Source organism: Trachurus trachurus (assembly GCF_905171665.1).
Source record: "Trachurus trachurus genome assembly, chromosome: 8".
Classification (NCBI taxonomy): domain Eukaryota; kingdom Metazoa; phylum Chordata; class Actinopteri; order Carangiformes; family Carangidae; genus Trachurus; species Trachurus trachurus.
Window position 1 is genome coordinate 29,912,858 of NC_139905.1, and position 131,055 is coordinate 30,043,912.

General features: G+C 43.0%; 4 protein-coding genes across 8 annotated transcripts; 3 read left to right on the forward strand and 1 right to left on the reverse strand.

Annotated features, from left to right (window-relative positions):
* The first annotated feature begins 15,459 nt into the window (after positions 1–15,459).
* mettl22 (methyltransferase 22, Kin17 lysine) lies at positions 15,460–37,594 on the forward strand. 3 transcript variants are annotated; one of them, XM_083978095.1, is made up of 12 exons: positions 15,460–15,570; positions 19,672–19,797; positions 21,178–21,394; positions 21,498–21,643; positions 23,570–23,610; positions 26,458–26,602; positions 28,902–28,973; positions 30,728–30,781; positions 31,884–31,964; positions 33,445–33,547; positions 35,397–35,565; positions 37,268–37,594. In XM_083978095.1, the coding sequence occupies exons 2-12, from the start codon at positions 19,692–19,694 to the stop codon at positions 37,340–37,342; spliced, it is 1,209 nt and encodes a 402-aa protein (XP_083834221.1). In that variant the 5' UTR covers positions 15,460–15,570; positions 19,672–19,691; the 3' UTR covers positions 37,343–37,594. The 3 variants fall into 3 exon arrangements, with proteins under 3 accessions (XP_083834221.1, XP_083834219.1, XP_083834220.1); XM_083978093.1 differs by having other exon boundaries at positions 15,461–15,548; positions 19,649–19,797; XM_083978094.1 differs by lacking the exon at positions 15,460–15,570 and adding an exon at positions 15,581–15,721 and having other exon boundaries at positions 19,649–19,797.
* Positions 37,595–42,295: 4,701 nt separating this feature from the next.
* abat (4-aminobutyrate aminotransferase) lies at positions 42,296–93,151 on the forward strand. Its single transcript, XM_083978085.1, has 17 exons — positions 42,296–42,430; positions 43,111–43,178; positions 60,450–60,597; positions 66,492–66,589; positions 67,924–67,953; positions 69,925–70,042; positions 79,484–79,533; positions 80,624–80,704; positions 80,923–81,015; positions 82,219–82,281; positions 82,402–82,465; positions 83,718–83,866; positions 85,251–85,388; positions 86,086–86,253; positions 87,836–87,982; positions 89,185–89,296; positions 91,271–93,151. The coding sequence occupies exons 3-17, from the start codon at positions 60,528–60,530 to the stop codon at positions 91,390–91,392; spliced, it is 1,503 nt and encodes a 500-aa protein (XP_083834211.1). The 5' UTR covers positions 42,296–42,430; positions 43,111–43,178; positions 60,450–60,527; the 3' UTR covers positions 91,393–93,151.
* Positions 93,152–96,580: 3,429 nt separating this feature from the next.
* rcn3 (reticulocalbin 3, EF-hand calcium binding domain) lies at positions 96,581–106,671 on the forward strand. 2 transcript variants are annotated; one of them, XM_083977310.1, is made up of 8 exons: positions 96,581–96,755; positions 98,229–98,452; positions 99,180–99,373; positions 100,211–100,383; positions 101,061–101,121; positions 101,232–101,323; positions 102,471–102,578; positions 103,222–103,760. In XM_083977310.1, exons 2-8 carry the CDS (start codon positions 98,235–98,237, stop codon positions 103,327–103,329), a joined length of 954 nt encoding a protein of 317 aa, XP_083833436.1. In that variant the 5' UTR covers positions 96,581–96,755; positions 98,229–98,234; the 3' UTR covers positions 103,330–103,760. The 2 variants fall into 2 exon arrangements, with proteins under 2 accessions (XP_083833436.1, XP_083833435.1); XM_083977309.1 differs by lacking the exon at positions 103,222–103,760 and adding an exon at positions 106,447–106,671 and having other exon boundaries at positions 96,615–96,755.
* A 1,207-nt stretch (positions 106,672–107,878) lies between these two features.
* Positions 107,879–116,337, reverse strand: nosip (nitric oxide synthase interacting protein). Of its 2 annotated transcripts, none has more exons than XM_083978111.1 (10): positions 116,225–116,337; positions 115,956–116,040; positions 114,069–114,174; positions 113,886–113,967; positions 113,057–113,192; positions 112,743–112,930; positions 111,106–111,222; positions 110,142–110,212; positions 109,939–110,047; positions 107,879–108,113 (listed from the first exon to the last, which is right to left on the reverse strand). In XM_083978111.1, exons 1-10 carry the CDS (start codon positions 116,225–116,227, stop codon positions 108,042–108,044), a joined length of 969 nt encoding a protein of 322 aa, XP_083834237.1. In that variant the 5' UTR covers positions 116,228–116,337; the 3' UTR covers positions 107,879–108,041. The 2 variants fall into 2 exon arrangements, with proteins under 2 accessions (XP_083834237.1, XP_083834238.1); XM_083978112.1 differs by having other exon boundaries at positions 115,956–116,063; positions 116,241–116,330.
* Positions 116,338–131,055: the final 14,718 nt, after the last annotated feature.

Sequence of the window (131,055 nt, forward strand, 5' to 3'; positions counted from 1 at the left end):
CACACATCCATACATACAGAGACAGACCTGTGTGTGTGGAAAACCGAGTAGGCTACAGACAAGTGGAGTCGATGTTTTCCCGGCGCGGAGAGAGCAGGAGAAGCTGCTCCCTGTGTGACCAGCCAAGCGCCTGCGAGGACGCGCGCAGCGCCCGCTCCCGGCTGTGAGAACTCTTTAATCGCAGCTACATTGTTGCGAGTTCGCTCCGGCTGAAGCTCTGCGCCGTGCACACTGTTTCTGCTGCCTATTTTGTCATAGTTTATCAACGTTTTTTCGTCATTCTTCATTAGGATAATGTTAAGTTAATTTTGTGGTGGGGACAAAATTGTTCTTGACAAAAAGTGGTGGGGACATGTCCCCAGCGTCCCCAGCGTAAATGATGCCTATGCTGACAGCTTTACTTTTTTTCCATTCACGGTGCCACAAGATGTAATCAAAATGCACCAAAGAACCACACTAAAACAGAAAACATAGCATACATTTTAGTAAACCTTGCTCAGACATTAAAAATCATACAGGGAAGGAGGAAATTAAACTATATTACCGTGTGTTCTTGGGCCAGCTGTGCTACCCGATAGTTTACAGCCTGAAATTCAGAATACTTGTTTTAATACAAATCTGAATTTGTAATAAAGAAATAGAAAATATAAATACTGCTGTAAATGTCATAACGTTTTTTTTAATTTCACCAGTATTATTTATCTTGTCTTACATCGTCAGTCAGCCATGGCATACTCAGGGAAGAGTGTCCCAACAACACTCCGAAGGTCCTTTATCGACAAAGGAAATCTCCTTCGGCAAGTAGCCAGGGGTTGATTTTGATCCCGAGATCCATCAAATAGTTCCTTCAGTTTTGCCTTAATAAACACATTGCACGGACGTAATTTTAGGGGGGGACGCAGGGGACATGTCCCCCCCACTTTTTCAAAACGCCGTTTTTGTCCCCCGCTGTTTTTACCGTCCACAAACAATGTTACACTGTATTAACACTAGCACCGCCATTGCACACTATATACCTATAACCGCCATGAGTCGTTCATTGGACGAACTGTAATAAAGCGTTAATTAGAGCTGTATAGGTGTTACATTTGTCGTAGTCTTTTAACAGCTACTCTGGGCCATGAAGTAGGCTGCACCCCGCAGCCTCCGCGAGGCAGGGGGGGGGGGGCTCATACCGTAGGAACCCCGCCCCCGCCTGTAAAGCCAGGTTTCCACCGTATAAACGACCTTTTTTTTCTCTCTCTCTCTTTTACGGCAACATCCATAGTCCTTAGTGATCTTTGTTTGATATGTCAGGTGGAGCTGCCCATCATACCGACGCAGGATTGCCCCCCCCCCCCCCCCCCCCGCGTGCGCTCACGTCGGCGCTTTACATGAAGAGCACAGCGACTCTGTTTTTACACTAGTTTGCTCCTAAATACTGGCTTTATAAAACGAATTTCGTTTTCTTTTGATGTCATATTGATATTTCCCCCCTGAATGTAGGCTACACCTCCAATTTCTGCACCGTGCGTGTGTGAAGTGTGGACGTGAGTGTGCATCTGCGCAGCCTGCGCACGTGTACACACAGAGATACACATTAACACGCACGCACGCACACACACACACACACACACACAGAGAGAGAGAGGGGGGGGGGGGAGAGAGCGCATAAGCCCAATAATGCCGGCGCAAATCGGTGAATTCTCTGGTCGTCCAATGAACGAACGTGGCGGTTACAGGTAAAAATGAGAAAACATGATCGATATTTTTTTGTGTGAGTAATATTGATTGTATTTAACAAAACGGGGTGCTGCCCAACATCATTTTAGGAAAAGTCACAGACTGGTGGACTTCAATGTATTTTTTAAATAAAGTTACGCACAAATGAAAATCAAAGTCGTCCAATGAACGGCAGTTGGCGGTTCTAGTGTTCATAGTCACAGCCATAGTCATTGTTCAGTCATTGTTTTATGGTATCTGTGCATCCCTAGTAGAAACTAAAAGAACTGCTAGAAAACTGTAAGAAACTGAAAGAGTTTGGGTTTTATTAAAAATATGTCCCCCCCACTTCCAAAATCAAAATTTCGTCCATGACACATTGTAATGGAACAGGAAATGTTAACAACTATTACTCATGGTGTCATTTAAGACCAAAGGAAAATAAGTTTGATTACCTTGTCATTATCCCCAACAGCATAATTGTGCTACAAATGAGGACTGCACAACAGTAACAGGTTGCAAACCTAGAGGGGCAGACTGAAGACCTTCTCCTTAAAAAAAAAAAAGAATTTATGAAAACATAAAATTACCACATATGTTGTGAACCCCTGTTTATTTATTTATTTTTATTTTGTTTATTTATTGTTGGATCCCCATTAGTTGTCACCATAGGTGACGATTATTCTTCCTGGGGTCCCTAAAAAGCAAGACAAATAACAGTTCCTATACAGTGTTCCCAAAATAGAAATCACAAAAAATACAGAATACAAAAATAAAAGAAGAAACAAGCAATTAAATTATTCCCATGAAAAAAAAAACATGAATCATGAAATAAAAATACTTAGATGACTAGGCAAATATGAGTAGGCTATATGTATACATCCATAACGTGGGCATACACACACCCACTCACACACATCAAATTCCTACAGGCACATATAGTATGCATATATACATTCACATGCATCATGCATACACAGTACAAGTACATACATAGTACTGTACAAGCACCTACACATACGTACGCACACAGCTGTCTGTTGTGGTCCGGTCACAATCACAGCAACACACCAGAGACGCATCTGCAATTAGCGCACCAGAGGTGACAAGAGGAGACGCTGCCGTGCAATCAGTGCCAGATTGTGCCGTCTAGTCCCAGTAGTAACTCGTGTGAGAGCAAGAGTATTGTGTTTTCTGCTCTTGTGACCCTGAGACTAGTTTTGTATCTAATCAAAGCCTCTCTCTCTTCTCCAGACGATCCCGGGCGCTCGGCTTCCTGGGCTCAGGCTGTCGGCGCCCTCGGCGTTCTCCCTCTGCCCCACACTGCTCCTCGAGCCGAACCCCACCAGGATTTCCCCCCCCACCTTTCCCTGCCGTGAGGTTTTTCCCCACCTTTCCCTGCCGTGAGGGTTTTTCTGAATAAAAGTGCCCCTGGGCTTTAACCTGCCAGAGCTGTGTCCTGGTTCCTCGTTAACCACAACACTGTCTCTATACAAGTTTAAACTAAAAATACAAAATAAGGCACTCTGCAGCTTTACAGACATCAGTCAACTGAATTTAACCTAATTTCTTTACTCACAACAGCTTTGGCTTTGTGGCTCACACCAACAGGAAGTACAGACGGTTGTACATTTTTAACATTATATCACTCTGTCCACTTTTATATTATCAATTAGTCTGTAATAAAGTATCATATAGCTTCTGACCAAACTTAAGGGCAGACTGGAGTTCCCAGCATCCCATGCAGGCCAACAGACAACTGTGAACTGCACAGTGCCTCCATTTCTGCCTTAAACCCTCTGTTGATCTTATTGTTGTGCAGATCAATCAGCACCCTCACAGTTTGCTTGAAGTGTCCTTCTTTCATCTGGCACAAAGATTATCGTACAGATGCAAGTTCACGATTGAACTGCTCTGCAACCGACGAGTTTACTTCTGTTTTTAGGGTGGGATAGATGTTGAGGCTTCTCAGCTTCTCTTCTGGACGTTTTTGATTTTTTGGGTGAAACCTGTCATACAGGGAGTATCTGTCACTTGTTCTTTCTTTTGTCTTTCTTTTTCCTTTATTTGTTCGAGAGGGACAGTGTACATCAATGAACATTGTTTGTTTTAATACAAATCTGAATTTGTAATAAAGAAATAGAAAATATAAATACTGCTGTAAATGTCATAACGGTTCATTTCATTTCACCAGTATTATCAGTATTATCTTGTCTTACATCGTCAGTCAGCCATGGCATACTCAGGGAAGAGTGTCCCAACAACTCTGGTGGGCACACACTCCGAAGGTCCTTTATCGACAAAGGAAATCTCCTTCGTGTTAATATAAGTCTTAAATAGTTATATCTTCCGACAGCAATCACTTACATAGAGTGTTTGGTCTGAAACACGGGTCTGTCAGTCACTCTGCTCTGCTGTAAGCCGAGGAGAAAACTTTTCTCGTATCCTACAGTTTTTATCCAATGAGGAGAGAGAACGGCATGCAGGGCTGTGTGTGCAGCCAAGGGATGCGCGTGAATGTGGTGGCGTAGGGACGAGGACTGTTATGGTGCGTTCACGGCAGCCCGTAACTCGTGTTTTTCCGACCTGTGAAGTCGTACCAGTTCGATCTGGTACGAGTTCACGGGTCGGAAGTTACGAGTGGCCGTTATAGTGACTTTCACAGGTAAAACAGGTCGGAAAAACACGAGTGGGTTGCCTGGAACGCTACAAAATCGTAAGTTGTGACTTGAAGCTGTAATTTACGGTTTCAAAAGCCTGCCTGGAACGCAGCATTAGCCAAAACGACCGGATCGCTTACTTCTGCTTTAATGAACATTCGTACGTGTGCAAAAATGTAAATGCCTCAGAGTTAGCAACTTGCTAATTTGCATCCGTAGTCCCTTGGCAGGTAACACACAAACAGACAGAAATGCACAAGAATTATACAGTGGTTCACAATCATATACACATTCATACCTATACATAAAGTGCATGTGATCTGTAAAGTGCCTGGTATAAAGTGCCAGTTTCTAAAGTGCAAGTGCAAGTTTAAATAGGTAAATTGCAAGTCTAAATGGATGGATCCAGAATGTGATGGCCCGCACCCGCCGCCTGGGGTTTGTGGCTCACACCAACAGGAAGTACAGACGGTTGTACATTTTTAACATTATATCACTCTGTCCACTTTTATATTATCACTTAGTCTGTAATAAAGTATCATATAGCTTCTGACCAAACTTACGGACAGACTGGAGTTCCCAGCATCCCATGCAGGCCAACAGACAACTGTGAACTGCACAGTGCCTCCATTTCTGCCTTAAACCCTCTGTTGATCTTGTGCAGATCAATCAGCACCCTCACAGTTTGCTTTAAGTGTTCTTCTTTCATCTGGCACAAAGAGTATCGTACAGATGCAAGTTCACGATTGAACTGCTCTGCAACCGACGAGTTTACTTCTGTTCTTAGGGTGGGACAGATGTTGAGGCTTCTCAGCTTCTCTTCTGGACGTTTTTGATTTTTGTTTTGGTGAAACCTGTCATACAGGGAGTATCTGTCACTTGTTCCTGTTACTGGATGTCTCCCTGACATTCTGTCACTCTCTGGCAGTAGTTGTGGTAATGGGGACCTCAGGTTCTTCACCCACTGCATGCCAACCTTTAGTTCCTTTGTGGCTGCCAGTTTAATGTTGTCAGCAGTTGGGGCACAAAGTCTTCCATCATGCTGTTTGAAAAACAACTGTTTTGTCCGATTGTTTGTGTGGCGGGCAACCTGTCCAGCTATGTCAGAGATGTAACATGTGGGGAAGTGCTTGAAGCTGAGCAGCCTGTCTGTGTGGTCTCTCGCTGACTCTGTCCAAAACAGGGGGCCCTAGTTTGGTGGCGCAGTGCAGGTGGCGCAAGGTAGCGCAGCTGGTCTAATGCAAGTTTCGACCAGCGCAGCCTAGTGCAAAGTCAGATTGGAAGATTGGCAGATCGCGCTGCGCTGAGATAGGCGTGGCCGCGCAGCAGGGGGAGGCGTCACAGATTCAGCTTGGTGCAGTGGAAGTTTCGTGCGAAAATGTCTCGCCGAGGTTGCGCTGAAAGCTCGCCACCTCCAACCAGGTCTACTCTCAGCGCAGTGCACACACGTCACCAGGACCTCACAGGCAGATCTCCACAGTTCCAGGCACATTTCAATGCAATAAATATCCACAATAACCACTATTTAATGCAACTAACGGAATCAACACGTGAATTTATATCTATAGCCTATAGATTGTCCCGTCACATCTGAGTCAGATCAAAGCAGAGATCAAAGGCTGTCGGCGCGTAAAGGAAACTCCACCTGAATTAACACAGCAGGGACGAACTGGCACTGAAAAGCAGCTGTGGATGTCCCAAGCAGGGCTGAGGGTGGATGACTGCATGTCGCTGCCGTGTTGAGATACGCACTGCCCTTGTGGTGATCGCTTTATTTATTTATTCCTACTTATTAATTCATTAGCGCGAGCGACCGCGTCACGCAAAACAAAACACAAATCATCATCTCTCTTAGTCCACCACAACAGCCTCGGTATTAGATAGTCAGTATATAGCCTACTACAGTATACTCAGCATCTCTCATCACAGAGAAAAAAGAGAGGAGGACAAAGAGAGAGAGAGAGCGTCCTTTACGCTGATTTCATCCCTGTTACGCATGGTGTTTGTTTATGTTGTGATTACACCTCCCATCTTTCTTACACGGGGTTTGAATAAATGTGAGTTTCTTAATTAGTTTATTAGTTGTTTTTTAGCTGGGCAGCGGTTCTCAGTGTACCAGAACCAATTCTGTTGATAATATGTGTGACTTCCTCCCAGGCAACTTTTGCATCATCAGCCCGTGTAGGTCTGCTGGCAGTTCCATAAATTCGGACATTGCGAGCTTGCACCTCCCGGACCAGAACATCAGTTTCCTCCTGGGAGAAGTTAGTTCGCCTCACGCTGCTGCTGCTGCTGCTACCGCTGCTGTTCATGATTACAAAACTTGCAATGCACCTTGCCTCGCGGCGCATTTAAAGGTGAGGAGAGGAGCTCCTTTGATTGGTGAAGATCTGAATCGGCTGTGTTAATCCCGCGTCACGCCTTTCTCTCCTCCTCCTGTCTCTCTCCCGCCCTGTCTCCTCCCTCTTCACCGTTTGCGCCGATAGGAGGGACGAGGGGAGGGTTTGCGCTGGCGTAAGTCTGACTGCGCGTCCCAGCAAACTTGCGAAATGGACCTGGGCCACACCCCGTTGACGTGGCGAAGCTGCCCTGAGGTTAGACTTCGCCCGGTCTACGAAACTAGGGCCCAGGAACACAACAGAAATTTAATGTTATTGGAAGGTAACAATGAAACAGGAAATTCATTCACCAAGATGACTTACCACAAGCTTTCTGTAGCTTCACAAATAGCTTGGGATAAACATCTTTGAAGTTTAATAGTTCCTGAAGCCTGTTTAACATGTCTGCGATGGTCCCCTCAGAGGACACACCTAGGGCGTAACAAGCCTCCTGTAGATCTTTTTTCTTCTGAGGCTGCAAAAGATCCATTTACATCATATGAAGCACCACATCATGTAACATCTTGTACTAAACACACACACACACACACACACAACAAGGTTATAAGGACTGGAAACACCGGACAATGTTATACTAAAAAGGAGAAAAGGTGTTTGCGCTCTTGCTCACTGTCAAAAAATGGTAATGATGCAACAAAGATTTAATGGTCCATCAAACAACAAAAAAGTGCAGCCATGGTGATAAAATAAAGAAACAAAAATAAGTAAGACAAAAACGTTTCGGCCTACACAGCCATCTTCAGTCTGTCTTAAGAGGCAAATCACACACCTGTGCTCTATTTGTAGATTGAGACAGAGTCAAACAGTGGGTGGATCCATACATGTTTCAGGGCCACATCTTGTACCACAGGGTGAAACCTGAGACTATTGAAACAATTAAAGTAAAATAAAACCTGGTACACCCTGATTTAGTTAGCGACTAGATATGCAAAACATTCAAGTTCAAGTACAAGAAATGCAGAGTTTGCACATTTCTGCATCCAAAAGGTTTAAATGAAGAAATTATACTTAATTGCTTTATCTAGAGCCCCTGGACGTGTGTATGCGGCCTGCCATGACCAGGGATGTGAAGGATACTGTATGTCTTGAAAGGTTTCTCTGTATAGTCCTATATGTTTTCTCTTGTGTATTTCTTGTACTTGATCTTGAATGTTTTGCATATCTAGTCGCTAAAAGTAACTAAATCAGGGTGTACCAGGTTTTATTTTACTTTAATTGTTTCAATAGTCTCAGGTTTCACCCAGTGGTACAAGATGTGGCCCTGGAACATGTATGGATCCACCCACTGTTTGACTCTGTCTCAATCTACAAATAGAGCACAGGTGTGTGATTTGCCCCTTAAAACAGAAGATGGCCGTGTAGGCCATCGTTTCTTTATTTTATTTTATCACCATGGTTGGACTTTTTTGTTGTTTGATGGACCATTAAATCTTTGTTGCATCCGTTAATCTCTGGTGGACATTACCATTTTTTGATCAGTGTGCGAGCCTTTTCCTCCTGTTGCTCATAGAGTATACTAACGTACATAAATTACCACAATCTATACCTTCTTAGAGTCGACAAAATCAAGTATTATGTCCTCGTTGATTTTTTTGGTTGGGTGTTTAGGGTCATCTGTTCTCTTTTTTTAGGGCCTTTTTGACCTCAGTTTTTGGGAGAATGTTTCCCACTCTGGTGTTCTCTCCCATCCAAGGTGCCAAAGTGGAGTGGCCAACAGATGAGGAATATGGGTTTGTCACAGATGTTCCTAATGAAATATATATAACATTGTAAGATCATTTTTTAGAAGACTTTGTTAATGTAGCAAACATTTACCCAAAGGTTTATTCTACATTTTTGATTATCTAGAGCACCAAGAAGTCCTAACCTGATATGAGGCCTTCTGCTATAAGGGACCTGTGCAGATCCGACCATGCCTTCACAATGTCCACTTCTAGATCTTTCTCGGATACGGTATCTGGATCAGGCCGTTTAAATGTCCCAACTACAAGTGAATAACAAAGGCATGACACTTGAAGGCATGTCCTTAAATGTGAGTATTTCCGTTCATACATTCTTGGCCACAATTTACTCAATCGCATTAAAGAAACAAAATCACTCATGAAACAAATGCTGTTATCCATATTTTTAATTAATTAATCGCCCCTGCTTCCTCCTCTTCCTCGCGCGTGGGGGTGCTGTGCGCTGGTCGTTGGCAGAGGGGAACCCCTGCTTCCTCCTCTCCCTCGCGCGCGGGGATGCTGTGCGCTGGTCGTTGGCGGAGAGGAACCCGGGGAAAGCCGTCCTCCCCTAACGCGTGGCCTCAACGGCCACCTTGGAGGAGCGGGGGAGGCGGGGGGAGATATGGGGGAGCGGGGGGCGCGGGTGTCCCCTCTCTTGAGGCCAGGCGCTCGGCAGCATTCGCCAGCCTTCTCACACTGGCGTCGATGGAGGGAAGCACGGCGAGGTGGTACTCCAGCCCCTGGAGCCGGGTTTCCAGCCCCTGGAGCCGGGAATTCATTGTCCCCAGCGCCCTCTCCAGCATCCCGAATCCCCCCTGCTGGACGTCCAGGAAGGGCTGGTCATGGTCCTGAACACGCATGCCCGCGTCTTCCCGTGGGGCGCCGTCGTGAGGCTCGCTCGTCCCAGGCTCGCTCACTTCCTCCCCCCCAGCTCGCCCACCACCTCCTCCTCCTCCTCCTCCTGGGTTGCCACTGGCTCTACATGAATAAATATAATAAAGATGAGTGTAAATGTACAGTTAATCAAATGTGTCCACATTTGTGTAATCCAGAGTAATGATCATAATTATATTGGGTAAAACAAGTTTATTTCACATGACAAAGGCCAGACCACCCACGTGCGTCTTTTACGCACAGGTGCTTCTGATTATGTCGTTACGCATGGTATATTTGTTGTGCACATTAGTCAAATTTATTGAACGGACTGTGTTTATTAGTGGAATAATATGTTTGCCTTACCAGTAGCGCCAACTTCAATCCCACCAAAGCCCTCGATGCTTATAGCTTAGAGGGTGGAAGATGCTATATCCTCAGCGGAGCTCATGGTCACGCTGGTGGAGGGGCCGCCCCCAGTGGCCACCGTCTGCCTCCGGTGCTCGGAGAGCTTTTGTTTGGCCCTTCTTCTTACATCATTGAACCGTTTTTTACACTGGGCAACGGTTCTCAGTGTATCAGGGCAAACATTATTCACAATAGCTGTGACCTCCTCCCAGGCTACTTTTGCATCATCGGCCCGTGGAGGTCTGTTCGCGCGACCATATATTCAGACGCCGCGAGCCTGGACCTCCCGGACCAGAACATCAGTTTCCTCCTGGGAGAAGTTTGGCCTCCTTACGCTGCTGTCTCCTTCATCCATGGTGAAATGAAACTTGCAATACGCCTCGCGCACGGCGGATTTAAAGGCGAGGAGAGGAGCTCATTTGATTGGTGATAATTTGACTCGGCTGTGTTAAATCCACTCCACGCCCTCTCTCCTCCCTCTATGGCACTTGCGCTGGTGGGAGGGAAGTAGGCGGAGAAGGAAAATTGCAAACTGCTCGTGGACATAGGGTTGGGCGATAAAACTATAACGATATATATCGCGATATAACTTTACTCAATAGCAATATGAAACATGGTCGATAGAAAGTCGATAGGTTTCATTCATTCATGTTTTGAAACAGCCAATTAAAACGAGAGTTGCGCCGCGCTGAACCAATGGCTGAGCCAACCAGGTTAGGTTGACACAGCACAGGAAGACAGTACACAGCACAACAACACGTGGTAATGTTTGGGCTGCTGCAGCCTGGCATCAGCAGCGGGGCATCGCCAGTAAAAAAGAGAGAGAGAATGAGTGTTGCCTCAAAAGAAAAAATGGAGGAGAACTAGGACGAGTGACCGCGAAAAGACGCGTGGTATGTCATGTTTACATTAACCCCGAGATACAGTACTAGTCTGTAAACAACGCTAAACTTTAACCACGGAGACAGCAGGCAGTCGGAGCGGGTCGAGCTCCGGCCGCCGTCACACATCAAAGGGAGCGCAGTCACGGCGTGGCCGCTCTGCTGCTGCTGCTGCTCACACTGGAGCGACACACAGACCGATGCACCGGAACTGTTGTGCCGACCTAAACACTGGCCACTGGCGAAGCAAGCGCTAACCGCGGCGATTTCTCTTCCTTTTTCTTTTTCCGCCGGGTTTAGGCTGTGAATTATCGCTAATTAGACGGACCACGTCAGGTCCGGGTTTGAATTTTCAGGTCCGTTTATAACTGTAGCAGCAGAGAGATGGAGTAGCTCCTGTATGGGGAGCGTGGCTCTGATTTAACTCCTGTCTGATGTAATGTTAAAGAACGCCTGAACAGCGGAGTGATAATGTCTGTAAAAGGCTGTTTACAAAAGAACGGAAAAAGGTAGAAACAAACTTTTTTTCCTATGGAAAGAAAAGAGTCTACTCTTCTCTTGGTAGTTTCGGTGTTTACATAGTCATAGAACACAATATTCTGTGGGTCTTATAAGATCGTTCAAAATGCTCTAAAACGGCTGGCAGTATGGGGCTCTCTGCTCCTTTTTTTTTTTTTTTACATAATTCATCCCGTGCACCATAGATTAAGTGCTGGATTGCGTGCGTGTTTGTTTATGTGGTTGTTGATGTTATATGTTTTTTTATGGGATGCGCTTTTGTGTTGTTAGGAAATCTGTCATTACACAGATTTTTTGTGCATTTATGTTGTGTGGGTCACAGGTGATGCTGCTTTCCAGCATGTGACTTTCCAAGTCATCAATGTCATCCACTTGGATGTCAGAAGTGGCCGCTAGGGTGCCTGGGGACTCCTGGAAAACCCACCACATTCCCATCATACGATGGATGCAACGATGAGATCTTCCCGTTCCTCGACATGGACAGTTCCACTGCCCAGCCACTGAATCAAATGTGACCCTGGTCCGCCCAAATTGACACCAGTTGTCGGTTTCATTGGTGAATACTGAGAAAAAGTGCCAACGTTGGGAGTGTTCACCATTTTCCACAAAAACCGGGAAAACACTGTCAACTCCACAGTTTACTGCAGCAGTGTTCAGTTCTGCACATTTGTCGCCCCACTCATCATCAGGCCTTAGCTCAGCATGTCCTGTAGTGACGTACTTGTGAGGACTGCAGACTTGATGTATGGTTTTGCCTTAGATGTCCTTTCAAGATGTGAGCACTCCTTTCCTGGGTTTCCAGAAGACCATGCTATTTGCATAAATTTTCTGCACTTTGGCACTTCACAGCCAATTTTTTGTAAAGTTGTGGATTTTATAACATGAATGGGTAACACGGGACTATGGTTGTATTTGGGGGTGACATAAATTCCATTTTTGACATCAACACACACCATGGGTGTGCAGTCAATGTCGTGAACTCTCTAATCTCTAATGTGACGCTTGAGGTTTTTCTGGGTACTTAAAACAGCTGGACAGTGTGGACAAGCAAAATGTCCAGGCTTGGACTTCACAAAGTGCTCCTCTGTTGACTCATCTGTCTCTATGTTCTCTGCTTTTCTTTTGGTAGTAGTGTACCCTTCTCTGCAAAAGCAAAAAAAAGCTGTTACAGTAAAACACTGATAAGAGTTACAGCCATACTCAACCAACAGTACCTCTGCCCTGCCAAGATGGCATATGGGTGGTTCTGTAGGTGTGAGTTATGGGCTACAGTGACACTCTAGAGTCTCTAGAGTTCCTTTTTGCCATACAATGGGAAATGCAATTTATAAAATTACAGGTGAAAGCACAACACTATTTCACTAGGACAGTTCTTGAGAATCAAAAAACAAAGAGCAAAATTGAAACACTAATAATCAGGGCCATTACCTTTTCTCTTCTGTGATTCAATACCTGCAGGAGATAGACATTGTGAAAATGTATAACACATTAGGATTAGGTTATACAATCAAATTTGACATTTCAAAAACTAAGACATGCACCCCAAAATCAGAGAAAACATAATGAATTCATCAGTAGCGGAACCAATCAGAGCCGGGCCGGGGGCGGGCCCTTTAAACCCAAATAATAAAGCTCATCATAACATCATTTTACAACACACACATGCCCGCAACAGCGGGGCTTACACACTTAAGCACCACTGAGAGCAACTATGTCATTTTTAAGTCCATCAAACGGACATGAAGTATAACAAACCAAGAGAACACAAACATTAGGCTACATGGCCCCTAATAATAAAACAACACAAAAGCAGTTCAGCACCACGGATAGCGACCACATCATTTTGACACCTACTTTAATTATTTCAACTAATGAGAGCACAGTAGGCTATATCAATAGCTTAGTAAAACTGGCACATTGGCCCACATGTTCACGTACAAACACAATTTCAATATGAAGTACTATAGCCCTACTCACCACTATTTGAAGGGCACACGACGGGCCTTGCGCTCCGCGAACTCGTCCACAATGCTCTGTATGTCCATTTTCTTTGCTCTCTCATTCTCTATGGACTACATGGCAAGTCCACTCAGTCTCTCCTGTCCTACTGTGCTCCTCAAGTGGTTTTTAATTAGTTTTAACTTGGAGAATGAGCGCTCAGAGGTTGCAACCGTGACGGGAAGAGTCAAAAATAAAAGGAGGGCGGTGCAAACCTCACTGAATGTAGAAGTTACTGCTGGGTGGTTGACAAGGAGCATTTTTGCCAGATCCGCAACAGACTTTTGCTTTGGTATCAGGTCCCTGAAAAAAGTTATAAAACAAAGCAGCTGGCCAGGGAAGCTGGGGCCGATGTCCCGACTGTAGTGCTCACTAAACCGCCGGGCAGCTTGGTGTAACTCCTCATCTCCTGCGCGCAGCAGTGTGTTGGGGTGAATTGCCTCAAACATATTCACAGTTCCATTTAAGCTGGTGAATCTTCAGGGCAGTTGCTGGATGACAATATCAAGACAAGCATTGAAAACGTTCACCCGAAAGTTGCTCTCTGCGTCAGTGAGGCGACTGTCTTCAGAAAGTTCATCAAAGTGACGCTTAACTTTTCTGGCCCTGGTTGCTTCAAACTGCGTTTGACTTCCCCATTTTGTAGCGAGAGCAAGAGTGGCAGACTTAGCCTCATCAAATTGCTCCCTAAACTCCCTAAAGAGTAGATGCTCTCAGAATATCCGCGTCTTTAGCTTGCAGCAACTGTGAGGCAGCGTTTATACATTCAAGAATCTTGAAAGGAACCGGTGTATTTCTATTAGGCTACTGTGTGGGAGATCTCCAACAACGGAGTCGGGGAGAAAGCAAGTGGGACAGATCTGCCCAGTCTCTGAGCAGCGCGCGTTTCACAGACAAGCCGCAACACAGAGTGTAAACAACGTCACGCGGTTCAGCACCTTGGACAGTTGCGGGGGGGGGGGGTCGGTACAGCGGTGTTTCGAAGTGGGGGTATTTCGGAACAGCGGAGTGGAGGTGTGTCGGAATGGAGAGCCGTCCCCGCAAACAAGGGGGGATGGGGCTATTGGTGAAAAGAGAAGGCAACAACGCCACACTGTTACGTGTTGTATGTTGGTCTCAGGCTCGGCTAAATGTAGCACTACGTTGTCTGTGGAACTATCCCGATTAAAAAAATGAGAGCGCCAGGTATGCTACTGAGCGACAGGTTGGCCGCACCGCGTCAGGTATGCAGCAGGACCAGTGGTACAGCGTCCTTCTGCATACATTTTAGCCCGGTCGCTATACCAGAGTTTTTATTGTTTTTTTTTAATGACTGGAGCACAAGCCGAGTTTTCCTCTACTACAGCTGAACAGCTGACATGTGGTCAAGACGTACAGAGACCTAGCACAGTCTCATTCATTATTATATGGAGCAGCTGCAGCGTCTGTTGGAGAAGGTGGAAGAGGACCAACGCCTCCCGCAGGAAGCTGCAGAGGCAGCTGGACAGCACCACTGAGGGACTGAGGCCAGCACATAATTTTGAAGTGGAAGGAAAATTAGTTATTTTCTTTCTTTCTTTCTTTCTTTTTTATAATAAAAGTCTGAAAAGTGTGGCGTCAGCCCCCCAGAGACAATACTTTGTAAATTTTGTAATATTTAATTTGTAATTTATCTTACGTTGTTGTATTCTTCACCTTTGTACACTGGAGCACTGTGACGAAAGGGATTAATAAATATTCTATTCTATTCTATTCTAATACTAATGCATACATAATGATTATTCAACTTATTACTAAATAATTTATTAACTAACTTTGAGTAGTAAACATGAATTAACTGCTTAGGCTACATGATTGCTTGTGTTTCCTAATTCGAATACGTATAATGATTGTTATATCTGTAAACAGTTAATTAATGCTTAATAATGTACTAACTAACGTTAAATAAGGGACCCTTGAAAAGTGTTACTGTAGATCATTGATGATGATCCCGTTGTGCCCAGTAGGGGTCGCACCACCTCTGTGTATTTTGTGGGTGTTCTGGTTATCGGGGTTCAGTTTGTTATGCCTGCTAGGCTGTAAGTAAGGCTCCCACTCCGTGCTCTCTGAGTAATAATAAAACCACACTCTTTGGAGATAATGTGTGATCATTGAACTCACACACATACGTACGGAAGCATCTACAGTTACCTTTTTTTTTTCTTTCTTTTTTTTTACCGCATCCAGCCAGTCGTGCTCATGGTCGTGCTGGCTCTGCTCTGTGTAGCAGCTGAGCATCATCTTAGTTCCGGGCGGAAACCGACTCCTCTGTGTTGCCGCCCGGACAGGTTTCAGTGTTGGACTGTTTTGGTGTTGACTGGCAGCAGCAGCTGACGGAGGGGCGTGCTCCGTGCTGTTGGATCACTAACGGTAAGAGGCGATATCAATGAGAGTGTAATAAGCTGCAGCAGCCGCGGCACCAGCTCTGGTCTGGTCTGGTCTGGTCTGGTCTGACGGGGTTCGGTGGGAACTGTTAACGGTCCCCGGTGCTCCGGTGCTCCGGTCGGGGCTCCGTGCTAACTTTAACTTGTGGAGGTGTGACGGTAAAGTTCTACAATCCAGGCCGCACCTGCTGAACCCCGGACTGAACGGGACTGTCCGCCTGTGTTTGTATGGTTTTAATCGTATCACAAACGGATAAGAACAAACCTTATCTCATCAAGCTACAGTAGCCGAGATAAATTCAAACACATTGTTTGACTTTGCCCAGAGAGATGTATAGTCACTGACCTGCAGATAAAACTAATATTAATGTTTTCTGAGGGCAACAAACAGCTTACTGTAGTATAAAATAGGGTAGAATGTCTTTATTGTTCAACATACAACGGAATTTGCTGTCTCCAGCAAAATATCCATTTACTCTACTCAACCACACACACATGCACATGCTCACATTAAACTATAGGCCTAATAGTGTAAAAAGGATTCAAATATTTAATTTCATTCATTCTGGAAAAATATAAATAATAATGATTTGAATTTTGTTGTGATGCACACTGTCATCAAAAAATAACAGTCTCTGAGATATGAAATAAAATATAGGCTAGAAGAAGAAAAAACATAGAAACTTAAAGGAGCATTATCGCAAATCCAAATTCTTAATTCGGCCACTAGATGGAGCCAGGCGGAGCATATCAGATATAAACAAGCGGGCAGCTGTCAGAGAGAGAGAGGAGCCTCGTATAGTCCTCCCCTTCTCCCCCTCCTCCTCCCCCCTCCTCCCTCCTCCTCCCTCCCCCCTCCTCCTCACCAGGCTGAATGAACGTGCAATCGCGGGAAAGGAAAAAGAAAACTCGCTAGTGGAAGCGGCAGCTCTACTCGCGCACAACCACAACAACGGCAACAACAGCAACTGCAACTTCCTCCTACAAATGTATGATCGTTGGTGTGACGTGCAGACCGCAGTGGGACGATTCAGTGACTGTAAACAGCCTAACACTGCTACATTACTATTTACTGTTGCATTTTTCCGGTTCGGAGGTCGGATTTGCGAGTTCCGAGTGCAATTGAACGCAGCAAGCGCCGGGCCGGCTTGGATCATAACAAAGACAAATGCTGCATTTGCCCCACGGACACTATACTGTTGGCGATTTTTTTTGTAAATTTAGTTATGGCTCCCCCCGACCCATCTTTTGCATATTTCAGTTTGTTTTATGCTATTACTGCTGTATTTGCGATAATGCTCCTTTAAGGAAAGTGGGAAAGAGCATAATTTTATTAGCTGGACATAAAATGTAAAAAATTAAAATAAAGAAGGAATATTATTAATGAATTTCCTGTTGGAGATTAATAATAAATTAATAATGTTTTATTCTTATTTATTCTTATCACAAATGACAAATAACGGCTGCTGTTTATCTGTCAATAATCACTGTTTCATCACTATCTCCTGGCTGTATTTTATTTTATTTTATTAGAATGTTTATTTAACAGGGACTATATATACTAGCCTGATGCATCAGCCGCTTACTTCATTACATTTCATATAGCGTCTGAACACGAGCCATAGGGATTCGTTTGCTTCCGGGAGGCGGTTGCTTACATTTGCTTCAACTAATCGCTGCTGCTTGGTGGTCACGTGTGCTATACACCGGTTAAGCTCATAGGTTAATCTTGAGCGCTTGAGTTCAACGTCATCGCCTTCACTTACCCGTCTGTTCGCTGATTGGTCCGTCCGCTCTGGCGGACGGAGCAAACCGAAACGCATTGCTAGTGTCCTGACTACATGTTTGAGGCAAATGAAATTTGCCGGAACCAGTAGGCGGCGCTAGCCTGGCTATATATATACAACGTTGCCACAAAAAATGGGAAAATGTGATGCATATAAGAAGTCTAGCTTCAGCTAATTTGCAGTCTTTGTCCCTGGTCAGGCTTTAGAATAGGATAAAACATACTGAATACAATAAATGCAATGATACAAATACAGTGGATAATACAGTGAATAGGTACCATGAATAAATAAACACAGCCACAAATTTCAGATTAAAACACAAGTTAAATTTAGCATTAAACATTAAAGTGCTGTATTGACAATGACTTGAGAGACGTTAAAGGGACATTGTGTAGGAATTACTCCCATCTAGCGTTGCGGTTGTATATCGCAAGCAACTCAATCGTATTTTTCATGCTGCATTCACGTGAAATTGGGCAGACGGCAGACGGACGACAGCCGCTGCACGTAACGGCATTCAAGCCTCTATGTAAACAAGTGGTCTGAGGCACGAGGCAAAACAATACACTTGACAATATGTTGTCATGGCGATGTCGTACTGTTTACCTGGCCCACGTTTTATGAATTGTAGTGTATTATCCACCTGAAATTCTTTACTTTTATCTTCAGAATTGTCTTACTTTTTTCTTCAGGTATGTTCTTATCTTGCTTAAAAGAAAAATGACCTTTATAATGTGAACTAATGCTTTGTTTGGCCCAAAGGCTAAACGTTTAGGTCAGAGGTGAAGTCACTTTTCGTGGACACCTGTAGCCTATTTGGTTTACCTCATCTACTGTATGCGTAGGCCTAGAGGTTAAATGCCAGAGGGTAAATTGTACAGGTTAGGTATTGTCTTAGTTTATGACCATCCTTGTTCAGCTACATTCCTCTGTTTAGAGAAGATGGAGTTTTGGAGTTACACACAAGAGATTCTGCCTTTTTTTGACACTGTTCTTTCTTGTAATAAACCCTTTTTTTGAATGCAAGAAAAGACGTGTCAGCGGTGATCACTTCTTATCATCAACAATATACCACAGAATGATATGAACGGCTAATTCAGAGCTTACGGAACACGCGGAACACTTCAGTTTGTTGATGGGGGTGATTACTGATTAATGAAATAATCGATTTTCGTGAATAGATAACAGGAGAAGTTACACAATGTCCCTTTTAATGTTCACATTTCTGCTGCTGTTTGAGCCAATGTTTAACTTTCACACTAAACCTCTTTAGTTCTGTTTGGGATTGAATTTCTGATGGTAAAGAAAAAAAACAACAACAGTGTGTACCCTGTAATGTAATGATGTATTATGATTGTGTAGGATTGCAAAGGGGTGGAACATTTCCTGAAACTTTCAATGGGAAGTTAAGATGGGGAATTTTGAAAATATTCCAAATTGGAAACTTTCCATGGGAATTGTGGAAATGTATTAGCCTAGAAATCTAGACGCACCCTAGCGGCAGCAAATCTCTTTGCTCCGTAGGTGGGTCTAGAAACGAGCCATAGGAACTTTTTGAGTCTCGAACACCGTTTGTGTTCACCAATCACAGCGCTCTATCTGTTAAGAGAGTCGTTGGGTGGGCTTAACGCCATGACGACATACATTTTAATTGGCTTGTCAGGCTAACGTCATCCTGCTCTTTGCTCTGATTGGTCGTAGCGCTACCCTATTGCGTGCAGAGGCAGTTTGAAAGACAGCCTTCATCCCGCCCCCTGGATTGAGCCGAGGTCTACCGGTCATTGCCAGACTAGACATGTTAATGATATAGTCTGGCTTGTCAGGCTAGGAATTTATGGGAATCATTGGGAATTCATGGGAATTAACTGGAAATTGGGGGTAATTTAAACAAACTGTATCATGTAGCCTAAATATTTTGTTTTGTCAAGCAGATATCCATGCAAAATAATACAACTAATAAACACGACATTTCAACAGATTTATTTGTGAGTAGAACTTTATCAAGTTTTATTTCTTGTATGAACAATCAATTATTTTACTGAACAACAAAAACATGAACGTTGAGTAAAATATTTCTCAACCCCAACCCTTAAATCTGGTTGTTTTAGCCAAGATTATGCTTCATTATATTTTCCCCAACTATATTTAAGTTCCCTGGGCCATCCTTCAATTTTGTAAATTTCAGATTTTTATCCCATCCTGTTAATTCCCATATATTTCTGTTAATAACTTTGAAAATTCCCGGAACTTTGCAACCCTATGATTGTGTGTATTTGTGTGTGTGATCTGTGTGTCCCAGGCTGTGTGAGGCAGATCACTGAGGGGACCATGAACCATCAGCCATGGACGTCATCACCTTTCAACATGACACCGTGCTGTCAGACGTTCACATGTTCCTGCCCAACACACGCCACCTTATGACACGCCTCAACCATGTGGGACAGCCTGGTGAGTGTGACACAAGTGTGAGAAGAAATCCCCTGTTTCACTTTTGTATCAGTGATTTGAGAACAGGGGTCTCAGTTATAACCGTTGCGTACGCACAAAACGGGCCTGAAAGTGGCGTACGTGACTTTCCACGCCAAGGTTGTGATCTATAAAAAACAAACTTGACGGGAGAATGTGCGCAGCCCTAAGCAAACTCTGAGCCATGCGTACGCTGGTTTGGAGGAAAAGGGGAATTGGCGTACATTGAAGAAAATGTACAGTGAAGAACGATTAGGCCTATGTTTTTATTATCGGCCGTCACACATTTAATTTCAACCCGTATGCGTTAGATCCATGTTGTCACGGTGATTTAATTCAACAGCGTTATTTTGCATCGGACTGGTGTTTCAGAAACATCTTCTTAGAATCTAACTTAAAATTCAAAATCAAAACTCCTTCTCTATATTTAATCACCACCGTCTCTCCGTCATATTGTCCACTCAGAGCACAGGAGGAGGAGAGGACGCCGCGGAATAAATACATGGTGTAAATAACTATATATTCCTATGATACTGTGAACATATGATCGAGAGTCAATTAAATCTCAAACCCTGGGGGAAAAAATCCAGTAATCGTTCGCACAATTGTTACATTCTGTTTTCTTGTTATCAAGAGAAGTGTCATGTTTGAATAATTAGCAGAATCAGTTACATTCTGATGAATGATCAAAGTTTTATCGATCAGTCTAATTACTGTAAATAATACAGCGGTTAGCCCCGTGCGTAATTCTGCACCACGGCACCGCTGGAGGAGAAAGGAGGGAGAGGGAGACCATGGTGAATGGTTAATAACTCGTTTCAGATTAAAACTGTTGTCATTGTTGTAACTATGTGCCGAACCGGGTCCAGCATTAGAGAGGGCAGCGCACCAAAACAACACCGCGTGCGCTCCGTGCCGCTGACGCCGTTAACAGCTGCAGCAACACGTCACGTTGTCACTTTCACACCTGCAGCTGATTCACAACACCGACAGAACAAGAGCACGTCAGGCTCATTGACATGCAGATCACATTCATGTGGTGGTTTGCATTGACCATCTACGGTTAAAACAGGGCGTGTACAGGGCGGAACGTGAAGCGGATTCAGCTGCGCACACTTGTAGGAACTCTGTGATCTATAAAGGGAAGTTTGCCTGCAAGTGTGCGTACGCAGGGTTTTATAAGTCTGAATATTTACTGGCGCACGCAAAACTTGGCTTTTGGGCGTACGTACACTTTTAGTAACGATCCCACGCACAGTTTTATAAATGAGACCCCTGGACATTTCAAAGCTTTACTTTTGAACTCGTTTAAAGCGGCAAAGGCAAAATAATTTAACTTTACTTCTGTTCCTCTCCATCCAGTCTTCATCTCTAAATTCAAGATCTTGTCAGATGCTGAGAGGCACGACAACGGCGTTCCTGGGAAAAGAGGAGAGGAGGAGGAGGAGGAGCACAATGATGTGAGGGAAGACGAAGGAAAAGACACAGATGTCACCAAAGAAGAAGCTGAAAAAGAAGAAGAGGGAGGAAATGTGGAGCCAAGCCTGGACAAAGATGGAGACCTGGACGTCACACACAGGTGTGGATCAGCTGCACGCACACAAACACACAGCTATACACACAACATGAAATACACGTTGTAGATTTACTGACCCACAACTGTTCTCACTGTTTATTCTAAGACCAAGGAGAAACTCTGGAGGCAGAGACACGGTCTGTCCCGTCATTCTGAAACAGTCCCACCCTGGACAGGAAGAGGAAGAGGAAGAGGAAGAGCAGGGCACAGATGATGAAGATGATGAGAGCTTCCAAGATCTTATCAGGATCGGTAAGATGTCCTCATGAGTGCTTTTGTTCATTGTGTCATCATCATGGTTTTGATGACTGTCCTGCCAAAGTAAATAAGTAAGACAATATAAACTTGTCTTTGTCTCAGATCTCAGAACCTAAAAGTCTTTTTACCAGTCACCTACATGATAATGATATATTTATCTATTGGAGACCATTCTTGAAGTTTATATCCTAAATATTTTTTTTAAATTTCATTTTTTTTTTCTTCTTTTTTTTAAATTTTCTTTTTACTTGGAAAGGTAGATTTCCATATACAATAATAGCAGCATTTCCGACTCTCTTTAGTCCATAGTAGGTTATTTGTCCCTTGTTTGTGGGGTGGATGCAGAGAGTTCAGGCGATTTTGTCTAAATTGCCTTCTGGGATTTTCTCTTATAGATCACTAGTTATTATATTTATGACCAACAACAGAACAGAACAGAGGAACTCAGATCACCACCTCTGATCATCCAACCATCACATGAACAAAGCACAGGTCCATTCAACTGAAATCTGGTCCGATCAGTTTTATACTCAGTCTGTTTGGTCCAGATTAGGGGTGTCAACAATAATCGATTCGGCGATGCATTGCAATGCGGGACATGCACGATTCAGCATTGATGCGGCAACGTGCCATAATCGATTATGTCACTGTTTATTTTCTGGCCTCAAATAAAGTTGTGAAGTTTCAATTACCTCTGGGGGCATTTCCGGAGCAACGACATACGCGTGACATTCGCAGCCTGTAGCTACAGGCTAAGCAGCAGCACCAGCAGTAACAGTGTTGCCTGGCTTTCTTTTTCCTTTTTTTTTTTTTTTTACCCGCGGTCGGGTTGAAAATTAATTAATTAACGCTCATGAGTCCGGCCGTGTTGGGTCCGAGATTCAACAAGCCGCTCTGGTTTTACCGTTACTACAGGCAGTATCAGCATGCCCATTTATCACCACTAAACACAGTAGAGGAGGGTGAGTGACTGAGCTCAGGCTGTGTAAGACAGGGGGGGGGGGTCTCTGATGCAGAGAGAGAGAGAGACCTGCCGTGCCGTGTAAAAAAAACAACAACAAAAAGTGTCACGACTTCCTGTATCTGGCCCTTCAAAATAAAAGCCCCATAGTCTTTCATATAGTTCAGTCATATTGATTTTGAGTTAATATTGACAAGACACAAAGGTTTATTTTTTATTTTTTTAAATGCCATATCCAATACCTGTACCATTCGATTTTATTTTATTTAATGACATTTATGTCAAAGATACAGGAGAGTGATAATACACACATAGCAGCCAATAAAATCTGTTGTTCAATATCTCATGACTGATGAAAAATTTGCCGTGTTGTGTGCAGTAGAATTTTGATGCATCGCAATGCATCGTAGAATCGAATCTAATTGTTACCTGCTGAATCGTAATCGAATTGAATCGTGAGGGCAGTGCCAATGCACACCCCTAGTCCAGATCCTATAGAATTTTTTCTTTTTCACCAAAATGTCATCTTCTCCATCACATAAATCTCATATACAATGTCAATCCATTCGTCAGTGGTGCGTGGTTCTTCTTTTAACCGTTTTCTCGTGATAGATTTCTTACTGGCTGCCAATCATCTTCATTTCTAAAGGGATTTCACATTTCAAAAATTTCTAATATGACAGAGCAGCCCTGGAAAATATGGTTGGATTTGTGTTTTGTGGACAATTTCTCCAGAAAACAGGAAGGTAGCTAAACTTGTGGCAGTGGACAGAAATGTTGTGTGCCTAACGCCATCTCTGCTAAAAACTAGGGGTGTAAGAAAATACCGATAGACTGAAATATCGCAATATTTTGTTCGCAATACATCGTATCGTTGCCCCTGTATCATGATTCGTATCGTATCGCCAGATTCTTGCCAACACTTGTGTGTTTAATGTTTGAATCTCCTCCCCCTGCAGAGCACACCATGGCCACGCCCCTGGAGGACGTCGGCAAACAGGTCAGTAGAATTCACTCACCTCCCTCTGTCTGTGTGTTGCCCCTCCCACATTCTGGTCTCACACAGGGCTTGACGCTTAGCATTTTCCCAGGTAGCACGTGTGCTACTAAGCTGAAAGCACACAAATAATTTTAAATAATAAAGTGATATGAGGTCGATGAGGAGGCATTTATAAGCAAAACAGTTCAATTCATAGCTTTTTAACAGGGATGCCAACGGGTCAGGACCAAAAAAGAGCTAAGAGTGGTGACACTCACCATTAACATAATATGTGCATTTAAATACATTATAATGTCATGGAAAAGTCAATTTCCAGTATTTCAAATCAAACAGCCCCAACCAAGTATTGAGTGCATATAGATGGACAACATTTCTATATTAAAAATGCTTTAAAGAAAAGAAAAAAAAAGTTCCTTTGTAGTATTTACATTTTTGGGAATACTGAATTTCAGGTCTTCATTTAATGTTAGCCATAATTATTACTATTAAAATAAACTGAAAGAATAAAGACATGTAGCCTAATGTTTCATTCTGTGTGTGTGATGGATGTATATTGTGTTAGTTTCACTTTTTGAATTGAATTAGTGACATAGGCCTTAATAAACTCTTCCATGATATTCTAATGCACCTGTACATTGGAATGAGTGATAGCCTGCAGTATACTGCATACATCTTGACAGCTCTACCGTACTTTACTTTTTTGTATAATCCCAACACCAGACATGTCCAGTGATGTTCAGCCTTGTGTGTTTACATTTGTCTGACCCGATTATTCCAGTCAGTGGTCCTGAAATGTGTGTTTCTCTTCTACACCGCGGACACATACAGTACGGGCTTCCTTTCAAACGGGGCCGAGGTCCGTGGGAAACACCTGCCTGGCACAGCAACGTAGAGAACCGCGGCGCACAGCTCCACGGACATGCACGGAATAAAAAAACGACATCGCCGTCACACCGAGTGCTCGCAGCTACGGCGTTGCTTTGGGTTGTGAGCATGAACGAGTTCGCTTTACACTACGTGTACGGACGCACTGCCCGCGGAGGCGGAGCGGGGCCTTTGCGGGCGCTTGGCTGGTCAGTGGTCACACAGGGAGCGTACAGCGCCAGATGTGCAGCCAGGCAGACCGGTTAACATGTGCACCGATACTGCCTCCGCTCAGGGCGCTGCGCTTCGGTTCCGCGTGCAGTCCGACCGGCCATAAATCACGTGATCTCTTTTTTTCAGCTGAGGCAGCATTCAAGTGCACAACCGGCCACAACCTCCAAACGTTCGCAACACATCATAAAACATTTATTGAACGGTAAAATTCGGTAGTCGCACACGTGCTACTAATTGCATTTCACAATTAGCACTGATCTGTTTTTTACTCGCATTTGCGACGAGGGGCTCGCACTGTCGAGCCCTGGTCTCACATGACCTGCAGTGGTTTTGGTTTGTGGAGGTGCTGGTGTCCATGGCCCTCATTTATCAAACGTGCGTACACCAAAAAAAATGGGTGCACGCCAAATCCACCGCAAGGATCGGCTTTTATCAATCTGAATGTGAGCGTAGGGTACGCACAGATCTCATGCCAGCTCTGACCAGGTGTACACACATTTTGAACCAGTGTAGAACATACAGGATACAGTGCTGCTGTGTCAGAATGACTATTAAACCATGCTAATGCAGCGATGCAGACCCCATGTTCCTGTTGTTTTTATTAGTAAAATAAAATAATATGATAATAATAATAATACTTTATTTGGATAGGGACAGTGCATATCGATGAACAATAGTAAAAAGAAAACTGTTGTAAATATGACGGATTATAACAGAGCTGCTAATTTGCATCCGCAGTCCCTAATAATTAAATCAAATAAAGCTAACGGTGCACTACACAGTCAGGATAAGATAATATAGTAAATAAAATATAGATCACAGATGGGATAAAACAAAGCAACAGCATTAAAACAACGCAATGATAAGTAGTTATTTCAAGTAGTCCCAAGTCCGGTTAGTGGTCGCACTCTTGGTTGTTTTTAAGCCTAACAACCACATATTCATCAAGTCCGTGTTGAAAACTTAAGCCTTTTATTTTGAACAACTGAGGTGAATTAAAAACCACGATATGACAGATGCTCATGAATCAGCTGTGTAAACAGAAACAGTCAATGACAGACCTGTTATGTCAGATCACAGACAGAAACTCCCAGGATCTCCTGATGAACGGCTGCTCAGTCTCTTTCTCTGCCGGACACCGGGCCCCGACTGAGGAGGGAGACGAGCCGCTCCGGTGTGATAGCTACCTGTCCAGGTGCAGCTCATCTCCATAGCGGGGTTGTTTTTTTTTCAGCTGAACCATGCCATCAGTGCTGACGGTTATAAAGTCGCGTTCACGGCAGTAATTAGGCTCTGATTTCTCAAACACTTATGTTAAGTGAACTGCAGGAGCATTTCATGAGATCGCTGGGTTTCCTAGCATCGGTGATACGTGCGTGTGCAGCCTCCATCCACCAGTGATTTTCTTTTATCAATCACAAAAACTATCACTCTATTAATGTCCAGATATTTAATGGTGCCGTCCTCTCCCTGAATTACGTGGTAATATCAGTAAAGTCCCTCTTCTTGGCCGTCTTCCGTGTCTCCATGTCGTTAAAGGGGCAGGATGAGGCCTCTAAAGCAGGAATATATGGGGGTAGACATTTAAATAATCGTTTTCAGACGTCAGATTTATCAACACCACTCCGGTTCTACACCAAAATCGGCAGCGTACACACTTTTCGTAAATCACATGTGACACTTGGCGCACGCAGATATTGACACCAGATTCTATGCATGTTTGATAAATGTGTGTGTTACCTGCATCAGGTGTGGAGAGGGGCGTTCCTCTTGGCCGACTTCATCCTGTCGGAGCCAATCACGTTCAGAGGAGCGACGGTTCTCGAGCTGGGGGCGGGAACAGGCCTGACCAGCATCGCCATGGCAACCGTGGCCAAAACTGTGTACTGCACAGGTATGATGCCGTCAAGCAGAGACTTTGATTATTTTAAAGGGACATTGTGTAACTTCTCCTGTTATCTATCCATGAAAATCGATTATTTGGTTCAAAAGTCTGTTTTTCATTAATCAGTCATCCCCCCCATCAACAAACTGAAGTGTTCCTTTCAGCTCTGAATTAGCCGTTCATATTAGGGATGCACGATAACATTTTTTGAAACCGATACCGATAACCGATAACTTTCCGCTTCTGAAGGCCGATACCGATACCGATAACCGATAACATACCTGGAGATTAGAAAGACTAGTCAGGACCTAAAATATATCGTGACAGTTTTGACTCTTTAAATTAAGATATTCTATTAACAAGCCTTTCAAACATTTGCTAAACTATTTGATATCTCAATGAACATCTATTTAAATAAGGTGCATAACTTATTGATATAAAAAATAAAATACTCTAGAACTGATTTTATTATATTATTTATAATCATTATTTTATTTATTTATTTTACTCATTTAAAATAAATACCAAGTGGGAAAAGTGCATCCCACAAGTTAAAAAAGCCTGACTGGTTCCATACAAATGAATAACTTTTCAGAGAGAGAGAGATTGTGTCTGTGTGTGAGAGAGAGACAGACAGACAGACAGACAGACAGACAGACAGACAGACAGACAGACAGAGTGTCTGTGTGAGAGGGGGTGGGGGGGTGCAGGGGTGTGTGTGTGTGTGGTTGAGGGGGAGAGAGAGGGAGAGAGTGTCTGTGTGTTTGTGTCCCGGTGGCTTCTTACAGTTAGCTTTATGTTGCTAGCGTCGTTAGCATCGTCCTCGTAGCTTTGAAAACTCCGTCGGAGCGACGTCATGTTTCAGGTGACTGACCAGGTTTGCTCGCGCTATTTTCCCTCCTTGTGGAGCTTCCTTGGAACATTTATTACAGATATCCAGCGAGCTGTCTTCTTTATTACCGCCCCACATTAGCGCCGGTCATGTTCTGTGTTTACAAACCTAGTAAGCACATTGTGCTGCGTTCACGTGTTGACAGGAATTCCCAGTTCCCGGTTTGCGAGCCGTTCTTCAGACCTTTTTATGTTCATATTTCTATGGTTTATGTGTAATAAGGGTAATTGGTAAAATATTGTGGATAAGACGTTGATCAAGTAAAGTCGGCAACTACCAAAATTATGACCGAGTTGACGAGTTGTTTACCGAAATGAGGGACTATTCTGATTTCCGTCAGAAAGTTGTTTTTCCAATTATAGGCCACCTGAACGCAGCATTCACTGCAGGCCGCAGGTCTCCTGTAGGAGTAGAGCAGAGTGCTCTGAGTGAGAGTGCTTGGTAAAAAAAAACGACCCATACCGCAGTGCTGACAAAAAATATATACAAAATCTTATCGGCCCGATAAGTTATGATATCGGATTTATCGAAATGACGTCATAATTTCCTGATATCGGGCCGATAATTATCGGACCGATAACTATCGTGCATCCCTAGTTCATATCATTCATATCTCCATGGAGCGGGTAAGCTCGGTGCTGGCTGCCATGTGGTGTCTCCATGTTTTTACGTTCAGTGGCAGCGTGACGGTAGGAAACCACGGAAACTCAGCGGAGACACCGGAGCTGTCGGCTCAGGTCGAGGTGGCGTCTGTGAAAAGTCACCGCGGTAACGCAGTGAGGAGGAATGGAGCGTTACACTGATGCTGCATTCACCTGCAGTCGGGCAGACGGCCGTCGCTAACAAACCAGATGTCATTTTAGTCACAGAAGTCCAGAGAAAGCCGGTAAAACGTGGGTCAGGTAAACAATACCACATCGCCATGACAACATATTGTCACGTGTTTGTTTTGCCTCGTGCTGACGGACCACTTGTTTACATAGAGGCTTGTTTATGCCGTTACGTGCAGCGGCTGTCGTCCGTCTGCCGTCTGCCCAATTTCACATGAATGCAGCATGAAAAATACCATTGAGTTGCTTGCGATATACAACCGCAATGCTAGATGGGAGTAATTCCTACACAATGTACCTTTAATATGAATTAAACTTCTGGGAATACACTCAAACACATACACACACTCCGCTTGAGCTTTTAGCAGCAGCTCATGGTCGGAGAATGGGGCTCGTTCAAAACTGTTGAACACTGTTGGACACTGTTGAAGCCTCAGAGCAAGACACACAGTGGGTCTTTGTGTTGAGATTATGTAGAACGATTGTGTCACAGCCTCTGCTCTCAGCCAGTGGTCCATGATGTCCAAACATCTGGACATGTTTGACAGATCTCATGCAGACACTTGACTGTTGTTTTGTTTTTCAGACGTTGGAGAAGACCTCCTGAGCATGTGCAAGAGAAACGTGTCATTAAACAGACGCCTGATGGAGTCGGCAGGTGAGCCGTCAGATCACTATTATTAAGTAGGCGGGTGAAGCTGCAGGACTGTAGCCATGACAACCAGACAGATGGTGATCAGCTTCAGCTTCAGTACTTAGGTCCTGGTCTCCCACTGCACCGAGGCCTCACCGATGTCCTCGCTTATAAAAAGTGTCTGACAAATGAGTCAATCTAAATCTATTTGCTGTTACTATAGCGACCAAATCCTACACTTCAGCTCAGCTAAAACTCTGAGTTGAGAGAGGACATGGCTCATGTTCAGTCACCTCCTGTAGCTGTGTGAGCTGGCTTTCTGTGCTGAGTCTATTGACGTCAATTGGAGGACAGAACCTAAGTTCAAAGTTCTCTTTATTGTCCCTGTTGGGAAATTGATTTGCAGCCAGGAGGTCCAAAACACATAAAGACATCCAATACCCATAAATACACATAAAACACACACAGAACAATCAACCTCTGTTAAGACCAACAGCACATATAGCAACACATAGCAACACATAGTGGGCAGAGTAATTAATTTTTAAGTGCATTCAAACGCGAGGTGAGATAGAAGAGACTGTGTGGTCAAGACAGCTGTCAATTATCTCACTGTTTAACACTGTTCAACATTATGACAGCAGAAGGAACAAATGAATCTTTTCTTTTTATCCTCATTTTTTGAGGAGGAAGGAAGTAGGGGAGGAAGAAGGGAAAGGAGAAGAAGAAGGAAGGGAAAGGAAAGGTAGAAGAAAGGGAAATCAAATCAAGCAGCTTCTCTCTTTTCACTCTGCTTATTTCTTCTATTAATAAATAACAAATTGTACATTTTAAAATTGTTAAATTAGCTTGAGTTGTAACAGGGTAGGCGTAATAAGCTATGCTTCAGCCTATGCCTTTTCGGTCCAAATTTTCTTTTTCTGTTTTCTTATTGTTTACTCTGATCGATGTTATTTTATTTTATTTTATTTTTTTCTCTCTGGTTTGTTACTTCTCTTTTAATGACATGTATTGACCGAAATAAACAAATAAACGAAAGAAAAAAAAGAGCCCTATATCTATTTGTCCTGATAGAAGGCACCCTTAACCTCCGACCTGAAGGTAACAGTTCAAACTCGGTCTGAAGGGGCTGATCTACGCACTCCTGAATGGAAGTGGCCTTCTTGATCACCTGCCTTATCATTCTTTTGCTCCACAGTCACTGGAATAAATATTTGATCCATTTTTTCACAAGCCACATACGCTCACAACGTTTTGACATTAAAGGGGACATAGTATGGAAATATAACTCTTTGAAGGCTCTTTAACATACAGTATCTCACAAAAGTGAGTACACCCCTCAGATTTTTGTATTATATCTTTTCATGGGACAACACTGAAGATATGACACTTTGATACAATGTAAAGTAGTCAGTGTACAGCTATAACAGTGTAAATTTGCTGTCCCCTCAAAATATCTCAACGCCAGTCCATCACCTTTACCCTCAGTGTCTTTAGCAAGGCAGTGGTCGTCTTGGAGGTGTGTTTGGGGTCGTTATCATGTAGGAATACTGCCCTGGGCCCAGTTTCTGAAGGGAGGGGGTCATCCACTGTGTTTGTTTGCTGGGGACCCATTGAATTTCCCAGGGACCCACTCCAATCACCACCTGTGGGTCCTGGGGACTCAACATCGAAAACCTTGAAAAATCAACATCACTGTGTTTATTTATAATGTTTTCTTCTCTTGCTAACAAAACAATGCGAGTGAATGTGACTTAATAAAGTCTGTCTGCCGTCAGGTGGTGAGGTGAGAGTGAAACAGTTAGACTGGCTCCAGCATGACCTCTGTACAGGTAAGACACACGCACGCACATATTATACACACACGATTAACAAAATAAAGGTTGGCTCATTTTGCCCTTCACATACTGATACATCACCTCATTAGTTTTGTTGTAGGGGGCTCTAGTGGCTCATCCTGATGAAGTCAGACCATGTAGCCTTAGTCCTGATCCGCCTGGGCTCAGGTCCAACTCATGGCCCTCTGCTGCATGTCACAACTGACTCTGAGGTTTATTGGATATGATTACAACTAAACCAACTTCTTCTATTAATGACATTAAATATATTATTCACACAATAACAAGAGCTAGAGTAACACCAGCTCCTTCCTGACCAAGATTCAGGCTTCTACACATTTGAAATTTCAAAATTATCATACTTTCTCCAGACCCTAATTTCCAGACTTCTCTGTAAAAAAAAATTCAAATAATTTCTGACATTTGAGTATTTAGATGTGTAGCATGTAAATAAATTATGCAATTAATCATTTGTTTTTATAACTCTGAATTTCTATGCCATTATGTCACCAAATCATTTCCAGGAGATTGTAGCTAGGTACAATAAACTCAAATAACTAGACCAAACCCAGATAAGTATTAAGATAAATATATTTCCATACAATAGTTTCCATTTTCCATACTTTTCCAGACCTGGAAATGTATAAAATCAAATTCCATACTTTCCATACTTGCGTAGGAAGCGTGAAGATCCTTAAAGGTTTACAGATACCACTTTTCTTCACTATGTTCTTTGATAAGCATTTATTATATTCAATATTAATTTATTTCATTCATGATCATGATCATTTTATTTATGATCAGACCTGGCAATAAATCGACACGAGAGTGATGTGAAATGTACAGAGTCCTGAAGGAGGTTTTTCAGCCCCAGTATTTACAGTGCAGCTGAAGATAGGCAATGAGAGAGCATGTGATGTTTCACTTTGTTCTGTTTCCCCCTTTTTTTTTTAAATTTAACTTTAACCAAGCTATGTAAATTAGTAGTGTTATGTGAAGCAGACAACAGTGCCTAAGCTGCAGCATTTGTAACCTAAAGCTGAGTGAGTAAAGTGAGGCGACCATGGATGATGCTCTTCCTGTACTGTGTGTGCAGATGCTGATGAGGAGTTCAGCTGGACAGAGGAGGAAGTGGCCCATCTGTACGACAACACCACCTTCATCATCGCTGCTGACGGTAGGTCGCTCATCTGATCAGAGTTAAAACATCGTCACAGAGCCGTCCAGGCCCAGGACAAAGACACACATCTTAATGGATGTCTCTTTAACACAGGTTCACACACCTAGAGTAAACTGACATTGTAACATCTCAATAAAGTGTATGATGGTCAGCAGTCTTCTCCATGATAGTGGAGCTACTGAACCAGACTATTTAAAGGCTCGGGAAACCTTTGCAACAGTTTGGAGTTAATCAGCTGATTAGTGTGACATCATCAGGTTACCATAGTGAACTTTTTCACTATCTTCTCATTTTTTTTGAGAAACTGAATTTTGGTTTGGTTGGTTTTCATTGAATGTAAGTCATAATTATTACAATTAAAAGAAATAAAGACATTAACTCATTGAGTGCCGCGCTCCTTTCCAAAGTTTTAGTCAAGTGTACCGGCAATTTAGACCATTTTTGACGATTTTTGTAGAGCCACAGTGTATTCTATATTATTGCCACCAACACATACTGTGGCTCAATTGAAAGGTTTAACTTAATGCTTCAAGTGGCCACAAACCGTTTGTTTCTACGTGCCTCCGTTCCTGAGAAAAGTCAAGCTAAACATGGCTGGGTTTCACCAAAATCCCTCCTTTTTTTCTAGAAAAGGAGATAGAGCGTCTTTTATGAAAGGTGCGCTGTTTGTGTCTGTCGCTCTTCTGACACTCGCATTTCTGGATCAAAGGGCTCGTATAAGATAAATATATACAACAATGGTTGTTCTATTCACAAAACCACCATCGGGGGCGGGGGGGGGGCGCCACTAAACAACAATAACACAGACGCACCGTGCCGTGTCACAGCTTCTCCCCGCAGAACGTGAGGGTCAGTCGGCCACCGCGGCTCGGGAAGACCGGTCCCGCCGGTGGTCGCGGTCCTTCTGTGGTACGGGTCGGTGACGGCGGTCTGCTTTGGCCCAGAGACCATCAGATTTTACCGCGGGAGGACTTTGGGGAGGACACGGTGTTGCTCCAGATGAAGACCGGGCGGACTGTCGGCTGAGAGCTTCCTGGTTCAGCTCCGAGCAGCTCGAGCAGCTGGAGCAGCAGCAGCTGCTGCATCTGCATGCAGAACTCGTTTGCAGAAGCCCAGTTATGATAAAAACTTCCAGATCATGAGCTGTCATGTGACTTTGATCGTCATCTATTTCAGTTCTCCTCGTCGTAGAGTCCCCAAATTTACATATAATGTGTATTAAAGTGTCTATTTTCATAATTTAAAAAAAAAGCAAAAAACGAAAAATCTCGTTTTGGGCACTCAACGCATGGGAACGAAAAATGAGAAATTACGTGGTTGGCACTCAATGAGTTAAATATTTCAGTCTGTGTGTAATAGGTCTAGTATATAATATATGAGTTTCACTATTTGAGCTGAGCTACTGAAATAAATGAACTTCCATAATATTGTAATGTATTGAGATGAACCTGTTGACACCTATGTTGTGTGTCATCAGTCTGCTACGATGACGATCTGACCGACGGCTTCTTCAGGACTCTGTACCGACTCTGCAGCAGCTTCACTCACACCTGCACTGTCTTCATCTCCATAGAGAAGAGGTGAGAGGAAACGTGTGCTCTTGATCTCTCTGCACTGTGACTGTGACAGGAGCTACAGTGATGTTTTCTAATGCTTGAACTCTCTACATTAATTATGAAACATCAGTAAACTATTTGTTACCTGCTCATGTACAGTGGAAGAAGCTGTTGAGTATCACAGCTTTGCACAGTAAAGGTGCAACTTTAATAATCCCTATAGTCATAGCAGTAGGTTCGTTACCTTTAATTGTCCGTGCAAGCTATTTTTAGAACGGCGGAGCAGAGCCGTGAGCTGCTCAGAGCTACGCTACAGAGGCTCATGGGATTTCTTGGTTTCCCTCATCAAACTCATCAAATACACAATCCAACAACTCCAAAACGCTCTGGTGGACAAGTTGTGACCTGCACATTCACCACGCTATGAGATAATAACACGTTACCACACAGAGTTGTTTTCGAGGTAAATGCAGAGACAGCTTGCTGAAAAACTGTCCCTGAAGGCAACGCAGATCAGCGGTTTCGCATGAATTTCCCTCTAAAACAGTTCTGTCTGGTAACGTTCTGCTATTATCTCATAGCGTGGTGAATGTGCAGGTCACAACTTGTCCACCAGAGCGTTTTGGAGTTGTTGGATTGTGTATTTGATGAGTTTGATGAGGGAAACCAAGAAATCCCATTAGCCTCCGTAGCTCTGAGCAGCTTGCGGCTCTGCTCCGCCGTTCTAAAAATAGCTTGCACTGACAAATAAAGATAACGAACCTACTGCTATGACTATAGGGATTATGGCATTATGGGCCAATTTGCCAAAATGTTTAATTATCCCTTTAACATGCTGCAGCATATGATGTCTGCTTTTAAGTGCATAGGGTGTAACTTTTGCCTCCTGTTAAAACAATGACAAAATAAACATAATTCAAATACATGAGATCATGGAAGTACAGTCAGTGTTTAACTGATGCTGTCCTCCGCTCCATAACAAACACAGCAGAGGATTCAAACCAGTAGAAACACTGAAGGAAGCAGTTTGACTATCGCAGAGCTCTTGAGTGGACGCAGGACGTCTCAGGATATGATGTCATTAGCCATGTTTCCATCCAAAGTGATTCGAATTACTGGGCAATGTGCATTAAAAGAAATTCGAATCATGTGTGTTTCCATCTACGGACTTTGCACCCCCCCCCCCCCCTCCCGGCCAGACGGACGGACGGACGGTCTGATTTGAACACATTAGCGCGATTTAGCGCATAATATTATGTTTATTACCGTCATAACGCGACCCGTGTGTGTGTGTGTGTGTGTGTGTGTGTGTGTGGGAGAGAGAGAGAGAGAGAGAGTTGCGCCGCCCCAGACTTTATTAATGAACGCTGGACGCGCTGGTTGATAAGTTTATTTTTTACTGAGGAGGAACTATGAAGAACTGTGCAGTAATCACATATGAAGGTGTGTGGGGGCTTTTATTTTGCCGTGGCGATGCGCCACAATTAATTAATTGTTGTGTGACAGCGGAAACCCTGATGTTGTCTTGAGAGTGAACTGCAACACGGGAGCAGATGGGGCGAAAGTGCGCTACGTCACACTTGATTCGCGTACAGCTGTTTCCATCCCATTCGAATCAACCAAAACCCGGCCATAGCGAGCGTATTTCATTTTGTGCGAATCAGGGGATTTTAATGCGAATCACGGCGTTTCCATCATCATTTTCCGATGCGATACATCTCGATGCGCATCTAAACAGCTGATGGAAACGCACCTATTGACAGAGACCTCTGTGTGTCAGTACAAACACTTGACGGTGTGTGTGTGGTTGGTTGTATCTCCAGCCACAGCCTCTGCACTAACCACGTCTCCTCCCGTGTCTCTCTGTTCTAAGGATGAACTTCACCCTGAGACAGATGGACATTTCCTGTGAGGCATACAACCATTTCAGCCGCTGTCTGTCCCAGCTCCAAGACCTGGTGGACGGACGCTGCAGCTTCAGAGTGGAACTGGTTCCTTCTGACTTTGCCCAGTTTCTTCTGTATGAACGGATAGAGCAGCTGGTAAGAGAGGCTCTCACACACATCATTATATATTATTTAACCTTAAAGGGATATTTCAACATTTTGGCAAATTGGCCTAGGCCCTATTGTATATACACAATCCAACAACTCCAAAACACTCTGGTGGACAAGTTGTGACCTGCACATTCACCACGCTATGAAATAATAACGTATAATTATGTAACATTACGACACATGAAGCAAATACACAGAACTACTTTCGCTTTTGAAATCATTCCGCCCAGCAGCTGTGTCTGGAATGTAGTTCCGGCTACGTATTTGCCTTTAAAACAACTCTGTCTCGTAACGTTCCGTTATTATCTCATAGCGTGGTGAATGTGCAGGTCACAACTTGTCCACCAGAGTGTTTTGGAGTTGTTGGATTGTGTATTTAGGAAATTGTGTAAATACCGTGCAGTTGGCATCTCTCCCCCGTCGATCTCAAAACAACTTGCACTGACAATTAAAGGTAATGAACCTACCTAACTATAGGGATTATGGCAATAGGCAAAATTGCCAAAATGTTGAAATATCCCTTTAAACCAACGTAAGGTTGACCCTTGAATCTAATTTATGACCTTCACTTTTCTTGTGCTCATCTGACAACTAGATTTAATTTGTGTAACTGCAAACACAATTTATGTTAAAAACTTGTCCTGGTCCAATAGGCGTCACATATCCAACTCATCCTGTGTCCAGTAGCATCTGGACCATTCAACCAGCAGCTCAGGTGACTGGTTGAATCTATATACAGTAGCTTATTCTTCCTCTGCACTGGGTGATGTGTCTGTCAGAATACAGATGTTATTGCACATCTTATGTTGGAAGTTGCACATTTAATAGAAGGAATAGTAATTTTGCATGCTAGTTATAGTTTCCATTAAAAAATGAAATAACTTTTCCACCAACTCTTAAGTCTGATGCAATCAGAGGTCTTGTCTGGTTTACTGCGTTAAAGGGATAGTTCACCCAAAATTCAAATTGCACTCATCATCTACTCACCCTCATGTCGACTGGGAGAAGTTTCAGAGTTATCCGTGGCTTCTCTGAGTTACAGGGGGTCTCGGCGTAGCAGTGCATGTCCATATACTGTAACGGTTGCAAATGGATACCAACTGTCTTCGTAACAAAAAGACACACCAAAAAACATCCAAATACCTCCATGCTGCTCGTATGTAATGTCCGTCTTGTATTGAAGCCCCAAAATGCGAAATTGTTCCGAAAAATTTGGACGGACCAGGAAGAGGAGCTTCCGCTACAAACAAGCTTGAAATATAGCCTTATTTAATTTTTTTCGGAACAATTTCCCCTTTTCGGGGCTTCAATAGTAGTAGTAAATAATGAGAAATTTCAATTTTGGGTGAACTATCCCTTTAACATGGCACTTGTATTATTGTTAGTACTGATGTCCATGTGTTTTCTACTCTTTAAGGCTTTTCTCAATGTTATGAGTCAAACACTATTTTGACTGTTCTTGACCTTCATGTTCATGTCCATGTGCGCGTATTAGGGATCGTGCAGATACTTCAGGTTCTATAGCTTAACAATTTGGGTGAAAGAGCTACAGATGATGTGTAGTGTTCTCACTCAAGCACACATTACAGATGAATAACAGAAATGCCTTAGAGGCAACACATGATGCATATTCCTGCAGTGGGATGTTAAGGTTTTTATTAATATACATTGTTATGCTTTTCTGCAGGAGCTGTGGAAGGTGACCGTGACTCCCCCTCAATGTGACCGAGCTAAGTCTGATTCTAAGGTGGTGGTGTCTTGACCTGGACTGGGATCAGAGCAGCATGACACTGAACTGTCCTCAGAGAGTCAGACCTACAATGTGCTGCAGACAACAGCTGTGGGTTAGGAACTTGAGGCAGAAGCTCCTCTACCTACCTGTTTAATGATGTCATTTAGTATATCCAACATAAACCAGGTATTTGGACTTGAAGTAGAAACTGCCTGGGAGTTTTAAAAAATGGCTCATAGTCATTGTTTGAATGTAACATTATTTATTGAACATGAAGGGACAACAAAGTGAAATAAAACCTATTTCTTATAGATTGTATTCTGGCTGCGTGCTCCATTCTGTCTGGTTTGATGGTGAGATCTGGTGGGTGGGGCTTGATGACTGCTTTGTTGTGACATCACTAAGTTACAGAAGTCCTGACGGCTGGTTTTAAGGCTCAGGGCCCTAGTTTCGTTGACCGAGCGAAGTCTAAGTGCAGCGCAGCTTCGCCACGCCAACGGGGCTGGACCAGGTCCATTTCGCAAGATTCGTGGGCCGCGCAGTCAGACTTAGACCAGCGTAAACCCTCCCCTTGTCCCTCCCACCGGCGCAAACGGCGAAGAGGGAGGAGAGAGGGCGGGAGGGAGACAGAAGGAGGAGAGAAAGGCGTGGAGTGGGTTTGACACAGCCGAGTCAGATCTTCACCAATCAAATGAGCTCCTCTCCTCACCTTTAACTGCGCGGAGGGCGATGCGCGCTGCAAGTTTGTCATTTTATACTTGGACATGGACGGAGGAAACAGCGACGCCAGAGGCCGAACCTCTCCCAGGAGGAAACAGCTGTTTCCCCGGAGGTCCGAGCTCAGAGTGACCAACAATGAGTTTACTAATAATAATACAAATATCCTTAATCAGGTTTGATCTGATACACTGAGAACCCCTGCCCAATAGTATAAGAAACAACAACTAATAAACTAATAAAGAAACTCACATTTATTCAAACCCTGTGCAAGATGATGAGACAAAGATAAACAAACACCATGCGTAACGGATGAAATCCGCGTAAAGGACGCTCTCTCTCTCTCTCTCTCTCTCTCTCTCTCTCTCTCTCTCTCTCTCTCTCTCTCTCTCTGTCCGTCTCTTTTTTTCTCTTTTTTTTCTGTGATAGAGATAGTATACTGTAGTAGGCTATATACTGACTATCTGATACCGAGGCAGTGGTGGTGGACTAAGAGAGATGAAGATTTGTGTTTTGTTTTTCATTACGGCTGCCTGATGCGGTCGCTGGCGTTAATGAATTAATAAGTAAATAAATAAATAAATAAAGCGATCATCACAAGGGCAGAGTGGTATCTCAACACGGCAGAGACATGCAGTCATTCACCCTCAGTCCTGCTTTTGGGACATCCACAGCTGCTTTTCAGTGCCAGTTCGTCCCTGCTGTGTTAATTCAGGTGGAGTTTCCATTACGCGTGCCACAGCCTTTGATCTCTGCTTTGATCTGACGTCAGATGTGACGGGACAATCTATATAGATATAAATTCACGTGTTGATTCCATTAGTTGCATTAAATAGTGGTTATTGTGGATATTTATTGCATTGAAATGTGTCTGGAACTGTGGAGATCTGCCTGTGAGGTCTTGGTGACGTGTGTGCACTGCAGGTCAGTCAGCCAAACTTCCACTGCACCTGCTGCGCTCCGCCCTGCGCTGAGACTAGACCTGGTTGGAGGTGGCGAGCTTTCAGCGCAACCTCGGCGAGACATTTTCGCACAAAACTTCCACTGCACCAAGCTGAATCTGTGACGCCTCCCCCTGCTGCGCGGCCACGCCTATCTCAGCGCAGCGCGATCTACAAATCTCCCAATCTGACTTTGCGCTCGGCTGCGCTGGTCGAAACTTGCATTAGACCGGCTGCGCTACCTTGCGCCACCTGCGCTGCGCCAGCAAACTAGGGCCCTCAGTTTCTGAATACACTGCATTTTGCTGTGGAATGAGCACTTCCATAATTTAACTTTATTAATATAGAGGTTTAACGTGCTCTATAATACCATATACTGCAGTATATGGACCTTTAAATGTAAAGTTTAGATATAACTTCATCACTACATCAACATACCATATTTTAAATCAGTTTCTGAAAAAAGTTGATATTAATAAATCAGCTATAATCATGTGATTGATACACATTTGATTATATGTGCCAAATGCATAAAGATACTGAAGACGATGGATGGATGGATGGATGGATGGATGGATGGATGGAGCAAAGACGAATAAAACTGCACATTAGAATGGATGATAGACTGAAAATAATATAATACAATTACAGGCCTTCTTGGAAAACAATAAAAGGAAAACATTGCATTCCATAACCCTTTAGAGAACCTGTGCTGCTTTGCTTTTACAGAACCTTCTGTTCTCCTTCTATAAAACTGCTGCAGTGTAATAAATGCTGAAACAGGATGAGTAAAAAATTAAAATAGTTGAGCTTGACCTCTGGAGGAGACTGCACAGTAAAACTCCTGTTATCCCGAGCTGCACTGATGTACCCAACGTTACCTGAGCGACCCAAACTAAAATCTGACACCTAATCGCTCTTGAAGCAGTGATTAATGAAGAGAGTCTGTGGTGCTGTCAGACTAATGAGTGGTTTTCTGTGAGTGTGTCTGAGCCTGCCAAGCTTCTCATTGGCCCCGGGTCACTGAGCCTCTGGGAATGAATTGCACTGTGGTGCATACTGAACTGCACGGCGCCACTTCATGGATTTGCAGATTTATCTTTGGTTTATTGACTCGGCGTCAAAATTGCCGCCAGATTATTCTGCCTCATTAGCAGTTTTGGATATTGCTCATGTTTTATGTCACCATTTGCCAGCTACATGATCTCCAATTGATTTTTTCTCTACTGCTAGTGTGATCCAGATACACAAATCAGACCTAACATTTTGTATTGTGACAGCTTTCTATCAGAACCAGCATGAACTGAGCAACAGTAGCTGGTCTGTTGGTCATGTGAGCAGGGCCGTTGCTAGGAATTCTGGGCCCCCTGAAAGAATACTAAAGTGGGCCCCTGCCCCCTGACTTTTCCACTTTTATTCTTAGACTACGTACGTATTATCATTTTTTTTATGTAGCCTACTTTGTTTTGATGCTAATGCAGCATTACAATGAGTATTAGTCAGGGTCTTATGCAGAATAAATCAGTCATACAAAGATTAGACTACTGGGGTTTTTTGTGGGCCCTATCATTGGGCCCCTAGAATTATCATCACCTTTCTCCCCTATACAACGGCCCTGACTGTGCATATGAACTGATTTCTGATGAAAACCTGGGTTCATCCAACAGTGACGACCTACGTAGTGCGGTCGCTCCGTCTAAATCTTTCATTTTATAATCTGATGCTGCCATCTGGTGGTGTCACAACAGTAATACAACTCCAACACACCAGTACAGAGATTGTATGGCATTACGTAAGGCTGTTATCACCAAAAATGTTCCCTTTCATAAAATCTTTTTGATCACATCTTGTCACCAATAATACTTTTTTATTCTTCTTCTTATAAGTGCAATAGAGAAGAAGTATCACACAGCAGACCAGTGTCTGATCAGAGTCCATTACATTTCAGTGGGGTTGCCATCAGTGTCAGTTCACCAAAGAAAATAAATTATGGAATCCATTAATTTTGCATTAAAAATTGAACTGCTGATGCTCTGACAGGATAATATTTCAATTGGATGCATGGGGGTCAAAAAAGGCTATGAAGCAATGAGCATCTAACAAAAGTTTATTCTCAGATCGCAAATTAATTGGCTGCTTCTGCTGAAAAGAAACAAGTGGAGAAAAACTAGAAAATAAAATGAAGACATAAAGCTTTCAGAGGCTAACTCCACAGTGAGGACACATACCTTAGCAGAACTGCTGCTCTATGCCAAGGTGAAAATGAACAAATGAGTGTAAAAATACCCAAGTAGTGACCCGGTGGTCTCAGTCAGGTAAATGAGTGGTAGTGGGTTTGATGGAAACAAGAAAATCAGTGACAAAGATTCAAGATTTTATTGTAATTTTCTCCTGTGTACTCGCATACACAGAAAAGAATGAAATAAAAAATTTTTAATCAGGTGTCAACAGTGAATTAAAAAGTCAATAAAAAAAAAACTAAAACATTGAAGAAAAACTAAAACCAGATAAATGAACTAAGATCAATCAATGTCATACAAATACATCCATCCTTATTAATGCAACGATATTGTCCATTGACAGATGATTTCCTAACTGTCAGTGGACAATATTGCAATCAGCACTTTATCGTTGCATGTGGAAGTCACAAGTCTGGAGCAACCAAGACTCTACTAGACCTGGACCTGGACTCAATAAGACACCAGAGAGAAGAGAGGAAACCAAGAACCAGATGGACATACTGAGATCCAGAGATCCTGCCACAGTGGAGTGCAGCTCTCTTCATTGTGACCATTTCTAATGAAGCTGAGGGAACCAGATCCTCTGGTCTGATGAGACCAACCAGGACTTGACTGTTTGAATTCCTGTCTCAGTTCCAGGGAAAGAGCCCTCAGAGTAACTGAATGGGCTTTATGCACAGCTCCACTACTTCCTGAACTTTAACCAGCTCCTTTATTTCCTGTCTTACATTATTGGACCAACTGATTAAGTGTGTCTGACCATTGTTGTGAGGTCTGCACACCTGGATTAATCAGTTGGTCCTATAATGGAAGACAGGAAATAAAGGAGCTGGATTATTTCAGGAAGTAGTGGAGCTGTGCATAAAGCCCATTGCATTAAATTAATCTAAAATATGTGTGATTGCTTGCTGTAGCTAAATGTCCACCCAAACACTCCTATCTCATCATCTGCTGTATTCAAACCCACAGGGTGTTGAGGCCTGATGCCACAGGAGGTGGGCTGTTTGCATGCACGAGGGCCTGTGTGGTGTTGGAATACAAATAAAGATTGGTTTTTTGTTTTTTAAGAGCAGAGGAAGCCCCTCCCCTCCTCTCGAGGGGGGGCGGGCCTGGCTGGCTGAGAGCGGAGACCAGAAACACTGTGCGCGGCCGTGCGACCGTCAGCCTGAGGAGCGGGGAGCTCGGTGCACACCCTGCCTCTGTCTGTGTCTGGATCGTCGGTAAGTTTCTGCTCTGCTCTGCTCTGCACCGTGCACTCACCAATACCGACTCTCGATCGGCACCGACTGCCGGCTCACCGACGGCTTCCAGCGAACCCCCCCCCACCCCGGGGATCGGAGCGCTGTGTGTCGGTGAGCGGCTCCGCTGCTTGGCTGAACCGTCGGGGATGCGCAGCGCAGCAGCCTCCATGTCGGTGGAGCAGCTGACGATCGACGCATCAGTCTGGACCAACATCCCCCCTATCATATCAGTAGCAGTCAGAGCAGAGAAAAGCTGTTAGTCAGTCTGATCCAGAACCCGTGTGATAATGATCTGAACCAGTCCGATCCAGCAGGAACCAGATCTCTCATATCAGAGACAGAGCAGACCCCGAGAAAAACACACTGACAGGCACGTTACAACATCCGTGTAAACAAGTTCAAGAGCCTCAGTCCGGCTCTGTAAGAACCTGCATGAGTCAGTGTGGACTGAGACTAATAAGAAAGGACCGTGTGATCCACATGGATCCAGACCGGGTCCTGCTCATTATAGGAGAAGTTAGATAGACGGCTGTTTGACTGAGAGCAGCTGCAGCCCACTGTGTCTCCATGAGGAACTGCTGTGCTGTGTGCATCAGTAGTTGACATGTTTCCCTAAAGGAAGCAGCTCATTGTTTGTGTTGTGTTGTGTTGTGTTGTAGAGTCTCCTGCAGCTCAGCTGAGTTGGATCTAGATCTGTGGAGCCACGTTGGAGAGCAGAAACCAGCAGGTAAGAGATTTACCAAGCAGTCAGTCAGTCAGTCAGTCAGGTGAGGAGTGTGTGTGCAGGTCCAGTGTTCTCCAGGTCTGTAGACAGCTTACGTCATGTTATATTATCCCACATTACTGAATCCACCCACCATGTCTGCTGCCGCTGTCAGCACCACAGGACCAGGACCAGGGTCTGGATCAGGTCTGTCAGGTGACCAGAACCAGAGGACTGGTGCATTAGCTGATATCAGCTGATTGTAGATTTAGTCCACGTATCACCGGATAACTAAGTGAAGAACAGAGAAGATGGAGGTTGTTTGTTCTTACCTCTCATTCACATCTCAGGGTCACATGATCATATTTGGAACCTAATGAGAAATCCATTTTTCTTATAACCAATTTAAACTCGGAAATATAATGAGGAGCAATTTACAATAGGCAGCCAAGACAAAACACAAAACATTTACGTAAGCATATCTGAAATACCAAAAAGTAAAAGTGATAAAGATCAATTGAAATCAGTTAAAAACAACAAAATTTAACAGATGATAAGAGAAAGTGAGTTTTGTCTGATGTAATTCTTATTGTATTTTTTTTTTTTTAACTAACTACTGTACTGGTCTGGAACTTGTGTGAGTGTCAGGTATGATGCTGGACCAGGACACTATGACATAACAGTTAGAAACAAAGCATCGCTATAGGAATATGGTGAAATGGATCGCTTTGATTTTATGTTTTCATGGAAAAAGCTGCGTCTCCATGAGAATCAGTGAATGTCAGCTTTCAGTTAGTCTCTCTTCCATCCGTTCCATATTCACAATATAAAAACATTTAACACACATGAAAGGCACACGGTGAAGAAATTCAGCAGAGACAAGTGGTCAACACGATGACCTAGTGAGTCTGCACATGCACTAATGCAGACAGACTGAAGCGCCATGATTCAGTCACTGCAGTTTAGTTACATTCTGTTAACCTGCAAAGCTCTTTACATGTCTTATATTTCGTCTGAGCTTCTTAAAGGGATAGTTCACCCAAAATTGAAATTTCACTCATTATCTACTCACCCTCATGTCGACTAAGAGCTGTGAGAATTTTCAGCAGCATGGAGGTATTTGGATGTTTTTTGGTGTGTCTTTTTGTTACGAAGACAGTTGGTATCCATTTGCAACCGTTATATGGACATGCACTGCTACGCCGAGACCCCCTGTAACTCAGAGAAGCCACGGAGGACTCTGAAACTTCTCCCAGCCCTAAGTCGACATGAGGGTGAGTAGATAAGTGAAATTTCAATTTTGGGTGAACTATCCCTTTAAATGTCTTATATTTCGTCTGAGTTGTAGTTTGAGCTCTTCAGCTTCTTAAGAGAAAACATAGTCCCCAAGTCCTGGTCCTGGTCCTGGGTACAGTACAGAATCCCTCAACACAGGAGCTGATGATACTATGATGACTATATCTTTTTGTCTCCTGGAACCAGCTTCAAAACCTGTGAGTTATAAAAAGATTAAAGGCCCAAAGATTCAGCTGGTACTGTGAGCTTTCAGAAGCAGCACACAGCCACCTGGGCTCCGTGTGCCGCTGTGTGATCTGCATTCAGGCAGTTCTGGCTGAGTGGGAGACGGAGAGAGAGAGCCGTTAGTCTGACTCTGGGAGTACTGACACATCATCCCTGGCTGCGTGTTCTGCTGCTAACCTTGAAGCCTCAGCAGATTATCAGCCTGAGTTAGATTATTTGTTTTGTTGTGCATCTGATGCAGTTGCAGCCATTCTTTCTCTCTAGAGACAGTGTTTCCTTTCACAAAATGTCACTGATGAGAAATGAGTGATGATTCAGATGTGACGGTACCTGGTACCCGTGATATTCTATGTGGTTCCTTTAAAGGTCCCACACAGTCTAAAGGTAGATGTCCATGTGCTGTTTTATTATAAAGCAGCTCCATGTTCTATATTATTACTGTGAAAGTATCAAAGTCACACATCAGCATCAGCCTGTATTCAGAAACTGAGCCTTAAAGGACAATTCCGGGCAAATTCATTTCATTCATAACATTTTAGGTCTAAAAGAAGCAATCTGAAGATTTTCAGTGTAATTGCTCCTGTTTTGCGGTAGTTGTGTCTGTCCCCGCATCGCCACAGCAGCAATGAGTGGGAGCTAGGGATGTCCCGATACCACTTTTTCACTTCCGATACGATACCGATATTGCAGCCTTCAATATCGGCCCGATACCGATATTGATCCGATATTAGGGGTGGTGAAAAAAACGATTATTTATATTTTTCAAATTCTAATACAAAGGAGATCCTCCTGTTGCTGACTGACAGGCTGCCGCTGTCATGTTCTTCTATGGGACAGACAGTAGTGAGCTTACTGTTGAACTGTAAAATATTAAAAAATAAACCTTATTTACAACTGTTATTGAATTACTGTACATCAATGTCAAACAAAAGGCAAAATCTTCTTGCTTCAAGGTTTTATTTGTCACTCCAAATTGAAGATTATAGCCTGCCTTACAGTAAAAATGGCATACATAAAATAAAAAGAGGAGTAAAGCAATATATTAAGCAGCAATATTTAAGCATCAAAGATGTTTAATCATACCCACATAGTTTGAAACAACGTTCAAAACACACAGCCAGTGTCACAACTAAGCATAAAGCCCGCTAGCTTAATGCTAACGTATAATGTAAAACGCCATAGATAGGCTAACAGAAATTAGCATCGTTAATTTAATGCTGGCTTTAGCACTGTTACTCGCGCCCGGTGTGAACGCACCGTAACCTGACCGTAACACGGCACAACATGTGGACCAGCTGGTCTTCCTCCAGAAGAATCTGACCACCGACCTTTAGAACAATATAGCGCATTTACCGTTTATTAGCAGGCAAGCGCGACCTGTCCATGCAACTGTGTCTGTGTGTGTGTGTCGCACACACGCTGTTGTTGTTGTGATCATGTGATCTCTGCATGCTGGAGCCGGCCGCTCTTCTTCTCTGACAGGCGGCGCACCAACATTAAGGTGCACTACCGCCACCTACTGTGTTGGAGTGTGAACGACAGTCACTTATTCATATGGGACAGAAGTGCTGGAGCGGAATAATGGACTGCTTTTATCGGAGCGTTTATATCGGAGATTTTAGATGCAGTCCGATATAATCCGATATTCGTTTTTTTGGCTGATATCGGACATAAATCCGATATCAATATCGGATCGGGACATCCCTAGTGGGAGCATCCCTCAAAGCCGCAATGTTTTTCCACAGACAGCGTCAGGAGGCTACTCAAACATACACCGAGGAGTTTGTTTACGTCAAGCAAGTCAAGAGTTGATATTCCTGTGTTTAAGACACAAACAGGAGCTTCTGACTGCACGTGAACACACCGATCGCGTCAACTTGGGTCTCGCGCGAGACTTTGAATTAGATCTAGTTTTACAAACATGTCGACTTGCTTGTAGTAAATAAACTTCTTGGTGCATGTTTGAGTCGCCATCTGACGCTGTCTGTGGAGAAAAAAATGCGGCTTTGAGGGATGTAAACAGCCTAAGCAGCAGAACTTCAATCCGCTCCCATTCATTGCTGCTGTGGCGATGCGGGGACAGACACAACCACCGCTAAACAGGAGCAATTAAACTGAAAATCTTCAGATTCCTTCTTTTAGACCTAAAATGTTAGGAAAATACAGCCCCGAGTTGAATTTGCCCGGAATTGTCCTTTAAAAACAAGCTGTCAGGAGTTTTGCAACTTTGTGATGTCACAACAAGGATTCACTAAGCCCCGCCCACCTGGACTCACCATTCAGTTTTTACCTGAAATCTGTATTTTTATTTACTCATAACACAGCCAGCAATCAGCACTCAGAGCCTTCTCTCCTCTGATTGGTTCCCTGACCAGTTGTTAGAGCTCCAGAGAAAAGCCTGAGAGGAGATGTTAAACTATACTGTTTTTGGTTCTTAAAACCACAAATATATAGCAACAGTTAAAATAAACCACAGGAGTAGAAGAATACCCACGGCCTTAAAGGAGCATTATCGCAAATCCAAATTCTTAATTCGGCCACTAGATGGAGCCAGGCGGAGCATATCAGATATAAACAAGCGGGCAGCTGTCAGAGAGAGAGAGGAGCCTCGTTTAGTCCCCCCCCCCCCCCCCCCCCCCCCCTCCCTCCTCCCCCCTCCTCCTCCCTCACCAGGCTGAATGAACGTGCAATCGCGGGAAAGGAAAAAGAAAACTCGCTAGTGGAAGCGGCAGCTCTACTCGCGCACAACCACAACAACGGCAACAACAACAGCAACTGCAACTTCCTCCTACAAATGTATGATAGTTGGTGTGACGTGCAGACCGCAGTGGGACGATTCAGTGACTGTAAACAGCCTAACACTGCTACATTACAATTTACTGTTGCATTTTTCCGGTTCGGAGGTCGGATTTGCGAGTTCCGAGTGCAATTGAACGCAGCAAGCGCCGGGCCGGCTTGGATCATAACAAAGACAAATGCTGCATTTGCCCCACGGACACTATACTGTTGGCGATTTTTTTTGTAAATTTAGTTATGGCTCCCCCCGACCCATCTTTTGCATATTTCAGTTTGTTAAATGCTATTACTGCTGTATTTGCGATAATGCTCCTTTGAAGAGACTTGTGTTTTTTTGTTAATTCTTGATACAAACCAATCAAATATTGCAGAAAGATCCAACAGTATGAGGTTGACTCCAGGCTTCAAAGATTCTGGGTCAGTGGAACTGATTTGGTTCCATTTTCCTACCTCACTCCACATACTGGCACATATTCACAAGTGCACCCTACTATTGTCTGTGTGGTGTGTTCATTGTGTGCTACAGGCAGCTCAGTTTCATGTGGATTTATTTGCTTTGACTCAGACATGTCCTGATCCAGATCTTACCTGTGGCAGGTCTTCAGCTCTCTGTGTCTGAACTTTATTGTGTCCATCAGGTGTCTGGGCTGTGGAGTCCAGTGGCTCCAGTGTTCAGTGACACCACACTGCAGTGGTGGTTACACAACAGTCTTTGTTATCAATGTGAGTTTTAGGTCAACGGAGGACAGATCTGACTGTCCCAGACCAGTTTCAAGCAGAAACCAGGCAAGCTTCTGTCTCTCCGTCCCACATAAACATCCCAATCAAAATGAATTAAATACACAGGACATGACAGCTGGAGCCCACAGCTGGACTCTGATACGATTGGTTAAGAGGCTCAATGTAGCACTGTGGGGCTGGCCTTTATTCGTTAACAAGATTTTTTTTATGCGGTTCTAGAATTAACCAGGTGATCAAAGTGGTGAGGAACTCCTTTTCTATAAGCTGCAGTTGGCTATTTATTGCTTGTCATAGTCCAACTGACTGAAACGTTTTCAGCCTCCATAGACAGGGTTTAACCCTCCTGTTGTCCTTCTGGGTCAAATTGACCCAATCTGTTCACTTCCTCCATCCTTCCTTTCTCCCTTCCTTCTTTCCACAATCCCTTTTCCTTTGCTTCCTTCCTTCCTTCCTGGTCTGTTCCCTCCCTCCACCTTTCTTTCCTTCCCTTTTCCCTTCCTTCTTTCCACAATCCTTTTTTGCCTCCCTCCCTTCCTTCGTCCTTACTTCCTCCTTCTTTTTTGACCCAATCTGTTCCCTCCTTCCATCTATCTTTCCTTCCTTTTTCCCTTCCTTCTTTCCTCCCATCGTTCCCTTTGTCCTTCCTTCCTTCCTTCTTTCCCTTCGTCCTTCCTACCTTCCTTCTTTCCCTTTGTCCTTCCTTCCTTCCTTCCTTCCTTCCTTCCTTCCTTCCTTCCTTCCTTCCTTCCTTCCTTCCTTCCTATTTTTTTTTTTTTACAACTATTCTACATCCCAGACCCACTGAGCACTCACCTTTTTCTCTATATTTCTCATGGCCGGGAAATGATGGGATATTCTCTGTAATGCTGTGCAGTGGTCCCAGTCATTCAATTCTAAAAGTCCCATATTCAATACTCCGATTGGCTGGCTGTTTTCTGAGGGATATAATAGAAATATACCAGATTTTAGCTAAACATCCCAGGTGGGCGGGGCTTGGTGAATGCTTTGTTGTGACATCACAAAGTCACAGAAGTCCTGACAGCTGGTTTTAAAGCTCAGTTGGCTGTGTGCATTTCTCTGTGGACTGAGGCTTTGATACTTTTAACAGTGTTAATATAGAGCTGCTTTATAATCACACTACACACAGACTTCTACCTTTACACTGTATGGACCTTTAAACGCATCATGTAACAGTGCGCAGTGATATGACCTTAAATGATACGATTAATAAGCCGACATTGATATCTTATCTTATCTAATACATATACACCCAATACACAAGATCCTCAGTTCTCACAGTAAACCAACAATATTTGTTCTGACCTTTGCAGCATCAAACTGTAATCTGATCTGTATCGAGTAGTTCAGATGGATTCAGGTATTTGTTTTCTGAAACAGGAAAATGTGAGTAAAACAGGTTGTGTACATCTTATCAGAGGAATATATGTATATAAAACAGTGTTGACTGGGTCTTTATGGATACTGTTATCTCTATGAACGGGATTTATGAGGTTATTGTGAGAAATGTTTGTGTAACACTCTGAGAATGTAGGCCAAGGAGGAGGGGAGTCTGCTTTCCTTCACTCACTGTAACCCTAACACTGATAGTACAGTTACTGTTGTTTCTGAGCTGTGTGTTTTATTGACTGTCTAGATACAACCAGGGTCTTTGTCATTAGTTTACCTGTGGTTTTTCTATAGGCTAGCCGCTATTGATTATTTTCTTGGTGCCTTTTGTCTTAATTTACATAATTGTTGTGCATGATGATGTAATGTTTAATTGAGCGGAGACGGAGAGCAGGAATAGTTAATACTGCCTTATTAGTGCCTAATGATGACTGATATGAATAAATGAATGTAGAGGTCCCAAGTGGAGGTGAAGGGTCAGGTTTACAATTAAAGGGATACGCTAAATTTTTTTCATGTCTTCCCTCACTCCCAAGTCCATGACCTGCAGATAGACCCCATCCTTTCAAGTAACAAGGGAGATACGGGCAGAGCTGGTGCACTGCTAATTAGCTTAGCTCAAACACTGGAAGTGCATAGGTAGTGTTAGCCTGCCTCCTACCCAAGCCAAAATCAGCAGTCAGAAGCTGATTTAATTTTAGCTCTAAACTCTGTAAATATATCACTTTATCGACATTTCAAACATTTTTAGGCGAGAAAGTAGCCGTTTAGATCAGCAGTGTGTCGTTAATTTGTCTAAATACCAGCTGTTTACAATTTCGTTCAGAGGAATTTGGCGCTACTCAAGCTAGCCGTTGTGACCAACGCACTTCCGGTTACTTTCACAAAATAAAACACCCGCTGCCCTTTACATACAGAAAACCGTGACGCTAGAATTTGTGCTTTTACTTTGAAATAGGAAGCTAACCTACCCTCGATGTAGCTAGCTTGAACCAAAATAAAGCGTCTTTGCTTGAACCCTCCGTTTTGACCGATCTCGTCCCGTTACCGGCATTTGACTGCTCAAGATGCCTCAACTGAGAGTTTTGTCAGCTCTGAGATGAAGATCGGCCGCCGGTTTCCGTTTAGAGTTGCTGAAGAGTTTCTCTGATGACTTTAGGTGGAGGCAGGCTAACACTACCTATACACTTCCAGCATTTGAGCTAAGCTAATTAGAGGTGCACCAGCTCTGTCCGTATCTCCCTTGTTACTGCACGCACAGTCGAAAGGATGGTGTCTATCTGCTAGTCATGGACTCGGGAGTGAGGCAAGACACGAAAAAAAAAAGTTGTTGTATCCCTTTAAACCCAGTCCCTGGACTCGGGTCTGGATCTGTGCTGCATTGGCTGTGAAGCAGCTGCAGCTTCACCTTCAGACCAAGTGGATATTCCCACTGCATCTCTGTCAGCTCTGCAGACTGAGATTACCCTCCCTCTGAACCTCCGTGGTTAATTCTGGTCCCCGCCAGGTGGATCACTGCCACCTCCAGTCCTCCAGCCGTGCCTGTACAGTCAGGCTTGTTTTTCTCTCAGTTACGCCGCAGCCTGGATGGTTCAATGAGCTGATCAAATGTATTGATGAGACAGTAAGTTATGTCGGGTTTGCTATTTCTTTTTGATAAATTTCCCTGCGTGGTCATGTGAGAGTAGGATAAAAAATGATAGACTGCTCTGTGATGCATCTGATGAATCATAACAAAACACTGTACAGGTGCATCTTAACGAATTAGAATATCATTAAAAAGTTTATTTAATTCAATTCAACAAAATGTGAAACTAATACATTATATACAGTAGATTCATTGCACAAAGAATAAAACATTCCATGCCTTTATTTATTTAATTTCTTTTAATGTAATGATTATGGCTTACATTTAATGAAGACCTAAAATTCAGTACCTCAAAAAATCTGAATATTACAAAAGACCAATTAATAAAAGCATTTTTAATATGGAAATGTTGGCCTTCTGAAAAGTATGTCCATCTATATGCACTCAAAACGTAATAAAACATTTTTTATTTGAACTGCCGGTTATTGCCCCATGATATTCTAATTTATTGAGATGCACCTGTATATTTGACTTCATAGTGATCAGGCCTTCTCTTATTTTACACCTGAGGAGGTGTCAGCTGGGAGTCGATCACTGAGACTCATCAACATCATTTTCCTCAGCAGAGCTCATGACTGTGCTGACTGAGTATTTATTAAAATAGCAGGAGCTGATGTGCAGTGTGCACATGTTTTTTCTGACTGGTGTCTAATCTTTGTGAAAGTCTCTTAGAATATGTGTGCTGCTGTGACTGACTCACTGCAGAGTAGACCTGACCTGGCTGTGCAGGTCGGCTGCTTCCTCGGTCATTAGCAGCTTCATGATGAGTCACAGGAATCCCCCTCACCTCACACTGTGACACCTCCTGGCTGCTGTGAGAGACCAGCCCACTGCTCGTCTGTGCACCGGCTCATTATGACAAAGCATGATGAACCTCAGAGGCTGAAAGCTGAGGAGCAGTGAAGAACCCAAAGCTGCAGTTCCTCTACTGACCACTAGAGTCTGGTTCCAACAGTGAGTCAGCCCCCATAGACTCCCATGTTAAAATGTCCAGCTTTATACAGCAGAAACAAACATGTTTACAGCCTGGAACAAAAACAGTTCTGGTCTCTACATCAGATTTCCTCCTTCATGATGACTGTGCAGGGGATAATTCATTTTTAGATATCCTGTTTACAATAAATTAAAGATCCAGTGTGTAAAATGGGGGTGGGGCCGTCTAAACCATTATATGTCTGCTTCTAACTACTCCCTCTTCTTTCCTTCCACCTTCTTCTTCGTTGGCTTATTTATGAATGCGAAATTCGCAAAACGTGCTCTCTGGCTGGCTGGATTTTCCGTTTGAGCTGCCATACAAACATGGCGGTGCAAGATGGCCTTGCTATATGTAGATATAAAAAAAATAATTATAAGACTATGAAAAAAAGTATAGCAATTCTACTCTTATACAAATATATTAATGGGTAGTATATACAGATTTTGCCAATAAACCTTGAAAATTATTACACACTGGACCTTTAAGGCTTGAGTGACAGGTCAGTAAGTCCTGGCTCCTCTTTGCACAATTTGTATTAGGTGGGAATTAGGGGCTACATCCAATTCATTTACAATTATTGATTATGATAATAGCTAGGTTTTATTGTTGGGTGACTCCTGCTGGTCATAGTAATGACGATGGTACAACAGAGAGAAATCAGGTTGGATGTTGGATGGTTGTCGTGGAAACACATGAGACTGATGTTTACTGGTTGTCATGTTAATTATACCATGGTGACAGATGAATTGACTGACAGCACATTACTGTTCTAAACCAAGGCACACGACAACTATTGTCTGTGTCTCTTGCTGTTTCCACGGTGACAGGTTGGGATGTCATACTTGGTCCTCAGTGGGGGACAGTGATGACTGAAGGTGTAGGTGATGATCTGTGACATTAACGAACAACCTTATTCATGTCAAAGACAATTAATATGAAGAGTCTGTGGGTGAGTCGTTATTGGTTAGACAAGTCATCGCTGAGTGGTAAACACACACAGTCTGTAACTTCAGCCTCCAGGGGTCTGGCAGTCAAAACAATAGAAAAAGATGCCATTAGGTGACGTAATGAAATAGTGTGGGATCATGGGAGTTGTTGTCTTCACCATCATTACTGGAAGCTCCTTCCTCCAGCGTCAGGATTCAGGGAATCAAACTGACTTTAAAATCAGAGATTCTCTAGTGCTGGAGACAGGACCAACATTTCCTCAGCTTGTTTCTCTGATAACAATATTCTGAATTTAAACATTTTGACAAATTGGCCTATTGCCATAGGTTCATTACCTTTAATTGTCAGTGCAAGCAGTTTTTAGATCAGCAGGGCAGAGACTGAAGCTCTGCATGCATGTATTTTCACCTTTCCCTCATCAAACTCATCAAATACACAGTCAAACAACTCCAAAGCACTCTTGTGGACAAGTTGTGACCTGCACATTCACCATGATATGAAATAATAATGGAACGTTATGAGACAGAGTTGTTTTCAAGGCAAATGTGTAGCCGGAACTACATCCCAGACACGGCTGCTTGTCAGAGTGACTTCAAAAGCAAAAGTAGTTCAGAGTATTTGCTTCATGTGTTGTAATGTTACAATTATACGTTATTATTTCATAGCGTGGTGAATGTGCAGGTCACAACTTGTCCACCAGAGTGTTTTGGAGTTGTTGGATTGTGTATTTAGTTTGATGAGGGAAACGTAGTAATACCATGAGCCTCCGTAGCGTTAGCTGAGCAGCTCACGTCTTTGCCCTGCCGATCTAAAAACAGCTTGCACCGACAATTAAAGGTAATGAACCTACTGCTATGGCTATAGGGATTATGGCAATAGGCAAAGTTGCCAAAAATATTGAACTATCCTTTTCCAACTAGATAAAAGTCAATATAGTGCTCCTGTCAGACAAACACACTGACACATGATCATAGAGGATACAACGTCACATACTGACATGCACTCACTGTTACAATGAATAAAATCACAGATTTCTTTGGTTTGATGGAAACATCTATGATAGTGTAAAAACATCAGGGCTTTAGTCAAATTGTACAGATAGACCTGCTGACCTGTGCAGTGTCTGGACACACGACTTGATGCTGCAGGTGCAGGCGTCTGCTGCTGTGCAGGTTTTCACTCCTAACAGGTCACGTGTGTGTGATTCTGATGTGATGAGACTTGTTGTGTCTCATACATGTTTTATTCCTCAGCACTGGTGACAGTCAGAGCTGAGGGCATATTGTCAAAGGTCAGTGTGACCTCACAAAAACACTTTACAGCCTTCACTCTAGACTTCACACAGCAGTTATTACAACGTTTACATTCTATGAGCCTGGACCTGAAACCACAAAGTGGGTCTGTACATTTAAAGGAGACATATCATGCCCCTTTTCCACAAATTAAAATAGTTCCCAGGTGTCTTAAAGATACTGATCTGTGACATGCTGTGGTCAAAATACCCCAAGGATCAAACATCACAGCTCTTTTCATCCTCTCAAAACAGCCCTGTTCAGAACGGCTGGTTTCAGTGCCTGTCCCTTTAAATGCAAATGAACCACTGCTTGCCCCGCCCCTTCTACTGCTACCAGGTAGGGGTGGGGTTATACAAATTCGAAAACTAGTTACATTACTGGAAGACAACTGAGGGAACAGCTTGTTAAACCACATGGATTTCAACCTAGGGAGCCTGAAAATTACAGATTTATTTGTCAATTCTCACATTTTGGGGGCTGGAAATCAAGACAAACACCCAAATATATGTTAAAGAGCTTTCAAAAAGAGATATTTCCATAATATTTCCCTTTTAAATGTGTGATGCTTGGTTGTGACAGAGCTCCAGCTGCTGTTCTCCACTCCACAAGTGGAGCAGTCAGGATTATTATGGTGCAGATGCTTGTGTCCGATTCTGTCAAACAGCTGCTGGTCAAATGAGGCTCAGACAGTTGTGTCCAGCTACATGGTGTGTAAAATAGGATCACTCCCATGTGTGCACTTGTCTGTCCTGGTTCACTCTGTAGTCTGACTGTTAGTGATGTGTAGAGGTTTGGACGTTTTTGTATTCACTGATGATTCTCTGTACAGTAAATCACCTGTGTGGTGCATCAACATCTGCACAATGTGTGTGTGCCTGTCTGTTGTTATGGCTACCGGGGGTAAAACATATAACGGACACACATCACCACCCTTAATGTGTGTTGATGTGTGGGGCTGGTGTTTGTGAGCAGGGAATGGACAGAGGCGTTGTCCAGCTGTTTCTCTGAAAACATCTGCTGCTGAAAACAGCACCCTGTGTCTTCTTGTCACTCTGACATTCTCCTGCCATTATTTTTGAATTTATTTATAATGTGCTTTTAATCAGCAAGTTAAAGGGATACGGCAACATTTTTTTTCGTGTCTTGCCTCACTCCCGAGGCCATGACAAGCAGATAGACACCATTCTTTCGACTGTGCGTGCAGTAACAAGGGAGATAGAGCCGTATCGCCCGTAATTAGCTTAGCTCAAATGCTGAAAGTGTATAGGTAGTGTTAGCCTGCCTCCTACCCGAGCCGAAATCAGCAGTCAGAAGCTGATTTCATTTTAGCTCAAAACTCTGTAAATATATCACTTTATCGACATTTCAAACATTTTTAGGCGAGAAAGTAGCCGTTTAGATCAGCAGTGTGTCGTTAATTTGTCTAAATACCAGCTGTTTACAATTTTGTTTGGATGAATTCGGCGCTACTCAAGCTAGCCGTTGTGACCAACGCACTTCCGGTTACTTTCACAAAATAAAACACCCGTTGCCCTTTACATACAGAAAACCATGACGGTAGAATTTGTGCTTTTACTTTGAAATAGGAAGCTAACCTACCCACGATGTAGCTAGCTTGAACCAAAATAAAGCGTCTTTGCTTGAACCCTCCGTTTTGACCGATCTCGTCCCGTTACCGGCATTTGACCGCTCAAGATGCCTTACCGGAGAGTTTTGTCAGCTCTGAGACGAAGATCGGCCGCCGGTTTCCATTTAGAGTTGCTGAAGAGTTTCTCTGATGACTTTAGGTGGAGGCAGGCTAACACTACCTATACACTTCCAGCATTTGAGCTAAGCTAATTACGGGCGATACGGCTCTATCTCCCTTGTTACTGCACGCACAGTCGAAAGAATGGTGTCTATCTGCTTGTCATGGACTCGGGAGTGAGGCAAGACATGAAAAAAAAAAAGTTGGCGTATCCCTTTAATACAACGGTGGCCCTGAGAGCTCATTGCACTGCAACTTGAGGAAATGCATGTAAAGACACAAACGTGCTGCAAATTCAGACAACATTACACACACATACCCCAGACAAACAACACATATGGACTGGTTGTCTTCTAGCAGCACCCAGACCAGGCAGACGGTCTTCCGGCCACCGGATCAGAACCTGGATGCTCTGGCTGAACCTGTGTCAGTGGTGCATTGATGAACGGTCAGGAAAATCCTGCGCTTCGGTCTGAGCTCCTGGATGAAGGACCGGCGAAACCTTGCCCTCCTTTGTGCTCAGATTCTAGCTCATCCCGGTTCCGACTCGCCGTGTCCCTTCTCGCCGTCCTCCATCACTTCATTATGCACCCCTTCACATACACCCCCCCCCCCCTCCTCCCCCTCATCCCTCCCCTCCCGGGCATATGAAGATGCAGGCTTGTGTAACTCTCATACTCTAAACCAGTTTCATCCAGTTCAGGAGGTGTTGCCAAGATACCGCGTGTGTATGTGCGTGTATGTGCATGTGCGTGTGTGCGTGTGTGAATGGCCAGGGTTCCCTTTGCTGTGTGAAAGCAGATAACTGGAATTTTCCTGTTCTTGCTGCCAGTATTACATAAGAGCGGGAGGGGAGAGAGAGGACAGCCCAGCTCCCGTTTGTCTCGCTCCGCTCAGTCTTCTCTTCCACTTCTTCTTTTGTCTTGAAGTAATATTAATAACAACAGTGTCCTCATTTTAAAACACACAACCGGCGGTCCAACCTAACACCGTTCACTGGCTGAACGCAGTGAGCTGCTCAGAGTGTGCGTCTCCGTCGGCAGCTGGAGGAAGATGATGGATCAGCACTGACTTCACACCTTATTGATTAACTTAATGAACTGAGGATAATGATGTCAGAAGCCTCTGAACCGTATCCACTGTCTCTGGAGCCTGAACTTAAGTGTTGTTATTCACCTTTATTTTAACCGAGCCCTCTCCACAGAGGTGGGATGTTTAAAAATGCTCACTTGCTTCATTTCGCAGCAGTTAAAGTAGGACAGAACTGAGCTGCGTTCCCTTTGATTAACAAACAAATAAACCTGCAGTCTCATATCGGGGTGGGTGAGCTGGCAAGATGATCACATGACCACCTTTTTAGGCAGAATTGGAATCCACATTAAGCATCCTATTCTGTATCTTTCTGCCACTTTGACACCTAAGAATATGTATCTGAGCAGTATTGTTTTTTATTTTTTTATTTTGTTATTGTTTTTTATTTTATTTAGGCTATATGTATGCAAGAATCCTAGGGGTCCATATTTCCTCCTTTTTTCCTTCATTTAAAGCTATAGTGCGTAACTTCTATCGCCCCCTAGAGGATTTCTGCGTTATTACAACGATACGGCCGGCACATCAATAGACGGGTTTCTTGTGTACAAACAATACTAGGTGCGCGCGCAACCAGGGGTCAAAAGACAGCTCGGAGTGAACTGATATCAATGTAGATGCCGTATTGTTTGTAGGACTGCAGCCGGTATCCGAGTACTCGAGTACAAAACTTGTGTGCAAAACTTTTTAATTTTTTTAAATTTCTATTATTTTTAGTTTTATGACATCGGTGCTGCACAGACTCTCACCGCCTTTAGGACCATCGGGACCCCAATCCGCCCTTTTAATGGCCTGGAGCCATAATCTTCTTCTTTATTTGGCAAACGGATGAGATCCCCTTAGTTTATTATACAATTTCCATCCATCCTTTTGCCGGTTTGTGCAGTTAACAGCACAACAACCCCTTGTCCTTTTCGTTTTCTGCTTGACTCCGCTTGTAAATAATGAGAAATGTCCCGCTTTCTGCCCCCACGTTGCACAGAAACCCGTCTATAGGCGTATGGTCCGGTGTAACCCGCCCCTCCCCTCCCCACCGCTACCGTTTGTCTCTCTCTTTCTTCGCCAACAGACCTTCTGCCGAACGGGAAGTTAGTTAGTTTAGTAGGATCCACTTCTGAACCTCTTGCTCGCTTCTTCAGGTTCTCCGCCATGTTGCCTCTAGCAGCGCTCTCCTCCCCCCTCCCTTCTCGTTGTCAGGTGAAACCGAGTAGAACGCGTTATTTCCTGTGCGCCAGCGCGGGAATGTCGCCAAAGACACCAAATACAAAAAGAACAAATACTGAAAAATACCGCGAGCGTTGTATCATCTCCTCTTGTAGTGGCTTGGGTGAAACGGATATTTACAGACACGCATTTTGAGTAATATTTCAAGACCCACAGAATATTTTGTACTAAGACTCTGAGAACACCAAATAGCTCAAAGGAAAGAGGAGACTCTCTATTTAATTAGGGAACAAACCATTTGTTTGTACCTTGTCCCATTGTTGATTTATCTTAAGTTGAATAGAATTTAATCTAAACTGTCTCGCAGCATTTCAGTTTTGGTAAAAGCAAAGCATGTCCTAGATCATAAATCACTCTATATTCTGTACAATTCACTGATTCTTCCTTATTTAGAGTACTGTACAGAGCCATGGGGAAACACATACAAAACTGCACTTCAGCCACTTTTCATACTGCAAAAAAGAGCAATGAGAATTATTCACAGGGGTGATTATGGGGCACACACCAGTGACTTATTTTGGAAATCTAAAACTCTAAAATTGTTGGAGCATAAAACAGCCCAAGTATTATATAAAGCAAGGAACTGTCTGCTACCAAGAAATATTTAGAGAATGTTTCATGAAAGAGAGCAAGGTTATGATTTAAGAGAGAAGTCAAATCTAAAGGTTGGCAGAGCTCGCACAACAAAGAAAAGTTTCTGTATCACCATTTGTGGAGTAAAACTGTGGAATAATATGAGTACTGAAATAGAAAACATTTTGAGTGTAATCATGTTTAAAAAGAGACATAAAGAAATGATTCTCCAGAGGTACATTGAATAATTCACACAAGGTGTTTGCTTGCTTACTATTTGGATTAAAATGTGGCAGGAAATGGTACATAGTGAAATGGAGGAATGAAATAATAAATATATGTAAGAAGAACTAAAGCAAAAAAGCTTACTTCAGGCACTCCGACGAGCCAAGGAATTTTCTTTAAAAAGCCTTTATTTTATGTTAGGGCATATCTTCTTATTAAAATATAGGACGCCGACCGGTTTCGACCTCGCGGTCTTCGTCAGGGCGTTTGGAATAAATAAATATATGTCTTTGTGCTATGATTTTAATTAGAACATAGTTAAAATTATAGGGGTAGGATTATATAAATGTATACTTCTTCCTACCCCTTTTCGCTCATGTAAACTGCGTTGCTTATGAGATGTTATTTTTTTGTGTATACATTTTTGCTGTTCACTTATTTCCTTATTATTATATTATTATTTTTCTTATTTATTTATTTAGTTTTTACATTGTCGTTTACATGATCGAAATAAAGATATCAATCAATCAATCAATCAATCAATCAATCAATCAATCAATCAATCAATAGAGCCTGGTTGCACCAAAAAGACCACTTTTTTTCTAGAAAGCTGAGAAAAATACATTTTTGTGAAAGAGAGTCTCTCAAGAAAAACAGTGATTTATCCGTTTTAATTTTGGCTTCAAAAACATGTAAGACATCTGAAAATTTAATTTCACGTGTTTTGGTATATATAATGAAACTATAATGAAACAAATAATAATTTTGCATCTCTTCTGTGTTTTATTTGAAGCATTTGAAGCATGCTTTTTTTTGACATCACAAAGTAACAGGAAGACCTGACTCAGTTTCTGAATACAGGCTGTGTGCATTTGGACTGAAGCTTTGATACTTTCACATTAATAGATTAATAGAACCTAGAGCTGCTTTATAACCACACAGGACTCAGCTGCTAAACTTCTGGAGAGTTGTGTGTTGAGCTAACTGCTGGAGGCTCAGTGTGTGTGTGTGTGTGTGTGTGTGTGTGTGTGTGTGTGTGTGTGTGTGTTTAAGGTTATTCAGAGTAATGATCTCTCTCTCTCTCTCCCCCCCCCCCCTCCTCCAGGTGACCAGGTGAAGTAGGACTGTGAGGGCAGGTGCTGCCTCTGTCTCTCTCTCCTTCTTGTCCGTGGACAGTGTTGTCATGGCGTCCTCCTTGATCAGCCGTCAGCTCGCTCTCTCCCTGCAGAAGAACCTGTGGCTCAGCGCTCCAGGTAAAATCTCTTTATTCAACTCTTTTTTTTAAAAACTTTATTGAACCTTCAACTGTTTGGTGGGCACTGTTGCACTGTTGTTTTGCTACTTTGACCATTTGGAACTTAAATGCAGCTCATGCAGATAGGAACAGTCAGATTAGCAGATGAACAAAGACGAGACTCAGAGAGCTGATCATTGTGCATCTCTGTAATACATGTGCTCGTCCTGCTACACCTGCACCAACCCTGTGTGTGTGTGTGTGTTTGTGGTGTTTGATCACTTCTTGAATATTCTCACTACATGTGGAGTTTTATTGTCGTGGGATCAGAGTAACTTTACATAACCAGTGTAAATGTTTGACCAGGCTCCAGGAGGATGTATTTATCAGTGTGCACGCTCCACACTGTGCACTGACTCAAAGGTCCTCTGTCCTGTCAATCATCAATGGGCTCAATCTGTTTGGTTCAGAGTTACATACGGCACTGTTTACAGAGATCCACAGTCTCAGAGTGACTGGACAAAAATCCTCAGTCACTCACGTGGTTCTACATTAAGGTCAGAGCTGAATAAATGATCAAAGCATTAGAGAGATGTCAATAGAAAAGTACAATATCAGAGGAGTCAGAGGAGCAGTTTGCTTAACTCACTGAGTGCCAGCCCTTTTATAAAATGGTCAGTGACTTGTGCCAGCGTTTCGGGGCATTTTGAGTAATATTTCAAGACCCACAGAATATTTTGTACTATGACTGTGAAAACACCAAACAGGTCAAAGGATTTAATTTTCGTCGTCAGGTAAAACCGAGTAGAACGCGTTATTTCCTGTGCCCCAGCGCGGGAATGTCGCCAAAGACACCAAACACAAAAAGAACAAATACTGAAAAATACCGCGAGGTGTTAGAGGAGGCGAACGGCTTAATCAGCGTTGTATCATCTCCTCTTGTAGTGGCTTGGGTGAAACGGATATTTACAGGCACGCATTTTGAGTACTATTTCAAGACCCACAGAATATTTTTTACTATGACCTTGAAAACACCAAATAGCTCAACGGAAAGAGGAGACTCTCTATTTAACTAGGGAAAAAAACATTTGTTTGTACCTTGTTCCATTGTTGATTTATGTTAAGTTGAATAGAGCCTGGTTGGACCAAAAAGACCACTTTTTATCTAGAAAGCTGAGAAAAATGCATTTTTGTGAAAGAGAGGCTCTCAAGAAAAAATTTATTCTGGCTTCAAAAACATGTAAAACATCAGAAAATTTCATTTCACGTGTTTTTTCATTGTACAATAAAAAATAAAAAATAAAAACTAAAATACAACAAGTAGCAGTCCTACTCTGCAGAGTGATGCCTGCTCTCCTACTTCTCCTGCTGCAGTTGCTGCCCCCCTCACCCTCTCCTACCCCCAAACTCCGTTTGACTATATACTATATATGTCAATGGCACGCAAGCGTTGTATTTTGATTGACATATATGTCACTGGCACTCAATGAGTTAATAGAGGAGACAGTACAAATCCTGTTCTTCAGATTTAAGGTAAAATGCTTGTTTTAATCAGCCAGTCAATTATCAGACTATTTTTTTTATTCTTACACTTTTCAGCGGAATAAGGGAAGTTCTTTACAAAATAAAAGCATGAACTTCCGTAACCTCCACTCAAACACATATTTACACACAAAACAGTAAATAAACATGTAATAATATTTTTTTTCTTTCTATAACAAAAAAAAGAAAATAGGAATGTGAATCACTGAGAAAAACAAGAAATAGAAGGCAGGATTTTACTAATCAAATAAAGATAAAATGATAGAATGCCACAAGAGAGGAGATCTTTGAAAATGAGAAAAAAAACTGAAATTAAAGTGCAGATAAAATCAATAATTGGACATATCAGTAAAACAGATTGAAAGAAATAAAGAAAATCACACAAGTGTTGTATTTTCATCAGTGAAGGTGAGTCATAAATAACACCATGATCCACTGAGTTAGATCAGATAAATCACACAGTGACCCTCAGTGAAGAAGCACTAAAACGTATATTCTCCCTGTCCTTCAGATTAATCTGTTGAATAAATGATAAAGAGCTGATGGCCTTGTTTCCTCTGTCCTGCACCTTTGCCTGAATTACAGCAGATAATATAATAAACATTATGTTCTTTCTTTTAATCATCATGGGCAGCAATACATGGTTTATTTCCTAAGACTGGGATACATTACAGAAAGGTCATCATTATCTTGTAGGATGTGACATTACAGAGATTCAGTAGTTTTTGATCATCAATGTGTGAAGCTGCTTTCAAATCTGTCGATAAAAACAAAAAAATCACAATATGGCCAACAGCAATATCTAAACTATGTGGCCAGAGGAGCTATAAAGGAGTGATAAAGGTTCAATATTTTCCAGCAGACCATTAATGAAGCTTTGTGGTAGGCTACAGACCCAACTTACAAATCATAACCTGCAGATGTAATGTAATGTGTGTTTGGTACAGACCGAACATCACATCATTATCATTTTCATAACTTCATCAGGGAAAATCAAATCTCCAAAATAATCACACTATAGTTTTATTTAGTTTTTTGCACATTATTCAGCTGTGATTATTTTGGCAAACCACGCTGTAGGCCTACTGTCAAGGCTTCAGGTTTATTAAGCCCCTCCCCCCTTGTCTGCAGGATTGGTTCCTTAGGTTTGTGATGTATGAAACTCTGGATGTATGGATTTGTGTTTATTAGTTTGTCACTGGTTCACTGCAGCTCAAGGTGGAAACACTGAACACCGATTTCACTCATCATGTCTATTATTATCAATGTTAAACACTTGGATAGATTTCATCAGAGCTGGACAGAACCTGTTTAACTGCTGTGTCCAGAGGAAGACACCACTTCACTGTACTGCAGGTGACCTATGTTGACCTCTGCAGTTTCCTGAAATAACTGTAGTTAAGTCATAAACCTAAAAGGAGAAAGCTGAGAAACCTGTTATCAGTTTCAAACACACCAAGAGGAAGAAGACAGGAGAGTCCAGGGGCTGTGTGCACAGAGACCATGACTCAGCTCATCTTTCTCTATTGTTTTCTATGTCTGTCTTTATCTACTGTGATAACAACATAGGGCTTGAGGCTTAATATGGAACTCAGAACAACTGGAGACGATGACTGTGCACTGTTAAAGGTGTATAGCCACAAGTTGAATTCCTCCCGCCCAGTAGGTGTTGCACTCACACTCGCTCGTTCTCACTCCAACCTTCAATTGTACTAGTTGCCAGGTAACATCTATAGAGAGCGGCTAGTAGCTAAAGCTAAGCTAACGCTAACCGTATTTAACGAGCAGCAGCTCCGGTGTTGACAGCGGACTGGAAGAATCTGAATCATTTCACACTAACTCACCTGCAGACGAACCCGACAAACCCACAGCATCACACCTGCACCGGAAAAACGTTACAGTAGCCTACCGGCTGACCGTTAGCTAGCATTAGCATTAGCACGATGCCATTTCTCCAAAGAGCTATCACGATCTGGCCCTGAGCTACCTCACGTGACATCAACGTACTAATGCTGTTGGCGCAGGGCACATGGCGTCTGTCCGACTACCCATTTCTCCGACCATACATTTCTTTATTTTTGCGTCCATTAGTCCGACCTCCCACTTCTCCGACTTAAGTAGCCCTAACCCTTAACCTTACCCTAAACCTAACCTTAACACTGTAGAATGGGTAGTCGGAGAAATGAGCCGTCGGACTTTTGGGCAGTCGGACTGATGTATGCTCCCCGTTGGCGCAGAGATCATTTCATGCCAACGTTGCCAATGTAACCAGATGTAAACATTTATATATTTTGGACCCGTCAAACTTTATAAAACAATTACTTCTAGGCCTATAGGCCTACTATAAAAATATTTTTTCAGTAAGATAAATACTTTTATTCTACACCCCTCTAGATGTTCTGTGGATGTATTATTTTAGAAAAAAATACATGTTTTTGAAGCCAAAATTAAAACGGATAAATCACTGTTTTTCTTGAGAGATTCTCTTTCACAAAAATGCATTTTTCTCAGCTTTCTAGAAAAAAAGTGGTCTTTTTGGTGCAACCAGGCTCTATTCAACTTAAGATAAATAAAAAATGGAACAATGTACAAACAAATGTTTTTTTCCCTAATTAAATAGAGAGTCTCCTCTTTCCTTTGAGCTATTTGGTGTTTTCAGAGTCATAGTACAAAATATTCTGTGGGTCTTGAAATATTACTCAAAATGCCCCGAAACGCTGGCACATGGCACTGACCATTTTATAAAAGGGCTGGCACTCAATGAGTTAAGTAGCCTATAAGTCTACAGTAAAATGTAGTGGTCACCCAATAACTGCAGCATCTACAGCTCATCTGAACTTCGTCTTCAGCTCCATGATTATAGAGTCGGTGCAGTCCCAGCACCGGTGAGGTTTCACTGTTAATTAATTACTCCCCAACAGTCTCAGGTGAAGGTCTCATGTGGGAGCAGCAGTTGGTCTCAGACTGATTCACACTGTCAGAGATGAAGCCATGAAGTTCCCCGTTCTCCTGACTGAAGCTCACAACAACAGTGTGTGTGTTGAGTCACTTAGTGTAACTGTACAACTCTGTATCACACTCATGTATAATTGATGTGGCTTCCAGTCTGTGGAATGCACTTTTATTGACCTGCACTAAAGTAAAGGCTTCAATTGGCCTCCATCAGAAGTGGAGTAAGAGAAGAGCGGAGGCCTGACTGACTGACCCACTGACCCGGTTTCAACTGGACTACCACAGCTCCAATAGATGGTTGAAACCTGTTGGAAAGACCGATTCAGATCCCTGAGACCAGAACCTGATGTCCACATGTGCAGACAGTGGACAGACAGTGGAGTTAGTGAACTCTCTTGCCCAATTCAATTCTATTTTTTATCCCTAGCCCTACCCCTAGCCCTTAACGCCTGCCCTTGAAACGGAGCTACAAGGAGTAGGGTTGAAAGTCAACCCCTACGAATTGGGACACCCCTTCAACAATCACATAAGTCATCAGTAGTCTCTGCTGGCTTTCACATAAGCAGACGTGACAAGCTTTTGCCACAAATCCTCTATTCAAAACCACGTTAACTTAATAAAATAAAATCAAATTTAATTAAGACTGATCGGTTCATTGTAAAACATTTATTTATTGATGTAAATGTGGTGATTTCTTTATGTAGGCAGAGCCCCCAGGCAGTGCTGCTCCTGTGTCCAAAACACACATGAAGCTTCACTTTTAATTCAAACAAATTAATGCGACTGCCACAATTGTTACATTTCATCAATGAGACCAGCATTTATCTCCTAAAAAGAATGTAACTACGCGGCGGTAAACCTTTAAAAACCTGCGGGTAAGTTAATTAGCGATCGTCTTTTCTCCCGGGATGATGACGGAGGTTGGCCGGCTGACGAGCTCTCCGGACGGGGTGGTGTCTCTGTGACGAGCCGTTGATCTGCTCCACAGGTGGAGGCTCCAACGTGGAGCTTCACTTCTCCGAAAAACATCGGAGCAAACGTCTAAACAGCCTCATGTGGATAAACCGGCCGCACATTGGGGATCTAAACAGCTACTTTCTCGCATGAAAAAATATTAAAACTTAACAAAATGACGTAATAACAGTGCTATAGCAAGAAATAAAACAGCTGCCGGTTGCCGCAAGATGCATTCTGGGAAACTTGCCATAGCCCTCGGTTTGTAGTGTGCCTCTGAAAAATCTCCGTTTCGAGAGCGAGATAGCCCTACCCCTTCACCCTAACCCTCGTCTGAACCAGAATCAGGACACCCCTACCACTTCACGTGAACGCGCAAAACGAAGGGTTAGGGCCAAGGGGAGAATTGGAATTCACCCGTCTCTCTCTCTGTGTATTGATGATTTATTGTCTTGTCTCCTGCAGGATGCAGATTCGTCAGTAAAGCAGCACCACAGACCCAGGCGGACTTTGACTACGATGGACCCTCCATGAAAACTTCAGTCCCTGGGCCACGATCAGATGTAAAACACACACACACACACACACACACACACACACACACACACACACACACACACACACACACACACACACACACACACACACACACAAATTGCATTAGTTGTGACTTGTTTTCATGCATTCACTAGTTGTGCTTAAACCAGTATTACGAGTCAACTTTTGTAGAAAACAAAAACCAAATCAGAAGGACCGGTTGGTGTCTGATGAGCAGGTTAGACAGCATCCTGACTGAGGGTGGAGGCCTTTTCCACACAGCCACTCCAAATCCTATTATCCCTTTTATTAACCCTTTTATGTAGTTTGATTTTCTGACAGTCTGAACAGCCAAAAACCACATGAAATCCGATTTTTCCGATACGGCTTCAAACCGCACACGGAGTTTCAAATGCGATTCTGATCGGATTTGTACTGTAGAGATCCGATTCAATGCGAACGGTGTTGTTGCTCAGATTTGGAAGCGTCTTTTGTGTCACTTCAGTGCGACACAAGATGGACAATGTAATTCCAGAGAGACGGAAGGCATCATTGGAATGAGGCACAGCTCAGCAGTTGCCTTTCTGTCGCTTTCCTGCAATTAACAGTTTATTTACACCACGGCTCCACATAACAGGACATGAACACGCCCAGTTCCCTCTCATCCATTTAGTTTGATAGTTTGTTTGTTACCGTAGAAACCAATGTGGATGAGACACATGATATGCCATGGATGCATCGGATCTGATCAGTTGCAACATGTAATGTTGTGAGATCGGATCTTGATCAGATTTGCCAAAAAGTGGGATTTGTGCTGCAGTCTGAACAAGGCTTCTGAGACCATTTAAACTTTAAAGGCTCAGGAAACCTTTACATGAGTTGATCAGCTGATTAGAGTGTGACATCATCAGGTTACAATAGTGAACTGTTTAACTGAACTATATTCATATTTTTTGTGAATATAAGCAATAATCATTACAATTAAAATAAATAAAGACATGACATATTTCAGTCTGTGTGTAATGGATCTGTATGACATATGAGTTTCACTATTTGAATTGAGCTACTTAAAAAAATTAAAAAAAACTTTTCCATGATATTCTAATTTATTGAGATGCAGCTGTAAAAGTGTTAGTTAAAAGTGGATAAAAATGTCGATCTTAATTTCAGTTTCTAGTGTGACTCACTGCAATAGTAAAAACCTACAGATGGCACCTTTAAATCTGCTCACAATGATGGTTTAAAACCCAAACTGGTCCAAACAACTATAGAAAGACAAGAACATTTACACACAAAGATGATTAAAAACACAAATATGTCTTTATTGAGTCTCAATAACTTTATTCATTTCAATCCATAGGAGCTGACAAAACAACTGGGAGAAATCCAGGTGAGTGTGTTTGTGTGTTTTAGTGTGTGTGTATGCAGCAGTAGGCGACTTTGCCTCTGGTGTTTACTCCTGATGTGTCACATGGTTCAAACTGTGTGCACCTACTCAACCATGATGTGTGAAAGGGCTTTTTACACAGTTACACCACCGCTGCTCATCGGCTTCAGCTGAAGGGCCTGAATAAGCAGCGGGCAGTTAAAGGCTGACAGAAAGAGTTTGGCTCATACGCTACAGAAACAGTTGTCATGGCAACCTCCCAGGGTCATCATAGCAACGCCGGGGCATCGCACAGGAGGAGGAGGAGGAGGAGCCGGGGGGGGGGGGAATTAGTGTCATTTTCCCATCGCTGCTGGTCAGAGATGAAGCTGAGAAACTCCTGTAGAGCAGCGAGGAGTTGACCTGTTCACACTGAAGACAGAGGGCAGAGTAGAGTAGCTCTGGAGACTCTTCATCTTCATCTTCATCTTCATCTTCATCATCATCTTCATCTTCATCTTCATCATCATCATCATCATCATCGTCATCATCATCATCATCAAAGGAGGGGGAGGAGGAGGAGAATGTGATCAGTTCAGATCAGTTTTCTCTCTGCAGCCGGACCTCTGTCAAACATAAAGACTGTAAACAAAGCCCTTGTATGTGTGTATGTCTGCATGCGTGTGTGTGTGTGTGTGTGTGTGTGTGTGTGTGTGTGTGTGTGCGTGTGTAGCCAGATGGGATCTCCAATTATATTAACTCAGTGAACTAGTTAGATAAACCCTGCAGCGTTTATGCTGCTCCACATACAGTAGCTCTACTGTACACTGCAGCCGAGTCGGCTTTGTCTCTTCACAGTTGATGTGTGTGCACATGTGGGCGTAGGTGTGTGTGTGCGTGCACACTTGCATGCAAACCATGTTTCATCAGTGTTTTTGCATATGCAAAACTACTGCATCTGTTGCTCTGATTTCACTGCTGTGACATCATTGTCTGCACCAGAGGCTGGTCGCACAAAACACAAGTTTTTCTTTTAAATGTGACTTTAAAGATTTTATTTCTCCTTAAGTGAGTTGCTTAAGGAGAAACTTAACAGAATCTTTGGTAAGGGAGAAGTTAAAGGAGAATTCCGGTCATTTTTGACCCCTAAATCGTTGTCCTGATGGTCACCCAGTGTTGAGGGAGCTATTATGGACATTACCACTGCACTGATCCACCATTTATTTTTGTAAAGAAATATAAGTAGTATAGTAATGTCTTTCCAGGACGTTTCAGAGTTCGGCTGTCTGAGGTGAGTGACTACATGCAAAAACACAAAGTTTTTACCATATGAGTTCAGTGGCGTGTCATAAGGATTCCAGTCATGTACCATAGATATTTTTTGAGTGTTTGTTGTGGTTGAAAGAATTGCCCCCATATGTTAGCGTTGTGGCTATCCCTAGCACCGTCTAGCCATGGTAACTCCAGTTTGACTGCATCAATTTTAGTCACGTTTTTTGCTCCAACCAACACTGGGTGACCATCAGGACAATGATTTAGGGGTCAAAAATGACTGGAATTCTCTTTTAACTTCTCCCTTACCAAAGATTCTGTTAAGTTTCTCCTTAAGCAACTCACTTAAGGAGAAATAAAATCTTTAAAGTCACATTTAAAAGAGGCTTTTGCCTTTAATTGACAGGATAGTAGAGAGTTTAGCCTCTGCATATGGGGCGCATGGTCAACCCAGTGAGTTAAACAGTGCCCCATAGGAATCAGCTGATCAGCATGGGACAGTCTTGTTGTGCTCAGACTCGGTGTCTGTTTCTACATGTGTTCCCTGAACATCTCTGGAGGTGTTAGAGTCAGTTAGATGTGAAGTTGTGTGACAGGGATAGACTGTGTGTGTTTCTCTACACTGATGACCTCTGTCATGTAGCAGCTGTGGTTGTTGTGTGTGTGTGTGTTTGTGTCAGTCTCTGTCTGCTGTTGGATCTTACACCTGCTCTCTCTCTCCAGAACGTCGGTGCCATCAACTTCTTCTGTAACTATGAGGAGAGCAGGGGGAACTACCTGGTGGATGTGGATGGAAACCGCATGCTGGATATCTACACCCAGATCTCCTCCATCCCCATCGGTGAGTACCGTTCATCCACACACAGCTACTGGAGGAGTGTGTATGGATGCAACCTCTCCTCTTATATTCACTATAATCACCATTGACATTTTGGTTCCCACAGTTTTCATCTTTCATCTCCTACATCTTCTTTGTAATTTCACCAGTGTCGGTATGACCGTTCAGTTTGATTTATTTCGTTGAAGTAGAGATGATGCTGCTCAGCCTCGGTCACACTTCATGTTCACATCTCAGGTGATCTGGACATTGGATCCAATCACTCCAGTAGAGATGGTCTGGGCCACATGTGTCCACATTCTTTAGTTCTTTAGACGCACATGTCCTCAAATCCAAGTCCTATCATAGCTGTGATGTAAGAAATTGGCCTGAAGACCAGGATCTTAAAGGGATAGTTCAAGATTTTGGGAAATTGGCCTATTGCCATAATCCCTATAGTTTTAGGAGTAGGTTCATTACCTTTAATTGTCGGTGCAAGCTGTTTTGAGATCAGTGGGGCAGAGATGTGAGCTGCTCAGCTAACGCTACGGAGGCTCATGGGTTTCCCTCATCAAACTCATCAAATACACAATCCAACAACTCCACAACGCTCTGGTGGACAAGTTGTGACCTGCACATTCACCACGCTATGAGATAATAACATTTAATTATGTAACATTACGACACATGAAGCAAATACTCGGAACTACTTTCACTTTTGAAGTCACTCTGACCAGCAGCCGTGTCTGGAATGTAGTTCTGGCTACGCATTCACCTCGAAAACAACTCTGTCTCATAATGTACCATTATTATTTAATTGTGTCGTGAATGTGCAGGTCACAACTTGTCCAAGGGAGTGTTTTGGAGTTGTTGGATTGTGTATTTGATGAGTTTGATGAGGGAAATCCCGTAAATACCACTGTGCAGAGCTCACGTCTCTGCCCTACTGATCTAAAAACAGCTTGCACCGACAATTAACTGCTACGACTATAGGGATTATCGCAATAGGCGAATTTGCCAAAATCTTGAAATATCCCTTTAAATGTGTCAGACCCTGTCAGGCTCGGGCTGAAATGCAGGGCTATACATTGACAATAGACCTGTCTATTGATTGGCTAAAAACAACAACATATACTGGTTTATTTTCATATAAAGCAAGTGAAGTGAGCTCTGATCACTGGTGGTGATGACTGGTGAGACACATTTTAAAGCAGGTGTGGCCAGATGTTTGTAGAGCCGACTGCTGTGATCAGACCACTGAAGGTGCATGTTACAACCAAGTCTGGACACGGCCACAGGCTGGAAAACAGGAGGCAGAGCTCATTCCAGCAGCTCACTGACTGAGCATTAAACCTTCAGCAGATGACATCATCTGTGCTGTCTGCAGGTCTGTGTGTGAACTCAAAGATCATCTATTAGTGAAGAAGCTTGACTTTTCTAAAATAATGTTGGGTGTTAGTGTTATAGTCTACTTGCCAACAATGAATACCCCAAAGTTTTATGTTAGAAATATATAATATGGGTCCCCAGCAATCAGAAACTGTCGGATGCTAACTTATATATATTGGACAATTAGCATAATTGACATAATTAGCATACATTAGCATAATAGCTATATGGGCAATATTTCAACAACTGCTTGGCTTATCTGGGCAATATTGTAGTGGTTTTAGGGGTTATTGATGATGCTGAATCTATTTCTGACATTTTCAAAATTCAAAATGGCTGTCTAAACCGGAAGTGACCAGATTTTGACCGCCAGTGGGCCGATTTTGATGGATTTTAAGCCAAATCTTATGTTTTAGACTAGAGGATGCTGGTTGGACATATAACTCATGTATTTGAAATAATTAAAAATGCATTCAACTTATAAACTAGATTGTTACAGCATAATGTTGCTCAGAAGAGGACAGAACACATCACTGATGCATGGCTTTAACCCATTGGTCCCCAACCTGGGATCCGAGCCCTCAGGGGGTCCACAGAGCTTTCTCTGTTCGAGGTTGTGAGAAACAAATCTTCTCTGCCAAGTCAAACAGCTTATTCTGCTGTTGCTATTGCCTCTTTTTTTGAGCTTCTGGTGCCCCCAGGTGCTGCAATCAGGTGCTGTATATGCTATATACGTTAGCATCCGACAGTTTCTGAATATTTCTAACATAAAACTTTGGGGTACTCAACATTTCCAGGTTCACAATGGGGCCCTATGGGCTGGCAAGTAGACTATTAGTGAGTTGGATGGTCCCAGTGTGTGTATGTGTGAGTCTGCACAGCTCTGCAGGAGGCAGTAAACAGTCCAACCTTTCAAGGGGAGAACATTCTGGAGGTTCTGGCCCAGAGGTAGAAGATGACAGTGATGTGAATAGTGGGAGGGGCCTGTGGCGGCAGTGGGAGGAGTCAGCGGTGTTGTTGGCCCTGCTGCTGCTGCCGCAGCGTTTTTGTGAAGGTCCTGAAAGGAAGGGCCGCTCGGTCAGAGGAGCCAGACTGAGCCGTAACGCTGTGGACTCTCTGTATGTGCTGAGAGAGAGGTGGGGGAGGGGGGCTGAGAGGCTGCTGAGCTCTGTGGGCTGTGGAGGTGGAGCAGAGTTACGTGTCACATGAACACTCAGATATGCGGCGCTGTGATCCGTCTGTGCTGCGGTCGGAGACACACATCAGATTGTCCTGAATCAGCCGTCGTCTTCTCCCTCTCCATGGATCAGAGACAGATTCACATCTCCTCCTCTCAGCTCTCAGCTCGCTGATAAGACGATGCTTGATCAGCTCTTTACCACTCTTCTTTTTGGGGAGAGGCACTGACTCTTTTTTTATTTTTTAAATTATTTTTATTTTCAATTTTTGCAGACAGTACGGATGGAAAGATCCCAACTCTTCTTATTTTAATCAGATAGTCTGAATGACAAAATACACCGGTCCAAGACCAACACCTCATGGAGAAACCATCATCTCCTTTGTGTGTTTTTTTTATCAACTGAAGTTGTAAATAAAGTTATGCAACAGCCAGAGACACTTCATGGATCTGTACAACAGACAGAGGCAGCTGTAGTGGTTATAGCCTCAGTTAACTCTGCAGCTAATATTACAGCCAGAGGGTAACCAGAGAAGTTAGCCTGGATACATCTGCTGCTGTGGAGGCCTGACAGGGGAGAAGCTGCTGTGTAGCTCTGTCCACACTGTGTTTACATCCAGCAGAGACCAGAGGCTCAACATGGCCAGGCTTTGTGTTCATGATGCAGCTCAACTAAACCTCCAGCCCCGGTTAGAGTTACCACGGTACTACGAAGCTGGTTATAACTTGGTTTGTTAAGTTCGGCTCTCAGCTTCATGATCTGTGCGCGTTCACATCAAAAGAGGCGTTTGGCGTCATATGATTCTACTTCTGCACGAAATGGAGCGACAACAGGAGCAGGTTGTTTTAATGGAGAGAGTTTGAGTGATACAAAAAAGCCTGATCGCAGCCTGAAGCAACAGTGTTGCAACAAGAGAGGAGGCTGCTTTTAATTTCTGACAGCTCTACATTGCGCTACTTTTAAATATGAAGCTTTATCCATTTAAACCAAATACACTAGAGCAACAACAACTCTCATTTTTAAATTGTGTTTTATATTGTTTTCATATTTCACTGACATGAAAGGGAAGCTGGGTGTGCGTATGGAAATAGTGGGTCTTTTAGCTGCTGTAGCTACAAGCAAATCTCATATTGTCTCTGTACAAAGACAACAAAGACCTTTTTAAATGTGAAAACAGCATAGACTTATTCAAGATTTGCGTTTGGGCAACACTGCTATATAACAGGTGAAGCATCAAAATTAATTTATTCATGGCCACATTAAGTGAAATTATTAACTTTACCAATTATCCATCTGATTATCTGACTGCTGCGAGCGCACAACTTCTTTCAGTGGTGACTGACTGTATATAAAAGTAAAATATATAGACTATAGCCTAATCTGGAGCGTATTCCCTCAGCTGAACATCTCTCTCTCTCTCCGTACAAACGCTCCATTCTGATCCAGCTCCACTGGACTAAGTAAAGGTGACGCAGCTGTAAATGAGTTAAATAGTGAAACAGTTTTATAGCCAATTAGGTTTATAGCCAATTGGTAACTAAGCATAAGTTACCATGGTGATCTAGCCGGGTTAAAAGAGAACCGCCTTTGTAGAAGCCTACAGGAGAGCCTGGCTTTAGACTTCAGACTGAATGTGGCCTGAACCTGTTCCACTATGCACCCTTCACACACACTTACAGCTGCATCAATCAGTGCATTCCTGTCACAGATGGAGAGGTTGTCTAATTTTTGAAGCGCCATAACAAAAAAACTAGGTCACCTGGACGCTGCTGGCAATTTCTCTCCGAAGAGCAGATTTGAAACTCTCTCCCAGTTTTGGTTTTACGTTGATAGACCATGTCAAACTGGAGATATGACCGTTATAATTTGATAGAACAAAAATATTTCCATACAACCTGTCTGGGTTTACAACCGACCAACTATACATTATCCCGCTTATTACACGGTTTACGAGTGAAGTAATTAATTTGAAACATAATGTTGATCGAAATACGACGTTCATCGATTTAGAATTGCATCATTTAGCGAATCTGCAAGACTGGTCACTTCCGCTGTTTTGCTGAGCCTCCCGTCGTGCATTTGAAGCCTTTGATAATCAATCAGTGGATCGATGGATTACCATACACGTGTTAAGATGTGTGTATTGTGTATAGTCGTATCTGTCATAGACAAGAGATTAACTTTACTGTTTACTGTAACAAGTTACAAGTCTTTTATCTAACATCACTATTAGTCCGAAGCTGTAGGTAAAAATGAAACTAAGGTAAATATCCTGCATTGTTTCTCTTTCTGTGCTCCTCTGATCAGAGCGGCGTCCCTAGCAACGGTCTGTTATACTTGACGATGGTCATTATACAGAAATAACAGACCTTAGAAGGCAGCGATGGACCAATCAGAGAGCAGCATTCAAAAGAGCCGTGTAATAATGAGCTTATATTCATCATTTTTTGTCAAATGGAAAAAGAGCTGGAATCAGCTGATGCTTCTCTACCTGGTTTTGGGTATTTTTGGGCCCAGTATTTTAATAAAGTTGGTCAAAATGAAAACAATAATTGTCTGATCATATAGGTGAAGTTGTGCTAAAAAAAAAAAAAAGATACCAAACATGGATATGGTGAACATTTTTGTATGTGGTACATAAAGGCAAAATCCAAAGTATTCAAAAAGGGCTACAAGTCAGCCAGTGTTTGGTTGTTAGTGTGCTACTGCCCGTCTGTGAAGATCTGGATCATGGTCTGTGTCCTGTCACTGTAGCTACAACTGGAAGAAAACTATGTCTTTATCATCAGAGATCTGTATTTAAATAGAGATCCAGTCTCTCAGTTGTTCAGAGATAAATCAGTGGTGTGCGCTCCAGGCCTGCAGGCCACTGACAGAGGGGTTTGTTGCAGCCAGGGACTCACTCACTTCATTAATTCAGTAGTTAACTGGCCCTGACAACCGTTCACTCACAACATTTCTCCACAACGCAGTGAATTTATTTCCGACCTCAGCAGGTCCAGTATTTCATTCAGTTTACTCGCAGCTCAGTTGTTTCTGTCGGAGCTCGGTTTGGTTTTCCTCTCAAGTTTCCTCTGCGACGAGGATTTCACGGATCTCCACGGCACGGACGGAAGCGTCTCATTTAACAACTGATGCTCTGTCGTGTCCGTAGATAAGAAATGAATCATGAAACAGGGAACTTCACTCAACTTCATCACTCAGAGAGCTGTTAAACACAAGACCCTTCATTATTCTGCCTTTGCACTGATGGCGGTGGGGAATCAGAGGCGGTGTGTGTCAACAGCGTCAGTGTCAGTGTCACCATGCTGGCTCTGTAGAATACACCACTAACTGCAGAACAGACACTGGGACACTACATGCAGCCATATTGGTTGTGTCAGAAACAGACTCCAGCTTTCCTAGTAGTTATAGGGAGTTATCAGCGGCTAATGGAAATTAGGCCAAAGAGGTGAATGTGAACATGTGACTCATATTATGCTGAGACAGTGAACGGCCTATTGTGATTTCATAATCTCTTGTTTTCTACATCTTAAAGGGATATTTTAACATTTTGTTAAATTCGCCCATTGCCATAATCCCTATAGTTTTAGGAGTAGGTTTGTTACCTTTAATTGTCGGTGCAAGCTGTTTTTCGATCGGCGGGGCAGAGACACAAGCTGCTCAGCTAACACAATGGAGGCTCATGGTATTTCCACGTTTCCTGATCTATTTTCATCAAATACACAATCCAACAACTCCACAATGCTCTTGTGGACAAGTTGTGACCTACACATTTGCCATGAAATAACGTATCATTATGTAACATTACGACACACGAAGCAAATACTCTGAACTACTTGCGCTTTTGAAATCACTCCGCCCAGCAGCCGTGTCTGGGATGTAGTTCGGCTACGTATTTACCTCTAAAACAACTCTGTCTGGTAACGTTCTGTTATTATCTCATAGCGTGGTGAATGTGCAGGTCACAACTTGTCCACCAGAGCGTTTTGGAGTTGTTGGATTGTGTATTTGATGAGTTTTATGAGGGAAACCTGGAAATACCATGAGCCTCCATAGCTGAGCGGCTTGTACCTCTGCCCTGCAGATCGAAAAATAGCTTGCACCGACAATTAAAGGTAACAAATCTACTGCTATGACTATAGGGATTATGGGCGAATTTGCCAAAATGTTGAAATATCCCTTTAAGCCATCTAATAGATCATATAATGTGTCATTTTATATGATATATTAATTACTTTTTTTTTTATCTACATATATATAATATCTATATTAAAAACACAAGTTTACAAAGTGCTTCACAAAACAATAATAGAAGAGACAAGTCACAAATGCCATAAAACCATAAGAGGTGGAGCAACCCAGGCAATACAAGATGTATGTTTGTGAGGTGTAGTGTCTACAAAGTTAGGAAAGTAAAGTTAAAGTCAAGCCTGATGCCTTCACTGTCCTCCACACAGCGAGTTATACAGTTCATTAATTCAGGTATCAGTATCAGCATTGGGACTGAAAAAGCTGGATCAGTGCTTCACTAGTTATGTCCATTTTTTTTTTTTTATGTCCAAGTGGGAAATAAAAACATTGATAAACAGAAGAGAGAGAGAAGGAGAGGCCCGACATTCCAGCCTTGAACAGATTGTGTAAAGGAGGCCACCAAGAGTGAGAGAGGGTGTGTGGTTCTGTGTGTGTGTGTGTGTGTGTGTGTGTGTGTGTGTGTGTGTGTGTGTGTGTGTGTGTGTGTGTGTGTGTGTGTGTGTGTGTGTGTGTGTGTGTGTGTGTGTGTGTGTGTGTGTCACTGTGGTTGGAGGTCTCCAGGGTTTGTGGATTAGAGATTTGCCCCGCAGCATTCAAATGACATGGAAAACAGAAGGAGCCCTCACTTCCTGTTCTGTGTGTGTGTCTGTGTGTGTAGCTCAGTAAACTAATGACAGAGACAGAGCTTTAGAAAAGAAGAAGTCATTGGTTTAAAGGATCAGTCTGTGTATTGTGAGGGCCTGAGCTCAGCCTTGCTGTGACTTCCGCTTCACCGGTTTGAAGTTTCCTGGTCAGTATCTCATGTCAGCACATTGAAATTAATTTCACAACACGCTCCTGTGAAACGTTTCTCAGTGTAACATCTGCGGTGGTAAACATGAGGTCATCAGCCTGCATACCAGAGCAGTCCGGGTCAGGTCAGTCCAGGGTCTAGAGGTCTGAACTCTGTGTGTTTACAACATGTAGGAACCTCAGCGCTCCGTTAGTGGTCGTTGCCCTCTGCTGGCCGGAGGAGAATCTACAATATTTTTTTTATGTAAGACAGCCGCATCAGTTTAGGTAAGATTCAAGAATCAAAGCTTTATTGTCAGTGTGCTCAATAGACACTGAGAGGGTCCACAGCGACAACACAGCTCCCCCAGAGTTCTACAGTACACTGATCTACAGCACCAAACAGACAGAACGTTCCAGATCTGAACAAGCTGAATGGAACAGTGTAAAGAGATAATAGTTAATAGTTCAAGGTTAAAGGGATAGTTCACCCAAAATTGAAATTTCACTCATTATCTACTCACCCTCATGTGGACTAAGGGCTGGGAGAAGTTTCAGAGTCCTCTGTGGCTTCTCTAAGTTACAGGGGGTCTCGGCGTAGCAGTGCATGTCCATATAACGGTTGCAAATGGATACCAACTGTCTTCGTAACAAAAAGACACACCAAAAAACATCCAAATACCTCCATGCTGCTCGTATGTAATGTCCGTCTTGTATTGAAGCCCCGAAATGCGAAATTGTCCCGAAAAAAATTAAATAAGTCTATATTTCAAGCTTGTTTGTAGCGGAGGCTCCTCTCGAACCAGGGTCTGTCCTCTTCCCAGTTCGTCCAAATTTGAGGAACCGGGAAGAGGAGCTTTGAGAAGCTTCCGCTACAAAACAAGCTTGAAAAATAGACTTGTTTAATTTTTTTGGGACAATTCCGCATTTCGGGGCTTCAATACAAGACAGACATTACATACGAGCAGCATGGAGGTATTTGGATGTTTTTTGGTGTGTCTTTTTGTTACAAAGACAGTTGGTATCCATTTGCAACCGTTATATGGACATGCACTGCTGCGCCGAGACCCCCTGTAACTCAGAGAAGCCACGGATAACTCTGAAACTTCAAATTTTGGGTGAACTATCCCTTTAATAGTCTGTGAATTAACCTGGTCACAGTCCAGATATCAGAGGAGCTGAGTCTCTGATCTGTTTTAGCTCTGCTCCTTGCTGACATGAGCTGCTACAGTCACACTGCTGCTGTCACCGTCATCACCGTCATCACCAACCACCAGTCCCTTATGTGATTTTCTGTCCCAACATGTTTATTCACTTTTATAGAATCACTTTGTTTTGCAGAAAAACATGATCAAGGCTCCAGACTGCCCCTAAATGGAGGCATTTTGCCCCTAAAATTAGAGACGGTGCAAGTGCAGTGAGGAGGAATGGAGCGTTACACTGATGCTGCATTCACCTGCAGTCGGGCAGACGGCCGTCGGTAACAAACCAGATGTCATTTTAGTCACAGAAGTCGAGAGAAAGCCGGTAAAACGTGGGTCAGGTAAACAATACCACATCGCCATGACAACATATTGTCACGTGTATTGTTTTGCCTCGTGCTGACGGACCACTTGTTTACATAGAGACTTGTTCATGCCGTTACGTGCAGCAGCTGTCGTCCGTCTGCCGTCTGCCCAATTTCAGGTGAATGCAACATGAAAAATACGATCGAGTTGCTTGCGATATACAACCGCAACGCTAGATGGGAGTAATTCCTACACAATGTACCTTTAAATTAGGGTCCACTGTGCTCTTAGTAAAAAATAGAGCCCTGATGATCTTTGTTTTTATGATGTTTCTCACCTCCTCTTCCTCCATCTTCCTCCACCAGGCTACAACCACCCTGCTCTCCTCAAGCTGATGTCCAACCCCCACAACCTGGTAGGTCAACATTCCTCATGTCACCAGCTACAGTGACAGTCTGCCTGGTTCTGTCAACAAGATATACTGGACAGTGATGGATAAGATACAGTCATCTGACATTCACAACTATAATTAGATTTGACCTTAATTTCCCGGTGTAAACACGATACGCACCTGCATTACAGGTTTTCAGCTCTTTAGATACTGATCAATAGTGCACACCTTTCAGCCAATCACAAGCCAGACAGTGTGGAGCCAGGTTCTCAGAGATGACTGGTTGTTATTCAACCCTGTAGCTGAGGAAGGATCCTGTGACCAGATTTTCCCACAAGATGACTGATGATTGGTGGAGATTAGTTTTCGGATTGTGGTCATGTAAACAAGGTTTTTCCAGAAAACAGATTATTAAAGTGTAACCGCACCAAAAGCATCATTAGCATTAAAGGACAATTCTGGGCAAATTCAACTCGGGGCTGTATTTTCCTAACATTTTAGGTCTAAAAGATGGAATCTGAAGATTTTCAGTTTAATTTCTCCTGTTTTGCGGTAGTTGTGTCTGTCCCCGCATCGCCACGGCAGCAATGAATGGCAGTGGATTGAAGTTCTGTTGCTTCCGTTGCTTCCGCTGCTCCGTTTACATCCCTCAAAGCCGCATTTTTTTCCACAGACAGCGTCAGATGGCGACTCAAACATGCACCGAGAAGTTTATTTACTTCAAGCAAGCCGACATGTTTGTAAAACTAGATCTAATTCAATTCTCGTGTGAGACTCTGACGCTGTCTGTGGAAAAAAATTGCGGCTCTGAGGGATGTAAACAGCCTAAGCAGCGGAACTTCAATCCGTTCCCATTCATCGCTGCCGTGCCGATGCGGGGACAGACACAACTTCTTTTAGACCTAAAATGTTAGGAAAATACAGCCTCAAGTTGAATTTGCCCAGAATTGTCCTTTAACAGATTATTCCTAATAATTGTTTTATAAGTGTGTATATAAACGCACTTTCTGATTCTAGCTCGTCATAAAAGTTTCATATATGCTTTGTAGGTCAAATGGTGTGTGTGTGTGTCTGTATTTATGAATGAATGTGTGTATTTGTGTCTTCCTCTCAGAGCACATTTGTGAACAGACCTGCTCTGGGGATCCTGCCGCCTGAGAACTTCCCAGACAAGCTGACTGAAAGTCTTCTCTCAGTGAGTAACACACACACACACACACACACACACACACACACACACACACACACACACACACACACACACACACACACACACACACACACACACACACACACACACACACACACACACACACACACACACACACACACACACACCAGTAACCAGTTGAGATGAATGATGGAGTGGACTCTGTTATTGACCCCCCTCCTCCTCCCTCCTCCTCCCATCAGGTGGCTCCCAGTGGGATGAGCCGTGTTCAGACCATGGCCTGTGGCTCCTGCTCCAATGAGAACGCCTACAAAGCCATGTTCATCTGGTACAGGGTGAGTGACTGATGCACTGTGACCTGCAGTGAGGGGCTGAGAGGACATTTTTCTAAAGAAGAAGTAACAGAACAGAATTGTGTACATCTTCAAACACATAAAGTCTCAAATCGATCTGTTATTAATGTAAACTGGACTATTTAAATAATTTAATTTGGATAATGAAATCCTAATTCTAGAACGGGGTGTCAAACGTGCGGCCTGTGGGCCAAAACTGGCCCACCAGAGGGTCCAATCCAGTCCAAAGGACAAATTTGCCAATTGTGAAAATGATATAGTAGAGAGAAGAGGCATAATATTGTTGAAATTGCACATGTCTTACACAAGAAATTTCAAGTTGTGCATAATATGTTTTGTAAAAGGATAGTTCATTTAATGTAGGCCTACCGTAAAATTCGGAATATAAGTCGCAGTCCATTTTTGAGGGCCTCAAAGTGGGAAAACAGGTTTTCTATTCCTAGTTTTTAATAAAAACATTATACAAGTTTTTCCACAAGTCTACAACGTGAAGTTTCTATGAAGCTCTTTTCTTTCTTGTTATTTTAAATTTTAAAAAAGAGGGTAATTTGAAAACTGTACGTTTAGCGCAATATATGTGTGTGTTCGCACACTAGAGTCCAGCAGGACGAGGGGCTGACTGACAGAGATCAGAGATGATGAAACGCTGTTAACAAAACATAACAATGAGATTATTTTCTGTAAGAGACTATGGCCGAGCCAAACGAGTCTCGTTAATCAATCAAAAAAAAACAAAAAAAAACACTGTTCTGCCCGCGTAGTCGTATGTGGATACAGGACACATCACCGTTTACACTTGGTGGTCACAACGCGTCGCAAATTCCAATACTTTGTTCGGCCACTAGATGGGGCCAGTGGTGCAGCGTATCAACATCCTCGTCCTCTTTGCAATAAAACGAAGGGAAAGGGTTAGAGTTGTCGTTATTTAAGGGTATTATTTTACCGTTCCGGCCCACTTGAGATCAAATTGAACTGAACTAAAATGAGTTTGACAACGCTGTATGAACCTTAAATATCTGACAAGACGAAATAATGCTCAGGTTCTGGTCCTTTATATCTGGCACATGTTACATAGAATTATTATTTAATTTAATGAATGTGTTCACTGTTCATAGCTCTGATGGTGTGAAGTGTGTGTATGTGTGTGTGTGTGAGTTCTCATTGTGTTGTTTACATTTTGTATAGAACAAGGAGCGAGGACACAACACACCGTCTGATGAGGACGTCAGCAGCTGCATGATCAACCAGGTGAGGGAGACGGAGCTCACGACACAGCTCAATAAAGAAACAACTGCAATATATTGATCAAAAATATGGAGTATATGGAGTGAGATAAATGAATGGCATGTCTCTCTGTCTCTGTCTCAGGCTCCAGGTTGTCCAGACCTCAGTATTTTATCTTTCATGGGAGGTTTCCATGGCAGAACTCTGGGTATGTTCCACTCAAACCACTTCTTGTACTAGATTAAAGGGATACGCCAACATTTTTTTTCATGTCTTGCCTCACTCCCGAGTCCATGACTAGCAGATAGACACCATCCTTTCGACTGTGCGTGCAGTAACAAGGGAGATACGGGCAGAGCTGGCGCACCGCTAATTAGCTGACAAAAGCTGACAAAACTCTCCGTTGAGGCATCTTGAGCGGTCAAATGCCGGTAACGGGACGAGATCGGTCAAAACGGAGGGTTCAAACAAAGACGGTTTATTTTGGTTCAAGCTAGCTACATCGAGGGTAGGTTAGCTTCCTATTTCAAAGTAAAAGCACAAATTCTATCGTCATGGTTTTCTGTATGTAAAGGGCAACGGGGGGTTTATTTTGTGAAAGTAACCAGAAGTGCGTTGGTCACGACGGCTAGCTTCAGTAGCGCCAAATTCGTCCGAACAAAATTGTAAACAGCTGGTATTTAGACAAATTAACAACACACTGCTGATCTAAACGGCTACTTTCTCGCCTAAAAATATTTGAAATGTCGATAAAGTGATATATTTACAGAGTTTAGAGCTAAAATGAAATCAGCTTCTGACTGCTGATTTCGGCTCGGGTAGGAGGCAGGCTAACACTACCTATACACTTCCAGCGTTTGAGCTAAGCTAATTAGCGGTGCGCCAGCTCTGCCCATATCTCCCTTGTTACTGCACGCACAGTGGAAAGGATGGTGTCTATCTGCTGGTCATGGACTCGGGAGTGAGGCAAGACACGAAAAAAAAAAGTTGGCGTATCCCTTTAAAAATCAGATGAGCACAGCAGAGGTTCCAGTTTGAAAACTGTTGACTGGCTGAGGCTCAGTGTCCAGACAGACAGAGCTGTGATCAGTTGTTACGAGGTCTGAACAGGTCTGAACAGAGCCTCAGTCCTGACACACACCTCCTGTTTCTCACTCTTTGATGAGTTCAAACCTGTTGTTTACATGACTCAGGAGGAGTGTGTTTCAGTTCCTCCGCTCTGGACTCTGTCTTCAGTTGAACTTGTGCTGTCAGGCGCTGCTATAAACACTGTGTGTCTTGAAAATGTCACGGTTTAAAGTGATAGATCTATCTATCTATAATCATTTATCAAGTTTGGAGTTTTGAATGAACTGTGGTGCAGCTGAATCACTGAGTGGTGGTGAACAGCCACTGAAGCCATGAGACTGAGGGATCGTTGTGTACATTCACGGCTAACACAGTGCTGCTGCTTTGTTCAGGTTGTCTAGCAACGACGCACTCCAAAGCGATCCACAAGCTGGATGTGCCGTCGTTCGATTGGCCGATCGCCCCGTTCCCCAGACTGCAGTACCCCCTGGAGGAGTTCACCAGGGAGAACGCACAGGAGGAGGCCCGCTGTCTGGAGGAGGTGGGAAACATTTCAACTATTTTTAAATACTTTTATTATCAGAAATTGTCATGCGGGGTGAGCAGCACGTGAACAATTCACAACAAAAAATTAAACTTGTGTTCACATTTTCTTTCCTCCATCATTCTGAACCATGAAGTTACTATGAATCCAACTTGGACCAGAAACACCTTTTCCTGTTCAACGTTAAACAAAAAAACACTGTGGGTGCGCTGCTGTAAACACAGCCGTACTGTGCTCAGTCATTAAGTTATCATATGGTAAAGTGACATTAGTATCAATCAGAGTGGCACAACGTTTTTTTCAGAGTAAAGGATGGAGCAATAACATTTCCTGTCATGTTATTGCAATGCATTTTACTGAGTAAAACCAAGTCAAATTCCCTGCACTTAATAAATGACAATATGCTAAAATAATTATAATAAAAGTAAATAATAAAATAATATTATTCTCAAAGGGCTATAATCAGCCAATTAATCGGCCAGGCCCTACTTTTTACACCTTGTTGGTTTTGATCTATATATTTGAACCAGATGAAGGATTTTAGACGTGATGACTGCATCTGAGGAAATGTTCTTCCAGCTGATGGTGAATTGATGATTTAAAGGGATAGTTCAACATTTTGGAAAATTGGCCCATTGCCATAATCCCTAGTCTTAGAAATAGGTTCGTTACCTTTCATTTTCAGTGCAAGGTATTTTTAGAACGGCGGAGCAGAGCCGTGAGCTGCTCAGAGCTACGCTAGGGAGGCTAATGGGATTTCTTGGTTTCCTTCATCCAACTCATCAAATACACAATCCAACAACTCCAAAACGCTCTGGTGGACAAGTTGTGGCCTGCTCATTCACCATGCTCTGCCTTTCTAAAAAACAGCTTGCACTGTCAATTAAATGTAATAAACCTACTCCAAAAACTATAGGGATTATGGCAATGGGCCAATTTGCCAAAATGCTGAACTATCCCTTTAATTGAGCTAATTGAATCCTTGTTTAATTCTATCTCTTTGCAGCATGTTTATTGTTGCATGATTTATTGTTAAATGACTACTGTGTTGATTGTCTATGATATCTTATTCATTTGCACTCTTTATTATTTTCTTTTTCTTTCTTTTCTTCTTGTTTGTTAGTTTTATGTATATAGCTACCTCACCATTTCAAACATATGTGTTTTATGTAGTATTGAGTAAACGGTATATACTGTGTTGTTTTCATAGTTTGGCAATTAACATCGTGCCCAGGGACTGCAGTTGAAAATGAGCCACTTGGCTAACACTGGCACATTTACAGTTATGTCGATGAATGTGCACTGTCCCTGTAAAAGTAAATAAATACATAAATAAAATAAATAACTCTATTTTTGTGTGTGTGTGTGTGTGTGTTGTCAGGTGGAGGACCTGATCGTCAAGTGGAGGCAGAAGGGCCGGCCTGTAGCAGGGATTGTAATTGAGCCCATCCAGGCTGAAGGCGGAGATAACCACGCCTCCCCAAACTTCTTCAAGAGCCTCCGCAACATCGCACGCAAGGTACCACTTATCGCCATGGCAACAGGTCCTTTAATCAGACCGAGCCTGTGTGAAAGAGCCTTGGTTGAACAATTAGTTCACATGCTTTAAAGGCATAACCGGCTTCCCTTTACATGAACAACAATGACAGAAGATCATTACTCAGTCCAGCGTTGTTCATCAGTTATAGATTATGGTTTTATTATTCATCAACCTCTCGGTGCAGTTTATCATTCTGCCTCTTAGATTCATAACTGGGGACAGAAGGAGCAGCAGTCACTGTTATTTTTATCTACCAAGCAAAACCTCCTGTGTAGCTCATGTGTCCTGTTAACTTCAGCTCAGCTTTTTAACTCTGATGCTTCACGTGGAATAAAATGCAAAAAGGCTTATCTATCACATTTTTATGATTTATGGTTTTTTGATATTTTAAATCTCTGTTAGCTGACATATGGTAGTGTGAAAGCATGGGCTTTAACTGAGTCTAATTCTTGTATAGACTATATCCTATATTATAAGTTTTATTGCTTTTATGTATGAATTTTACTGCTTTTAGCTCAAACCTTTAGATTTCTTATTACATACTACAGTACATTAGGTGCAGTAAGTTGAGTTAATTCATAGCACCGCTCAGACACAGGGGAAAATCAAAGTGCATACATACATATGAATATAATCATGCAGCATCAGTGAGTATGTTCCCTCTCTCTCTCTCCAGCATGGCTGCGCTTTCCACGTGGACGAGGTCCAGACCGGCGGAGGGTCCACGGGAAAGTTCTGGGCCCACGAGCACTGGGGCATGGACGACCCTGCTGACATCGTCTCCTTCAGCAAGAAGCTTCTGACCGGTGGATACTACCACAAGGACGAGCTGCAGGCCGATAAGGTGCAGTCTCACACTTCCTAGATTACTGCAGCTCCACATTAACACTCAGAAGAGACCGACTACACTACTGCACACTGCACACTTCACACAACACACACACATTTTTAATTACACAATTATCTTGCAGAGTCTGAAGCTTGACCCTCCCTGCTTTCCTTGCAAAGTCATTACTACAAAAGTGATGTACAATCATAAATATTTCAATAAAATAGACTAGTTTATTATTCTTAAAGGGGAATTGCCATTTTTTTTATAATCTGGACCTTATTTCTAGCATAAAATACGATCATTTACTCACCCAGATAACTTTGGTGTCATTACGAGTCCTTCTGCCGAGTGCCGCGTATATCCATATAATGGAGTCTACAGGGCAGCAGAATGCAGCCTCTAAATAACACATTATCTGCCGCGAAACTCGTTCATTTCACCAATATTTAGTTCTGATAGGCCAGTGCTATTCCCCTCTGAGTCCGGGGTTAGCTGTTATCAACATCCAGGGTCTGTAGGTTGACCTACTGACCTCTGACCTGGATGATGTCATCTCTGAGCGCCACGCGGTTTTGTTGCTACCGCTAATGCTACGGTTCGTTTCAGCGTGATTCCGACTTGTCAGAACAAAATGAGCAGCTGGATGAAGTTCAGCTTCCACAGGCTTCCTCTCCACAACCTGGACTTACTGAGGCTCTGGCTAGTTGCACTGAAAATGGACCCGAATGCCGAAGCGGAATCATTATTATCAGAATGAGCAGCGCAGCGCTCAGAGATGACATCATCCAGGTCAGAGGTCAGTAGGTCAACCTACAGACCCCGGATGTTGATAACAGCTAACCCCGGACTCAGAGGGGAATAGCACTAGCCTATCATAACAACATATTGGTGAAATGAACGAGTTTTGCGGCAGATAATGTGTTATTTAGAGGCTGCATTCTGCTGCCCTGTAGATTCACATTATATGGATATACGCGGCTCTCGGCTGGAGCTCATTTCGTTGAAACGACTTGTCATGACACCAAAGTTATCTAGGTGAGTAAATGATCGTATTTTATGCTAGAAATAAGGTCCAGATTGTAAAAAAACGGCAATTCATTCCCCTTTAACAATTTCACACTCAAAATGATGTGTGAAACTACAGGTGTGTGTTCATGTTTATAAATGAATTGTTGGTTTATTCTGCAGCTTTTTGTGCTGTGACTGATTTGAAGGACAGAACACTGATCCACCATTGGTTGTGTTGTACTGCATTAAATCCTTTCAGAACTCTGTGATTTTTCCTCCAATCATGATGACGTGTTGAGTCTCATGTCTCAAGTCATTATCATGAACAGTATTAATAATTGCATTTATTATTTATAAACATAGTTGATATCTATTTTTGTCGACTGTGTGCTCTTGAACCTTATACCTAGGATAAGTTCAATTCTCTGCCTCTATTTAAAACAGTATTTACAGGAGAACAAGAAGAAAAAGTCAGAGTGAAAGAACTCACTTCACCGTTGTTCAGTCTTAATGAGTTTGTTTTAATGTTGCATTGTTTTAATGTTGCAGAACGCTGTAAGACGTGTTTGCTGTGTGTCTGTTTCAGGCGTACCGTATCTTCAACACGTGGATGGGAGACCCGTCAAAGAACCTGTTCCTGTCTGAGGTCCTCAACGTGATTCGCAGGGAGAACCTGCTGGAGGAGGTGACCCGCTCTGGGCGAGCCCTGATGAACGGCCTCTATGAGCTACAGGTAATGTGTCTATAGTGTGTATAGCCGATTGTAGTGTTGTGGTTGTTCTATCTACCCACCATGAGAAAAGACTCATTTAGATGGTGCTGTGAATTGCCTTTTGTATTTTTTTATTTTTTATTCTAGGCATATGTTTGCACTGAAGGGGAGCTCTTAACCCTCCTGTTGTCCTCCTGGGTCAGGGAAGGAAGGAAGGAATGAAGGAAGGAAGGAAGGACAAAGGGAAAGATTGGAGGAAAGAAGGAAGGGAAAAAGGAAGGAAAGATAGAAGGAGAGAGGGAACAGATTGGGTCAATTGGGTCAAAAAGGAAGGAAGAAGTAAGGACGAAGGGAAAGATGGGAGGAAAGAAGGAAGGGAAAAAGGAAGGAAAGATAGAAGGAGAGAGGGAATAGATTGGGTCAAAAAGGAAGGAAGAAGTAAGGACGAAGGGAAAGAAGGAAGGAAGGGAGGGAAAAATTAAGGAAAGATGGAGGGAGGGAACAGATTCGTTCAAGGAAGGAAGAAGGGAAAGAAGGGACGAAAGGGAAAAGGGAAGGAAAGAAAGACAGAGGGAGGAAACAGATCGGGTCAATTGGATCAAAGGAGGAAGGAAGGAAGGAAGGAAGGAAGGAAGGAAGGAAGGAAGGAAGGAAGGAAGGAAGGAAGGAAGGAAGGAAGGAAGGAAGGAAGGAAGGAAGGAAGGAAGGAAGGACAAAGGGAAAGATGGGAGGAAAGAAGGAAGGGAAAAAGGAAGGAAAGATAGAAGGAGAGAGGGAATAGATTAGCTCAAAGAGGAAGGAAGAAGTAAGGACGGAGGGAAAGAAGGAAGGAAGGGAGGGGAAAATGAAGGAAAGATGGAGGGAGGGAACAGATTCGTTCAAGGGACAAAGAAGGGATGAAATAAGGAAGGGAAAAAGGAAGGAAAGATGGAGGGAGTAAACAGATGAGGTCAATTGGATCAAAGGAGGAAGGAAGGAAGGAAGGAAGGGAGGGAGGGAGAGGAAAAGGATTGTGGAAAGAAGGAAGGAAGAAAGGAAGGAAAGAAGGAAGGAAGGAAGGAAGGAAGAAGGGAACAGATTGAGTCAATTTGACCCAGAAGGACAACAGGAGGGTTAATTTCATTGTACATGTGTATAGTGACAATATAGGCATTCTATCTATCTATCTGAATGTGTGTGAACATGACGCTTCATATGTGTGTGTGTGTGTGTGTGTTGGTCAGGCTCAGTACCCCGGCCTCCTGAGCCGCGCCCGAGGACAGGGAACCTTCTGTGCTATAGATATCCGTGACGACGCCACGCGCAGCAGCATCTTGCTGAAGGCCAGAGACAAAGGTATGAAGGATGTGGCCTACAACGAGACCCTGTCATGTTGTAGTTGTTTTTGACTTCTTATGTTGTCAAGTTTGCTCATATGTGCTTATGTTGCTGAGGTTTTTTTTCCCAGTCCCACACTGTACTCCCCCATAGGAGCATAGTCTGGGAGCTGCTTTTTTTTCCTCCTCCCCTCTCCTCTTGTTTCTCCCCTTTTCCTCCCCCCTCTTACTGCCCAGTCATCCTGTTAAGTCTGTCTTATTGTATGTATTGTATGCTGTATATGTACGGACGGGTTGAATGCTGTCATTTCGCTGTACTTCTGTATCCACCTTTTTCCGAACGTCAAAAACGTAAGCCGGTTTTGCTCTTCCGGTGGAATTTTATGTTTACATTTCCATGGTTTCTGTAGTCACGGTAAATGCAAGGATTTTTTTTTTTTTATGAAAATCTGTAAAACGCATGGATCATCACACTAGCTTTTAACAATAGATATTATACAAATTGACATCCGTGTTAAAGGCCAGCATTAATAGATCCATGCATTTACCACAACTATGACAACGACTGAAAACCACGGAAACGGAAACGGAAAATTCCGCTGGAAATGCAAAACTGGCTTCAGGTTTTGACCATAGATGACGTTCGGAAACTTTTGGATAGTGACAATAAAGGCTGATTCTGATGTTGACAAAGTGCCGCAGGTCCCAGATCAGCCCTGAGTGTGGTCCTGCAGGTTAGCTCCTGAGCATAGACCACGCTGCAGCGACTGTCCCTCTCTCCCTCTGGAATTACTGAGTACAAATGACACTGCTGTAATTACTTTTAATTAGGCTAATGGTGTTAATTATAAAAAAAGAGCAGGTAAACTTTAAGTGGGACTGACAGATGTGGCCCGTCCATTAGCACATTAGCAGCGTTAGAGTCTTGACCTGAGGGACGACTCATAGATCAGACCTCTCTGCAGCTGTTTTTCTGCATGAAAGACCCTGGAATGAAAATGAAGTGTTTCACCTTGTATCATCTACACTGATCAGGCATAATTAAGAGCACTGACAGGTGAAGTGAATAACAGTTTGTTGTGTATTTGGCAGCAAAAGGAACACAATAGGCAGTAGGCAGGTGGTCAGAATGGTGTGTCAACACCTTGACTGAGTGTTTCAGTCATAGCAGATTCCACTGGACCCATTTGGTTTTGGTGGTCAAAGGTCAGTGTGACCTCAAAAAACACTGTGACATGGCCAGGCTTCCCACAGATCATATCAGCACTTATCGGAAGTTAAAAATATAATAAATATAATAAAGTTTGCCCAGCCCTGAAGTAAACATAGACATAAGTATAAAGGTCCAGTGTGTAAAACGAGGAGAAAACAGTGACATCTAGCATTCCAATTCTATTATTTATCTATTATCTTTATTGTTTATTTATGAACATGAAACTCTTGAAATGTGCTCTCTGGTTGGCTGGATTTTCCATGATGGCGGCCCACTCTCTAAGCAAGACCCTTGCTATATGTATAAAAGAAGAATTATAAGGCTATACCAAACGGATTTTATTTTATAGCGATTATACACAAATATATTCATGGGTAGTATATTCAGATATTGCTAATAAACCTTGACAAATATTACACACTGGGCCTTTAAATAAAATAATTATTAAATAGACAAATTGCTCGGTCGTGATTGGTTAATTGGTTATTTAAACTCACTAATCAGTGATTCTGTGATTTGCCCCAGAAATTCTGACTGTGTAAAGCCTAATCATGGCCATGTTTCACACAAAAGGTTCATGTTCTATATAAAGCTGGATAAACAGGGACGGGACCCAAAACTAGTCTGAGAGAAGATGGAGGGGTTTTAAATGAGGGATATTTTTGTTAACTGCTCAGGGCTTCTACCTGGACACAGCTAATCTCACTGTGTTAATGAGTGACATCATTAAATGGTCTTGTAACACATGATTGGCTGACGGACGGGGCGTGTCTCCAACAGGTATCCTCCTGGGAGGCTGCGGAGATCGGTCGATCCGTTTCCGTCCGTCGCTGGTCTTCAAGGAGTACCACGTCCACCTCTTCCTCAACATCTTCAACGACGTGTTGGCCCAGCACAAGTAGATCCTGATGATGGGGGGGAGTGGGGGGGAATCCAGACATGCCATAATAAGCACAATAACTTGCATACACACACACATACACAATCTCTGATCCAACAGCCAGGACCAGGTTCTAACAGTGAAGGCCAGTCTTCATCCTCTAAAAGCCAGACACGATAACGGTGATGTCCTCTTACTTGCGTTGCCGTAGAGATGATCGCGCTCACAGCAGGGTTCATGCTTCTGTAAAACAAATCAATTCAAACGTCCCCACCTCCATGTTATATAGACCGTCCAGACTAGTAGTACTCAGGATGAAGTCCTGGCAGATGGTCCATGTTATCTAGCACCAACTAGCACCTTGCCCCCCCAACACCGTCCCTGGACTGGATGATGTCGACCCTCTGCCCTGTGATTCCATCAAACCCATCAACTTTCAGCCTGATGTATGTTTTTTTTTTTTTTACTTCTGCAAGTCAATTTAAAGGGATAGTAGCATTTTTTTTTTTAAAGTGGGGTTGTATGATCTACAAATAGCCCCTAAGTACTTTAATTGCAGTAGAAGACTCTCTGCACTCCTCCCGTTAGCAACGCCAGCCCATAGCCCTGCCCAGAGATTTACAACATACAGTGTTGTGAACAGACCCAAAGAAACGGCCTATTTTCACGGCCTAAAAGAGGTTTTACCTGGAAAAAAATACATAGTTCCATTGTTCGCTATAATGTAATTTTTCCCAGCCCTTCAAAGTGCAGGAAAAACGCAGTTTTTATTTGGACCTAACCAACTCACGTATCCCTCCGCCCATGGTTAGCGCCCGCCGATCAGCAGTTGGTTAGGTCCAAATAAAAACTGTGTTTTTCCTGAACTTTGAGGGGCTGGAAAAAATTATATTATAGCGAACAATGGAACTGTGTGTTTTTTTTTTCAGGTAAAACCTCTTTTGGGTCTGTTCACAACACCGTATGTTGTTAATCTCTGGGCAGGGCTATGGGCTGGCGTTGCTAACGGGAGGAGTGCAGAGAGTCTTCTATTGCAATTAAAGTACTTCGGGGCTATTTTGTAGATCATACAACCCCACTTTAAAAAATTGCTACTATCCTTTTAAAACATCCTGTAACGCTCAATGTTCACCTGATCCAGTGTTTGTGGGTCTGATGATGCCCCCTCCTCCCCCCTCCCTTCTTAATCTGGCCTGCAGAGCCCCGAATCATTGGGAAAGGAGCTGCTAATGCGCACACACACCAGACCTTGTTGAATCGCTTCATGAATCTTGAGAGTTTAAAAGGTTCACAGGTCTGGAACCAGGTTTTTAATGTGGCTCTGTTCCTGGTGCAGGAAGCACAGCATTGGATTAATGTAAATAAAGATCCCAACTCCTAATGTACCTCGCTAAATGTACGGGCTCAGGCGAGGGTCAAAAAGATTCTGAGCTCATAAAGTGATGTCATTTATCAATCTCTAACACCTGTCCAATAAAACACTCATGTGTAAAGAAGACACAGAGAATAACATCTGTGAATAAAACGGAGCCCACATTGTCAAAATCCAGAGATGAAGATAACAGAGCCAGCTGCCGTCTGATTGGACCATCATCGTCCAATCAGATTCAGGTATAACAACTGGGTCAAGCTCAGTTTTATTCCATCTTTTCCACACATGTACGAACTTAATTTCGCAGTAAAGGTTGATTTTTCTAAGCTAAGCTACACGCTACATGCTCAGCAGCTTTTTGACCCTCCTGTGAGCCCGTAGTCGGCTCAGAACAAAGTGTTGCGTACAGTTTCTGATCACAGAGACCGGACACACAACCCCTCGTGTGTCAAAGATGACGCACACACACACACAGCTGAGACGCCAGCCTGCATGTGATTTACCGCCGCCCATTAGAGACGTCCCTGTACTGATTCTGACTGTTGTGTTGCTCTTTATAGGAATGACTTCTCAGCTTGAAATGTTGTCGCCCAGAAAAAATGTGACCATGAAAATGTCATAGATGATTTTAGTGCCTGCATGTTACTCAGTGTGTGTTTCTTTTCTCTGCTGCACAGCCATCGTTAACCTGAAACCTGTAAACGCATTCATTATACTCTTGAACGAGAGCTTCATATCTAAACTAGTGCTACTGCTGCTGACTATGATTTCATATTCAACACTGAGGAATTATATTGTTAATAATTAATAACTAGTAGCCAATCAGGAACTGTCACAAGCCCCCCTGTGGAACATACGGTCTCATCCACTGGAAACACTTTGCACTTTTTGGACACACTGGGATTAAAGCACAGAGCTCTCCTGTCGTTACCCCCCACCGACATCAGAGGGCAGTCAACTGGCTGTTTTTATTTTTTATTTTTTTTACGCCCAACGGCCACAAGGGGAAGCAGTGAGTGTCGAAAGCTGAGAACAAACTGACATAAAAGGCGAGCTTTGTGTTTTACCTGCAGTGTTTTCAGACAGTGCGGTACCTATAGAGCCACTTCTGCTGCCCTGTGGTTTCTCATGCAGTCATGTTAGGACATGAAGATTACAAAAATAATAACATGTTCCATGTTTCTGTTGTGAATCCTGAAGCTGATGTTCTGCCGGCTGCGTAGAGCACTTCAGAACTTGTCGGTGTTTGTGAATGTTCCATGGAGCTTTTAGACAAAGTGTTAGGGAATGTGTTACTCCTAGATTTAATGAAGATTTAATGAGGTCAGGAGGGTGTCGGGGCTGAGCAATACGACAGTGATGATGATGGAAGATGATGAAGATGATGATGATGACACCAGTGCTTGTCTCCTCGTTGTCGGTCAGTATTACATAGAGTCTGTGATGACCCTCTTTAACTATTTGCACCTGTGATCTGAGGTAGATCATGATTGATGTAATTACTTTAGATGGCTCTAACTGTTGTTGTCAATGTTCTGTGATCAATAAATCAAGTTTTGACTAACGCATCAGAGTTGAGTTATTGTATAATACAACAGGCCTTTTCTGTTTATGGGTCAGTGACAGATAAGGGTTGGCAAGATACGTTTTAAAAGCATGTATGATATTTGTTAAAATTTACATTTTGAAATGACATTTGAACCATGTTTTAACAAAAGTCAGACTTAATGCCCTAAAAATGTCAAATGGTGTAACCACAAATAAAATATTAAATACTTGATCCAAAATATACTTTCTGATTTTAGATTTTGCTGTGTTTCTAAATCTGTCAAGAAACATGGTGTTGCATTGCAAAAGTAAATTACATTTATTCCACATTTGAGTCTAGATATTGTATTTTATTTTTATTAACCTTTATTTATACAGGTAAAATCTCATTAAGACCCAGGGTCTCATTTACATATTTTCCTGTACATAGTTAGATTTTTATGAATAAATACTGGTTACACCACTTGACATTGGGTTGCATCACATCATTGACCTATCTTACCCACTTCCCCCTAAAGTAAAATAAACAAATTTTAGAATAATATCAGCCCTGTCATGAGTTGCTACACTGGAGATTCAAGCTAACGGTGGATCCATTATCCGTTCATTTCAAGTGTTCTCATGTTACTGTATTCTGGTCTGACATACTGTACATAATAGGCTATCTCTGAAAACAGACAATATACCTTTGCTGTGTAGCTACGACAATATTATCTATGAACAACGTAGATTTCAAAATAGCTGACACTGTTAGAAGTGACATGAAAAGCGACATTTTGGCAAATTCTCCTATCACCATAATCCCTATAGTCATAGCAGTAGGTTCATTACCTTTAATTATCTGCGCATATTGTTATGAGATCAGCGGGGCAGAGATGTGAGCTGCTCAGTGAACACAATGGAGGTGAATGGTACAGGTCCCTTGTCCCTCATTAAACTCGCACATTCACCACGCTATGGAATAATCATGTAGGTAAAGGCCTAATTATGTAACATTACGACATACGAAGCAAATACTCAGAACTACTTGCACTTTTGAAATCACTCTGCCCAGCAGCCGTGTCTGGAATGTAGTTCTGGCTACACATTTGGCTCAAAAACAACTCTGTCTCGTAATGTTACATTATTATTTCATAGTGTGGTGAATGTGCAGGTCTTCTCCACAAGAGTGTTTCAGAGTTGTTGGAGTGTGTATTTGATGAGTTTGATGAGGGACAGAGGACCTGTACCGTTCACCTCCATTGTGTTCACTGAGCAGCTCACATCTCTGCCCCGCAGATCTCAAAGCAACATGCACCGATAATTCAAGGTAATGAACCTACTGCTATGACTAGGGATTATGGTGACAGGAGAATTTGCCAAAATATTGAAATACTGATCCCTTTAACCTGGTGTTTTTATGTGGTAAATACCAGATTCACTCTTGCAAGTGGAACAGATAGGCCTGCTCTCCATTTTTCTCAGCCTTTAACTTTGTTAACTATCAAGTCACTAAAACTAACAATAAGGCCACAAGATTGTAGCCTACACAATGATTCTAGCCTGCTCCTTTGTGCTCTCTTGTTTTTTTCATGTTCCTGTCTCATGTTTCATGACCTTAATACCTTTCCATTTTATAAAGTTAAGAAAAAACTTTCTTAGAAGAAGATACAATGTGAAATGTTACTGTTTGCGTGGGTAGTGGGGAGTCAGAACTGTTCTGAGAACTGCCTTAGGATTATTGAGAATGATGTTTCTGATGTAGCCTATGAACTGAGGACAAGTAGACAGTAGCCTGTGTGACATGTTGCATAGTATTGAATCAGATTCCAGGGGTTAACACATCACTACAGGAAACACGTCACACAAGTGGCTCCTGAATGGCGCAGGAGGAGGAGGAGAATCTCCATCCCTGCTGACTGTCCCAGGATCAGCTGAGGCGGAGAGGGAGGAGGGGAGGGGGAGCCGAACGGAAACAAGTCGCTTTCAAAATAAAAGCGGTTGGTTTTCTAAGCAGAGGAGAGTGTGTCTGTGTCTGCTTCTTCTCTCGAGACACAACGAACCGTCTTCAGCTGTGTCCAGCTCGGACCCCTCCACGTCCACTCGAGACGAACGAGCCCAGAAGACCACGAGCTCCCACATGAACCACACAGACACACAGGAAACGGAGCGAACACTGATGAAACCGGAGCACAACAACGGAAATGTAACGCGACTCCTCTTCTTGTTGTCGTGGGACGCGTTTGCGTGACAACGTGGCGGTCGACAGCCAATGAGAACACGTCGTAAATCACCGCTCTACCACATCCCACTTTTCATTGGTCGGAGCCTCTGTCAGGGCGCCGCTGATTGGCTCTTTCTCTAGCAGCGCCCGCCTTCCCGAAGTTGCTATTTATCGGTGCGGAGTGCCAACGCGGACTGAGACCAGACCGACCTGCTGCTCACTCACTACGTAGACAGGTGTCGCGAGAGGCCGCAGGACGCTGGTGAGTTGTGTTTTGTTACCTGTGTGAAGTTGTGGGAGGTGAGCTGGTGTCCAGAGGCTGAGGGACACCTGATGGACCTCAGCAGGCTGCAGGACAGGGGACAGATGTGGACAGATGTGGACTGAAGGGGGACCTCAGGCTCTGCCATCACTGTGGGGATGTTAATGCAGCTGTGGATCATAATGTTGATGAGAGGATGTAGGATCAGGGTTCACTGGTCCCCAGAGACCCTGTCACTCACCGGTGTGAGGTCCTCAACCCTGGACCCCCATGGGTGTTGGTGGTTATGATGATGACATGGCCACAGGGATGGTGCTGCTGAATCAGCTGCTCGGACATGAACATCGCCCAGGTTGTGATTATTGATGATCGGTGTCATCTGATGACATTCGATGTGGTAGGCTACTGTAGGCCTACTGCTGGAAGTGAACACGTTGAAGCTGCAGAGAGAGTGTGTGACTGTTCAGATTCTTTAGGTCAGAGTAGTGCTCAGCCCTTCATCTCCTCAGCAGATGAAGAGTAGACCCCTCCCCTCCTGGTTTGAGCTGCAGGCTCAGGAGGAAGCTGGTCTGAAGAAGACGTGGTTACAGGGGCGTCTGCAGAACGTTTTCAGAGGGGGGGCCACTTAAAATCTTGGGGTGGCACACCAAAACTAAAAAGCCATTGTAGTGGGAACTTTCTAAAACTGAGTACTCGCAAACAAGATGAACGTCTTTTAAGGAATTTTATTATTATTATTTTATTATACTATATAAGATAGTAGAAAACTATGAGAAAGACTTACGGAAACACCTCAAATCAAATCAACTTTATTTGTCCTGGAAGGGAAATTTGTCTTGGGCAAGTGGCGTTGTATCACCTGCTTTGTACTTGTAATACACAATACATACATTACAGTAGTAACAATGGCACTCATATCGAAGAAAGGAAAGAGAAAAAGAGAAAGTGTGGAGAGTGCAATAAATAGTTTAAAATACTCATAATACAAGTTCAAATAAAAACATACTAAAAAACTAAAAAAAGAACAAGGGATGTTGATTAAAGCCTGCTGATATACTTTTATTGTGTTTATTGTGTTACATTCAATGTAGCTAATGATCTAATGTGCAATAACAGTACAGTGACATTTTGAGTCCCACAACAATCCTGTTTTATTGTGCTATGTACATGTGTTAGGTGATGCATTGTTTTTGAAATAGGCTAGTTATCCTTTTCCTTAAAAAGAAAAATGGCTAAATTGCAATAAAATGTCATCAATATATATCAATATCAATATCAATATGTGTGACTGGTGAGTGGGGTGGCCAGCAAATTTAGAGGGGTGGCCATGCCCACCCCCCGACCACCCCCTGGAAAAGACTGAATGAAAGACTGAGCAGAACATCTGTCCCACCCCACACGTCTCAGTTCAGGTCCAAAGGTCTGGTCTCAGTCTCTCTGTCTTCTGTCTCTCTCCTCATCTCATCCCTCCAGTTGATCATGATGCTGCTCAGGTGTGTAGCATCCCTCTGTTTCCTGGCCACCGCTGCCTTCGCCGTCCCGGCTCAGGAGAAGCGCATCCACCACCACGCCGACCTGAGCGACCACGCCCACGATGACTCTCACGGCTTCCAGTACGACCACGAGGCCTTCCTCGGCAAGGAGGACGCCAAGACCTTCGACCAGCTGACCCCGGAGGAGAGCAAGGACAGGCTAGCGTAGGTTTTCTCTTTGACTGTCACTGACCACCACAAACTTGTCTCTAGTTATTTATTCTGCAGACTTTACTTTTATTAGTGGTAAATAACTCTAAAAGTACAAACTGCCACAGTATAGTAACAGTAATGTGAATGGAAAATGTGTAAAAAAAAAAAGTAATGAGGAAGGCACAGCATGGATAAAGGTGCAAAAGTGCTAAATGTGCAAAGTAGAGGTTTGCTGTTTGTCCCAGTATAAAAAAAACAAAAAGACTGGTGCACCATGGGAATCTGGTTAACACAGGCAAAGGACTCTATTGTTCAAATGAAGCAGCAAACAAAGGAGCATGTTTCTGCTTGCCAAGGTGCATGCTGGTCCTAAACCCATCTACCTCCACAAATAAATTTGATGAGTTTGATGAGGGAAAGGCAAAATCTCTGCCCCGCCGATCTAAAAACAGCCTGCACCGATAATTAAAGGTAATGAACCTACTCCTAAAGATATAGGGATTATGGCAATAGGCCAATTTGCTAAAATGTTGAAATATCCCTTTAAACAAAACATTTATTCAAAAAATAAAAGAGAACAGATGAGTAATAGAAAAGAAAAACCAACAAATCAAATGGCTCCTAAATGAACTCCTCCTCTAGACTGGAACTGAAAACCAGTTCCATGTATATCAATGGCTCTGTGGAAAACTAAACCTCATCCTGACCCTGGTCCTGGACCCTGACCCTCTCTCAACAGGAAGATCGTGGACCGCATCGACACCAACAAGGACGGCTATGTGAGCCACTCTGAGCTGCACTACTGGATCAAGCACAGGCAGAGGAGGTACATCGAGGAGAACGTCAACAAGCACTGGAACGACTACGACAAGAACCAGGACGGCAAGATCGCCTGGGGGGAGTACAAGAACACCACCTACGGCTTCTACCTGGGTAACCCCGCCCTCACACGCTCTCTACTGCTTCTTTCTGTCCTCCTTTGTGATCTGAAACCTGATGTTAGTGTTTGCCACGACAACGGGGGGACAGTGACCTAGGACCTTAAAGGAATAGTTCACCCAAAATTCAAATTTCACTCATTATCTACTCACCCTCATGTCGACTAAGAGCTGTGAGAATTTTCAGAGTCCTCCGTGCCTTCTCTGAGTTACGGGGGGTCCGCGCAGCAGTATTTGTCCATATAATGGTTGTCAATGGATACCAACTTTCTTCGTCCACAAAGACACACCAAAAAAACATCCAAATACCTCCATACTGCTCGTCTGTAATGTCCCTCTTGTATTGAAGCCCCGACATGAGAAATTGTTCCGCCGGTCAGTGCAAATCTCTCAGGAAGAGCAGTGAACTGAGACACTGGGAGCTTCCGCTACAAACAAGCTTAAAATATAGACTTATTTAACTTTTTCCGGAACAATTTCTCATGTCGGGGCTTCAATACAAAAGGGACATTACAGATGAGCAGTATGGAGGTATTTGGATGTTTTTTGGTGTGTCTTTTTGGACGAAGAAAAGTGAGCACCATTCACAACCATTATATGGACAAATACTGCTGCGCAGACCCCCCCGTAACTCAGAGAAGGCACGGAGGACTCTGAAAATTCTCACAGCTCTTAGTCGACATGAGGGTGAGTAGATAATGAGTGAAATTTGAAGTTTGGGTGAACTATCCCTTTAACCCACACACCAGCTCCACATGAATAGAGCAGTCATATCCCATGCTCCTCCTCAGCCTCCCTCCAGCTTTGAAAACCGGAAGCTTGTGTTTTCCAGGTGAGGAGTTTGATGACGTGGACGACAAGGAAACCTACAAGTCCATGCTGACCCGGGACGAGCGCCGCTTCAAGAACGCCGACAGAGACGGGGACGGCATCGCCACCAGGGAGGAGTTCACCGCTTTCCTGCACCCGGAGGAGTTCGACTACATGAGGGGCGTGGTGGTGCAGGTGGGACCTGGTTTCTAAGTGATACACTTCAATAATACAGCAATGCTTCATCTGTATACAAGCCAAAAGCTGCTTCACTTGACTCAAATATAAAACATCCAAACATTTCAAAGTGAATTGAAATTAGATTAAAAAAAGGCATTACACGGTAAAAGCTTTTCTATAAAGCAGTGTTTTTCAACCTTGGGGTCGGGACCCCACGTGGGGTCGCCTGGAATCCAAATGGGGTCGCCTGAATGTCTAGTAATTGAAAAAAATTACTGATAAAAATATTATTTTAACAAATTATAATTCTTTTTAAAATTATGATTAAAAACACCACACACCATCCTAAACAACTGTTTTCTGTAATTTCACTTTCCTCGAATATATAAATTGGGTTCAAATAAATGCAAGCATGCAATGCGTATAAATATATCTGAGCTGGCACATCGGCTGCAAAGTACAATGATCTCAGAGATTGTTTGATTTAATTATAATGCATTATATATTATTATACCAATCATATACAGTCACACACACACACACACACACACACACACACACACACACACACACACACACACACACACACACACACACACACACACACACACACACACACACACACACACACACACACAGATGAAAATGACTGAAAACTGACTCACTTTTGTTTTCTTTTTCTCTTTTTATAGGAAACCATGGAGGACATTGATAAGAATGGGGACGGAAAGGTGGACATGGATGAATACATTGGTAGGTAGCTCTGTCTCCTCTATCCAGCCCCCCCCCCCCCCCCCCCCTCTACTGTTAACCTGGAGCTGACCTGTCCTGAGCTTGTGTCTACTGCTGCTGCTGCTCCACAGGTGACATGTACTCAGCAGAACCTGGGGAGACGGAGCCAGACTGGGTCCAGACAGAGAGGAAACAATTCTCCGATTTCAGAGACACCAACAAGGTAAAAGAGGGGGTGGGGGGAGAAAAAAAAAAGTTGCCCATCAGTCGGCAGCTCAAGCTTATCTCAGGTCAGAGTGACACTGGCTCACAGGTGGTTATTTACCAGAGAGGGGTCAGGGCCAGACTCAGTCAACACAGGACTGGGACTGCTGCTGTAGTGGGTGTTGTTGGAACATTGTTAGAAAAAGCTGCACAGATTTACCCTAACAACTCACTCCTGTTGTTTACTGTTCAGCATCCAGCTGTTTTCAGAGGAACATCTGTACACAGCCTCTACCCTCAGACAGTTCACAGAGCAGCTGGTGAGCGTTTAGCAGCTAATAGTCCACATGCCCCCCCCCCTCCCCCCAGGGGGCTGCTGGAGTTACAGAGGCAGTCCTGCTGCCCCCATGTGGACTAAATCACTTACTGCAGCTTTAAAGGTGCAGTGCAACAGGATGAAACACTGAACCCTCATCAGTCAAACATGATGACATCAACATGACATGTTCAGGGTTATTTTCTTAACAAAGCTCCTCCACAGAATATATTTATATTTCTGATACTTTTACGTTCTATAGATCAGTGGTTCTCAAACTTTTTTACATCAAGGACCCTAAACTGACACGAAATTAGACCACGGCCCCCAATTGGACACAATTTGTAAATATACACCAGAAATACACAAATATTTCTTCCGAGACTGAATAATGTTACTATTTTAGTCAATGTACGTTCAAATTAGGGTCAATGGCGGGAATTTGGGGAAAATTTTAGAGAAATTTTGGGAAAAAAATGTAAACAATAAATACTTTTTTCAGAAATTTATAAAATTTTGAGAAAAAGTTGGGGACCCCCTTGAACCCTCTCAAGGACCCCTGGGGGTCCCCGGACCCCACTTTGAGAACCACTGCTTGATGATGATGCGTTTCCTGCATTTTACATGATAGTCATGTAACAATGTTATTTATTAACTTAATAGGTTTTTTTTTACTTTTTGGTATTGTCTGTCTGTACTGATCACACCGACACACAGTAAGTGTTGTGTAATTTGAATGAGCCATGTATGTGATATGACATAAGCTGCTAATGAGTTGCTCTTATTGGGATCAATAAAGTTTTCTAAATCTGAATCTGAATCCGTGTGTGTGTGTGTGTGTGTTGTGCAGGACGGCTACCTGGACGGGGGTGAGGTGGCTCACTGGGTTCTGCCAGGAGAGGTGGACCACGCCGACAACGAGGCCAAACACTTGATCCACGAGACGGACACCGACAAGGTAGACCTGATCCTGATCCTGATCCTGATCAGACGGGGTCACACTCACACCACACACTGAAGCACACACCTTCCACTGATCCTCAGTAACCTGCAAAACACACACACACACAAGTGGATCATGTATTAGATCCAGAACCATTTTCTTTGGTGGATTAATCCACATTTGGTGCTCCTGGATCTGATACAGATCCTGGATCAGATCTGTGTACCATGCAGTTTATTGGATACACCCAGTGTAATATCAGAAGGTCAGATTTCTTCCCTCATGGTGTCTATAATAATCCATCATTCTAGAGAGAGACAGATGAATGAATGATCAAATAGAAAAACACATAATACACACCACAAACAGCACACAAGTAGTGAGATGAGATGAATACAATGAATGGACCACGCTGTCCATTCAGTAAGTTGTGCCTACACACATGGCTCCATGGCAACACGAACAACACTCAGAGGGTTGAGTCCGGTATCTCCTGGTGAACATGGTGGGAATAATCTGGGTAATTTGTGGGTTAATTATTAACAAGCTTCTCTCTGTGTCTGTCTCTCACTCCTGCTCTTCATCATCTCATATTTTCCTCCTCCTCCTCCTCCTCCTCCTCCTCTCCCTCTCGATCACAAACCAATGAACCAAACAGGACGAGAGAATGACCAAGAAGGAGATTCTGGCCAACTGGAACATGTTTGTGGGCAGCCAGGCCACCAACTACGGAGAGGATTTAACACGGAGGCACGACGAACTTTGACGAGCCGTCGTGGTCCAGCGCGCGGGTTTATATTCCAGTGCCACGGGGGGAGGAGGGAGGGAGGAGGGGGGAGTTGGGGCGGGTGGGTGGGTCTGACTGTGGGTGACACCAGAATCGAGGGTGCATTCACGGACCCTTGTCCAAACACACACAAACTTCACAGCCATACACTTCAGCATGCAGCCACATACCGTGTATGTGAATAGGTGATACTGATGGTGCTACACACACACCATAGATATACTATATACTGACTAGATGCCGCGTTCCCAGGCAACTCTATTGAGTGGAATGTGTCAACGCGGCTGCCATCTTGGTCCGGGGGAAGCCGTGTCTCCTTACTGCACTAGTCAACAGAGGCAGACGTCTATCAACCATTAAAATCGCCATAACTAACCGAATATTCAACCGATTTTCAAGCCGTTTGGTTTATTATAAATGTCAGACATATATTTATGATACAAAAAAAAAAAAAAAAATTAAATTTTTTTTAAAGGTGATTTGCCAATGTAACCAGATGTAAATATTTATATATTTCGGACCCGCCAAAATGTATTAAACAGTTATTTATATACTATTTTTTTTTTTTTTAAATTCAGTAAAATTAATACTTTTATTCTGCACCCCTCTGGACATTCTGTGGATGCATTATTTTTTGAAAAATGTATCCTTTTGATGAAAAAGTTGTAGCTATGACCTTTAATGTATTAAACATACACAATCAGACACACACCCACATGCATAAATACACTGAAATTTGTTCTACAAGTGTCTGACCGGGTGTGACTGCTGGTCAGACGTATTTATGTCTATGGTCAGAACCCCGGACCAAGATGGCGGCGCTATTGGCGTACGCTGAGAAGCAGAGCGCGGCATCTATTCAGTATATATATATCTATGCACACACACACAGTGTTGTATTGTCTGTTACATGTGTAAGTGAGTCTAACACACTGTCTCCAGACGTCACTGATGATGATGATGATGATGTCACTGCTGAAGCACAGCTGTTTACGTACAGGACAGACAGATGTGAGACGATGATCCAGCTGTTTTTATATTAAAGCCAGCAGTGAGTGGAGACAACACGGTCACATGGTCACACAGCAGGTGTTTACTGTCACAGTTAGAAGTCAAAAGAGAATTAGGGGCTAAAGGGCTGTTACTGACTTTTTTGGTTTGACTTTTAAATAAAGTTTTGTTTTTTTCTACATATGTATTTGTTGTGTTGTACAAACTCTATAAACCTCAGTCACATACAGTCATTAACTGTATCTGTCACATGACTTTATCAGAGAGTCATGTGACGGCGTGATAGAATGAAGTCATGTGAGGAGAATACATTTCAAATTTTAGAAGTAATTGTTATTATGTTAAGATGACATTACATTGGCAAGAAGAGACAGCAAATGCAAACATCATGGCACAATATTTATGTTGATTTATTATATATTTATATATATTATATTATTATATATTATACTTAACATTATAATTTGGTTATGTGATTTAGAGCTGAGCTGCAATACACTGATGTTTTAGGCCCAAATAAAGAAACAATATATATTTAAGATGATTAAATTAGTAAAGTGATACGTGAGTGATAAGTGAAGATAAATGAATATGAAAAAATGAATTATACAATAGTAAAACGATAAAGGACATAAAGAAATATAGAAATGTGAAAAAGTACAGTATAATAGTGAGATTATATGACCTACTTTTGTTAGTTTCCAAATGGTGTCATCTATAATCTCAGTTTTACACATTACATTGATTGTGTCCTTCCATTTGTTTAAGGTTGTCTTTTTATCTGTTTACTACGACGGAGTATTAGGGCCACATTGACAAATAAAAAAATCACAAACTTCGAGAATAAAGTCGTAAATTTACGACTTCATTCTCGTAATGTTATGACTTTTTTCTCGTAGGAAATGTACAACTTTATTCTCGTAAATTTATGATTTAAGTCTGTTTTTTTTTTCTCTCAATGTGGCCCTAATACTCTGTCGTAGTTTGCCACTATTTAACCTAAAGAATATGTTTGACTACAAAAAGTGCACTGGCTGAGTACTTCATTAGAAACACCTGTGAACTTACTCAGTTGTTGTTGGTTGTTGCCTCAGTTTGTGTTCATCAAACATACGTACCCGGTTATTTTTTAAAAACTGAGACATTAGCCATCGTTTGCACCCTCCGTTTAGATGCAAACGGAGAATCCGCCCCTGAAAACGATTCTTTCTAAACAAAAACAAAACAAACAAAAAAACTCCGGCCTGAGTGGAGATTTTGGAAAACTCTGTTTGCACGTTTGCAGAGTTTTTAATCATAATGGAGCAACAACAACAGAAGTCAGAGGAAGACTGGTTGGACTGGTAAAGCTACAGTCACTCACATAACCACTCTACAATGGAGTGACCAACACGTCCAAACTTGAGGTGGATCAGCTACAACAGTCTGCACCAGGTTCCACGTCCTGTCTCCAAGAACAGAAACCTGAGGCTGCAGAGGACACAGACTCAGGACGGGGACTAGCCTGCTGCTGGTGTGGTGGTGTGGGGAATGCTTCCTTCTTAATACCAACAAATCATAGTGTGAATGTTTCAGTCTGAGTGTTGTTGCTCGTTGTCTTATGTGAGGTTCAGATGTTTTGGATGTTGATCTTACATCGGCCGTCAATCAAGATGTGCCAGCTCATATTTTTATATGCTGCATTTTATTTGGACTCGATTTATATTTGAAAAAGTGAAAGTATCGAATATAGTTGTTTGAGATTGTGTATGGAGTTTATCATAATTTAAAAAGAATAATAATTAGTTAAAAAAAAAAAGATTTTGATCAGTATTTTTTTTTCACTTACTAGACATTTCAGGTGACCCCACGTGGGGTCCCGACCCCAAGGTTGAAAAACACTGTTTTAGTTTGTTTCAGAGTAACAAAAGGTTGGACTCTCCTGGACTAAAGTATCTCTGACACATTCAAATGAGAATAAAACACTGTCTTAGCTCTGTCAGTAACATTTATTATCCTCTTCTGCCCTAGAACCTCTAAGACTTTTCCTCTTTTTAATGACATGTACATCTCCACATTCCTCACCCTCTGTCTCCTCCTCGTCAGGACGGTCTTCTCACTCTGTCTGAGATGCTGGACAAGATTGACTTCATCAAGATCAGCACCATCACTGACTATGGAGGCATGAAAGTGGACGAGCATGATGAACTGTGATTAATCTGCTACTACTGCACCAGAGGAGTCTCTGTCCAGGTTAGAATGAAAGTGAGGAGGTTCTTCTCAAGCAGCCAGTGACGGGTCTGTGGGTTTGTTGTAACCCACTAGTACACACACACACACACACACACACACACACACAGCTAATATGTAGAATTAAATGGAACAGTGCCTATCTCTGTAGGAGTAACTACAGTGGCCTTCGGGAGACATGAAAACACAAAGACCCTCTCTAGAGCCAGTAGCCAGGTTTAAATTATAGGTTTTGTTAAGGCTATTCTTTTTCTTTTTTTTTTATAAATGTCAACAAAACAAAGTAGTGAATGGCGTGTGTTCAGTGATGTTAAGTGAATAATCTGTTTTCTTTCATATTGCTCCTATTAAATGTGACGTCAGATTTCCAGCAATTTGTCTGATACTGATTGAGAAGTGTTTCCATTTCAGTGTGAAATATTTTTTCATCAGTCTAATAATAATCAGATTTTTTTATTTATTTATTGTTAAAGGTACATTGTGTAGGAATTACTCCCATCTAGCGTTGCGGTTGTATATCACAACCAATTCAGTCGTATTTTTCATGCTGCATTCACGCGAAATTGGGCAGACGGATGTCAGCCGCTGCACGTAACGGCATAAACAAGCCTCTATGTAAACAAGTGGTCCGTCAGCACGAGGCAAAACAATACATGTGACAATATGTTGTCATGGCGATGTCGTATTGTTTACCTGACCCACGTTTTATCGGCTTTCTCTGGACTTCTGTGACTAAAATGACATCTGGTTTGTTAGCGACGGCCGTCTGCCCGACTGCAGGTGAATGCAGCATCAGTGTAACGCTCCATTCCTCCTCACTGCGTTACCACGGTGACTTTTCACGGACGCCACCTCGACCTGAGCCGACAGCTCCGGTGTCTCCGCTGAGTTTCCGTGGTTTCCTACCGTCACGCTGCCACTGAACATAAAAACATGGAGACACCACATGGCAGCTACACCGAGCTTACCCGCTCCATGGAGATATGAATGATATGAACGGCTCATTCAGAGCTGAAAGGAACACTTCAGTCAGAGAAGTTACACAATGTCCCTTTAAATTCATTGACGAGTTCCAGATTTCAAATTTCATGAAGCATTTAATGGAAACACACCTACTGTTTGTCTGTTCCGACCTCCTGTAGAAACAGGGCATCTTTGTCGTTGCCATGTATTCTAAACTAATGAAAACACAATAATTCTTAGTGCCTGTTGATTGCACACTGATTAAAACATGAAGATGAGCAGCTCTGTTTTCTATAAGTACAGTCAATGAGCACACATGATCAACTGGAGGAAGCTGTATTCAGCTTTTATTAAACTCTGGTTGAATTAAAAAAAAGAAAGAAAAAAAGACAACAACTTAAGGAGCAGGGAAAATTTACAACAACATTAAAGTGTGGTGGGAAGAGTCCTTTACAAAAATATAGTAGGTGACAGGTCACTGACATGGGTCACACCTGCATCACTGGACGAGCCTCCTTAGCTTTGAGGTCCACACCGGACGCAGCGAAGCCAGTTCCACCCTGTGAGCAGGAGAGACAGGTGAGAGGCTGTCAGCACCTTGTTGTCATGGTAACAAGCAAAGACAGCTGTACTGGAACAGGAAAGCATGGTTCTATGTGGTCCGCCAACAGTGACAGAGAGTGAGGGGACCAAATCAATTTTTTTTTATTGTTTCAATCTGCAACTAAAACATTCTCATAAATGTTAAAGGGATATTTCAACACTTTGGCAAATTCGCCTTATTGCCATAATCCCTATAGTCATAGCAGTACCAGTTGTTACCTTTAATTGTCGGTGCAAGCTGTTTTTAGAACGGCGGAGCAGAGATACAAGCTGCTCAGAGCTACACTACGGAGGCTCATGGTATTTCTAAGTTTCCCGCATCAAACTCATCAAATACACAATCCAACAACTCTAAAACGCTCTGGTGGACAAGTTGTGACCTGCATATTAATACCATGAGCCTCCGTAGCGTTAGCTGAGCAGCTCATGGCTCTGCCCCACCGATCTAAAAATAGCTTGCATCGACAATTAAAGGTAATGAACCTACTTCTAAAACTATATGGATTATGGCAATAGGTGAATTTGCCAAAATGTTGAACTATCCCTTTAAATTCTTCTTAAAGGGATAGTTCACCCAAAATTCAAATTTCACTCATTATCTCATGTCAACTAAAGGGCTGGGAGAAGTTTTAGGCCGCGTTCAGACTGCAGGCAAATCTGATTCAAATCTGATTCCTTCTCATATCCGATTTTTAGGGCTGACTGTCCACACTGTTTTTAGCAAGTGTCCAAATCGCATTTGGCTCTGTTCAGACTGAGCCACATTATTGACGCATCTGACAGGTTGCTGTAGCAACGACGTCGGAGCGGAGGCCACGTCGTATGTGACAGGCGATGCCTCGCAGACGCGGCGGCTGCAACACCGGGCAGATCAGCTGCTGCACAGTGATCTGCCCGGTGCTGCAGCCGCACTACCCCGCTATAGTTTCAACCTCAGCCCGCCTGGTGTGTGTGTACGTGTACGTGTACGTGTACCAGAGACTGGTGTGTGTGTGTGTGTGTGTGTGTGCGTGTGCAGCCACAGAGACGGGAAACTCCAGCACCCCAGAGCTGGGAGCGCGCCGTCGCCGTCACTCCTGTCGCCGACAACACGGTAGTTTGCATAAAAGAAAAGTAACAAGAAGGAAATTGATATTTAACTGGAACATACGGGACCTGTAACACAGTGACAGCGCCGCGGAGAGTGACGTCACGGACAGTCAAAACCGATCTGAGTGTTTGGAGCTGTTCAGACTGAGACGCATCTGTCCAAATGCGATTTGAAACTACCTCCCGGAGGTGGTTTCGATCCGTTTTGCAAAAATCGGATTTCATGTGATTTGGGACTGTTCAGACTTAAAAAGAGCCATCCAGTTCCAATCTGGATGGGCTAAAAATCGGATTTTGGCTGGCAGTCTGAACGCGGCCTTAGAGTCCTCCGTTCCTTCTCTGAGTTACGGGGGGGTTCGCGCAGCAGTATTTGTCCATATAATGGTTGTGAATGGATACCACTTTTCTTTGACCAAAAAGAGACACCAAAAAACATCCAAATGCCTCCATACTGCTCGTCTGTAATGTCCCTCTTGTATTGAAGCCCCCGTAACTCAGAGAAGGCACAGAGGACTCTGAAAATTCTCACAGCTCTTAGTTGACATGAGGGTGAGTAGATAATGAGTGAAACTTGAATTTTGGGTGAACTATCCCTTTAAAGACAAACGCTTGCTGCTCAGGAAAATGCATTTTTACAGGAACGACTTGAAGAAAGCAGCTCGTCTCCTACTGTCAGTGTCTCTGCTCACTCACCCTCTGCAGTGGTACGATGTCTCTGTCCTTCAGCTGCTCTCCTGTCATAGGGTCCATCATGTCCTTCCTGATCAGCTTCTCCACACACTCCTGAGTGACCACAGCCCCCCTGAGCACAGAACACAGACAGTTACTCAGAGTCACACACACACACACACTTCACATCAGCCTGTCAGAGCTGGGGCAGACTGGATGACACTCACGAGGGTCTCAGCACGGCGCAGGGGATGCTGTTGGCCAGGACGTCTCTGGTCACGGCGCACACGTACCTGTCCTGGAGACAGAGGGGGGGGGGGGGGGGGGTTATACCACAGTGCTGACAGGTGACAGGTGATCAGACCACTGCATGCTGATGTTAAAGGACAAAGATTTTCAGTTTAATTGCTCCTGTTTTGCGGTAGTTGTGTCTGTCCCCGCATCGCCACGGCAGCGATGAATGGGAGTGGATGCAAGTTCCGCTGTTTAGGCTGTTTACATCCCTCAAAGCTGCAATGTTTTTCCACAGACAGCGTCAGATGGCGACTCAAACATGCACCCAGAAGTTTATTTACTTCAAGCAAGCCGACATGTTTGTAAAACTAGATCTAATTCAAAGTCTCCCAGAGTCTCGCGCGAGACCCAGTTGATGCTCTCGGTGTGTTCAGGTGCAGTCGGAAGCTCCCGTTTGTGTCATAAACACAGGAATATCAACTCTTGACTTGCTTCAAGTAATAAAAACTTCTCGACGCATGTTTGAGTCGCCATCTGACGCTGTCTGTGGAAAAAAATGTACACTTCAAGCAAGTCAAGAGTTGATATTCCTGTGTTTATGAAACAAACGGTAGCTCCAACTGCACCAACTTGGGTCTCACGCGAGACTCCGGGAGACTTTGACTTTGATCTAGTTTTACAAACATGTCGGCTTGCTTGAAGTAAATAAACTTCTTGGTGCATGTTTGAGTCGCCATCTGACGCTGTCTGTGGAAAAAAATTGCGGCTTTGAGGGCTGGAAACAGCCTAAACAGCGGAACTTGCATCCACTCCCATTCATCGCTGCCGTGGAGATGCGGGGACAGACACAACCACCGCTAAACAGGAGCAATTAAACTGAAAATCTTCAGATTCCTTCTTTTAGACCTAAAATGTTAGGAAAATACAGCCCCGAGTTGAATTTGTCCTTTAACAGACCTGGCGGGTGAGCAGGGCCACTCGGTCCAGGCTGGAGTCCAGGGGGGTGAAGCGGACTGTGATGAGCTCATTCATCTTGATGGGTCGTCCTGACATGGGACACAGCACGGCCTTACTCTGACACACACAGGAGACAGGAGACAGGAGACAGGAGTGGTGTCACCTCAGTGAGCCAGACAGTACTGAAGCGCCTTGGAAAACTATTCATCCCCCTTCAACTTTTGTCAACATTTTGTCACGTGACATTACAGCCACAAACTTCAATGTGTTTTATTGGGATTTTATGTGACAGAACACAAAGTAGTGCAAGGTACGGTGGCCCTGAGGTGCAAATCATAACAGCAAATCAGAAAAAGCAACAACAAAAGAGAAAACACAACGGTAAAAGAGAAAACACAACACAAAAAGAGAAAACACAACACAAAAAGAGAAAACACAACAGCAAAAGAGAAAACACAACAACAAAAGAGAAAACACAACACAAAAAGAGAAAACAACACAAAAAGAGAAAAAAACAACAACAAAAGAGAAAACACAATAACAAAAGAGAAAACACAATGACAAAAGAGAAAACACAATGACAAATGACTAAACACAACAACATGGGGCTGCAGGACATGTAGATGTGGATATGTGCTGTAGATGTGGCAGATGTGCAACTGTGACATGACTCAAACAAATATAAAAAACTGCTCTTGTTCCTATTGAGGTTTGGACTGGATTGGGATCAGGTGAACAGCCCATACATGGACATGGAGACCGGTCTCCACTGGGGACACTGTGCTCTTGGTCTAAAACAGTGTCAGCATGAACCAGACAGACACAAAACAAACACTCTGAACCTGGCAACAACAACCAATATCTTGGTCCACACACTCTAATCGGCAGGAGAGGGCCATCGCATCTGGATCCATCCATTTATCTATTTAAACTTGCACTTAAAAGGGACAGCGAGGAGTTTTGGAAAGCAAAGTGTTTTCACACTGCATTTCCCATGAGCCTCCTATTACCTGCCAAGGGACTGCAGATGTAAATTAGCAGGCTTGCTAATGCTAACTCTGACACATTTACATTTGTATTCACATACTGATGTTCATTAATGTGTAGCCCCTTTCAAAAAAAAAAAAAAACACATGTGCTGTATCACTCCGCCTGTCAGCTGTTTGGATCAGCGGTGTGTGGAAGAGGTGGAGTGATACAGCGCGTCGCGGAGCCTGCCTGTGTGGAGGAGTACCAAGGAGTACTGAGTCAGTTGGTTAGTTCCAGATAAACAAACTTTTTTCCGACCAGCTGATGCATTATTTGTACATTTTTACTTTAGATCCTACTCTTGAACTGGTGGATTATTTTGAGACTGGACTTCTCGTAGGCGGCGAAAATACACTGATTAATCGCCCCTCATTCACAACAGTGTGCTGCCTGTGTCTGCGCCAGTGTTTCTCAGTGGGGGGGAGCAGGGACCTTTCTACTGCATCTAGTGTACTTAATGGGCATTTGTAGCTCATACAACCCCCACTTCAAAAAAGCTGAACTATCCCTTTAATGTGCCGTCAGATTACAGGCATGTCTGAATGATCAGAAGACTCGGTTATGGTATTATCTATGTTCTGCTTTGTGAACACTGAGCAGCCACTCACTGGTTTCTTGAGCAGGGTGGGTTTGGCCTCGGGCGTCAGAGTGGGAATCCAGAAGCTAGGCAGACTCTGATTGGAGGTGGAGGTGGAGGCTGAAGCAGCGGAGGAGGAGGAGGAAGAGGAGGAGGAGGAGGAGGAGGCCTCTGCTGCGCTGCTGTCAGTCCTGATCTTCTCTCCTACTTTGCTCTGACCTGGAGGACGGAAACAGTTTGTTAAATGCCAAAATTACTTTCATACGACTAAATATCATCGCTGAATGTGTTAGTCTGTGGATGACAAAATGTGTGCGATGTGGATCAAGGCTCGTGGTTTCAGACCTGTTGTGAAGGGGTTGATGGGTTTGGACACGATGCTGTTCTCCCGGGTCTTAAACCTCTCCACCCTCTCCCTCTCCTCTGACTTGGACTCCAGCTGACTGCTGCTCTTCTGGGCTTGTTTCTGCTTCTCGTAGGCCTGAGGAGTCAGAGGAGGAAACAGCTGAGACACAGACTCAGTCTCTGTGATTCACAGTAGGAGCATGACGGATACACCAGCAGTGGGTGATGACTGTAAATCAACATCCACGTGGAGAAGGAAGACATGAATGTATCTTTCTCTGTCCCAGAATGCTCCATCTGAAATCGGCTCTGTGGAAAGAGCTCTCTACTCCAGTGGTTCTGAAACTTTTTTACATCAAGGACCCCTAAATTGACACAAATTAGACCACGGACCCCCATTGGACAAATTTTGAAACAGCCACCAGAAATACACAAATATTTGTTCTGAGACTGAATAACATTACTTTCTTAGAAAGTAAATGTAAATGTACGATCAAATTAGGGCTATTGGTGTGAATTTTTGGAGAAAAAAAATAATGAAATTTCTGGAAAAAAGTGGTAAAATTTCTCGGGGGAAAAAAGTTTTAAAAATTCTCAAAAAAAAAACTGGTAAATTGTCTCAAAAAAAAGTTTAAAATTCTAGAAAAAAAAGGGGTAAAATTTTGAGAAAAAGTTGGGGACCCCCTTGTACCCTCTCAAGGACCACTGGGGGTCCCCGGACCCCATGTTGAGAACCACAGCTCTACTCTATCATCATGGAAACACTTCCATCCTGTGTGGATAGGGTTAGGTTGAGGTTAGGGTCTGAGTCAGATGGTTGAGGGTTTACCTTCATCTTTTTGGCGGTCTCTGTCTTCTGGTGCAGGATGTATTCAAGAATGGCCTGTTTTTCATAGAGGAATCCATCTGGACTGAGGAGAGCAGAAACAAGACACTGTGTTCATGTCTGTGGTCACATGATGAGGTTATACTGTGTGTTTCTGTGTGTGTGTGAGAGAGAGTGTGAACATACGTGACCACAGGATCCTTACAGGGCTGCAGGGACAGGCAGCAGCAGTCAAAGTCTTTGATGGCGTCTTTTCCCAGTCGAATGCTCTGAGTCCCGTAACCAGACGCCGCTGAGACACACACAACATGGTCACATGGTGATGTTGTCATAAAACACACTTATACAATAATACAATTTTTTTTTGTGCATTTAAAAACAACCGTGTCGAACAAAGTGCTGCACAAAAATAAGCATGACAAAAATACAAAATACAAAAGGTTTGTAACACGGATTAAGAACAAGATTCAGAGCACAAAGCAACCTGCTATCACACAGAGACTGAGAAGGCCAGAGGGGGAAAAAAAAGGGGTTTTTAAACAAGACTTAAAAACACAGGGGAGCAGGAGACTGGACAGGTTAGAGGGGGCCAACCCATTAAAGGACAATTCCGGGGAAATTCAACCTAGGGTCTAGTTTCCTAATATTTTAGGTCTAAATGATGGATTCTGAAGATTTTCTTTTTAATTGCTCCTGTTTTGCAGTAGTTGTGTCTGTCCCTGCATCACCACGGCGACAATGAATGGGAACGGACAACCCACAGACAACGTCAGATGTCTTCAAACATACACGGAGGAGAGGTTTGTTTACTTCAAGCAAGCTGACATGTTTGTAAACAGAGCTGTAATACGAAGTCTCGCGTGAGAGTCAAGTTGACGGCTAACTATGTTTACAGGTCGTCTGAAGCTCCCGTTTGTTTTATCAACAAAGGAATATCAGCTCGGAGGCACAACGTCTTCATAGCAGTAAGAGGAAGTCTGGATGGTGTTTATTCTGCCTGTAAACATACTGAGAGCGTCAACTTGACTCTCGCGCGAGACTTCATGAACAGGGGTGCAAACTCATCAGAGGTAATAATAAAAAAAAAAAGGTGACAACTGACAAGATACCGACCCATGCTCCCCAACTTTAATGGTGAATTTACAGTCAGTTATAGCATGAGACCAGGGTCCAGATTTACTAAAGTTTGCACAACTTTTGCTCATGCTAAACCTGCACAATACTTACGAGACTATTTTACTTTTTCCTGTCTCTCATCTGTCTCTTTCCCCTTGTCTCCACTTCCTTCTCATACTTCCATCACATTCTCTCATTCCTTCTGCACTTTCTCTGTAATCTCACACAAGTCATTGCACGCACACACATGCACACTGTCACAAGAGAAAAAAACCTTTACATACCTTTTATTCTTTATTTTTGTATTCTATTTGTACGGTATTTATTTCTTCATTATACTTTTTTCATTATTATTATTATCATATATATTTGTCTTATTTTGTTCTTGTCTCCTCTCTGTTTGCCTATTTGAAGTCTTGTTTGTATGATACTGTTATTTCACCCACGTTGCACCCCTGTAGTATTTGTTTGTCTGTAGTATCTGTATGTCTTTATACTATATGGCACTATTAAAAAAAACCTGCACAGTTGATAAGCAGCGATTTTCCTGAGAACCTAATTTCCCCTCGGTATAAAAAGCTGAACGTTGCCCATACAGGGCTCTAAACAAACACTTATTTAAGCCTTAAACAATGTTGAGGGTCCAATGTGACCCATTTTTACATTTGAGAACAGTAAACATTTTTCCTTGGACTATAAGTTGACTTCTATTGTGACCCAGAATGGGTCTAACATGGAAATATTTCCACTTTTTTTTTTTTTTTTTTAATCAACAGACACATTCTGATGAGTGAGGAACCTCCTCTGCATCCTGAGACACCGCTGCTCATTTAGTTTGGCACTAGCTGCCCCGTTGTCCAAAGACTGCGGAGTGATATTTGTAACGTTAACATCGGAGGGATGTGATGTTTGGGCTCTTTGACTCGGCTTGTTAACCCCCCCGGCCCTGCTCCTCACCTGTGTCCTTCTTCTTCTCGTGGTAGGTGTAGACAGCTCCGGCCGTGCAGTTCTTCCCGTGTCGGGTCATGGTCTCGGTCTCCTCCTCTCAGCTGGTCTGGAGTATATCTATGGGTCTGGAGGAGCAGGAGGAAACATGGCGCTGTTATTGTCGCTGTGATGCTAGCTAGTGATGCTAACGTGCTAACATTAGCTGCTGAACGTGAACACACAGGTGTTGTTACAAAGCCTGGTCAGACATGAGTCTGTTGTCACAGCTGTTCACATACCATAATATAATATTACCTCAAGTAGAGAAGTGTTCACGCGCCACTGTTTACGCTCCGTCTTCTTCGTCTTATCCTTCCCCCGTTTCCGCTTCCGCCTCCTCCTCCTCCTTCTTCTATGGGTTTGGTGTTGCAGCCAAGGTCTCTGCCGCCCTCTGCTGGCGGAGGAGGGATGAGCGACTCGAAAATAACTGATAGGCCACACGAAAGACCTCGTTCATGGTGTCAAAGACGGTTTAGAAAAAATATAGAGTATCTTTAATGGTATTATTAACTCTCCCCCACGTGATAGAAGCTCTCTGTGACTCCTGCAGCCCACTTCCTGTTGTAGGAGTAGCCTACTCAACGTTTTATCTCGTCCTACTGTAGTTAATCTTCTCCTCAATGTATCACTACAAGTTCCACATTCCCTGTCATTAGGGCCACGGGGCCATTGCACCGGGCACTGGCCCCTACAGCTATGATTTGCTCAGATGCAAGTGCACCATGAGGGGGCACAATGAGTGTCTGGATTTAAAAACTTTGAAAATTTCTAACAAATCAACAGTAGCCACAACTTTCACCAAAATGTAGGCTAGCCCCAATAATTTAGAAACCTACAATTAAAGGGATAGTTCACCCAAAATTGAAATTTCACTCATTATCTACTCACCCTCTGGGCTGGGAGAAGTTTCAGAGTCCTCCGTGGCTTCTCTGAGTTACAGGGGGTCTCGGCGTAGCAGTGCATGTCCATATAGGCTAACGGTTGCAAATGGATACCACTTTTCTTCGTAACAAAAACACACACCAAAAAAACATCAAAATACCTCCATGCTGCTTGTGTCTATAGCCTATTTCAAGCTTGTTTGTAGCGGAAGCTCCTCTTCCCAGTTCGTAGCAGCATGGAGGTATTTGGATGTTTTTTGGTGTGTGTTTTTGTTACGAAGACAGTTGGTATCCATTTGCAACTGTTATATGGACATGCACTGCTACGCCGAGACCCCCTGTAACTCAGAGAAGCCACGGAGGACTCTGAAACTTCTCCCAGCCCTTAGTCGACATGAGGGTGAGTAGATAATGAGTGCAATTTCAATTTTGGGTGAACTATCCCTTTAAATCCAGCGCAAATTATGAAGTCCATCAGTTTTTTTTTTCAAAAACTGTAAAACTTATTAAACCCTTCTCCTCCCACAATTTTTGCTCAATTGTCACCAAATTTGCTACTGTAGGCCTACACTGCATCTTCAGACTATTCTCCACAAAAATACCACCTGGGTTTTTGATATATGAAAAATTGAGCCTACAGTGCACGAACGTTTGACTGTAAACATATACCAGCTAATTCTTGCTAAATACATTTTCTATATTCCTGAAAAAAATGACAACATTTTTAGTTATGATCTATGAAGTTTGGCAAATATCAGAATTTTATCTCAAAAACTGAATTTAACTTATATTATATTATACCATTCATTTCACAATTTTACCTGCTCCCTGACCAAAAACTGGTTTATTTCACCGTTACCAGCAGTAGGCCATGAAAGTTCTCATCTTTATTTTCTCTTGTTGGCTGTTTTGTGTGCAAGAGCAGCAACCAAATAAAATCACATATTCTACTCCAAACCATGTTATTTGAAAATACTTTACTGGACCCTATAGATGCCATGTTTTATGTAGGCTACTGAGGAGTTCTGTTACTGAATCAACACAGCAGTGTGACTTCCTCCAACAGCTATAACCATCATTATTATTATCAGGTTGACCTCATTGCCTCGTTTTTTTTAATCCTCTGTGTTTTATTTAGCATCCATGGGTTTATTTAAATGTTTTTGAGCTGCTCCATAAACAAAGCAGCAATGATCTGTAGTATAATCTTCCTCACTAGCTCTGCATTCACCAGTGTTGCATATTTGTGTCTTGCTCCCCATGAGCAGATCACCGTTGATCTGACAGATCTAATGAACACAGGCAGTGACCTGAGAGCTGGACCAGAAGGAAAGAACTAAGACCTTCAAACTCTGGGTCTGTTTGTTCAGTGTAGCCTATACTGAGTGTGTTTAAAAATTGAGTGAAATATTTAGACCTTAAAAGTCATGTCTTTAATGGCTGTGGGGTTAAAATGTTCCTGCACCAGTTAAAATGTCATTTTTAAGACACTGCCTCAAACCCAGTCTGATATTTTACATTTGCAAACAGCAGTTTGTGTAAATCTGACTGTTGAACATGTGGCATCAGTAACAGATCAATAGTGTTTGTATAGTGAACCCTGCCCTGAAGCTACAGTGATGTTTGCAGTGACTGTTTCCCTCTCATGTCTTGATTATTTCTGTGAACAGCAGCATTTCCTGTCTATGTGACTGTGGATTTCCTGTTTAAAGATCCCTACACCCAGTGCAAATAAAGCTCCAACTCACTGATGCACACACAGAAACAGGGCCACACGTTTGCTGCAGTGAGAGAGAAAAAAAGAAGAAGCTTTATTCACTCTTTGCTTCATAATCTTTGTTTAAGTAAAAGCTGCAGACTGGTTGCACAAATGTTTGTTGTAGTATAAAGGTTGTACTTCTCCTTTTCTGAGTTACTTAAGGGTGTTGCACAGAATCTCTTATGTATAAGGAAAACATTTGAGACCTTGACTTTACCTGAGTGGCAAGATCACATGATACAAAGCTATAAAGGATCCACTGAGCTGTGGAAAGTAAAGGGTTCCTCTACATTACATGTGTCCAGGGCCGTTGCTAGGAATTCTGGGCCCCATTAAAGAATACTAAAGTGGGCCCCTACCCCATAACCTTTCCAGTTTTTTTTCTTAGAGTACATATGCATTATCATTTTTTATTTAGCCTACTTTGTTTTGATGCTAATTCAGCATCACTATGAGTATTAAGCTGGCTTTATACCTCCGGATCCGGACGAAATTCGTCCGTCCGTACCAAACTTTATCTCCGTAACTGGCCTACATACCTCCGTCGGGTTTCACCGTTTTTATGGACATAACGCAACTTATCCTCTAGGGGGCAGTGTGTGTCATAAATTACAGCGGCAATGACACTGCAAACCATGTCAACGACGGTGTCATTACTGGCACCAACATTAAATCCTTCTTCTTTGAATTTCCGGCAACTACTCTCTTCTTCGCCGATTTTCGTAATGGAGTGACTTTTCTCTGCTTCTGACTCAATACTGCCACCCCGGTTACCGGTGGTATTGCTCTGTTTCATCCGGAGCACTCCGGATTCGTAAACTCAGAGGCAACGGATCCACTGACAGATGAAACAACCTCCGGATACGGAGAAAAGTGCCCGTATCCGTTTTTACCGTAGTGTATAAATGGGCTTTTAGTCAGGATCTTATGCAGAATAATTCAGTCATACAAAGACTGGGGTTTTTTGTGGGCCCCACTGGGCGCTGGGCCCCTAGAATCCCCCTATACAACGGCCCTGCATGTGTCTCCTGGTTGTGGTCCACTCTCACTCCCACTTCCCTTTAGTGTTCCTTTTGTGTTTTTATTAACATTTGGTTGTGAATGTGATTTCTGAACTCAAGTGATTCCTTAAGACTAAGTAAAGAAGAAAACCTTAAATATGAAATATAAAGATATATCTTAACTCAAGGTGTTTTGTGCACCTGGCCTCTGAAAAAGGCTTGTTTTTCAGTGTCCCGGTGGAAATGGAGGCGGGAGCTGAACGTTCCTCTCCTGCGGCAGGATGGAGGAGTTTCATCAAAACATGAATGAGAACACAAACAAACAGAGAGAAAATGAACGGTGATAAGAATAATGAGGGAAGAGCCACAGATAAACTGATCAGGCACTTATCTAGCTCAGGTCCAGACCATATACGGTCACGTATTCAGAAAGTCTGGAGTTAATGATGTGGTGAGAGCGGTTAAGGATGCCGTGGCAGATAATAAGTGGGACTGGACCTCGTTCATAAACAACTATCCCCCACAGACACCCCACCCACCGGTTATCAGCTATCTGCTCCTTTGAACAGGAGCCCATCACTATCAGTCCATCTGGACCCACCCTCCTCCACCCCACCCTCCACACATCCCTCCATCATCTCCATGACGCCTGCTGCTCATGTCTGTCCTCTTCTAATGACACCCATCTTCTTTCTTTCTTTCTTTCTTTCTTTCTTTCTTTCTTTCTTTCTTTCTTTCTTTCTTTCTTTCTTTCTTTCTTTCTTTCTTTCTTTCTTTCTTTCTTTCATACTCTATATTGTTTCATCTCTTCAAGATTGGTTCAGCAATTTCTTCACTTACTGTAGTTTTTCTCGATTGCTAAAACACTAAACCCTGTTGTCTGAACCAATTTCTCAGTTGCCTGAACCCACTGATTGAATCAATGAATCACTCTTTTGGCAAAAAGCACAGGTGGCAAAAGTCAAACACAGTTAAAGCACGGGTGTCACCACTTGAACACAACAACTCAAAATTGATCACACATGTGGCTTATGATGTGAGGGAATATATAAAGCCAGTTTAGAGAGCACTGGTTTGTGAGGCACTACAATGGATAGAAATCTGGGAGGAAGAGTTCGTGTGAGAGGAGGTCGAGGAGGTCGAGGTGGTCGAGGTGGTCGAGGTGGTCAAGATGGTCAGCGAAGACAAAGAACAGTAATATCTGATGAAATCAGAGCTACTGTGATTGACCATGTTCTTGTCCATGGTATGAGCATGAGGGAGGCCGGACAAAGGGTACAACCAAACATCAGTAGATTCACTGTATCCACCATAATCCGAAGATTTAGAGAAGAGAACAGGTAATTATCTTTTTTGACATTATAGTACAGTATGTAAATGTTGAGAGCAAATTACTGTATGACATATTACAGTCCTATATACTGTACCACAGTATACTGTAAGTAAATATATGTTTCAGTACATCACTGTGCCAATGTACTGTAGTATTGTAATGGAGGGTTAGTCTAACTGTTTGTAGACCTAGTATTCCATGTATATTTTCTTATAGTTGTCTTGTAGTTCTCTTTTTGCAGAATTGAAAGACTGCCACATGGGGGTGGGAGGACAGGTATGTTCTCCCCACACCAAGAGACCCTAATTGTTGATATGGTCCGTGAGAACAATGCCATTAAACTGCGTGAAATTCAGCAGAAGATCATTGAAGACCATGTAAATTTTGAGGGTATCAACAGTGTCAGCCTCACTACTGTTGATCGTGTCCTCAAGCGCAACAGACTGCGCATGAAACAGCTGTACAGAGTGCCCTTTGATCGGAACTCAGACAGAGTCAAAGAGCAAAGATTCCAGTATGTACAGGTTGGTATATATCCAGACACATTCAATGTTGATTACTGTAAGTAGTGATTTACTGTAGTGGCCTAAATCACCTTTTCTGTATCACTTACAATTTTTTACACTTAACTTACTATATCTATTTCTAAAGAGAGTTTTTCAACTGGATGCAATGGAAAGACCCCATGAATTCATCTATATGGATGAAGCTGGGTTCAATCTCACCAAAAGGAGAAGGAGAGGCCGTAATGTGATTGGACATCGGGCAATTGTTGGTGTCCCCGGGCAGCGTGGTGGCAATGTCACCCTATGTGCTGCCATCAGCAATCATGGGGTTGTCCACCATTATGCCAACCTGGGGCCCTACAATACTCACCAGCTCCTCATTTTCCTTAACAACATGTGAGATGCTCTTTTGGGGCAGCAGGATGAGCATCCCATGTACTGTATGTTGTTGTGTGGGACAATGTGAGCTTTCACAGGGCCCTCCAGGTAAGAGAGTGGTTCAATATGAACCAAGGCTTTATAAATCTTTGCCTCCCACCATACTCCCCTTTCCTAAACCCAATTGAGGAATTCTTCTCCTCATGGCGGTGGAAGGTCTACGACCGGCAACCTTACACCAGGGTGAATCTCCTCCAAGCCATGGAATTAGCCTGTGGTGACATAGGGGTGGAGGCATGCCAAGCCTGGATTCGGCATGCCAGGGGTTTTTTCCCCCGTTGCCTGGCCAGGCAAAATGTGGCCTGTGATGTAGATGAGGTCCTGTGGCCTGACCCAGTATGGAGACATGATGCTGTGGCTGAGTAATGCACTTATGTGTATATTTTTGTGCTTTATTTTTTACATGGGCTTACTGTACACAAGTGGCAAATGCATACGATTTCTGTTTGTTTTGTACAAGTGCTACAGTACGTGTACTGTAAATGCACAAGTTTTTTGTACTGTACAAGTGCTACATGTAAATGCACAAGATTTCTGTTTTTTGTCTTTTTGTACAAGTGCTAAATGCACAGGTGTTTTGTTTTGCAACATGCATTTAGCCTACAGTGAACAATAAACATTTATTTCTACAGCTTCATGTGCTGAGCATTGTGTTTTCTATTTTTCTAGGTAGTGTTTAGTGACTGCTCAGTAGTGTTTTTAATTTTGATTGACTCGGGGCACGATTTGACAACATAGTTCAGTTTTGAGAACAGATTAAACTGTTTTGAGGTGAAAGTTTGGTTTTAATAATAATAATAATAATAAACTTTATTTATATAGCACCTTTCAAAAACAAGTTACAAGGTGCTGTACAATAACAACAGAAATAAAACAGGTCAAATACAATTTCCTGACAACAACATAATAAAACTTTATAAAATTATAAAATCACCCACCCACAACAAAGTAATCATACAATAATGGTAAAACAAAATTAAAACAAAATTAAGAGAAGGCTAATCGATAAAAGTGAGTTTTAAGAAGAGATTTAAAAGAAGCCACTGAGTTTTGCAAGAAGAGTCTGAGGTTTTGTGAATGTAGCTTGAAAATGGGGGTTTGTGTTCACAGTTTAGAGAAAAGGAGAGCAGCTTTCAAGAAATGTGTCTTAGCAATCGAGAAAAACTGTAATTCAGCATTGTTTCAACAATTTATTCAGCTCATTCAGCATTCACCCGTGTTTCCTTCAGGAAATGCATTATTATTGCAACAATGTGGTCTATTAGATAGATTTGTAGTGAAGTGTATATCTTCTCTTAAACTGTAGGAGATCAGTCTCTTCCAAACATCACTGTGACAATTAAACCACAATTAACCATTTGAAACTGTGTATTCACAGATCTTCCTTTCTTCCCCTTTTTCTTTCTTAAAGCAGCTATATACTGTTGCCCATAAGTTGGAATAATTTCCAACCATTTCATACTCTTCATATATTCATCTGTTCAAGATTGGTTCAGCAATTTCTTCACTTAATTCAGCATTGTTTCAACAATTTATTCAGCTCATTCAGCATTCACCTGTATTTCCTTCAGGAAATGCATTCTCTAGTTATTACGTATTGCAACAATGTGGTCTATTTGATAGATTTAATAGATAAAGTCATATCTTCTTTTAAACTGTATAAATCAGTCTCTTCCAAACACATCACTGTGACAATTAAACCACAATTAACCATTTGAAACTGTGTGTTCAGGCTTAAACAAAAAATTGTGTATTACGATAACATTGTATCATCTGTTAGAGTGTGTGTAACTGTGTGTTCATCTGTACGAAATGAAAATGACAATCAGACTGAACTAAATATTTGATATTGGCTGACTGACAACTGATTGCCATTAGCAGACACTAGCTTTTGCACACACAAATATGTCAGAGTGATGTTATCACATCGACCAAACACACAGTCTTGATGGTTGCAGGGATCCTCCTTAGATAAAGCTGAAGATAACACTGACATGGCACCGTCCTGCTGGTCCTGCAGGTTGTTTCACATATTAACCTCAGAGTTAAGATCAGCTTGTACATGAAACCAGCTCTAACCTCAAAGTGAAGCAACAAGACACCTGACTCATTTTTAGATTACACCGGGTTTAACCATGTGGTGCTGTCACAGGATGTCACAAATAATGTTTGTATTTATGCTGATGAAAGAGCAACAAGTGTTTTAATGGGGTTTGACACTTCATAAATGGATTTTCTATCAACCAGAAACATCTGAAATATCACATAGAGCTCAGCAGTTACAAAACCATTCAGAGACATTCAGGGCCAGACCAGGATTCAGAGCAGATCTGGAGCAGACACATGTGATTCACCATCCAAAGCACTGGTTGTGTTTTACCAGACTGTAGCTGTGGACTGGAGGGTCCTCTTGATCTGAGTCACTGCTAAAGACCCATCACCTTCACCAGAAACTGTTCGGTCTTTACTGGAACCATTTGAGGATTGTGTCTCCTTCTTCTTGCACTTGTACAAAGTGCAAGAAGTGTCTCTTATACACCAAAAGGATTACTTAGCACCAACCAATCCGCTCATCATCAGTACCAAAACATTGAAATTCGAAGACCCTGGTCAATTTAAACACTGCTGTAATAACTTACAAGGCTATAAACAACCTACTTCCACCCTGCATACAAAAGCTGTTCTCAACTAGAGAGTCCCAGTATGACCTCAGGGGGACCTGGATTTTAAACAAACCAAAAGCAAGGACAAATACTAAAGCCAAATGCATTTCTGTTATTGGAGTAAAATTATGGAATAGCCTTGACAATGAATTAAAATCATGTACAACTATTACCCAATTTAAAAGGATGTTTAAAATCAATGTATTGAATAAATATTTAAGACTAGGATAAAGTAAGTTAATTATTATTACTAAATGGTGGTTCTGCTTGTTTTGCTGTGATACTATTCACTTTACTTACTCTACTCTTCGAGTGTAATCTTCCTACACATTTTGTTATTGTAATCTTTCTTCCTGTAAACAGGGTAGGCATTACAGTAATAAGCTTTGCTTCTGCCTTCGCCCTTTCGCCCATATTGATCATGAAATTTTGACTTGTTTGTGTATGTTTATGTTTTGTGGAATGGATGAATAAATCAAAATCAAATCAAATCAAATGATGTGTGTTCACAAGTCTGATTTCCAAGCAACAGCATCAGTTCTGGAGACAGTGGCTCCATCAGTGACATAAACAATCAGTAAGAAATTATGGACCAATTTGGCAACAATGATATAGTGTGATAATATTTGAAGTTGCTCAGATTTATGTTGGTCTTGACCTCTTCCTGACCTCAGCTCTGATGGAGCCATCAAACATCTGCATCTCTTTACCCCTCCCTGTCTCATTAACCCCCCTCCCCCTCCCCCCCCCCCTCCTCCCTCCCCGCTCCCCCCTCCGCTCATGGTCTCTGCTGTTTGTTTCCTGTCACAGAGGAAGTGCCTCACCCTGCCGCCCGGCTCCCTATTGGCTCAAACCCTGATGAACACTGATTGTTTATGGGTGGGGGGGGTGAGACGAGAGCGGGGAGGTGGGAGGGCCGGGGCAGCACAGGAGGATAGATAGAGGGGATCGGGATTATGGGGGTAGGCAGACGGTGGCGCAGGATGGGTGCAGAGGGCAGAAGGCAAGCAGGAGGAGGACCGGGGGCAGAATGAAGGAGAGGTGCAGAAGAAGCCGCTGCTGCTGCTGCAAGGAGGAGGAAGTGAGTCTGAGCTGCAGGAGGTGAGCAATGCACACAACACACAACAAGTGACTTTACTCTGCAGGAAACCCATTGTTAGAAGTGGAGTGTGTTTCACGTCGTCTGTTTTTTGATGTGAATCAAAGATGCTGCGCGGTGTTTCAAGTCACAAACTGGCACCAAAGTGAAGAAGATGTGTTCAAGCTGCTGCTGCTCTCTTGGTCTGGTCACTCCCAATCCTTGTACCAGTGTCTTCACATCACAGTGACGCTGGACAGGTTTGGGGGGGGCTGTGCTAAGACTCAATGGTCATCTTTTTTCTTTTTCTTTTTCTTTTTTTGGGTGGGGGTCTATTTTCATCCTCACCTCAGCTGTAATTTTTTTTTCATGTGTTTTCTTCTAAATAAAACACCAGCTGTGCTGCATGAGAACGTTTCGATTTCCTGTTCCACATGTTGAATGTCGACTGTGTGGCTGCAGCCTGGTTGTTCAGACCAAAGACCGATTCAGATACAGAACCTGACCCAAAAACAAAGATGCATCGGCTGTAATATCTTGTTTGTTTGTAAAAAATTGGCTATTCAAATTAAATTGCCTTGCCTTGTTTACTCCTTTCCATGAAAACTTTTTTTTTTTTTAATTGCCCTTTATTTCATTGTTTTTTTATTGTTCAAAATTAAATTGAAACGGGTCAGATGTGTCTGATTTTAAAGATCCAGTCAGCTCTGTCAAATTGTATCAGAGTTTTGCATGGTTCAAGTTAAGTTCAGTCAGTGGGCCAACACAGGGTTTACTGTACAGTATACAAAGGATTCATTGCAAAATGTAATGTTCTTTAAAAAGTATTAAATATGTTTCAAAACTCCTTTCACTGTTTAATTATTTTATTTTTTATTTTTTGTTGTTGTCCTATTGATGCGATAGGCAATGACAGGAACTCTACTGTCAGCAGCTGGATAGGACCAGGAAAGGAGCATCTTCATCTTGTGCCTTTATTTTGAGAGTTGCAGTGAGAGTGAGTGAGTGAAAAGTGAATTTGAATTTGAATTTGAGAGAGAGAGAGAGAGAGAGAGAGAGAGAGAGAGAGAGAGGATGACATGCAGTAAGGGACCGGGGGTCTACGTGGTATCCGCTCCACCAGGAGGACCAGTGGGTCAACTCGCTCAGCACCAGGATGAACTAACAGGAAAGAGTCAGAGACAGATGGTGGATCAACAAGTCCAAAACTGAGCGTATCCTGTTTTATTCGGTCTCTGTAGCCTATTATTATGGGCTGGGGGGTGCAGGCCTCCAACTTGACAGGTTATTCAGGCCGATCTGTGTCTGACAGCTGCTTCACTGAGACACTGAGGACTTTACTCTCAGTTTCTCTCTTTTACCCTGGCCTCTTGTGGAACAGTTCACTGATGCTGTCATGGTGTGAACTGATCTGCAGATTGTCCTCATAACAATAAAGATGAAAGCTCTAATTAACCTTGAGCCACTTTTCTACAGCAGGACTCAGATCCATGATGAAAATTCTTTGTATGGACACATATAAAATCTCATAGAAGACTTATGGCTCTGATTTATAAACAGACTGTGTGTAAATGAACATGGGCATTGATGAGTCTGCAAATAAACAGTTGATCTGGCATCATATTATACTATAGTATCAATTGTACTTTGAATGTGTTGATATATTGTTTATGTGTTTTAGTGTATCATTCTTCCACAAATCTAACAGATTAACAGACAAAAAATAAATAAATAAATAAATACAATAATGGCATACCCGTCGCTATGGGCGGGCCATAGGGGGCCGGGCCCGCCCATAGCGACGGGTGTGCCCCCCCCCACTGGGGGCACGTAGCCTATTTCTAAAAACAAACAACATTTTTTTTTTATATATATAGTATACATATATTTTTTTTTGTTAAAAATACTAATGTTGCTTTCTTTATCACTAAAATATTAAAAATATAATGAAAGAATGGTGTGGTTTGATTGATGGGAAATTTACACTGTGGCCAAAACGTCAGATTACGTGACGTAGCCTACGTCAATAGACCAGAGCTGCATTTTTATGCAAATGAGAATGACTGATGCATCCTGGGTAAGCCTAACTGGCTTGACAAACTAACTAACAAAAAGTTGGCTATTAACAGGCTATTTACAAATGCAATTTAAAAATGCCGGGTGCTGCTCCTAAATTACCCAGGATGCATCAGTCATTCTCATAAAAATGGCGCTCTGGTCTATAACGGCGCGCAACAGTTACTGCGCATTTCGAATGAATGAATGAATCTGCTAATCTAGTTTTCGGTGGCTTTCTATTTCGTTGCTATTATGGATATACGAAAGTGGTTTAAAAATCCACCGACGGTCATCTCTACAAAATCACATCAACCAAGCCATGTTGCCAACGGAGAAGGACAACAGTCTGAGCCAGAGCCAGTTGCTAGCAGCTCCGCAGAGCCCGACCCCGGCAGCAGCCACAGAGTGGAGGCTATCAGCAGCAGGTCAAGTGCACCCGCGACTGGGGCAGTATTGGGGCCACAGCTGCCTGTTGTATCTGTGAGTGACCTCGGCACAGACAACCCCAAACAGGTTGTCTTGAAAAAATACCCTGTCAAAATGTTTGGCTCAAAAAAACGATCATTTTCCTCTAGCTGGTATTTGAACAGGGACTGGCTTGAGTATTCCATAGAAAAGGACGCAGCATTTTGTTATGCCTGCAGAAAATTCAGATCATCATCGGACGCGACCTTCTCCATGAAGGGATTTAATGACTGGAAACATGCCATTGAAACAGGCAAGGGCTTAAATAAGCATGCGACTTCAAAGGAACATTTAGCCTGTGAAGCAATGTGGAGGGATTCTGAAAAACGTAGAGAGACAGGAAAAGAGATTTCCACTCTCTTAAATTCAGAGCAACTGGCTCGCAACAGATACTACATGTCAGCCATAATTGATATGATAGAGTTTTTAGTGGTGAATCAACTGCCGTTACGTGGAAATAATGCTGGTTTTGCCAGTGTGCAAGATGACAATAGCTCCATGGGGCTGTTCTTATCTCTTTTTGAGTACTCCATGCGCAAAGACGCAGAACTGACGAGGATCACAAAAACAATCCCACAAAATGCACGCTATACCAGCCCACAGATACAAAACGAAATAATCGAAATGATGAGCAAACTTGTGACAGAGGAAATAGTGAGACAAGTCGGGGATGGCTGGTATTCAATTAAAGTGGATGGCACACGGGATCCTTTAGGCCAAGAAAATATCTCCATAGTGGTGCGTTTTGTTGACAAAAACTGGGGTGTGTGTGAGCGCCTTTTGGTGATGGCCACGTCTGAGAAAGGTGATGCAGAGACTCTGACAGGTGTGATCATTGATGAGCTCACCGGCGCCGGACTCAGCACAGACAAAATCCTCAGCCAGGTTTATGATGGCGCATCACTCATGTCTGGCAGGCATGGTGGTGTGCAGAAATTGCTCCAAAACAAGCTGGATCGCAAAATACCATATATTCACTGCTTTAATCACCAGCTTCATCTGGTTGTGATTCATGCTATGTCCAGTGAAGCAGCTGTGGAGGAGTTTTTTGGAGTATGCAACATGCTGTACAACTTCATCAGGAAGCCAACCGTCGCTATGTTGTACAAAGGTGAGACCCTGAAACGTCTCTTGGACCAGAGATGGACTGGCCACTTGGCAACGGTCAGAGTTGTGGTGAAGAGTTTTCAGGACATATTCACATTACTGACCGAGGTGGAGAACACACGAGGCCTTGGAGCGGAGGTGCGCGTCGAGGCAACGGGGCTGCTTCGTGCCATTACGCAGCACAGTTTTCTGTTCATTGCGCACCTTGTCATGAAACTGCTGTCACTTTTCGAGCCGCCAAACAAACTGCTACAAGCCGAAGATATGGACTTGTTCACTGCAGTGACACTTGTGAACAGCGCTTCTGACTGTGTGAAGAGTACACTGCGCACAGAAAATGAATTTTCTGCGCTATGGGATCTCTGCGCTCCTCCAGCCACGGCCAGCGCCACGGCCGTGCCAGTGACCGGCCCCGGTCCAAGCAAGAGAAGACGCGCAGTTAACAAGAACCTCCGTGAATTTGCAGTTGAAGAAACAATTGGGCAAGCACGGAGTGACATAGACGAAAAGACCGAGTTCAAGAGGTTATTTTACAGTGTTATCGATGCTGTGCAAGGAGAGATGGATGCGCGTTTTGGAGAGCGCAGTAGCGAGCTCATTGGCGCACTGGCTGCTCTGAATCCAGAGGCCGAGAATCATTTCCTGGACCCATCAAAGGTAACCCCTCTACTGGAATTAGCTGGAGCTGATGTGGTTGAATCTGAGTATGCTGTGGCCCGTGAGTTCTTGGCGAAGAAAATGGCCGACACCCCGGTCCCCCCGGAAGATGGAAAATGGACAATAGCCAACATCCTTCGCACATTCAACTGTGCTCTCCAGGGTATGCCGACCGTTGTCACAGCATACACCCTCGCCCTAACTTTAGGAGCTTCCACAGCAGTATGTGAAAACTCATTTTCCACGCTCAAAAACGTGTTCTCGGAGCATCGGCGCAGCATGCTGCACAGACGCAAGGCCCAGCTGGTTCAGCTCGCTTTTGAAAGGGACCTCACTCGCAGGTTCAAGTCCCAGTGGAAGGATTCGTTGATGAGGAGGTTCAGCTCGGAGAAACGCCGCCTCCCGCTGTACTGACACAGGATGGACTGATGAGATGACAGCGCTGCCTCCACTAAAAGTAGGATCAAAGTGCGTGTGTGTCTGTGTGTCCTCTGTTGACTGTTTTCAAATGCACCCGCCGTGGTGCTTTTTCAGTTTGAGAGACGGTTCTGGTGTTACATCTATGTTGCATAGTCAAGTGTTTTGTGGATATTGCTTCAATGATATACTTCAAATTACGAGGAATGATGCTATATAGGCTATAGCTGGTCATATTTGCTGTTGGTTATGTTTAACGTGATGGTTACGTGTATCAGTGCTGCGCGAATAAACTATATATGACTGAAATAATGGTGCCCTCCCATGCAGGCGACGGGTCTGGGTCCAGGATCAGTGAAAGGAAGTGAGGTATGCTGCTGCCTGATCTGGTTTGATGGAGGGCCACAGCTGAGAAGTGGAGAGGGACCTCCAGTGGAACCTGCTGCAAACTGCACCAGTGAACCAGACTACACTGCAGTGCTCACACCACTACATCTGACACAGGCCTGTAGAATGAGGTACACAATAGATAATGAATAGGAATGAATGAAAAAAACAATAACATGAAACATAACATAACATAACATAACATGGAGGTTTAAACTAGTCAAAGGTTTGGACACACCTTCTCATTCAATGTTTTTTCTTTATTTCTAAAAAAGGTTATGTAAACAAAGCAGAATCTGTTTTATATTTTATTTTCTTTC

Excerpts from the sequence above, each read along its gene's own strand:
- mettl22 (XM_083978095.1), top strand. The coding sequence starts at position 19,692 with ATGGACGTCATCACCTTTCAACATGACACCGTGCTGTCAGACGTTCAC. Across the intron at positions 21,395-21,497 it reads GACCTGGACGTCACACACAG|ACCAAGGAGAAACTCTGGAG; the intron begins GTGTGGATCAGC and ends GTTTATTCTAAG. Across the intron at positions 21,644-23,569 it reads CCAAGATCTTATCAGGATCG|AGCACACCATGGCCACGCCC; the intron begins GTAAGATGTCCT and ends CTCCCCCTGCAG.
- abat (XM_083978085.1), top strand. The coding sequence starts at position 60,528 with ATGGCGTCCTCCTTGATCAGCCGTCAGCTCGCTCTCTCCCTGCAGAAG. Across the intron at positions 70,043-79,483 it reads GATCTCCTCCATCCCCATCG|GCTACAACCACCCTGCTCTC; the intron begins GTGAGTACCGTT and ends TTCCTCCACCAG. Across the intron at positions 82,466-83,717 it reads TTTCCATGGCAGAACTCTGG|GTTGTCTAGCAACGACGCAC; the intron begins GTATGTTCCACT and ends TGCTTTGTTCAG.
- rcn3 (XM_083977310.1), top strand. The coding sequence starts at position 98,235 with ATGATGCTGCTCAGGTGTGTAGCATCCCTCTGTTTCCTGGCCACCGCT. Across the intron at positions 100,384-101,060 it reads TGAGGGGCGTGGTGGTGCAG|GAAACCATGGAGGACATTGA; the intron begins GTGGGACCTGGT and ends CTCTTTTTATAG. Across the intron at positions 101,122-101,231 it reads GGACATGGATGAATACATTG|GTGACATGTACTCAGCAGAA; the intron begins GTAGGTAGCTCT and ends GCTGCTCCACAG.
- nosip (XM_083978111.1), bottom strand. Across the intron at positions 112,931-113,056 it reads CATCAACCCCTTCACAACAG|GTCAGAGCAAAGTAGGAGAG; the intron begins GTCTGAAACCAC and ends TCCGTCCTCCAG. Across the intron at positions 108,114-109,938 it reads ACATCGTACCACTGCAGAGG|GGTGGAACTGGCTTCGCTGC; the intron begins GTGAGTGAGCAG and ends TCCTGCTCACAG.